General features: G+C 37.7%; 1 protein-coding gene across 2 annotated transcripts; it reads left to right on the top strand.

Moving 5' to 3' along the window:
- The first annotated feature begins 75,544 nt into the window (after positions 1-75,544).
- On the top strand, positions 75,545-141,202 carry MARK1 (microtubule affinity regulating kinase 1). 2 transcript variants are annotated; one of them, XM_059998148.1, is made up of 17 exons: positions 75,545-75,742; positions 77,018-77,071; positions 91,765-91,813; positions 92,894-92,959; positions 96,826-96,896; positions 102,240-102,296; positions 107,406-107,642; positions 107,730-107,849; positions 117,907-118,006; positions 119,036-119,148; positions 121,732-121,885; positions 122,190-122,383; positions 126,233-126,333; positions 127,612-127,776; positions 128,770-129,021; positions 135,194-135,238; positions 139,080-141,202. In XM_059998148.1, the coding sequence occupies exons 3-17, from the start codon at positions 91,786-91,788 to the stop codon at positions 139,432-139,434; spliced, it is 2,058 nt and encodes a 685-aa protein (XP_059854131.1). In that variant the 5' UTR covers positions 75,545-75,742; positions 77,018-77,071; positions 91,765-91,785; the 3' UTR covers positions 139,435-141,202. The 2 variants fall into 2 exon arrangements, with proteins under 2 accessions (XP_059854131.1, XP_059854123.1); XM_059998140.1 differs by having other exon boundaries at positions 128,767-129,021.
- Positions 141,203-144,179: the final 2,977 nt, after the last annotated feature.

Raw genomic sequence — 144,179 nt, 5'->3', positions numbered from 1 at the left:
CAGAAAATCTTTAAAAAAACGTGTCATTCAGTATGAATGAAAAGTAAGACAGATGATGACCTTTGTTTTTATTAGCAAAACACTCTGTGTGTTTTTAACCTAGGAAAGGTGGAAAAATACATTGTTTTTATTTTCTTTTGGATTTTGAATAGTATAGCTCTTTCCACAGTTGTATGAATAAGGTGCTTTATACAGACATGAGATAGCATTATAGAAATCTGAATCAGGGAATAGTACAAAATGCAGCATCACTTGTAAGACCAAAAAAAAAAGGTGGGGGGGCTCAGTTAAGCAATAACAGTGTGCTAAATTTTGCTGTACCTTCTGAAAATGATTATGCTAAGTAAACTGATTTGCTCTGTTTCTGAGCATGTTATTTCAAAGTCACTTTTATGATCTCGTCCCTTGGTGTCGGTTGCATTGTGCATAGCTATAGCTCCGTTTAGCTTCCTTTACCCACATCCTGATTTTCTCCTAGTTGCCATGCGAAGTACCTGTTATACTGTGGCTGTTAATTTATCAATACATATGCACTCAGTTTTGGTTTTTGAGCTGGAAGGATAGAGAAGCAGTATTTAAGACAAGGCCTCTCCCCTCAAAGAACTTAAGAAGAAAGGTAAATATAGTCCCAAAGAAATAGTGTACAGTAGAAAGCTGTGTGCAAATAGGGCTAAATTGGTTTATAGGTGCTATAGGTGTTTATCAAAGGGATCACCAGTGATGGTTATTAAATCACCATTCGTGTCTCTCTCTGTTCTCTGGTTGGTAGTAAATGTCATTACCCATTCTTGCTTACCTCTCATCAGTGAAATAAAGGAACATATCTGCTTGTTAGCTAATATATTAAGGCCAGTGAACATGTGTTTGAAGTTGTTTTCAGTTAAATTGACACATTTTAAAAAATGGTTGTGAAAATCTACATTCGTGTGACTATTAAATGCTTGTAAGCCTTTTGGAATATTAAGGACATAACTAAAAACATTTTATTACTCCCCAAAATATTTTAATTTAAACAAATAAGGTAATTAAAGAATCTTTGAATTGTATTGTCATTTGCAGTTATTATAAGCATCTTAGTCATATGTGAATGGATTTGGTATCCTTGGGAATATGTGATATCTACCCTTCCCCATGTCACCAATATATATTGAGGATATGTAAGTAAATGTTAATATTATATACATATTAAACAGTTCAGAGGAAGAATGTTGCAGCACTGTAACATTAGTAGTAAATATTCTCCTCTTTACTACCACTGTATCTAGTAGAGCGAGAAAGAATTGCTTTTCTCTGAGAACATTCTGTGTGTATTTTTTCAGGAGTATTTTCTTAGATGAAGGATTTGTGTGTGCATTACTAATAGGCCTCAAATGGCTAAATACAACAGAACCACCGATGATTAAAGGCAATGAATACTTCGCAGTGAAGTAGAAAACATATGTTGTAGATCATAGAATTAATTTATGCAAAATGTGTTTGATGTTAGGTTGTAAAGAGTAAGTCCAGAAAGAGAATGGGTGTTTGAAATATTCCGGGTTTTTTTTGTGCTTCTGTTAGATTATACTTGGATAATTCCAGTGTGGATAGAGAGAATATATTACCATTACTCTTATGTACTTTTAATGGAGCAAGAATTGTTTTCATGTTTTAGAAAAACTCTAATTTTGCTAATTTTTATGGATCCAAAGTGTCCCTACTAGCTTTCTGTGGTGAAATTTTGATCAGTGTGAAGGAAATTGATTTGATTCCTTCTCGGGATGTTTTAAAATTGACTTTGGTTAAATTTGTTTTGAAACTTTTAATAACAAAACTCTTGATGATGATTCTTTTCATAGATCTGAAGTTCACTGTGATGACTGGAACAACTACCAAGGTGGACATTAGTAGTTTGAAAAGGCAAGAGTGAAGCATGCTTTTGCCACTACTGCTGGGTTTTCTCAGTACCCTGTGCATACCTCACGTCACAGGATCTATCACACTGCCTTCTAATTGCTGATTTACTTTGTCTCCTTTGTTCTGTATCGCCAGTGCCAGTACAATGACTAGTAGTAATATATGAGATCAGTCCTATAATATTCCCCTTTTGAATTTTTTCATTTGTCATCAAAATATACTAGTGACACCAGGAACGGTAGATATTACATACTACAAAGCCTTCAGAGAGTGAAGTGACCTGCCCAAGGTCATAACGAATCTCTGATGTCTTTCACTGTTGCTCTACTCACGTTATTGCTTCTTGAGGTTTTTGGTTTGTTTTGCTTTTGTCTTAGAGATTTCAAAAGAGCATGTGCGATGATATGAGATACTTTATTGGTTGAAGAACAGGGTGTGCCATGCTCATCTCATTCCTGAACTTTTGCTATTTTCTCTGTCTCGAGTACCCTGTTCTTTTCCCCTTATCCCAAACTTACAAGTCCCTTATGGCATGGCTTATGTTTTTAAGAAGACCTCTGAAATGATTGCAGCCAGCATTGCTGTCTGATGTAGCTGAACATCTGTGTGTGTATAGTCCATACCACTGGTCTCCAAAGCGGGTATGCAGGACGGTCCATCGTGAGAAAAAAATGTCTTTGCCTTCTATCATTTTCCTTCTGAACTCAGTGCTATTACTAACTCTCCTTCTTCTCCTTCTCCTTCTTATTCTTTTAAAGCTCAGGTTGTTTAGAATCAGCCACATATTTTAAATTATTATTATTTTTTTACCATTCCCTTTTCCATCTCAGACTTTCCTTTGGAGGTCATTTTCCCTTTTCCTGATAGCATCTTCACAGTTCTTTTGGTAAAGGATTGTTAGTCATAAACTTTCTTTTTTAAATATGAAAATATTTTTTGTCCATTTTCTTGAAAGAGAGCCTTGCTCAGTCTCCAATTCTAAGTTGATCTTCCATTGTCTACTTATTTCCATTGTTCCTGTTCAGAAGTCATCTGCCAGTAGGTATAGGTGTCTTTTCTGTCTGTCTCTTTTTAAGATTCTTTTTCTTAGGTGTTATACTTTCACTACAGTGTATTTAAGTATGGATTTCTTTTCTTTTTGTTTGCTTCTCATGTCTTTGAATTCATATTCTTTTTATTAGTTCTGGATACTTACCATATATTATCTTTTTGAACATTGCCTTGCTTCTGGTCTCCTTAGAATTTTATTTTGGTACTCTGATTAGATTATGTTGTACCTTAACTCTTCCATATGCCTTAACTTCTTTTCTTTTCTTTTTTTTAAATTGAAGTATAGTTGATTTACAATGTTGTGTTAGTTTCAGGTGTACACCAGAGTGATTCAGTTATACAGATTCTTTTTTTCATTCTTTTTTCAGATTCTTTTACGTTATAGGTTATTGCAAGATATTGAATATAGTTCCCTGTGCTGTACAGTAGGTCCTTGTTGTTTATCTATTTTATGTATAGTAGTATGTATCTGTTAATCCCAAATTCCCAATTTATCCTCCCTCCCGCTGCCCTTTTTCCCCTTTGATAACAGTAAGTTTGTTTTCTATTTCTGTGAATCTATTTCTGTTTTGTAAATAAGTTCACTTGTATCATTTTTTAAGATTCCACATGTAAGTGATATCATATGATATTTGTTTTTCTCTCTCTGACTTACTTTACTTGGTATGATAATCTCTGGGTCCATCCATGTTGCTGCAAATGGAATTATTTCATTCTTTTTTAAGGCTGAGTAATATTCCATTGTGTATATGTGCCACATCTTCTTTATGTATTCATTTGTTGATGGACATTTAGGTTGCTTCCACGTCTTGGCTATTGTAAATAATGCTGCTATGAACATTGGGGTGCATGTATTTTCTCTGGCTGTATGCCCAGGAGTGGGATTGCTGGATCATATGGTAACTCTATTTTTAGTTTTTTAAGGACCCTCCATACTGTTCTCCATAGTTATGCTTTAACTTCTTGATTCATTTTTTCTGTGAGTTGTTGTGTCTTTGTACTACAAGCTGTATAATTTGTTTAGATCTAAACTCTGTGGATTATATCTTTCATAAATTTTGGAAATGGAGCAGCCATTATCTCTCTGAATATAGCCTTACTACTGTTCTCTCTACTGTTTCTGGTCCTCTGATTAGATATGCTAAAATTCTTTCTATCCTGCATATGTCTTAGATGGTTATTCATTTTTTCCCCCTATTTCATTGTTTCCCTGTACTGTAATCTATAGTACAATCTGCTGTACAATTTCTGCATGTAACATGTTTAAGGTCTGTCTTTCAGTTAACTAAAACTCTTTAGCTGTATTTAAATCACTGTTAACCCTTTTGTTGAAATTATTTTTTATAGTGGGAAAAAACACATAACATGAGATCTGCCTTTTTAACAAATTTCTAAATGTACAATAAAATATTGTTAACTGAGGCAGAGCCTTCTCATCTTGCATGCCTGAAACTTTATATTCATTGAACAGCTCCGATTTTTCTCTCTCTCTAGCCCCTGGCCACCACAATTCTACTTTCTGCTTCTGTAAGTTTGACTGCTTTAGATAACTCATTTAAGTGGACTCATGCAGTTTTTTTTCTTTTTTGAAGTATAGTCGATGTACAATATCATGTAAGTTACAGGTGTACAATTTACAATTTTTAAAGGTTATACTCTATTTGTAGTTATTATAAAATATTGGCTATATTCCTTTTGTTGTAAATATATCCTTGAAGCTTATTTTATATGTAATAGTTTGTATCTCTTAATCCCCTACTCTATATTGCTTCTCCCCTCTTCCCTTTCTCCACTGGTAACCCTAGCTTGTTCTCTGTATCTGTGAGTCTACTTCTTTTTTGCTGTATTCACTAGTTTGTTGTATATTTTAGATTCCATATGTAAATGATAGCATACAGTATTTGCCTTTCTCTGTCTGACTTATTTCCCTTTGCATAATACCCTCCAAGTCCATCCATGCTGCTGCAAATGACAAAATTTCTTTCTTTTTTATGGCTAAGTAGTATTCCATTGCATACATACACACCACATTTTCTTTGTACATTTGTCTGTTGATGGACACTTAGATTGCTTCCATATTATAAATAATGGTGCTATGAACATTGGCATGCATATATCTTTTCCAAATAGTGTTTCTGGGTTTTTTTCGGGTATATACCCAGGAGCGGAATTGCTGGATCACGTGGTAGTTGTATTTTTAGTTTTTTAAGAAACTTCCATATTGTTTTCCACAGTGGCTGAAACACTCTACATTCCCACCAAAAGTGTAGGAGGGTTCCCTTTTATCCACATCCTCACCAACATTTGTTATCTGTGCTCTTTTTGATGGTAGCCATCCCAAAAGTTGTGAGGTGATATCTCATTGTGGTTTTCATTTGCATTTCCCTGATGATTAGCAGTGTTTAGCATCTTTTCATGTGCCTCTTGGCCATCTGCATGTCCTCTTTGGAGAAATGTCTATTCATTTCTTCCGCTCATTTTTAAATCGGATTTTTTTTTGATATTTAGGTGTATGAGCTGTTTATCTTTTAATTTTTTATTTTACATTGGGAGTATAGCTGGTTTACAATGTTGTGTTAGTTTCCAGTGTATAACTAAGTGATTCAGTTATACATATACATATATCCATTCTTTTTCAGATTCTTTTTCCATACAGGTTATTATAGAATATTATAGAATATTGAGTAGAGTTCCCTCTGGTATACAGTAGGTCCTTGTTGATTATCTATTTTATTTATAGTAGTGTGTATATATTCATTCCAAACTCCTAATTTATCCCTCCCCCCCCACCCCCACGTTTCCCCTTTGGTAACCGTAAGTTCGTTTTTGAAGTCTGTGAGTCTGTTTCTGAAGTAAGTTCCCTTGTATCATTTGTTTTAGATTCCACGTATAAGTGATATCACATATTTGTCTTTCTCTGTCTGACTTACTTCACTTAGTATGATAATCTCTAGGTCCATCCATGTTGCCGCAAATGGCATTATTTCATTCTTTTTTTATTGCTGAGTAATAGTCCATTGTATATATATGCCACATCTTCTTTATCTGTTCATCTGTTGATGGACATTTTAGGTTACTTCCATGTCTTGGCTATTGTAAATAGTGCTGCAGTTAACATTGGGGTGCCTGTATCTTTTCAAATTATGGTTTTCTCCAGATAATATGCCCAGGAGTGGGATATCTGGCCCGTATGGTAGTTCTAGTTTTGCGTTTTTAAGGAACCACCATACTGTTCTCCACACTGGTTGTACCAATTTACATTCCCACCAACAGTGTAGTACGTTTCCCTTTTCTCCACCCCCTCTCCAGCATTTATTGTTTGTAGAATTTTTGACAATGGCCATTCTGTCCAGTGTGAAGTGATACCTCATTGTAGTTTTGATCTGCATTTCTCTAATATTTAGCAATGTTGAGCATCTTTTCACGTGTGTTTTGGCCACCTGTATGTTTCCTTTGGAGAAATGTCTATTTAGATCTTCTGTGCATTTTTTGATTAAGTTGTTTTTTTTTGATATAGAGCTGCATGAGCTGTTTGTATATTTTGGAGATTCATCACTTGTTGGTCGCTTCGTTTGCAAATATTTTCTCCCATTCTGTGGGCTGTCTTTTCGTTTTGTTTATGGTTTCCTTGGCTGTGCAAAAGCTTTTCAGTTTAATTAGACCCTATTTATTTATTTTTGTTTTTATTTTCATTACTCTAGGAGGTGGATCCACAAAGATACTGCTGTGATTTATGTCAGAGAACCTAACAAAGACCTAGTCATACAGCATATCAACTTGGTATTCTTTGTCTTAAAAAGAGCAAGGCTAATTGTTTAAAACAAACCTAAGGAAGTTAAACCATTCTTGGACTTCTTGAACATGACTGTATCTACTTCCCAGCCTCACAGTTTGTGGGGCTATGTTTGCTTCTAAGTGTTTTATAGTATCCAGCATTACATTTAGGTCTTTAATCCATTTCGAGTTTATTTTTCTGTATGGTGTTAGAGAATGTTCTAATTTCATTCTTTTACATGTAGCTGTCCAGTTTTCCCAGCACCACTTATTAAAGAGACTATCTTTTCTCCGTTGTGTATTCTTGCCTCCTTTGCTAGCACTTTGTTGAGGATTTTTGTGTCTATGTTCATCACTGATATTGGGTGTAACATTTTTTGGGGGGGTGTCTTTGTCTGGTTTTGGTATCAGGGTCATGGTGGCCTCATAGAATGAGTTTGGGAGTGTTCCTTCTGCAATTTTTGGAAAGAGTTTCGAAAGGATAGGCATTAATTCTTCTCTAAATGTTTGATAAAATTCACCCGTGAAGCCATCTGGTTCTGGACTTTTGTTTGTTGGAAATTTTTCATCACAGTTTCAATGTCAGTACTTGTGATGGGTCTGTTCACATTTTCTGTTTTTTCCTGGCTCAGTCTTGGAAGGTTGTACCTTTCGAAGAATTTGTCCATTTCTTCTAGGTTGTCCATTTTGTTGGCATATAGTTGCCTGTAGCAGTCTTTTATGATCCTTTGTATTTCTGTGGTGTCAGTTGTAACTTCTTCCTCATTTCTAATTTTATTGATTTGTGCCCTCTCCCTTTTTTTCTTGATGAGTCTGGCTAGTGGTTTATCAATTTTATCTTTTCAGAGAAGCATCTTTTAGTTTCATTGATCTTTTCTATTGTTTTCTTTGCCTCTATTTCATTTATTCTGCTCTGATGTTTATAATTTCTTTCTTTCTACTAACTTTGGACCTTGTTTGTTCTTTCTCTAGTTGCTTTGGGTGTAAGGTTAGGTTGCTTATTTGAGATTTTTATTGTTTCCCCAGATGCTTGGAACGCTATTAACTTCGCCCTTTGAACTGCTTTTGCTGCGTCTCATAGGATTTAGACCGTTGTGTTTTCATTTTCTTTTGTCTCTAGGTATTTTTTCATTTCTTCTTGATTTCTTCAGTGATCCATTGGTTGTTTAGTAGCATATTGTTTAGCCTCCACATGTTTGTGTGTTTTGCAGTTTTTTTCTCATAGTTGATTTCTAGTCTTATAGTGTCATGGTTGGAAAAGACTCTAGATAGGATTTCAGTTTTCTTAAATTTCCCAAGGCTTGTTTTGTAGCCTAGCATGTGATCTCTCCTGGAGAGTGTTCCATGTGCACTTGGAAGGAACGTGTAAAATCTACATATTATTTATTCTTAAAGTGTACTTTTGGTAAAAATAATCACAAATATTGAAAAAAGTTCTGCATTTCCGTTTTTGGGTAATGATGCAATTCTATTCATCATGGTGCTAAATTCATTTTTGTTTTCTTTTTTTTTTTTTTTTTTTTTTTTTTGCTGTGCACAGGCTCCGGATGTGCAGGCTCAGTGGCCATGGCTCACGGGCCCAGCCACTCCGCGGCATGTGGGATCTTCCTGGACCGGGGCATGAACCCGTGTCCCCCACATCAGCAGGTGGACTCTCAACCACTGCACCACAAGGGAAGCCCTTTGTTTTCGTTTTTTAATTAAATTTTTTTTTGTTGTAGTTGATTTAAAATGTTGTGTTAGTTTCTTCTGTACAGCAAAGTGAATCAGGTTTGTACGTGCATATATCCACTCTTTCTAGAACGTGTATTCTGATGCTTTTGGATGGAATGCTTTCTATATATCAATTAAGTCCATCTGCTCTATTGTGTTATTTAAGGCCAGTGTTTCCTTACTGATTTTCTATCTGGATGATCTGTCCATTGATATAAGTGGGGTTTTAAAGTCCCCTACTATTACTGTGTTACTGTCGATTCTTCCCTTTATGTCTGTTAATACTTGCCTTATGTATTTAGGATTTTCTATCTTGGATGTATATATATTTACAATTATTATGTCTTCTTCTTAGACTGATCCCTTAATCATTATGTAGTGTCCTTCTTTTTCTTTTGTAACAGTCTTTATTTTAAAGCCTATTTTGTCTGATATAAGCGTTGCTACCCCGGCTTTCTTTAGATTTCCATTTGCATGGAATACCTTTTTCCATCCCCTCATTTTCAGTCTGTGTCTTTATATGTGAGGTGAGTCTTTTGTAGACAGCATATATATGGGTCTTTTTTTTGTTTGTTTCCATTCAGCTGGGCTGTGTCTTTTGATTGGAACATTTAGTCCATTTAAATTTAAGGTAATTATTGCTGTGTATGTTCTTACTGCCCTTTTGTTCCTTGTTTTGGGTTGTTTTTATAGGTCTTTCTTTTTTCCTTCTTTTGTTTTCTTCTCTTGTGATTTGATGACTATCTTTAGTTTTATGTTTGGTATCCTTTTTCTTTTTTTGTGTGTATATCTATTATAGATTTTTGGTTTATGGTTACCATGAGGTTTTTATCTAGCAACCTGTAATATGTGATTGTTTTAATTTGCTGGTCTCTTAATTTCAAATGGATTTTGAAAACCCTGCATTGGTACTCTCCTCCCCTCACAACTACTGTTTTTGATATCATATTTTACATTTAATTGTTATGTGTATCCCTTAACTGCTTATTGTGGATATAGATGACTTTACTACTTTTGTCTTTTTAACTTCCTATTAGCTTTGTGCCTGGATGATTTCCTCCCTTTTTGTTATATTTGCCTCTACTGATGAGCTTTTTCGTTTTGTAATTTTCATGTTTCTAGTTGTGGCCTTTTCTTTTTTCACTTAGAGGAGTTCCTTTAATATTTGTTTAAAGGTGGTTCGGTAGTGCTGAACTCTTTTAGGTTTTGCTTATCTGTAAAGCTTTTAATCTCTCCATCAACTTTGAACAAGAGCGTTGCTGGATAGAGTATTTTTGGTTGTAGGTCTTTCCCGTTCATTACTTTAAATATATCGTGCCACTCCCTTCTGGCCTGCAGGGTTTCTGCTGTAAAGTCAGCTGATAGCCTTATGGGAGTTCCCTTGTATATTGTTTGTTGCTTTTCCCTTGTTGCTTTTAATGTTGTCTTAACTGTTTGCCATTTTAACTACAGTGTGTCTTTGTGTATTCCTCTTTAGGTTAATCCTGTATGGGACTCTCTGTGCCTACTGGACTTGGATATCTGTTTCTTTCCCAAGGTTAGAAAAGTTTTCAGCTATGATGTTTTCAGATATGTTCTCTTCCCCTTTCTCTCTTCTCCTTCTGGGATCCCTATAATGTGAATATTAGTGTGCTTGATGTTGTCCCAGAGGTCTCTTAAACTGTCTTCATTCTTTTTCATTCTTTTTTTCTGCTTTTCTCTTTGGCATCAGTGATTTCCCCTCCTTTGTCTTATAGTTTGCTGATCTGTTCCTATTTATCATTTAGTTTACTGTTGATTCTTTCTAGTGTATTTTTCATTTTAGTTAGTGTAATCTTCACCTCTGTTTGGTTGTTCTTTATATTTTCTAACTCTTTGTTAAAAACTTCTAAGTTGTCACTCTGTGTATTCATTCTTCTCCTGAATTCTTTGATCATCTTTATGATCACTACCCTGAACACCTTCTTGTGTAGATTATTTCTCTCCAATTCACTTAGTTCTCTTTCTGGGATTTTATCTTGTTTCTTTGAGGTTTTATCTTATTTCTCTGTCACCACATTTTACCTAAGTTACTGTTTTTATTTTTTTGTGTCTGGTAGGTTGATTATGTTTCCCAAGAATGCAGTTCCTCTCATCACCCAAGCGATATGCTCTAGGAGTTCCCCCTATGAGGGCTGCATGGGTCCTTCTGTTGTTGTGGGCTCTGTGGGCAGTCTGATAGGCTTGATTGGCTCCCAGTCTGCTAGTTTACCAGGCCCTGCTTTGTGCAGAGGCTGCTGGCCGCTGGTTAGTGGTACTGGGTCACGAAGTGGCTGTTTACAGAACCCCTAGGCTCCCTGGGGCTTATGCTTGCTCACTGATGGGCAGAGTCAGGATCCAGAAAACTCTGGGGCTGTTGCCCACTCACTGGTGGTTGAAGCCAGGTCCTGGGGTTAGTGCTGGACTGCTTGCAGACAGCACCAGGTCCTGAAGTTTGGTTGCCTAGGGATCCCAGAGCTGGTGTCAGGTCATTGGTTGGGGGGGCTGGTTCCTGACAGAGTTGGATATGGGGTGTGAGGTGTCCTGAAGCTTGTGTTGGCCCGATAGTGGGCAGGGTGGGGTCCAGCTGGTCTCAGGGCAGGGTCTGGCCTGCTGTGGGCAGGCCGGGCCTGCAGGCTGTTGGATTGTCATTTTCTTGCATCTAGCCTGTCCCCTGATTGGTGAGGCTGCTCCAGAGGCTAGACTGGAAGGCAGCTGGGTGGGGCAGTAGATTCTGGAGCTGGTGCCTGTCTGGTGGGTGGATTTGAGTCCTGGGCCCTCTGGTGGTCAGGGCCATATCTTGAGCCGTGTCTAGAGGTGCTGTGGGCTCAGGAGGTCTTTAGGGAGTCTGTTTGCTGATGGGTGAGACTGTGTCCCCACCCAGTTGCTTGGCCAGTTTGGCCAGAGATGTCCCACCACTGGTCCTACAGGCTGTTTTGGGGGGCACAAGTCTCAGTGCTGATGAGTGGGGGAGGGGAATCCCACAATGGCACCCACCAGCACAAGCATTCATGAGGTAGAAGGGGTCCGTGGTGTGAGCTGCAGCTGACCCCCACCTCTTTGGGAGACTCTGCAAGATCAGCAGATAGGTCTGGTCCAGGCTTCTATCAGATTACTGCTTTTACCTTGGGTCCTAGAACATGTGAGATTTTGTGTGCACCCTTTAATGGTGAAGTCTCTATTTCCCCCAGTCCTGTGTGGCTCCCGAAATTATGCCCTGCTGGCCTTCAAAGCCAAATCCTCTGGGGGCTTGTCTTCCTGGTATAAGATTCTGGGGCTGGGGAGCCCGACGTGGGCACAGAGCTCTAACTCCTACGGGAGAACCTCTGGAATGTAATTATCCTCCAGTTTGTGGGTTACCCATCTGGGAGTATGGGACTTGACTATATTGCAAGTCTGCCCCTCCTACCTGTCTTGCTGTGTTTCCTTCTTTATGTCTTTAGTTATAGAAGATCTTTTCTGGTGGGTTCTGGTCCTTCTCATTGATGGTTGTTCTGCAGATCATTGTGATCTTGATGTGTTCTTAAGAGGAGGTGAGCTCAGGGTCTTTCTACTCTGCCATCTTGGCCCTACTAGTCTCATGTAGTATTAATCATTCTATGACTGGCTAATTTAATTTAGAATAGTATTCTCAAGTTCCATCCATGTTGTATCATATGACAAATTTCCTTCCTTTTATGGTGGAAAAATACTCCGTTGAATGTATATCACACATTTTCTTTATCCACTTAGCTATTGATGGACATTTGGATTGCTTTCCTATCTTGGCTATTGTGAATAATGGTGTAGTGACTGTGGGAGTGCAAATATCTCTTTGATATTTTGATATTTCTGATTCCAGTTCTTTTGAATAAATACCTAGAAGTGGGATTGCTGGGTCATAGGGTAGTTCTATTTTTAACTTTTTGGGGAACCTCTGTACCGTTTTCCATAATGGCTGCACCATTTTACATTACCACTAACTGCACAAGGGTTCTGATTTCTCCATATCCTCGTCAACATTTGTTATTTCCTGGTTTTGTGTTTTGATAATATATTCTAACAGGTGTGAAGTGATCACTCATTGTAGTTTTGATTTGCATTTCCCTGATGATTAGTGATGTTGAGCATCTTTTCATATACCTGTTGGCCATTTATACATCTTTGGAGAAATATCTATTCAAATCCTTTGCCCATTTAAAAAAGTCTGATTGCTTTTTTGATGTTGAATTGTAGGAGTTCCTTACGTATTTTGGATGTTAACCCCTTTTCAGATATATGGTTTGCAAATCTTTCCTTTAATTCCATAGGTTGATTTTTCACTCTGTTGATAGTTTCCTTTGCTGTGCAGAAGCTTTTTAGTGTGATGTAATCCCACCTACTTATTTTTGCTTTGGTTGCCTGTGTTTTCGGTGTCATATCCATGAAATCATTGCCAAGACCAACGTGGTGAACCTTGCCCTCTATGTTTTCTTTTAGGAGTTTTATAGTTTCAGGCCTTAAGTTTAAGTCTTTAATCCATTTTGAGTTGAATTTTGTGTATTATACAAGAGAAAGTTCTATTTTCTTTCTTTTACATCTGGATATCCAGTTTTCCCAGCACCATTTGTTGAAACAGACTGTGTTTTTCCCCTTGTGTATTCTTGGCACTCTTGTCAAAGATCATTTGACCATATATAGATAGATTTATTTTTGGTCTCTAGCTTTTGTTCCATTGGTTTATATGTTTGTCTATATGCCAGTACCATACTGTTTTATTACTTGTAGCTTTGTAAAATGTTTTGAAGTCAGAAAGTGTGAGACCTTCAGCTTTGTTCTTTCTCAAGCTTGTTTTGGCTATTTAGGGTCCTTATGGTTCCCAGTGGATTTTAGGACTTTTTTCTGTTTCTGTAAAAAATGCCATTGGGGTTTTGATAGGGAGTGTGTTGAATCTGTAGTTTCTTTGGGTAGTATGGACATTTTATCAACATTAAATCTTACAATCCATGACATAGGAGATCCTTCCATTTACTTGTGTCTTTAATTTCTTGTAGCAATGTTTTGTAGTTTTCAGTGTAAAAGTATTTTGCCTCCTTGGTTAAGTTTATTCCTGAGCATTTTATTGTTTTTGATGCTATTATAAATGGAATTGTTTTCTTAATTTTCTTTTTGCGTCGTTTGTTGGTTCTGTATAGAAGCATATCTGATATTTGTTGATTTTGTACTGAAACTTTTATGAATTTGTTTATAGTTCAGTTTGTGTGTGTGTAATTTGTTTCGTCCTCAAACAAAGATACTTTTACTTTTTCCTTTCCAATTGGATGCCCTTTATTTATTTTTCTTGCCTAATTGCTTTGGCTAGGACTTCCAGTACAGTTGGCCCCTATATATCTGCAGAGTCAGCATCTATGGGTCCAACCAATTGCAACTAAAACAAGTTCGAAAAGTAAAATTACAGAAAGTTCCATGAAGCAAAAGTTGAATTTGTTGTGGACTAAGAACTATTTACATAGCTTTTATTCATATTATATTATTATATTAATTAATAGTAATCTAGAGATGATTTAAGTATGTGGAAGGATGTGTGTAGGTTATATACAAGTACTCTTTCATTTTATGTAAGGGACTTGAGCATCTGTAGATTTTGGTATCCATGGAGGGAGAGGGGCCTGGAACCTATCCCCTGAGGATACTGAGGGATGAATGTACTGTGTTGAATACAAGAGGCAATAGTGAGTATACTTTCCTTATTCCTGATCTTAGAGGAAAGACTTTCATTATGATGTTAGCTGTGGGCTTTTCATATGAAGCTTTTATTATGCTGAAGTAATTTTTCTATTCCTAGAGAGTTGAGAATTTTTATCATGAAAGGGCATTGAATTTTGTCAAATGTCTTTTATGCATCAGTAGAGATGATCATATGATTTTTTTATCCTTTGTTCTATTAGTGTGGTGTGTTACATTGATTATCATATGTTGACCATCTTTGTGTCTTTGCAATAAATTCAACTTGGTCATAGTGTATGATCCTTTAATATGTTTTAAATTTGGTTTGCTAATGTGTTTAGGATTTTTGCATTTATATTCATCAGGGTTATTGGCCTTTAGTTTTCTTTTATTGTAGTGTCTTTTTCTGGCCTTGGTATTAGCATAATGCTGGCCTCATATGATGAGTTAGGAAGTGTTCCCCTCTCTTCAATTTTTGGAAAAGTTTAAGAAGGACTGGTATTAATTCTTCTTTAAATGTTTGATGGAATTCACCAGTAAAGCCATCTGGTACTGGGTTTTTCTTTGTTGGAAGGTGTTCGATTACTAATTCTATCTCCTTACTAGTTATATATATCCCCAGATTTTCTGTTTCTTTATGGTTCAGTCTCGGTAGGTTGTGTTTGTAGGGATTTCTCCATTTCCTCTAGGTTATTCTTGGCATGTAATTAATTGTTCATAGCAGTCCCTTAGGGTCCTTTATATTTCTGTGGCATCAGTTGAATGGTCTCCTTTTCATTTATGATTTTATTTATTTGAGTCTTCTCTCTCTCTTTTTTAGTCTAGCTAAAAAAAATATCGTTTGTTAATTTGCATAAAACCAACTCTTTGTTGACTTTTTCTATTGTTTTTCTATTCTCTATTTCATTTATTTCTGCTATACTTTTAATTGTAATATCTTTCCTTCTATTAGTTTTGGGCTTAGGTTTTTCTTCTTTATCTAGTTCCTTGAGGTGTAGAGTTAGGCTATTTGAGAGAGATATATATATATATATATGTATATATATATTATATATAATATATATGTATTTTTTTTTGATGTAGACATTTATTGCTCTAAATGCCCCTCAGTACTACTTTTGCTTCATCTCCATACATTTTTGTGTATTGTCCTTTCATTTGTCTCAAGATATGTTTCTAATTTCCTCTTTGATCCATTGGTTGTTCAAGAATGTGTTAATTTCCACATACATGTGAATTTTCCATTTTTTCTTCCTGTTATTGATTTCAAATTTTATACCAGTTTGGATAAGATATTTGGTATGATTTTAGTGTTCTTAAATTTGTTAAGACTTGTTTTGTCACCTGGAGACTGTTGCACGTGCTTTCTGCTGCTGTTGAGTGAAATGTTCGTAATATTTCTGTTAGGTTCATCTAGGCTGTAGTGTTGTTCAAGTCCTCTGTTTTCTCATTGATCTTCTGTTGGGGTTCTAGCCATTATTAACAGTGAGTGGTAAAATCTAATGTTACTGTGTTGCTGTCTATTTCTCTCCTAATTTCAGTCAGTGTTTGCTTTGTGTATTTAAGTGCTTTGGTGTTGGGTCTAGAAATATTTATAATTGTTATATCTTCCTGGTGAATTGACCATTTTATCATTATATAATGTCCTTCTTTGTCTCTTGTGACATATTTTGACTTAAAGTCTAATTTGTCTGATATAAATATGGCCACGCCTGCTCTCTTTAGGTTACCATTTGCATGGATATCTTCTTCCATGCTTTCACTTTCAGCATATATGCGTCCTTAAATCTAAAGCAAGTCTCTTTTAAATGGCATCTAGTTGGGATTTTCTTTTCTTTTTTTTAATCTTTTCAGTCACTGTGTCTTTTGAGCATGGAGTTTAAATTATTTATATCTAAAGTAGTTATTGATAGGGAAGGATTTACTTTTGTTATTTTGTTAATTGTTTTATCTTATAATTTTTTTTGTCTCAACATCTTTTACTGTCTTTTTATGTGTTTTGATTTTTGTTTTGTAGTAACATGCTTTGATTTATTTCTCGTGTGTGTGTGTGTGTGTGTGTGTGTGTGTGTGTGTGTGTATGTGTATGTGTTTTCTGTAGGTATTTTCTTTGTGGTTACCATGGGGCTCATCTAAAATGTTTTATAGTTACAGCAATCTATTTTAAGCTGATAACAGTTTAACTTCAATTTCATACAAAAATTTTGCACTTTTATTTTTCCCTCCTCAATACTTTATAGTATTGATTGCACAAATTATATCTTTTTATATTGTGTTCTTTAACATACATTTATAGCTATAATTTAAAAAATATTTTTGTTTTTTAACTAATGTACCAGAATAAAAATGATTTATGTACCATCATTACAGTATTATAGTATTTTGTATTTGTCTGTGTATTTGTTTTTACCAGCAGACTTTATACTTTCATATGCTTTCCTGTTGCTGTTTAGTGTCTTTTTGTTTCTTGTAAGGCAGGTCTAGTAGTGATAAATTCCCTCAGCTTTTGTTTATCTTTGAAAATTTTTCTTTCCTTCATTTTGAAGGACAGTTTTCCTGGATACAGCATTCTTGGTTGGCAGGGTTTTTTTTTTTCCTTTCACCAGTTTGAATGTATGAATTGCATTTTTCCTGGTCTGCAAATTTTCTGCTGAGAAATCTGCTGCTAGGTTTGTGGGAGTTCCTTTGTATGTTGACAAGTACTATTTTTCTTGCTGCATTCAAAACTCTCCGTCTTTGACTTTTAAGAATTTGATTATAATGTGTCTTGGTGTGGACATATTTGGGTTTATCCTGTTTGGGGTTCATCCTATTTAAATTCTCTTGGGTTTCTTAAATCTGGATATCCATTTCCTTCTCCATATTTGGGAATTTTTCAGCCATTTTTTTCCTTAAATAAACGTTCTGTCCTTTCTCTCTCATCTTCTAAGACCCCAAAATGTGGGTATTAGTCCCTATAAATACCATAGGTATTCCATAAGCACTTTAGGCTTTCTTCACTCTTTTTTCATTATTTTTTCTTTTTGTTTTTCTGACTAGATAATTACAAACAACCTGTCTTCAAGTCTGTTGATTCTTTATTCTGCTTGATCAAGAATTGGTTGAACCCCTTTAATGAATTTTTCAGTTTAGTTATTGCATTCTTCACCTGCAAAATTTCTGTTTGGGTCTTTTCTTTATCTCTTTATTGATAGATTCTGATTTTGTTTATGCATCATTTTCATAAGCTCATTGAGCATCTTTAGGTCAGTTATTTTGAACTCCTTGTCAGGTAATATGTATAACTCTGGTCTCTTTAGGCTTGATTTCTGGAGACTTATTTTCTTTCCTTGAGTGGATCATGGTCATGTGTTTTTTTTGCTTTTATGTTCCTGTAGCTTTGTGTTGGTAACCACACCTGTAAAAAAAAAAATGGCTACCTCTCCTAATCTTTCTGTACTGGCTTCATACATGGAAAGATTTTCACCGTTCAGTTCAGCTGGGGATGCTCAGGACTCTCAAACCTTTTCTGTAGTTGCGTCTTTTTCACTTGTCTGGGTAGATTCCTGATTAGAGGAATTTTAGGTTTCCTTTTTGTAGGAGGGCAGCTTGTAATCTCTTGCTCCCTCTGGTGTCTGTCTGCTGTACTGTGGTTGCTCTGAAGCTGCAGCACACTAAACAGCTCTTTTTGTTTTCAGAAGCCACTAGGCATCTAGCATATGCCAGTTCCCATCAGCACCCTGAGTAGAGCTGGGCAGAAACCAGTCCCTTGGGCAATTCCCTGAAAAGCCAGAGTGTGCGATGCATGCTCCATTCTTCTGTGTCCCCATCTGTTGGATTTTTAGTTTTGTTAATACTGTTTTTCATCTCTAAAAGTTCTAAGATTTTATCTTAGACCAAACTGGCTTTTTTAAAATATTCTGTTGGTCTTTGTTTACTGTTGTGATTTAATCTTCACTTCTTTAAACATTTAATATATAGTTATTTACATTCTATACCTAGAAATTCCATTACCTGAAGTCCCTGGGGATTTAGCTCTGTTGTTTGTCTACTTGTTCACTGTGACTTGTTTTTTTTCCCTTTATTTGCTGATTTTTGCTGATGAACTCGTATTTGCCTGGTTTTTTTTTTTTTTTTTTTTTTTTTATTAACATCTTTATTGGGGTATAATTACTTTACAATGGTGTGTTAGTTTCTGCTTTATAACAAAGTGAATCAGTTATACATATACATATGTTCCCATATCTCTTCCCTCTTGCGTCTCCCTCCCTCCCACCCTCCCTATCCCACCCCTCCAGGCTGTCACAGAGCACCGAGCCAATATCCCCGTGCCATGCGGCTGCTTCCCTCTAGCTATCTACCTTACTACGTTTGTTAGTGTGTATATGTCCATGACTCTCTCTCGCCCCGTCACAGCTCACCCTTCCCCCTCCCCATAACCTCAAGTCCGTTCTCTAGGAGGTCTGCGTCTTTATTCCTGCCTTACCCCTAGGTTCTTCATGACATTTTTTTTTTTTCTTAAATTCCATATATATGTGTTAGCATACTGTATTTGTCTTTTTCGTTCTGACTTACTTCACTGTGTATGACAGACTCTAGGTCTATCCACCTCATTACAAATAGCTCAATTTCGTTTCTTTTTATGGCTGAGTAATATTCCATTGTATATATGTGCCACATCTTCTTTATCCATTCATCCGATGATGGGCACTTAGGTTGTTTCCATCTCCGGGCTATTGTAAATAGAGCTGCGATGAACATTTTGGTACATGACTCTTTTTGAATTTCGGTTTTCTCAGGGTATATGCCCAGTAGTGGGATTGCTGGGTCATATGGTAGTTCTATTTGTAGTTTTTTAAGGAACCTCCATACTGTTCTCCATAGTGGCTGAACCAATTCACATTCCCACCAGCAGTGCAAGAGGGTTCCCTTTTCTCCACACCCTCTCCAGCATTTATTGTTTGTAGATTTATTGATGATGGCCATTCTGACTGGTGTGAGATGATATCTCATTGTAGTTTTGATTTGCATTTCTCTAATGATTAATGATGTTGAGCATTCTTTCATGTGTTTGTTGGCAGTTTGTATATCTTCTTTGGAGAAATGTCTATTTAGGTCTTCTGCCCATTTTTGGATTGGGTTGTTTGTTTTTTTGTTGTTGTTGAGCTGCATGAGCTGCTTGTAAATTTTGGAGATTAATCCTTTGTCCGTTGCTTCATTTGCAAATATTTTCTCCCATTCTGAGGGTTGTCTTTTGGTCTTGTTTATGGTTTCCTTTGCTGTGCAAAAGCTTTGAAGTTTCATTAGGTCCCATTTGTTTATTTTTGTTTTTATTTCCATTACTCTAGGGGGTGGGTCAGAAAGAATCTTGCTGTGATTTATGTCATAGAGTGTTCTGCCATTTGCCTGGTTTTATCTGTGTGAAACTTGGAAGACCAAACTGAGGATGATTTCCTGTACAGAGGGTTTGTGATTGCCCCTAATGGGAACCCCTACTGACCTGGGACACTTTTGTCTACTCTACGGATCCTGGCTCAATGAGGATGTTGTAGATTCAGCTCTCCCACTTTATAGTGGGTCCAAGGCTTAGTATTTGATCCTAGGGCAATGGTGGCTTTTGTGGTAGCTTTCAGCTGGAGTTTCTCTTTTATTTTTGTTTATTTGTTTTGTTTTTTTTCTTTGGATGTTTCTCTTATGCCTTTCAAGCTCAGCAGTGCATTAAAAAAAGTGTGTTTTATCTTGGAGGACTCTTCACAATATCTTGCCTGCTATACTACAGAAAGGCTGGAGTAAGCTTTTTGAAAATGGGTATTCAGAAATTTTCATACTTATATAGTTTTATTACCCTAAATTGTGTCATTTCTGAAATTCTCATATCTGTACACTCTAAAATATGGACAGTTTTCAAACCTGTTTATAAATCTTACAGATCAAAATCTTAGATTTTGGAAGCCATTTGTTACAATTATTTTATTTTATTATTTTTTTTGCGGTACGCGGGCCTCTCACTGTTGCGGAGCACAGGCTCTGGATGTGCAGGCTCAGCGGCCATGGCTCACGGGCCCAGCCGCTCCGCAGCATGTGGGATCTTCCCACACCGGGGCACGAATCCGTGTCCCCTGCATCAGCAGGCGGACTCTCAACCACTGCGCCACCAGGGAAGCCCTGTTACAATTATTAAAATAGTTACTTTTCAAGAACAGCTAATTGTCTTCAGGAAGCTGTCTCCTAACATGACTTTTATAAAAATTTTTCTCATAATTGGTGGGTAGATTGAAATATGGACAAATGTAACCAGAGATGCACTGCTTTTATTTGTATGAGGTACTTTTTTTATCCGTGACAGTCATTGAGATCAAGTACTGACATAAATTTAACTTGTAACCAGTCCTTCAAATCTCTGTATTACCAGTTGTTAACCCAGGATTAAAAAAGTCAAGAAACATATTTGTATTGCATAATATTAGTAATGTTTTATTAATTACTATAAAGTTTGCTCTACTATAGATTTAGTATATGTCCAAGAACTTTCACCTTTTTTATGTTATGTTTTTTAATGTACATAATCTGTTTGTAAAGTAATACATATATAATTTATAAATCAGTATTTCTAAAGTGGTCCATACTTAAAGGTTTTAAAGATTGGGCACTTGATCTAATGTCTGAAGATTCTATATGATAGAGATTAACATTGTTCTAAAATTCCTCTGTGTGTAAATTTTATCTTCCTAACTCAATTGGAAGAGCTCTGAGGTCAGCAATTACTTCCAAATTACTTATGTATATCTTATGTTACCTACCATAGTATTTGGCACATTTTTTGACACTCAGCATTTTAGTAAATCAAGGTTATTTTTTCTCAAATATAGTGAGTCTGCAGACCAGCTGGGGAGATCATTTCAAATTCACATTCCCTAAGCCCTTCTCCCTCTCACTCCATGTACTTACTCAGTTTCTCTAGGGTAGGGCCCAGGTAGTTCTGATGCTGCTATCCATTGACTAGGCTGTGTAAAACACTGCTATGATGATGATGATGATTACATTGTAATAAGTCTCATCTTTTGATTAAAATGAGAAAAGAACCATGTTTGATGGTTATTAAAGAAAGTGGGATAGGAGAAATGGCGAATCAGTCCTTTCGGTGGGTGATGACAGCAGTAGAAAATAATGGAATTGTCTTGCTTGGAGATTATAAGGTACGTGTGTAGCGTTTGTGTGAGATGGAAGAAGGGGATAATGAGGAATTTCGTGTTCCTTCCTTCCACCTCCCAGCTTTACGTGGTGAACTCTATTTGAGGGGGAGGTGCCAACAAAATAAAGGGTGCCTTTGATTGTAGGCTGAATCTCTCTTCTGAGAAAGTATTATTTAATATTTTTTTGACCACTGTATCAGTTTAGTTCAGGTTGTAAACAAGTCAGAAGCTGAGAAACAGTCCAAAGTCTTAATGAACTACCTGTGAGGGATATAGTAACAGGTTTGCTTTGAATCTTTAAAGCATGACTACCTTTCCTTTGGGGATCAACAGTGCTGCTTTCACAATTTCAAAAGACGGTTTGCTTTTATTTCCTTTTCTATTTGTTTCATCTCAACTGGAGAGGATAGGGATACAAAGACCAATGAAACCTGTTCCCTGTTCTGGAAGGACTCAGAGCCTGCAGAGGGAGATAGACATAGAGACAAACAAGTGCAGTAGAAGGTTACAGCTCCTTGTCATCTGAGTGATCAGAACACGGAATAAAGAAGGAAGGGGGAAGCAGGAGGGAGTGCTCAAGCAAAGTTTATAGCCTTTGAACTAAGGCTTGAAGGATAAGTGGTCCTTTGCCAAGCGGCTCTGTGAAAAATGGAGTTGGTGGGAGGAAGATGCTAGCGTTATGCAGAGGCCCTGTGTGTAAGGCGGCTCAGAGGCAGACGGCAGCCTGGAGGGGCAGCGTTGCATGAGAGGACCAGGCAGGAGAGGAGGCAGGGCCCTGCATGGGCGCCTCAGCAAGAAGTGGCCCTGGGGGCAGTGGTGGCCCTTGGGTGATTTAGGCAAAGGGTCAGCATGATTAGCTTGTGTTCTGGGTGTGCTGGCATGTTCTAGAGACATTCCGGGTTTTAAATCCCATGGCCTGCTTTCTCATGGCCCCCGAAAGAGCTTTTAATATGGTGCTTATAAAAATTTTATTTGGCATATTGGGAGAAGGGTTTGGTAAAAGGGAGATGCTAGTTCTGGTGACAGAGGCTGTGTCCTTGATCACACTTCACTCGGGCTACTCTGAGCCTTCTTTTCAACTAGGCTTTGACCTCGGCCTTCCTGTCTGTCCTGTCCTTGCAGCCTGCGCAGTCCCATCTCAGCAAAGAATTCTGCTGGTCGGTTTAGCGAGAATCCTTGCTGTCTGACCACCCTGCATATCTAATCAAGCTCCTCAGCCCCAACCTTTGATGTGTAAGCTCTTGACCTGCTTCCAGCAAGAATCCTGTTTGGCCAGTTTAGCGAGAATCCCCCTACCTTGATGTTTCCTCAGTAATTTTCCTTCCACTGACTCCCTCCCTGTGCTCCTTGGCTGTAAAATCCCCAGATGTCTTCGCTGTATTCAGGGTTGATCTCTGTCCCGTATTGTAATATCCCTGCGCAAGAATCTTGAATAAACTCTTTCTGCTGTTTTAACAAGTATTAGAATAATGATTTCTTTGACACCAGTTAAGAAAAGATTCACGTTTCATGACGAAATTCCATACACATTTCACTGTGGTAGTACGTATTGAGAATAAGGTTAGAGAAGCCCATAGTAACCTTAAAAAAATTAGGAGGCCAGAAAGTAGAGCCTCTCCAGACTTAGGGCAGAAGAGTAGGGTGATACATGGGACTTAGGACAAGGATTTAGCAGATGCTGAGACTGGTAACTCATTATCCTTTCATTGCATCCCGTCATTGTGAATTTTATCAGTGGTGAATACAGTTGACCTAAGGGGGAAGATTATTTAGCTGCTAATGAGTCACTAGCTAGTTATCTTGGGTAAGTCATTTACCTCTTCTTCTGGCACTTATTGGTACACCTCATTTTGGTACTTTCCTTTTCACTGTAGAAATTATTTGTTGACTGAATAGCGCTACTAAATTATGCCACTGGTCCTTCTGGCCACTCTAGATTCTTTCCGCTTACTGCTTGGATACTAAAAACTAGAGGGGAATAAATTCGGTATCAGTGGCCGCTTGTTTAAACCTGAGGATTGATTTTCTAGTAAGTTCTTAACTACTGGTGGCCAAAAACCATGCTAAGGAGGAACGCCTTGAATAGAAAAGGTTGGTACCAGCTTGGTTGAATACTTCTATTCAACCTTTTTCTTCTACCTTCCCTTCCTCTCCAGGAAAGGGGAAAACCAGGGGAGGGAAGAGTATGTCAAATAGGGGACTCTGCTCTCTGTTCGGCAAGTATTGAGTATCACGCAGTTGATTCTGCTCTGTGTGCTCTTTGTGACAGTCCTTTCACACTGTACTGTCATTTTTTTAAGCCTGTCTCACACACAATGCTGCAAACTCCTTGAGACTGAGAACCCTGTTACTGATTCCCCTATCAGTCAAGTAGTGGTGCTGGTATAGTTGGCTTTCAGAATTGCTTGCTGTGTCCTATTAAACAGCAAGAATATGTCAGTAAAATACATCCCTCTCTAAAAGTCCTTTGGTACAGTCCTGTACACACACAGTAGCTACTTGATGGGTGTTCAGTAAATATGTGCAATTGAGTCACTCATTCTCTGGAAAATGTTGAAGTACTTTAAGAATCTGAAGTGGTGCTATGTAGATATGGTATTTGCCTTTTAAATTCTGGTCATTTTTAAAATGAACTTCTGAGATGTTTTGCAGAGAGGTTTCCCCCTACCCCTCGTATTCATGTTCATGAGTTAGAGTCATCAGTTAAACTTTTACTTTACTTTACAAAATTTATTCAGGAAGTGTGTTAACATTTAAGTTGATACGATTATTAGCTTATATTCAGGAATAATTACTGGATTTTGTTAGATTTACTAAATATATCTAAACTGGATGTAGTCTTTAGTCAAAGATTAAAGCTTTGGGACTTCCTTAGTGGCGCAGTGGTTTAGAATCCACCTGCCAATGCAGGGGTCACGGGTTCAAGCCCTGGTCCGGGAAGATCCCACATGCCGCAGAGCAACTAAGCCCGTGCGCCACAACTACTGAGCCTGCGCTCTAGAGACTGTGAGCCACAACTACTGAGCCCACGTGCCACAACTACTGAAACCTGGGCACCTAGAGCCCGGGCTCCGCAATAAGAGAAGCCACCACAACGGGAAGCCCGCGCACCGCAACAAAGAGCAGCCCCCGCTCGCCTCAGCTAGAGAAAGCTCGCACACAGTGATAGGGACCCAACACAGCCAAAAAAAAAAAAAAAAAAAAAAAAAAAAAAGACTAAAGCTTTGACTACTAGAGTGTTAAGTTAATGATTTAAAGAACAAATATCCATTGTAATTTCTGGCATGAGTTTGCTGTAAGGTTTTTGCACTTGTGGGAGTGAAAGAACTAGGAAGTTTCTAAAACAATATAATACCGTATTTTTAGATATAATTTAGGCAGATGTTTTCTTGTATCCCCTGGGGACTCAGTTGTGTTAGCCTGTAATGTCTTATGGCAAGCTGTAGTGAAAGACCTCCCAGAGGAATGTTTTGGGGTAGAGGGGAGTATCTTAGGGAGGAGTGCATCTAGAAATAAAACACAGGTTCAGCCACTCCCTGTTCACCTCCTGAAGAGGGGTAGTCACCCTTTGTATACCCCAGTTCAGATATAGAAGCGACATCACTCCTTGGTTAAGGGTACATGCTCTAAAGTCAGACCGTGTGAGTTCAAATCCAAGCTCTGCCATTTACTAGCTCTGTGACCTTGGGAAGCCACTTAATTTCTTTATGTTTCAGGTTCTTTATCTATAAAATGGAATAACAATAGTGCCTATCTTATAGGGTTGTTGTGAGGTTTAAATGACTGAACACATATAATGCCCTTAGAACAGTGCCTGGCACCTAGTGGAAGCTATGTAACTGTTAGCTGCCATTATCATTATTATTATTATTATTACACTTAGATAAAGGAAGTGAATATGCCAAAGTTTTAAGTGCTTACCTTAGGGCTACTGGATTACACATGATTTTAATTGTTAAGAATTTCTGTATTTTAAGTCATGGATTTATTCCTTTTTATACCCAAAAATGATTGTGTTAAATTTTAATACAAAAGTTATATTAAATTTACAGTGTGAAGTATAACTTTCTGGCGTACTGAAATGCTTCTTTTAAGTGTAAGAAAGCCAAGTGGGAATCCGAATTGTCCGCAGGTGGCTAGGTAAACAAGGAATCAGAGCAGGGCACAGAGGAGGATAGGTGTGTGGTGACATCAGTGTTCTCAATTGGCAGTGGACATACCTATGGTATGTGTAATGCTTAAGAGCATAAATTTTGTAGACAAGACATCCCTGAGGTTGGTTTATTCCCAGTTTAGTCATTTATAAAGTATATAATTCCTTATCTGTAAAATGAGTAAAATACATACCTGGTTGGATGGATTGTCAGTTTTAAGTTATTAGATACACATTACATGCTTGGCAATAGTTAGTTGTTCAGTAATGGTACCAAAGAAACAAAACCAAGGTGAAAAGAAGATTCACAGTTGCTCATCAGGATATATTTTTTCTTCTACTCCACAGTGTTGAAGATACACAACTAAACTCATGTTCCTTGGGCTTCTTTTTTTCCTATGCTTACCATTTTCTTCACGTCAATACATTCATTCTTCAGACTGAGTACAAATATACTTGCATTGATTACTGCTTTAAACATGCTAATGGAATCTCTCTCTTGAGACTGCATTGATTTTACTGAAACCAAATTCAAAGGCAGGTTTTAAGTCAGGCGTTTACAAGTTGAGGGTAATTTTGATAGTGCCATCGTGTACGCTGGAATAGAATGTCCTTCTCTTGACTTTTTGGAATCATGAGGCTTATATTTTTGCCCCTTAGAAATGATAGATAATGGTTTGATGAGCAAGGTTTTGGGGAGTTCCGAAAAGTTCTTCTAATTCTGTATTTGTCTTCCTTCTCTTTTAAGGAAATACATTTCTCTTCATCTTTCTAAAAATAATGCTTGATAGGTATTTTTCTCTTCAGAGGAATTAATTTCACCTTAGTGAAGTTTACGTAATAGTGACTTAAATTAGAAATACAGTTCCATGTTCAACTGCCTTTTAAAAGTAAGAACATTGCAAGTTTACATATATTATTACATCTGAGTTCAGCCAGGGAAGCAGAATCCTATCAGTGATATAGATTAAGGCTTTTGCTATGGGATTAAAGTTACACAGTTGTGGGAACTGGTCAAGCATTCTCTATATGGTCGCTGCGCTGGAGTCTGGTATTAAGAGGCTGAAATCTGCAGGGCCATCCAGTTAGGAAGGAAAGATGAATGTGAAGTGGGAGAGAGCAAGACACATTGGAATCTCTGAGGACAAACTGGAACTCAACGTCTATCTCTTACTGCTTTCCAGCCTCTAAGGTGGGTGACGTGCAGGGTAAGCTGATGCCCTTCATCGTAGAGGTACGCAGTCACCTGGACCAGGATTCAGAGCAGCTGAAGTAGGTGATCCCGTGGGAGCTGAAGGAGCTGTGAAAGCCTGGCTGCTGCTCCGTGCCCACAAGACATGCCAACAGATCATCTGTGTCAGGCGTGAGCTGCAGCTGTGTCTGGCCCTGCCCTGCCCTTCAAAGCAAATAAATGTGCCCATACTAACCCCAGACTATAGAGGGAAGGGAATTCTGGGAAATATAGTTCCAGCTTAGCTAAGTTAACATACCAGAAGCCGCCACAGCCTGTCCCATGTCACCTTGGCCGTCTCTTTTAAGTATGGGATGTGGCCACACTAATCTTAACCATACTTCCAATGAAAGATAACAGCAAATTATGCTTTTGCCTAATATGATGCACCTGTCCTAGGCAGACCAAAAACATGCTAATCCCCTCCTTAAAAGAAGATAGATATGAAGTCCTTTTATCCCTCTCTGGGTGATGTTCACTTCTGAGTCACACTCTCCTTTTATACCCTGTAACTTCAGTATTAACATAAGAAACTAGCTAATGTTAACACTTTAATATTGGGAGATAGGGAAATGGGGAAGGGGAATAAAAAGGAAGAAATAATTGGTGGATACATATGCAGATATATTTATAGCAATATAAGGAAGAAATATAAGTATTACAGTCCTTGTTTCTGCAACTAGTCGTGTGGTGATAGACGGTATTTATAATTACCTTCTTCTACTACTCATTCCATATTCCCTTTGCCCTCAATAAACACTTCAGTTGATTATAATTCCTTGCATGGTGAGGTAACTCAGGCTTTCATTCCTGAAGAGTCTGGGTCATCAGAAGTCTTGACTGTATTGGGTTATTGTAGTTTTCCATGGAGTTATCTCAGGACATGGGAGTAATAAGAAGTGCCCCAGAGGATCTTCTGCATTTAGATATACTCCTCTTTAAGCCGTTAGGTAATAGCAACGCAGTTTCCCCTTGATAGTCAGGGTCAGTCACCCTAGCTAGTATAATAACCCCCTTCTCCGCCTATTGATTCACTGCCATGAAGCAGTATCAACTTGCAACTTAATGGATCATTGCTACGACTTCTGGTGGAAGCATTCCTCCCTTAGGAGGACTTCCATGGTAGCAGAACCCAAAGTTGCAGAGACTGGAAAGAAAAAAATTCACAGGTGGATCACTAAGGATAACAGTGAAAGGAGCTCCTCCCATTTCTATCTCTTGATTCCTGGACCTCTGATTCCTGGCTATGGAGGAAATAACACCATATATTAGTCACTGATCCAGAGTACATATTGCATCCTGGAAGATGCACTAGCTCTGCAAAGTGTTGTCACCCATCTGGCATTATAACAGAATCTTTAAAAAGGCCATTCCACTGGTTTATCAAGCCAGCTCCTTCAGGGTATTGGGGAACATAATAAGACCAGTGAATTTTTCAAGCATGAGCCCATTGCCATGCTTCATTTGCTATAAAATCAGTTCCTTGCTTGGAAGCAATGCTGTATGGAATAACATGATGGCGAAAAATATATTCTGTAAGCCTACCCATGGAGGTTTTGGCAAAAGCATTATGGACAGGGAAGGCAAATTCCTATCTACAGCAAATATTTATTCCAGTGAGAGCAAAGCACTGCCTCTTCTATGATGAAACTAGTCTCATATAATCAACCTGCTACCAGGCTAACCTCACCCCCTCCTGGGAACTGCAGTGTCACTTTGGGACCTCAGTATTATTCTATTCAATAGGCCGATTAGCCTTGGTGAATGGTAGTCCCTGTTGCTAGGAAGATGGGTGGCTAGAGAAAGAGGCTGACTGATATCTATTGCATGAGTCATCCTTGGTGAACTTTCACATGGGACAACTATCTCCACATGCTGTGCTCGTTCAGGGAGATCTATTAGCATACTTCTTCCTTGTCATTAATTTTCAAATCATGTTCCTTCCAAGTCCTTGATCATTCAGCCAAGCCAGTAGCACAAGTCTGTGAATCTCTGTTGATCCATAATTCATACTCTCTCTTTCTAGGCAAAATAAACAGCCAGGTGCACTGCTTAAAGTTCCACCCATGGGAAATTTTCTTTTTGCTATTCTTCCTTCAGTACCACCACAGAGTGGGGCTGTAGTGCTACAACTGTCCACTTATGGGTGGTACCAGCATATTGTGCAGAAACGAGTGTAAACTAGTTTTGAATTTTTTTCTTCCTCTAAGTGCCCCATGAGGCCAAAGGTGTGGATTTAGAATAAATATATAGAATAAGCAGTGTACCTGGAGTATTATGGGCCAGGGGCACCTCAGTCCCTTGGATGTGCAACTTGTGCCTTCAAGACCTGCTCAAGCCTTTTTCTAATATACAGCACTTCCATCTGGTAGTGGAATGTTGCTGTGCATGCCCCAGTTTTTGGCTTGATGAGTCAGACGACACCCAGGTCATAAAGGGAAGCTCATGTTGAATGATCAACTAAGTTCAGTCTCTCCTGGGGCCCAATATCAAGCCAAAAGCTGTTTCCTCAAAAGAGAATAGTTATCTGCAGAGGGTGGCATAGTTTTTGCTTCAAAATCTTGAAAGTCTGCACTGCGATTCACATATAGGGGCCTGTCCAAAGCTTGATACTTGATTTCTCTCTGCCACAGATGCTTCAAGCACCAGTGAGTCTTCTGAATCCCAGTGGCAGAGCAGCTTGATGACAGCCTTAGAGCTCTTGCAGAGTCCTGTTTTTCTGGTCCCAGTACAAAACTGGCAAGCTTTTGGATTACCTGTAATGAAAATGAAGTATATATGTTGCCTTCAAATTCCGTATCCATGGTGTCCCTTTCTTAAACGTTGGGGGGACCAGATGCAGCAATTTGTTCTTTACCCAGGAAGATATCTCAACACGTCCCAGACCATTAAACTCTTACAAGTTTCACTGAGGAGCCAGGCCCCTGGATTTTTGTGGGATTTATTTTCTCTGACACACATATACCTTACCAAAGTATCAGAGTAGTTAATTCCTGCTTACCAGATCCAATCAGCCTAATATCATCAATATAACAGACTAGTGACATGTCCTATGGAAAGAAAGATGATAAGGTCCCTGTGGAGTAGATCAGTGGTTCTCAATTGTAGGCAGTTGGCAGAGGACATTTGGCAATGTCTGGAGACATTTTTGATGATCACAAGTGTGTGTGTGTGTGTGTGTGTGTGTGTGTGTGTGTGTGCGCGCGCTATTGTCATCTAGTGAGTAGAGGCCCAGGGATGCTTTTAAACAGTCCCCTACAACAAAGAATGATCTGCTCCCAAACGTCTGTAGTGCCCAGATTGTGTAACTGTGGACTAGATTATGAGATAAGGCTGGAGGTTTGAAATATCCCCGAAGTAGCATAGTGAGTGGAGCAGTAAATTGCTTCAGATGTTCTTTCTAAGAAGTATAGAGAAAAAAGCATTCACCAGCTGAGTAGCTGCACACCTGGTACCAGAGGGTATGTTGATTTGATCCAGCATGGAAACCACATGTAGAATAGCCGTTGTAATTGGAATTACCAACTGGTTAAGTTTTGATAACTTACTGTCATTTTCCAAGATTTATCTGTTTTTTGCATGGACAAAATAACTGAGTTGAAATGGAGATGGAGTGGGAATGGATGTATGGGGGAGGAATTACCATCCCTGTATCTCTGTGCTGTCATTAATCTCTGCAGTCCCTCCAGGAGGCAGTATTGCTTTTGGTTTACTATTTTGGTAAGACCACATAATTCTAATGGTTTCCTGCCCTTCCCCAGTCTGATGCCCTTATATTAATTCACAGGCCTGGGAGCCAGCGTGTAGGTTCTGGTAGGTGCTGAATTTGTATATTCCAAGTGTATATCCCAGAACTGGGATGGTAACCACAGGATAGATTTGGGGTTATCTGGTTCCACAGTGAAATGAGTCCAGTTCTAAAGTTCATTGATCATCTGATTTCCTTAAGCTCCTGCTGTGACTGGTGGAACACAGTGGAGTTTTGGGTTTTGAGGAGTTATTGTTAGTTTGGAGACAGTTTGGATTTTTTTGCCTCACATCACCAGTGCATAGTCATCCTAGTAAATTAACATTACAGCTCCCCTTGGGGGAAAGCTAGGAGGAAGATTTACACTATACATTTTGGGGTAAGTAGTGTTGTTTTTCTTCTGGACGTATCCTTCCCTTCATTCAGGGGGCTCTGGGTCTTGAAAGTACTCAAGTCTGGGAATTGTTTGAAAGCTGTAACTATATTTTGATTCAAGTCAAAGTGTGAGCTGCAAAAGCACCTGACCTAGACCCAGAACATAACATTTCTGCCTTCCAAATCTTGCACATGTTCCTTATGGCCCATAGTAACTCAGAACTATAGAGTGAAGGGAATTTGGGGGAGACATGGCAGCTTAGTTAAATTGATGGTACAGTTGGTGGCACTGTTATGTTGGGTACAGGGAAGTTGTTACTACTCGTATTGACCATGGGTAATTTAACTTTTCAGGCTGATCTGTGTTGCTTATATATAGTCATATCAATTGCTGCCTCAGTTTAATTACCCATTTGGAATAGCTGAGATCAGGGCCACTGTGTGTGGCTGCGTGTAAGTCCAGGGGTACTTTTGAAATGGACTAAAATGTGAAAGTTGTGCCCTGGAGTTGTGCAACACAGCAGCCTGGCTGCTGTGTGACTCTGTGTGTGACCAACATATAATAAGGATATTCCTGGCTTCTGATGGTTTAAGCTCTTTTTGATCAGAATGTTAGCTGGTGATGGCTTTTGATAGGTTGTGGCTTTTGATAACTACCTTTGCAAGGAAGTGAGAGTGTACAATTTGTTTAGCAGACACATGAGATGTTTTTCTCTATAAATTTTGGACAGTATTCAGAATGATAGCTTTGGCAAATGAAATGCTTCTGAAAAAGTTTCCCCCGCTCCTAAAAAATGGCTGAAAATCTAGATATTTTAGTACATGTATACTTAGAACAATTGGGTATGTATATTCCCAATATATATTCCAAAAGTATTCCACTTTGTGGTGTGTTTTAGCTCTCCTTAGTAAGTAAGCATCTAATGATCATGTGAAAACCAAGCATTTAAGTTACAGTTAAGTAAAAGGATGATGGTTAGTTGTTTAAATTAAGGTAACATTTACATATAGAGAAATGCACAGATATTTTGGCTACAGCTTAGTGAGTTTTGATAAAAATGTATACCAACCCAATCAAGATAAAGAACATTTCCATTATCCCAGAAATTTCACTTCAGTCTTTTTCTAATGAGCACACTCCCCTCTTTATTTCTATTAGTATAGATTAGGTTTGCCTGTTCCAGAACTTCATATAAGTGGATCAAGCAGTGCATTTTCCCTGTTTCTTTTCACTTGTCTGTGAGGTTCATCCATGTTGTGTATATATCAACAAGTAATTCATTTTTATTGCAGAATAGTGTTCTTGTGTATTAATATACCAAAATTTGTTCATCCTTTCACCCGTTGATGAACATTTGGGTTGTTTCCAGTTTAGGGCTCTTAAGAACAAAGCTGTTAAAATCATTCTTGTACACGTCTTTTTTTAACTTATATTTTTATTTTTTGGGGGGAGATACATAGGAGTGGAATTGCTGGGTTGTAGCAAAGGCATATTTTTAACTTTTTAGGAAACTGACAAGATATTTTCCAAAGTGGTTGTACCATTTTACACTCCTCCCAGCAATGTGTGAGAGTTCTCACTGTTTTTCACCAACATTTGGTGTTGTCAGTCTTTTTTATTTTAGGCATTCTGGTGGGTATTTAGTGGAATCTCCTTGTAATTTTCAATTTATATTTCATTACTGACTAATGATATGTGCTTTTTTAGTGTCCTTGTTGGCCATTTGTGTATATTCTTTTGTGATATGTATGTACAAGTCTTTTGCCTATTCTAAAAATCGGGTCAGTTGTCTTTTTGTTCTTGATTTGTAGGAGTTTTTAAAAATACATTTTCTGGATAGAAGTTCTTTGTCAGAAAATATGTCTAAAATTAAAGGAAGGGTCACTGTTGGAGATAAAAGGCTTGGGAGTCATGTGGTGTAGCTAATATTGAAAGTCACATGATAGCAAATTCACCTAGGGAAAATGTGTAGTTAGAAAAATAGAGGGGAGTACCAATACCATGGTGGAAGGAATTGAGATGGTTCCTTCCTTCTTGCTACAAAAACATAGATTGGCTTAACTATAAGTTTTAAGGTATATTTGCTACACAACTGAGCTCTAAAGCAGGCAGGAATGAAGAGAAATCAAAGCCAGAAAGGTAGGCACAAGCTGACAGCATGACAGTGCTCAGGTCTTTTGGATACAGTGTAAGCATTGTGAAATGTGATTCCTGGGACTTCCCTGGTGATCCAGTGGTTAAGACTTCGCTTTCCAATGCAGGGGGTGCAGGTTCGATCCCTGGTCGGGGAGCTAAGATCCCACATGGCTCATGGCCAAAGAAACCAAAACAGAAAACAGAAGCAGTATTTTAACAAAATCAATAAAGATGTTAAAAATGGTCCACATCAAAAAAATCTTTTAAAAAAAAATGTGATTCCAGCACCCTCATATGGATAGGAGCAAGATACAGAAGCATACTACTAAAGAAAATCATCAAACCACAAGGGAAGAAACAAAAATAATAAATGAATAGATAAAAGACTATAAAACAACTGGAAAACAAGTTAAAAAGTTGCAGTAAGCACATACTTATTATTAATTACTTTAAATGTTATTGGACTAAGTGCTACAAACAAAAGACATAGGGTGGTTGATTGGATGAAAAAACAATAACCTTCAGTATGCTGCCTACAAGAGACCCACTTCAGGCCAAAGACACACACAGGCTGACAGTGAGGGGATGGAAAAAGTTACTTCATGAAAACAGAAATGACAAGAGAGCAGGGGTAGCAGTGCTCATATCAGACAAAATAGACTTTAAAACAAAGGCTATAACAAAAGACAAAGAAGGACATTATACAATGATAAAGGAATCAATACGGGAAGAGGATATTATACCTACTAACATATATGCATCCAGTACAGAAGCACCTAAATATATAAAGCAAATACTAACAGACATAAAGGGAGAAACTGATAATAATACAATAATAGGGATTTTAACACTCCACTTAGATCAAGGGACAGCTCATCCAGGCAGAAAATCAGTAAGGAAACAGTGATCTTAAATGACACAGTGAGCCAGTTGGACTTAATAAATATCTACAGCATATAACGTCCCCAAACAGCAGAATACAGATTCTTTTCAGGTGCACATGGATGTTCTCTGGCGTAGATCACATGCTAGACCACAAAACAAATCTCAATAAATGTAAGAGGATAGAAATTAGATCAGGCATTTTTTTCTGACTGCAATGGTATGAAACTAGGAATCAGTTACAGAAAGAAAAATGGGAAAAGCACAAACATGTGGAGACTGAACAACATGCTACTAAAAAATCAGTTGGTCAGTGAAGAAATCAAGGAGGAAATCAGAAAATACCTTGAGACAAATGAAAATGGCAACACAGTCCTCCAAAATCTGTGGAATGCAGCAAAAGCAGTTCTAAGAGGGAAGTTTATAGTGATACAGATCTTCCCCAAGAAACAAGAAAGAAACCCAAAGAACCTAACCTACTACCTAAAGGAATTAGAAAAAGAAGAATAAACAAAGCCCAAAATCAGCAGAAGGGAGGCAATAATAAAGATCAGAGAGGAAATAAATAAGGTGGAAATCAAAAAACAGTAGGAAAGATCAATGAAACTAAGAGTTGGTTTTTTGAAAAGATAAACAAAATTGATAAAACCTTTAGCTGGGCTTATCAAGCATAAAAGAGAGAGGACCCAGGTAAACATAATAAGAAATGAAAGAGGAGAAATAGCAACTGATATCACAGAGATACAAAAAGAAAATACTATGAGCAGTTATATGCCAACAGATTGGACAACCTAGAAGAAATGGACACATTTCTAGGAACATACAGCCTGCCAAGATTGAATCAAGAAGAAACAGACAATTTGAAGAGACTGATCACAAGTAGTGAAATTGAATTTGTAATCTAAAAAATTCCCAGCACAGGGATTTCCCTGGTGGCGCAGTGGTTAAGAATCCACCTGCCAATGCAGGGGACATGGGTTTGATCCCTGGTCCGGGAAGATCCCACATGCCTCTGAGCAACAAGCCCCTGCCCCACAACTACTGAGCCTGCGCTCTAGAGCCCACGAGCCACAACTACTGAGGTTGTGTGCCACAACTACTGAAGCCCTCACTCCTAGAGCCCGTGCTCCACAGCAAGAGAAGCCACCACAATGAGAAGCCCATGCACTGCAACGAAGAGTAGCCCCCGCTCGCTGCAACTAGGGAAAGCCTGTGCATAGCAACGAAGACCTAATGCAGCCAAAAAAACCCCCCAAAAAAACAAAAACAAAACCTCCCAGCACACAAAAAAGTCCATGACTGGTTGGCTTCACTGGGAAATTCTACCAAACATGTAAGGAAGAATTAATACCAATCCTTCTCAAACTATTCCCAAAAAAATTAAGAGGAGGGAAGAGTAACAAATTCATTTTATGGGGCCACCATTACATGTCACCGAAACCAAAGACACTACAAAAAAAGAAAATAACAGGCCAATATCTTTGATGAATATGGATATAAAAATCTTCAACATAGTATTAATAAACCAAATTCAACAATATATAAAAAAGGATCATACACCGTGGTCAAGCTCAATTTATTCCAGGGTTGTAAGGGTGGTTCAGCATTTGCAAATCATCAGTGTGATATACCATTAACAAAAGGAAAGATAAAAACCATGTGATCCTCTCAGTAGATGCAGAAAAAGCATTTGACAAAATTTAACATCTATTCATGATAAAAACTCTCATCAAAGTGGGTCTAGAGGGGGACTTCCATGGCAGTCCAGTGGTTAAGACCCTGCCTTCCAATGCAGGGGGTGTGGGTTCGATCCCTGGTTAGGGAGCTAAGATCTCACATGCCTCACAGCCAAAAAACCAAAACATAAAACAGAAGCAATATTGTAACAAATTCAATAAAGGCTTTAAAAATGGTCCACATCAAAAAAACTTAAATAAAAATTAAAAAAAAACAGTGGGTCTAGAGGGAACATATCTCAACATAATAGAGGCCATTTAGGACAAACCCACAGCCAACATCATACTGAACAGTGAAAAGCTGAAAGCCTTTCCTCTAAATTTTGAACAAGACAAGGGTGCTCACTCTTGCCATTCTATTTAAATAGTATTGGAAAGTCCTAGCTATAGCAGTCAGACAAGAAAAACAAATAAAAGCCATCCAAGTTGTAAGGGAAGAAGTAAAACTCAATATTTGCAGGTGACATGATACTATAAATAGAAAACCTTAAAGTATCCACCCCAAAACTATTAGAACTAATAAATGAATTCAGTAAGGTTGCAGGATACAATAGCTGCTTTTCTATACACTAATAATGAACTATCAGAAAGAGAAAGTAAAAAACCTGTCTAAAATCACATCAAAAAGAATAAAATACCTAGCAATAAACTTAACCAAGGAGGTGAAAGACCTATACTCTGGAAAGTATAAAACATTAATGAAGGTAATTGAAGATGATACAAAGAAATGAAAAGATATCCCATGTTTTTGGTTTAGAAGAATTAATATTGTTAAAATGGACATACTACCCAAAGCAGTCTACAGATTTAATGCAGTCCCTGTCAAAATAACCATGATATTTTTCACAGAACTATAACAGATAATCCTAAATTTCATGTGGAACCACAAAAGACCTTGAATTGCTAAAGCAATCTGGAGAAAAAAGAACAGTTGGAGATACCACCCTCCTAGACTTCAAACTACACTATAAAGCTACAGTAATCAAAACAGCATGGTACTTGCACAAAACCAGACACAGAGATCAATGGAACAGAATAGAGCCCCCAGAAATAAACCCACACATGTATGGGTTTATTAATTATGACAGTTAATCTGTGACAAAGGAGGCAAGAATGTATAATGGAGAAAATGGAGTCTGTTCAATAAGTGGTGCTGGGAAAACCAGACAGCTACATGTGAAAGAATGAGATCAGAATGTTGCCTCCCACCCTGTATAAAAATAAACTCAAAATGGATTAAAGACCTAAGTGTAAGACTGGAAACCATAAATCTCCTAGAAGACAACATAGGCACAACACTCTTTGACATAAATTGTAGCAATATTTTTTTTGGATCTGTCTCCTAAGGCAAAAGAAGGAAACAAAAATAAATGGGGCCTAATTAAACTTAAAAGCTTTTGCACAGCAAACGAAACCATAGACAAAAATGACATCCTATTGAATGGGAGAAAATATTTGCACTTGATATGATTGACAGGGGCTTAATATCCAAAATGTATAAACAGTTCATACAACTGAATATCAAAAAAACAAACAACGCAATTAAAAAATGGGCAGAAGGCCTGAACAGACATTTTTCCAAAGAAGAATACAGATGGCTAACAGGCACATGAAAAGATGCTCAACATTGCTAATTATTAGACAAACGCAAATAAAAACAATGAGTTATCACCTTACCTCACACCTGTCAGAGTGGCTATCATTAAAAAGCCAACAAATAATAAATGTTGGAGAGGATGTGGAGGAAAGGGAACACTTGTACACTGTTGGTGGGAATGTAAATTGGTGCAGCCACTATGGAGAACAGTATTTTAGTATGGAGAGCTACAATATGACCCAGTAATTCCATTCCTGTATATATATCTGGAAAAAGTGAAAACACTAATTCAAAAACATACATGCACCCCAGTGTTCATAGCAGCACTATTTACAGTAGCCAAGATATGGAAGTAACCTGAGTGTCCATCAAGAGATAAATGGATAAAGAAGATGTGGCACATATAATAATGGAATATTACTCAGTCTTAAAAAAGGAAATTCTGCTATTTGCAGCAACATGGATGGACTAGAGAATATTATGGTTAGTGAAGTAAGTCAGACAGAGAAAGACAAATACTGTGTGTTGTCACATATATGAAATCTAAAAAATGATACAAACACACGTATATAGGAAAACAGAAACAGACTCACAGATAAAGAAAACAAACTAGTGGTTACTGAAGGGGAGAGGGAAGGAAGAAGGGGCCAATTAGGGGTATGGGATTATGAGACACAAGCTACCATGTATAAAATAGATAAGCAACAAGGATATATTGTATAGTGCAGGGATTTTATAGCTATTAGCTAGTAATAACTTTTAATGGAGTATAATCTGTAAAAAATACTGAATCAGTATGCTGTACGCCTGAAACTATTAAAATATTGTAAATCAGCTGTACTTCTATTTAAAAAAGCAGCAGATTATACCAAGCTGAAGATAGACTTGATGGACTAGAATATAGATCTGAGGAAATGATTTAGAATGAATCATAAAGAAATAGACATTGAGAATATTAAAGAGTGATTAGGAAATATGGAGCATAGAATGAAAAAGTACACTGTACCTTTAGTAGACATTCCAGAAGGAGATAATAGCAGAAATCTTTGAGAGGCTATATTTGAAAAGATGATGGTTGAGAGTTATCCAGAATTGAGGAGATACATGTCTTTAGATTGGTACACACTGAATACGTAGCAGAATAGAGAAATCCGTACCTAGTGGAATTGCTAAGTCAAAATAGAAAAAAAAAATCTGAATAGCAGTCCAAGAGAAAACATTTCCCAGGTAACAATAATTGGATGAACAGTAAAGGTCTCATTAGTGATAACTAATATACTAAAATTGGGATAATACTTTTATATAATGTGAGAGAGAATAACTATAAACCTCAAATTCTCTTCTTAATTAAACAATCCTTTAAGAGTAAGGACAAAAAGGTATCTTCAGACAAAGACTGAGATTTTTCCACCTACACATCCTGACTTCTTGAACTACCAAAAATGTTGTTCAGGAAGAAGAAAATAGAATCTAGAAAAAAGGAATTGGATGCAAGAAATTATAATAAGCAAAGAGTTTCAGGTTGATAAATATAAACATGGATTGTAACACTAACAAAAAGAGTAATTGCTTATTTTTAGGATGTTGGGGAAAAATGAACAAAAATGCTAGATAAGAATAACACGAACAATGCAGGGGAAAAATTGCAGTGAAAACTTCTGAGGCCTTGGTTTACTGGGGAGAGGATGTAAAATGGATTATTTGAAAGTTTAAGGCATATTGTACATTTTAAATTTTAACTAAAAGAAATAGAATGTATACCAGCTTGTAGTGAGAAGGAAAATTAAACTAAATCCAGTAGAAGGAAAAAAAGGAAAAAAAAATTTGGTATAATAATCACAGAATAAATACAAGGGGATTAAACTCCCCAGTTTAAAGAAAGGGTTTCTTAGCTTGTATAAAACCCTAACTCCAACAATTTAAAAGTGACTAAAGCTTAATGTGAATGAAATGTTGCAAGAGCTAATTAAAAACTTGGCATATTAACATTAATATCAGACGAACAAGATAAAGGGCATTATTAGAGGTAAAGTAGATCTTTACCCTAAGTAATCAAAGGTGCTATTCACATGGATATATTACAACATTACTCTAATACACCTTAATATTATATATATTAATATTATATTAATAATTATATCCTATAATTTTACCGTATCACTGAGTCTAAGTATACACAACATAGCCCCCAAATACATAAAACAAAAATCTGTCCTTTTTAAAGAAATTGACAAATAGTTTTTTGTTTTTAAATCTAAAGATGAAACAAACAGAAATAAAATGAGTAAGAATAAGCAAAATTTGAACAAGCAAAATGTTTTATTCAGTGGATGTGTGTAGAATGTATACTCAAAACAGAATATACTCTTTTTGAACAGATATAGAATAGTTCAGCTAAAGTATAATTAAGATGAAAATTTGTTACTCTGAATACACATATTGGAAAACAAGGGACTAAGGGTTAATTAGAAAAAAACGAAGTAAGTTCAGGTCAGTTTTGCAACTTAAACTTAGCAGGTTGAACATAAGGAAAGTAGAAGGAAGGAAATAATGAAAATTAGAGCAGACAGTAAGGAAATAGAAAAACAAAAACGAGAGACATCAGTAACACCAAAAAATCTTTGAAAAGATGAATAAAATATATTTAGGATAGGGCTGTGGTACATGAGAAGAGGAGCAAAGGGCACTGAAGTAGCTGTTAGTAGGTTAGGCGGAAAATCTGGAGAGTGTTGTGTTGCAGAAACCAAGGGAATAAAGAAAGAGTGGGCAACCATGTCAAATGTAGTTGGGTTTTTCGACTGGTGACCTTGAGAAGACTAGTCCCAGTGGAATGGTGGAGACAAATCTGGTTGGAGTGTGTTGAAGCAAAGATTGAGAAGTGACAACAGTAATTTACAACCACAAAAGTTTCTTTTGATACTTTTTAGGTGTAGGGGAGCAGAGTTGGAAGGGGAAATATGGTCACGGGACAATTTTCTCTTTTAAAATTAGATACAAGGGGGCTTCCCTGGTGGCGCAGTGGTTGGGAGTCCGCCTGCCGATGCAGGGGACACAGGTTCGTGCCCCGGTCTGGGAGGATCCCACATGCCGCGGGGTGGCTGGGCCCGTGGGCCATGGCTGCTGGGCCTGCGCATCCGGAGCCTGTGCTCCGCAATGGGAGAGGCCACAGCAGTGAGAGACCCGCGTACGGCAAAAAAAAAAAAAAAAAAAAAAAAAAAAAAAATTAGATACAAGGGTATGTTTATATGGTATCGGATGAAGTTCATTTGAGAGGGAGTAATTGATGACTCAGGTGAGGAAGAGTAAGTACAGGAACAAAACCTTTGAAAAGGTGAGACTGAATGGGATCCACAGCACGGGAGGTGATTTGGGTTTTTGATAACATCAAGGACATTTCATAAAGGTTGTTGATAGGCTGAAGTTTTGACGTGGGTAAAACATTAGAGTGGCTCTGTAATTGTTTCCGTATTATTAATGAACTATAAAGCAAAACATCATTTGGCAAGTGGGGATATAAGAGGAGGGAGGAGAAAGCATGAAATGGAAGTTTTAAAGGGTAAAGTGAGCGTTTGCAAAGTATAATATAAAGGATTGTCGGATGGTGTTGAGCCCTATTTGGGATTTGTAGCCAAAAATGTAAGTGAATCAGGTAGCCCACTTGTAAATGTGTCTCTAACGATGTTGAGTTGCTGCGGAGTTGAAGCATAATTGAGTTTCACAGTAATGAGGGTTTGCCAAGCAAATGTGAAAGAGGAACTGGAAAGCAGAGGAGTTAAGGAATTTTGTAAAGGAGCAGTTATAGAAAAGGGTCATGGCATATCGCCTGGATAAGGAGATACATGAAGACCTGACAGGGATGAATGGTGTGAATGGGGAAGGGTCAGTGGATTAGAGGTTTTGAGGTTGAAGAAAGCTTTGAATATTCCAGTGCAAGATTATTTGAATATTCTGTGGACAAGAGCTAATTACATCAAATCAGTGCTTCAAGTGCTCTCAACATCTCTATGACAAGACTTACTTAGGATACATGAAAAGTAAAAAAGTTACAAAGTCAAGAGTATAGTTTGATTATAGTGTTTATATCAGTGCATGTTAAGATTTAAGCATTTTCTGGGAAGGTCCATACCATTCCATTCTCAAACACATACACGATGAGGAAAATTGTGTAAATATTGTCTGAGTTATAACTTAGATCTGCTCAAATAGTATAGACAACGGTTATAGACAGATGGTTAAAGAAAATTGCGCTTGGGTGAATGAAGAGACAGTGTGTTAATGAATAAAAGATCCAGGGCTTCCCTGGTGGCACAGTGGTTGAGAGTCCGCCTGCCGGTGCAGGGGACACAGGTTCGTGCCCCGGTCCGGGAAGATCCCACGTGCCGTGGAGCGGCTGGGCCCGTGAGCCATGGCTGCTGAGCCTGCGCATCCGGAGCCTGTGCTCCACAATGGGAGAGGCCACAACAGCGAGAGGCCCATGTACCGCAAAAAAAAATAAAAAGTAAATAAAAGATCCGTATTCTGCATTTGGAGTTTGGCCAGGCTGCTGTTGTGTTCTGTTTACTTCTAGATGTTCTAGATTTCAGAATTTCACTGATAAAAATTTTTTTAAAACAAACAAACAAAAATAAGAACGTTTTTGTTTGTCAAGTAAGTGGGGGGAAAAACTCACCATGAGTTATCAACATAATTACTTTACAAAAAAGGATAGCTTAATATCAAATGAGTAGAAGGACATCGCCTCAGAATAAAGAATGGTCCTTTTAAGAGAGAGCATTTGGCAATCTTATACTACCAATGTATATACATTAACATACACACACCAATATATTGTCCTTAGTGTGCCGAGGACCTGTGTAAACGTCCATCTACTGGGGAATATTTCAGAAACACCTACCTTGCTCATTTGAGAACCTACCTAGGCAGTAGCCTAGTTTGTCTCATTATTGTTATCCAAAAAACGGTAGCTAAGGTAGAATTTTAGCCATAATGAGTTAAGGAATTTGAAGTTCCACATTGAACCTTGTGAGGATTTCCATGAAATGGTCAGGACCTTTACAAACTCCCACCTCCCCCAATCCAATTACATTCTGCACAGATCCTTATTCCTGCTCATACTGCATTTAAGTAGGTAACTTGGCCAGAGCCAGGCACAAAACTAAGACACAAATGTCTTGGCTGACTGGGACTGTCTTTCATTGCTGTATCTACAGAATGTGGATCATAGTATGTTGCTCAATAAATGTCTGCAGTGAACTTCAGTGAAGTAGTCTATCCCAATGGCAGCTCCTAATAGTGGAAGGAAAAAATCCTTTCAAGCCGTAAATTAATGTAATTCTTGATTTTGGTGAGTAGTAAATAAAACCTGTAAGGACAATGAGAAAAATTTTTTAAAGATATAACACAAAAGCCTGAATTATTTACCTGAATTATTTACCTGGATAGTAGCGGCTAACATTTATTGAATGCTTACGAAGTACCTCTCCCTGTATTGTGTGTTCTTCATCCATTTACTCAACAAATATTTATCCAGTTCCTACTTGTGCGTAATGAGCACTGCTCCTAGGCACCAGGGATATAGAAGTAAATAAGACAGACAAGATTTTTACTCTTAAGAGAGAGGTCATATGAAAGCAAGTAACTTGTAAAGTAACAGTTTTAGTTAGTAGTAAGTGATATGAAGATAATAAAGAAGAGTTAAAGAATGGAGAGAAACTGGCGGGAGGTGGTTAGGGAAGGCCCGCAGTGTAGGTGGGAGACAGTTGAACATAGCTCTTTGAAGTAGGTCCTATTATCACTGTGTTTCCCAGGTTAGGTAACTTGCCCAAGGTCACACAGCTGTTAAGTCTCAGTGCCAGGATTCAAGTCAGGCAGCCCGACTCCAGACCCATTTCTTTTAATCGCTGCGCTAGGGTCTGTGGGAGTGAATAATCAAATCATGTTTTCAGTGGAAGTGTTTTTATTTGAACCCAGCCATTTTTTGCTTTAAAAACGGATAATCCTGTTTATCCAGACTGAATGCTCTCCTCCTTCATGTGCTGTTTTCCTTTTGGTCATTTCACTCTTAATCAGCACTTCTGTTTGAGGATAGCAGTAGAAAAGAGAAGGGTTGCCAAGTTAAAATGGATTACATGCTTATTCATTAAAAACATTAGTTTGTTGAGGGACAAAGTAGAAACTATTGCATTAAATGGCTTTTAAATAGTCTGTGGATTTAATTTCTCTCTGTTCTCTGTGATTTTCACTTAATACAAATACTTGGGAGTTTTTAATTTTTAGGATTTTTTGGTTTGTAATTTCTTTTTGTGGCTTAGAGTTGAAACTATATTTAACTGAAGGCTGTGTATAACCTAATGAGGATTAGAGACTGCATCGAGGAAGTCCATCATTGTATGGGTCTTATATTTTTGGATGTTCGCTCATTCATTTCACACGAGAGCCTGTTGTAGGCCAGGTATCTTGTACAAGGTGTTTTGCTCAGTGAGAGACAAACAAATCAGCACCTTTTCTGCCCCCTGGAGATGTACAGTTATTTAATTATAGTGACAATTGCTAGAAAGGTGAAAGACCAGATGTATATGCAAATTATTTCCTATATATATTATCCAGATAGGTTCCAGGTGGTACAAGATGGGCAAAAGATTTACTGAGTTACAACTCAGGTGGCCGGAAAATAACTGTTTAGTGTTGGAAAACAGCTCTAGCGGACAGAAAAATAACATGCTATGTATACCTATTAATAATTACCATATCATATCAAAACTATATTAGTTTTTCCCACTAACTTTTAATACTTAGGGCCATTTCTTGTTATGTTCGTTCAGCAATTGTAGGTTCTCAATTAATGTTTGTTAAACTAAACAATGTGATGTTGAGGTATACGGGTTTCATCTTATTCCTGAAGTAATTGAAGTAATACTATTTTTTCATATTTAAGACAGTTTATTCAGATACCAAAGGGGGAATCCTCCAAAATAATTTCCTCTTTATTCTCATTCTGTTTTTTACTAGATTACCTTCCTCCTTTTTTCTCTTTGTTTTTTTTTTTTTTTTTTTTTTTTGAGGGAGAGACATTCTGCTTATATTATAGTTTAGGCCAGTACAAAGCTACCCATTTTATGCAAAAGGATATAAAATTCCAAGTGTGGAACATTCTGCTTTTATATCTCGATAAGGCATTGTTTGCAACAGTTTTTGCATTAAGAATGGAACAGTAGATGTGAAAAATGACTAGATTTTAAGGGGGAAATTAGATTACTATATTTTAATCACATTCGTGAGATATTTTTCCATTCCTTTCTATCTGAGCATTTAAGCTGTGAAACAGATGATTGGTTTTCTTAGCAGTGACCATCACTGAGAGCCTGTGGTTAGCTAACAGCCAGTTTCAGATGGTGCCACAGTAGTGAGGTTGTTCTGATGGCACTGTCGGGAGAGCACTGCTTTGACACTTGCTTTGGTAAACTGATCCACACTCTCAGTTTGCTGACATTGTCCTCAGGGTTTCAGAGGTATAGAAGGAGATGCTGAAAGATCAAAGTGTGCTTTTACTTGCATTATTCTGTGAGGGTTGGCTACATGGTGAGCCCTTGGTCTTGGGTCTACTGCAGAGTGGGGCATTTGGAGCAACAAAGTTTACTGGGAGTGGGTGGAGGCAAAGACCTCCCCAGACCAAAAGCTCTCGCCCTGGACTCTGCTGGAGGAAACTGCCCAAGTCATGGTGGCCAGTGAGCGATACAAATGGGATTTCTCCTTGTCCATGTCCTTCAGAACTCTCATCAGATCTTTGATCTCTTCCTCTGTCCATCTTGATTTTAGCTGTTGGCAAGTCTGGGCAACCATAGGCCTCTGCCAGCAGCTGAGCCTGCCCTGCAAATGAATGCGAGTTGATAAGGACGCATGTTCTCTGTAAGCGCTCACCTCGGAAAAGGGTTCCAGAAGGACTGCTTTTGCTATTTTCAGACCCTGTTAATTTGGGGATAGGAGGAGGGTTTGGGGAAGAGCATAGACTTCAGAGTGAGCCAGACCTGGCCTCGACTCCTAGAATTGCCATTTCCTAGGTACGTGGCCACTGCCAATTTGTTTTACTTGCCAAGTTTCTGGTTTCTCATCTATAAAGCGGGTAATGTTTTCAGCTTCTCACGTATACCCTGAGGATTAAATAAAATCATGTCTAAATAAAGCAGTCACCACAGAGGACATCGTCAGTACGTATTGAATAAATGATGGCTGCTGTTATCGTTGGTAGACTGGTAGTAACGTTATTCCTGTTTTCAGGGATTACAAGTAGGTGCCAGTGTATTCTGGTCCTAGTAGAGTTAGGATAAAATGAGGGAGGAGCAGCCAGATGAGAGAAGCACCATTTGAGAGGTAAATATAACCTGTTTATTCTTGATTGATCTGTTAGTGGGTCATACTGAGCACACCATTTCACCATAGCTCTAATCACTAGAATTTTCTAGTTTGGATCTCCATCTGTAGACCAGACTAGTCGCACTTGAAACTATTATCGCTAAGGCACATTGCTGAGAGCAAACCATTGCTAGGGATTTTTTATTTTGTTTTGAAAACTAAGGTAATGTGAGTGGTGTAGATACACTGTGCTTGCCATACTCAGTAAATGTGGCTTTTAGTTTGATGTAGACCCACTTGTTGATTCTTGCCTTTGTTGCCTTTGCTTTTGATGTCAGATCATAAAATTGAAGATAAAAAAATGAAAACATCATCATGTAGGAGGTATGCAGTTAACATCTGGTGAATAAATTCAGGCAGACTTTACCTTGCTTGTCACTGATAGAAACTAACTACTCAATAGTCTTTTTACTTTATTTAAATATTTTTGATGACAGGTGATGTATTCAAATAGGTGAAAATTTTTAAAGTTTGAAAGAGTATACCTTTTGCTAATCTAGTCTCTAGTTATCATAAGTTTTTCCCAGAGATATTTTATGCATTTATAAGCAAATATAGATCTCCTCCCACCAAGGTTTACACAAGTGGCAGCCCTGTGATACTCACTCTTTCCCTTGATTTTTTTTAAGAGTATATCTTGGAGATTATTCCATATCACTAAATAAAGATTTTCTTTAAAAAAAATTGCTTAGTACTCTACTATATGGATATATTTAACCAAGTTTCCCACTGATGGCTATTTAAGTTGTTTCTGACCTTTTGTTATTATAAATGTTATGTTGCAGCGAGTACATTTGTCTTATAAATGTCACTTCGCATTTCTGACTTATGGGAGTTTATTTGTAGGCTAAGTTCTTAGAGCAGAGTAGGGATACTGGCTCAGAGAGTAAGTACTTAAGAAGCCTCTGACAGGGCATAATAAATATTTGTGTTTTACCTGAGAAGGAAGAGAGGATAGTTAGGATAGGCTCTGGTTGTATGCTAGGCCTTTTAATATTAACGGCTTCTGTATGCCTCTTCAGGAAACTGAATAGATATCTGAAAGCTAGAATTGCTAATCTGGTGTTTCCTCCTACTGTAAAACAACTCTTATAAGGACTATATTTTTGATATCAGAAATATTGAAAGATATTTGTTCCATTTTGGTATATGACAAGGACAGTGATTACAGTATGTTCCAGTATTGATTATATGCCAGACACTGTGTTAAATGCTTTGTTTCATGTAATTCTCATTAAAAACCCTTCGAGGTATAGGTAATATCGCTATTTTATAGATGAGTAAACTGAGGCTCAGAGAAACTTCCTAAATAAAAGTCACAGAGCTATAAAGTGGTGTAGACAGTTTGATCCTAGATCTTTAGTTTCAAAACTTATCTTCTTATATACCACATGACCCCTGCTTTCTATCCATCCTGGTGTTTGGGTACATTCTGTTACTTTTAACTTTTTTTTACTCCATTTGTTTTATTCTTTGTTTTTATTTTTTTAACATCGTTATTGGAGTGTAATTGCTTTATGATGGTGTGTTAGTTTCTGCTTTATAACAAAGTGAATCAGCTATACATACACATATATCCCCATATCTCCTCCCTTTTGCGTCTCCCTCCCACCCTCCTTATCTCACCCCTCTAGGTGGTCACAGAGCACCGAGCTGATCTCCCTGTGCTATGTGGCTGCTTCCCACTAGCTATCTGTTTTCCATTTGGTAGTGTATATATGTCCATGCCACTCTCTCACTTCGTCCCAGCTTACCCTTCCCTCTCCCCATGTCCTCAAGTCCATTCTCTACGTCTGTGTCTTTATTCCTGTCCTGGCCCTAGGTTCTTCAGAAGCTCTTTTTTTTTTTTTTTTTTTTTTAGATTCAATGTGTATGTGTTAGCATATGGTATTTGTTTTTCTTTCTGACTTACTTCACTCTGTATGACAGACCATGAGTCCATCCACCTCACTACAGATAACTCAATCTCGTTTTTTTTTATGGCTGACTAATATTCCATTGTATATATATGCCACATCTTCTTTATCCATTTATCTGTCATTGGACACTTAGGTTGCTTCCATGTCCTGACTGTTGTAAATAGGGCTGCAGTGAACATTGTGGGACAATGTGGGACATTGAAAAGAGTCATGTGGGACACATGACTCTTTTTGAATTATGGTTTTCTCAAGGTAAGTGCCCCGTAGTGGGATTGCTGGATTGTGTGGTAGTTCTATTTTTAGTTTTTTAAGGAACCTCCATACTGTTCTCCATAATGACTGTATCAATTTACATTCCCACCAACAGTGCAAGAGGATTCCCTTTTCTCCACCCCCTCTCCAGCATTTATTGTTTGTAGATTTTTTGATGATGGCCATTCTGACTGGTGTGAGGTGATACCTCATTATAGTTTTGATTTGCATTTCTCTAATCATTAGTGATGTTGAGCATCCTTTCATGTGTTTGTTGGCAATCTGTATATCTTCTTTGGAGAAATGTCTATTTAGGTCTTCTGCCCATTTTTGGAATGAGTTATTTGTTTTTCTGATATTGAGCTGCATGAGCTGCTTGTGTATTTTGGAGATTAATCCTTTGTCAGCTGCTTCATTTGCAAATATTTTCTCCCATTCTGAGAATTTTCTTTTGGTCTTGTTTATGGTTTCCTTTGCTGTGCAAAAGCTTTTAAGTTTCATTAGGTCCCATTTGTTTATTTTTGTTTTTATTTCCATTCCTCTAGGAGGTGGGTCAAAAAGGATCTTGCTGTGATTTATGTCATAGAGTGTTCTGCCTATGTTTTCCTCTAAGACTTTTATAGTATCTGGCCTTACATTTAGGTTTTTAATCCATTTTGAGTTTATTTTTGTGTATGGTGTTAGGGAGTGTTCTAGTTTCATTCTTTTGCATGTATCTGTCCAGTTTTCCCAGCACCACTTACTGAAGAGGCTGTCTTTTCTCCACTGTATATTCTTGTCTCCTTTATCAAAAATAAGGGGACCATATGTGTGTGGGTTTATCTCTGGGCTTTCTAACCTGTTGATCTGTATTTCTGTTTTTGTGCCAGTATCACACTGTCTTGATTACTGTAGCTTTGTAGTATAGTCTGAAGTGGGGGGGCCTGATTTCTCCAGCTCTGTTTTTCTTTCTCAAGATTGCTTTGGCTATTCGGGGTCTTTTGTGTTTCCATACAAATTGTGAAAAATTTTTTTCTATTTCTGTGAAAAATGCTGTTGGTGGTTTGATAGGGATTGCATTGAATCTGTAGATTGCTTTGGGTAGTATAGTCATTTTCACAATGTTGATTCTTCCAATCCAAGGACATGGTATATCTCTTCATCTGTTTGTATCATCCTGAATTTCTTTCATGAGTGTCATAGCATACAGGTCTTTTGTCTCCTTAGGTAGGTTTATTCCTAGGTATTTTATTTTTTTTGTTGCAATGGTAAATGGGAGTGTTTCCTTAATTTCTTTTTCAGATTTTTCATCATTTGTGTATAGGAATGCAAGAGATTTCTGTGCATTAATTTTGTATCCTGCTACTTTACCAAATTCATTGATTAGCTCTAGTAGCTCTCTGGTAGCATCTTTAGGATTCTCTATGTATAATAACATGTCATCTGCAAACAGTAACGGTTTTACTTCTTCTTTTCTGATTTGGATTCTTTTATTTCTTTTTCATCTCTGATTGCTGTGGCTAAAACTTCCAAAACTATGTTGAATAAGAGTGGTGAGAATGGACAATGTTGTCTTGTTCCTGATCTTAGAGGAAATGATTTCAGTTTTTTACCATTGAGAACAATGTTGGCTGTGGGTTTGTCATATATGCCCTGTATTATGTTGAGGTAAGTTCCCTCTATGCCTACTTTCTGGGTTTCATGTGTCCCTAGGTCTGAAGTGGGTCTCTTGTAGACAACATATATATGGGTCTTGTTTCTGTATCCATTCAGCTAGTCTGTGTCTTTTGGTTGGAGCATTTAATCCACTTACATTTAAGGTAGTTACGGATATGTATGTTCCTCTTCCCATTGTCTTAATTGTTTTGTTATTGTAGGTCTTTTCCTTCTCGTGTTTCCTGCCTAGAAAAGTTTCTTTAGCATTTATTGTAAAGCTGGTTTGGTGGTGCTGAATTCTCTTAGCTTTTGCTTGTCTGTAAAGGTTTTAATTTCTCTGTTGAATCTGAATGAGATCCTTGCTGGGTGGAGTAATCTTGGTTGTAGGTTTTTCCCTTTCATCACTTTAAATATGTCCTGCCACTTCTTTCTGGTTTGCAAAGTTTCTGCTGGAAGATCAGCTGTTAACCTTATGGGGATTCCGTTGTATGTCAGTTTTTGTTTTTCCCTTGCTGCTTTTAATATTTTTTCTTTGTATCTAATTTTTGATTGTTTGATTGATATGTGTCATGGCGTGTTTCTCATTGGATTTATCCTGTAAGTGACTCTCTGCGCTTCTCGGACTTGATTGACTATTTCCTTTCCCATATTAGGGAAGTTTTCATTTATAATCTGTTCAAATATTTTCTCAGTCCATTTCTTTTTCTCTTCTTCTTCTGGGACCCCTGTAATTCAAATGTTTTTGCATTTAATGTTGTCCCAGATGTCTCTGAGACCGTTCTGATTTCTTTTCATTCTTTTTTCTTTATTCTGCTTTGCGATAGTTATTTGCACTATTTTATCTTCCTGGTCACTTATCCCTTCTTCTGCCTCAGTTATTCTGGTATTGATTCCTGCTAGAGAATTTTAAATTTCATTTATTGTGTTGTTCATCATTTTTTGCTTGCTCTTTAGTTCTTCTCGGTCCTTGTTAAACATTTCTTGTATTTTCTCCATTCTAGTTCCAAGATTTTGGATCATGTTTACTATTATTACTCTGAATTCTTTTTCAGGTAGACTGCCCATTTCCTCTTCATTTGTTTAGTCTGGTGGGTTTTTACTTTGCTGCTTCATCTGCTGTGTTTGTCTGTTTTCTCATTTTGCTTATCTTACTGTGTTTGGGGTTTACTTTTCACAGGCTGCAGTTTTGTAGTTTCTGTTGTTTTTGGTGTCTGCCCTCAGTGGCTAAGGTTGGTTCAGTGGGTTGTGTAGGCTTCCTGGTGGAGGGGACTGGTGCCTATGTTCTGGTGGATGAGGCTGGGTCTTTTCTTTCTGGTGGGCAGGAACGTGTCCGGTGGTGTGTTTTGGGGTGTCTCTGACCTTATTATGATTTTTAAGCAGCCTTTCTTCTATGGGTGGGGTTGTGTTCCTGTCTTGTTAGTTGTTTGGCATAGGGTGTCTAGCACTATAACTTGCTGATCGTTGAGTGGAGCTGGGTCTTAGCGTTGAGGTGGAGATCTCTGGGAGAGCTTTCGCCATTTGATATTACATGGAGCTGGGGGGGGTCTCTGGTGGACCAGTATCCTGCACTTGGCTCTCCCACCTCAGAGGCACAGGCTTGACACCTGGCCGGAGCACCAAGAGTCTGTCAGCCACATGGCTCAGAAGAAAAGGGAGAAAAAAAGAAAGAAGAAAATAAAGTAAAATCAAGTTACTAAAATAAGTTAAAAAAATTTTTTTAAATAAAAAAAGTTTAAAGTAATTAAGAAAAAGAAAAGAAAGAAGAAGGGAGCAACTAAACCAAAAAACAAATCCAGCAATGATAACAAGCACTAAAAACTATACTAAAAAAAAACCCCAGAAAACGGACAGACAGAACCCTAAGATACATGGTAAAAGCAAAGCTGTACAACCAAAATCACACAAAGAAGCATACACATACACACTCACAAAAAGAGAAGAAGGAAAAATTGTGTATATACTTATATATCAAGATAAAGAGAGAACAACCGACTCAGTAAACGAATCTACCAGTGATAATAAACTCTAAATACTAAACTAAGATAGACATAACAACCAGAAACAAATTAGATGCGGAAAGCAAACCCCACGTCTATAGTTGTTCTCAAAGTCCACTGCCTCGATTTTGGGGTAATTCATTGTCTATTCAGGTATTCCAGGGATGCAGGGTGAATCAAGTTGATTGTGGAGATTTAATCTGTTGCTCCTGGGACTGCACGGAGAAATTTCCTTTTCTCTTGTTTGTTCGCACAGCTCCTGGGGTTCAGCTTTTGATCTGACCCCGCCTCTGCATGTAGGTCACCCTCTGGCATCTGTTCTTCACCCAGACAGAGAAGGGCTTTAAAGGAGCGGCTGATTAGGGGGCTCTGGCTCACTCAGGCTGGGGCGGAAGGAGGGGTACGGAATGCTTGGTGAGCTTGCCGCGGCAGAGGCCAGCATAACGTTGCAACAGCCTGAGACATGCCATGTGTTCTCCTGGGGAAGTTGTCCCTGGATCACGGGACCCTGGCAGAGGCGGGCTGCATAGCCTCCCAAGAAGGGAGGTGTGGATAGTGACCTGTTCTTGCACACAGGCTTCTTGGTGGCAGCAGCAGCAGCCTCAGCATTTCATGCCCGTCTCTGGTGTCCGTGCTGATAGCCGCGGCTTGCGCCCGTCTCTGTCTCTAGAGCTCGTTTAGGTGGTGCTCTGAATCCCCTCTCCTCGCGCACCAGGAAACAATGGTCTCTTGCCTCTTAGACAGGTCCACACTTTGTCCCAGAGTCCCTCCTGGTTAGCCGTGGCACACTAGCCCTCTTCAGGCTGCGTTCATGCAGCCAACCACAGTCCTCTCCCTGGGATCCGACCTCCAAAGCCCGATCCTCAGCTCCCAGCCCCGCCCGCCCTGGCGGGTGAGCAGACAAGCCTCTCAGTCTGGTGAGTGCTGGCCGGCACTGAACTTCTGTGTGGGAATATCTCCACTTTGCCCTCCGCACCCCTGTTGCTGTGCTCTCCTCCGTGGCTCCGAAGCTTCTGCCCTGCCACCCCCAATCTCCACCAGTGAAGCGTCTTCCTAGCGTGTGGAAACCTTTTCTCCTTCACAGCTCCCTCACAGAGGTGCAGGTCCCCTCCCTATTCTTTTGTCTCTGTTTTTTCTTTTATCTTTTGCCCTACCCAGGTACATGGGGAGTTTCTTGCCTTTTGGGAAGTCTGAGGTCTTCTGCCAGCATTCAGTAAGTTTCTGTAGGAGTTGTTCCACATGTAGATATATTTTTGATGTGTTTGTGGGAAGGAAGGTGACCTCCCTGTCTTACGCCTCTGCCATCTTGAAGGTCTCTCCCACTCCATTTGTTTTAGAGTGTCTCATAGGCAGCATATAGGTGAATTTAGGTATACTTCTCCCCCAGTGTAAAAGTCTTTCTTTCGAATAGTTACTTTTAAATAATGCACTTATGCTTCAAAAATATGATACATTTATTTAGTTTTGTTAAATTATTTTATTTGAACCTTTTTAGTGCTTCTTGATGTTTGTACATTCTCAGGCGTTTTAGGTACAACAGTAAACAAAATAGACAAATACCTCTGTTCTTATCAGAGTGGGGGAGGGAAGAGAAAGCTAATATATTAATAAATAAGTAGAGCAAGGGGGTAATGTGGTATCAAATAGGTCAGAGTAAACCTCACTGAGAGGGTGAAATTTGGGGAAAGATTTGGCTTGCTGAGGGAGTTGGCCAAATGGGTATCTGAGAGAAGAATGTTCCAGGCAAAGGGAATAGCTAGACCAAAGGTCCTTTTGTACAAGTGTGCCAGCCGTGCTTGAAGAACATCTATGAGCCCACATTGGCTGGAGCAAGGTGAGTGAAAAAAGCAGAGTGATAGCAAATGAAGTCAGAGAGGTAATAGGGGGTCAGAATTTGTTGGGCCATTATAAGGACTTGGATTTTTACCCTGAGTAGAATGGGGAAAGTTAGAAACAGAGTGACATGTTAGGAGGCTCTTAGGAGGCTAATGCAATAATCCAGGTAGCTCAGACTTGAGTGGTAGCAATAGGGATGGTGAGAGTCGCTGGATTCTGGATATATTTTAAGGTAGAACCAGCAGGATTTCCTGACAGATTGAATTTAGGATGAGAGAAAGAGAGAGGGAGGGAGGGAGGGTTGGAAGGGTCCGAGTTAAGGATGACCCTAGAGTTTTGGGTCTGAGCACCTGGAAGGATGGATTTGTCTGCAGTGAGATGGAGGGGCTGTGTTGGGGCAGGTTGTGTAGGAATTGGGGATGGAGACCAATTTGGGACAAGCTGAGGTTGGGATATCAACAGAAATCTAAATGGTCATGTCAAGGTGGCAGTCTGGAGTTTGGGAGAGTTGAATGGAGATAGAAATTTTGGAGTTGTCTGCACATACATGTTACTTAAAGCTATGAGGCTGGGTGGAATCACTAAGGGAGTTAGTACAGTGTGGACAGAGACGACAAAGAGTACCAAGGTCTGAATTCCTGGAGCCCTTCAATATTAGGAAGTTGGGGAGAAGGGAAGGAAACAACAAGGTCTGAAAAGGTGCCCTTAGGCAGGAGGAATATGTGAAAGCAAAGCAAAGAAAGAATTTAAGGGAGGAAAGAAGGATCAACTCGTTTAAGAGATGCTTGTGAGTCAAGTACGATATTTTTCCTCTGTTCTGGTCTCTGGTTTTCATCTCTTTCCGCCCCCTCCCCTCTTAATATTTCTTGTTTGAGAGGTGGTCTAGAATAGTGGTTGAGAACATGACTCTTGAAGCCACACTCCCTGGGTTTCAATCCCAGCTCTGCTATTTAGTAGACAGCTGAGCGACGCTGGGAGCCCTGTCAGGCTGGCTTCTGACACAACTTCATTAATAATTGCCACCTTTCTTGCTTCTGGCACAAGATGTGTCCCAGGTTTATCTTGTAAATCTCCTGCCCCCCAGACCTGGAATCAGCCATTTTTCTAATGAGGGTGCCATTGTAACTCGGGTGTCTGCGTCTCTAGGCCTTTTTTGTGGCCAGGATCAGGAAGTAGGCATTTTGTTAAAGTAAAAGAAGCATGAATTCATACTGATAGTAGTACTTCAAATTTAATACTACATGATTTTACTTTGATTTTATACTGAAGTTTTAAAATAACATGAATACATATTGTGATTATTTGCTTTATCATATTATATGTATATATACATATATAAAATAGAGTCTCCAAATAATATCACTATTAATCAGACTACTGAATGATATTTAACAGTTCTTTGTCTAAAAGTGTTGTTGCTCTAAGGATATGCAGTCCAAACACAGTTCTAAAGTCACTTAAAGGAATTTTTTTCTTTTTGGTTGTTTTACCAATTTGACATAGAGTTAAGTTCATGTGTTTCATTTTGTTTTAAACATTTCAGGATTACTTTTTACTTTTAGTTTTGATTTCGTTGGTTGAATATTTAAAACATTTACATGGTTTCTAAATTGAAGCTGTGTAACAAGGTGTATTCAGTGAAGTCTTACTCCCTCCCTGTCTCTCATTTTCGTTCCCTCCCTACCCCATAGGTAACCATTTTCCTCAGTTTTCAGTTTATCCTAGTGTTCTTTTGCAAATACAAGCAACTGTGTGTATATGTTGTAGAGAAGGTTTAGCTAAAGTGTTGGGTTTTTTTTTTTTCTTTCCCGTTTCCTGGAGTAATTCTTCCTGATTTCTTTATAGTCCCCCTGCCTCCCCCACCATCCAGCGTCTAAGCATAGGTACAGTGCGGGAATCTTTTACTTACAGTTCATCCTTTGGATGGGGAATTTTATCTAGACGTGCTTTTTGCTCAAGAATAATGTGTGTGAATTCTCCTTGACTTGTTTCCCCATTTAGTGGAAATAGAACTTGAGCTGACAGCTGGGTTTCATTATATATGGGTTCATAGCCTCTTTTCAGTTCTTAGTAGCTTGAAGGAAGTGGTGAGTGGTAAGGGGATTGAGATTATGGTGGAGGTTGGCGCAGACGGGATCAGGTAACCTCATGTAAGGTGTAATTTCTTAGAATAGTTTCACTGAATTTTAAAGGTTTCAGAGTCACATCTAGCCCACTGGGGAATACTTCTTGGATTTTGGTCTTTCTTTCCAGAATGAGAAGATCTACAATCCTTTTTACTAGTTAGGAAATTGAGTTGGAGAAAGTTAAGATGATCTCACCACATGGTTCTTTTCAGGTAGCAACTAGCCCATCTGCCATTTTTCGGGTGGTCTGCCTATACATCTGGTCATCAGCCCTCCTAGTTAGGGGTTATTAGTAAGGCCCCTCTGAAACTGTTCAGTTAGCATTTCTTATTAATTTGAAGTTTGAGAAATGGGGTGTGGCTACATTATTATGATTATTACTTGTTTCTTTCATACTTCATTAATTTTGGTTGGTTATAAAGAAGGAATTATACAAATGTGCTGTCACCTACCATTTGCCCCCAAAAGTTCTACTTCAATTTTTAATTTTTAAAAACATGTCTGCAACTATATAGTTTATTACACCTGAGTTTGAATCCCAATAATGCAACTTATTGGATTGAATTTGAGTACGTTATTCAACCAGTTAACATATGGTACAGAGTGAACGTTCAATAAGTGCTGGTTCCCTCTTCCCTTGCCCATTCTCTTAGATAAACTTGAAAAAAATCATTTGTTTCATTATATTGAAGAGTTAATGTATGTGCATATAGAACAACATTCCAAATATTTTAAAAGGTACATTAGAAAAAGAAAGTGTTCCCTCTATTCCTGATTCCCAGTACCCTAATTCCTCTCCCAAATGAGAACTACTTACACTTATGTCTCTTGTGTAATCTCCTGAAGATATTCTCTTCTTATCGAAGCATGGGGATGCTTGTACATGGGCACACACACATACAAAGAGCATACCTACCACACATACATGGTCAGTTCCCTATTGTTGAATATTGACACTTGTTTTATGTTTTGCTATTACAGAAAGTGCTGCAGTAGATTTCTTTGTATGAGTTCATTGTTTTGAATCATTTGTGATTATATCTGTAACATAAATTACTAGAAGTAATTCTAGTCTAATGATTATAGGAATTTCTTTGATAGATATTGCCAAACTCCTTTATGTAGAATTTGTATTAGTTTTCACTCTGTGCTATTTGAGTGTGCATATTTCTACTATAGCTTTAGCAGCTAATGCTGTCAGACTCTAATCTTTGCTAATCTGATAAATGAAAAATAGTATGTCATTGTAGGTTAACAAATTTGTATTTGACTTGTTATGATTGACTGTCATATGAAAAATATGTTAGAAAGTGATGTATTTGTCCTTTTCTGTGAACTATTTATACCTATCCTTTGCTTATTCTCATTTTCTCTTTGAGTTTTTTTTTTTTTTTTAATGATTTGCCAAAGGTTTTAGTGTTTAAAAAATGAACGATTTGCTGGCCACATGTTACAAATATTTTTTCTTGGTTTATTATTTCTCTTTTAGTTTGATTTCAGGAGAGGGTTTTTTTTTTTTTTTTTTTTTTTTTGGTGGTACGCTGGCCTCTCACTGTTGTGACCTCTCCCGTTGCGGAGCACAGGCTCCGGACGCGCAGGCTCAGTGGCCATGGCTTATGGGCCCCGCCGCTCAGTGGCTGTGGGATCTTCCTGGACTGGGGCACGAACCCGTGTCCCCTGCATCGGCATCAACCACTGCGCCACCAGGGAAGCCCGAGGGTTTTTTAAAAAAAATTTTACATTAATTTTTTATTGAGGTTTTGTTAATTTTTTATTGAAGGTGGTTTTGGTTTATAACATTATATAAGTTTCATGTGTAGAGTGTTAAATTTCTACTTCTGTATACTGTACATGTGCTCGCCACCAAAAATTTAGTTTCTGTCTGTCACCATACAGTTGATCCCCTTTACCCCTTTTGCCCCCCTCCTCCTCATGCTTCCCTTCTGGTAACTACTACTCTGTTCTCTGTGTCTATGTGTTTGTTTTTGTTTGGCTCTGTTTGTTCATTTATTTTATTTTTTATATTTCACATATGAGTGAAGTCATACTGTATTTGTCTTTCTCTCTGATTTATTTCACTTAGCATGGTACACTCAAGGTCCATCTATGTTGTCGCAAATGGCAAGATTTCATTCTTTTTTATCGCGGCATACTATCCCAGGGTATATATGTATATCACAGTTGCTTTATCCATTCATCTACTGATGGACACTTAGGGTGTTTCCATGCCTTGGCTATTATAAATAATCCTGCTATAAACATGGGAGTGCAGATATCTTTTTGAGTTAATGTTTTTGTTTCCTTTGGATATATTCCCAGAAGTGGAATTGCTGGATCATATAGTAGTTCTGTTTTTAATTTTTTGAGGAACCTCCATATGTTTTCCATAGTGGCTGCACCAATTTACATTCCCACCAACAGTGCACCAGGATTCCCTTTCCTACACATCTTCACCAACACTTGTTATTTCTTGCCTTTTTGATAATAGCCATTCTAACAGGCAAGAGGTGATAGCCCATTGTGTTGATTTGCATTTTCCTAATAATTAGTGATGTTGAACATCTTTGCAGGTGCTTGTTGGCAATCTGTATGTCTTCACTGGAAAATTGTTCAGCTCCTCTGCACATTTTATAATTGGGTTGTTTGTTTTTTGTTGTTGTTGAGTTATATGAGTTCTTTGTATATTTTGGATATTAACCCCTTATCAGATATATTGTTTGCAAATTTCTTCTCCTGTTGAATAGGTTGTCTTTTTGTTTTGTTGGTGGTTTCCTTTGCTGTGCAGAAGGTTTTACTTTGATGTAGTTCTTATTTATTTTTGCTTCTGTTTTTCTTGCCTGAGGAGACATATCTAGAAAGATATTGCTAAGACCTGTGTCAAAGAACATACTGCCTATGGTTTCTTCTAGGAGTATTATGGTTTCAGGTTTTACATTCAAGTCTTTAATCCATTTTGAGTTGATTTTTGTGTATGGTGTACAGTAGGGGCCTAGTTTTGGGGTTTGTTTGGTTTTTTTGGGATTTTTTGGATGTGGCTCTCCAGTTTTCCCAGCACCATTTATTGAAGAGACTGTCCTTTACCTGTTATATGTTCTTTGCTCCTTTGTCGTAAATTAATTATTCATATATGTGTGAGTTTATTTCTGGGCTTTCTTCTGTTACATTGAACTATGTATCTGTTTTTCAGCCAGTACCAAGCTGTTTTGATTACTATGGCTTTGTAATATAGTTTGAAATCAGAGAGTGTGATACCTCCAGCTTTGTTCTTTTTTCTTAGGTTTGCTTTGGCTACTTGGGGTCTTCTGTGGTTCCATATACATTTTAGAATATTTTGTACTAGTTCTGTGAAAAATGTTCTTGAGATTTTGATAGGGGTTGCATTGAATCTGTAGATTGCTTTAGGTAGTACAGGCATGTTAACAGTGTTAATTTTCCCAATCCATGAGCGCAGAATATCTTTTAAGAAGACTTTTTAAAAACTTTCCTGTGCTTTTAAAAGTTTTATGATGTCAAATTTAACAAATTTTTAACGGCTTCTATTGTGTGTCATAGTTAGGAAGGCATTTGCCATGCTGAGACTATAAAAACAGTTGCTAGCTTGTCATTTATTTTTTCTAGTGCTCATTTTTACAGCTTCTTTGTCTTTTTGTTTGTTTTGTTTTGGGTTGTTTTTTTTTTTTCTTTTTTTACATTTATATCCTTAATACATTGGGAGTTTATTTTGGTGTAAGAAGTAATGCATCACTCCTAGACTTCCAACTTATTTTTTTCCTAGTTGATACGGTACCATTTGTTGAATAGTCTATTATTTTCCCTCTGATATAAAATGCTAACATTGACATCTCACTAATTCTCCTTTGTATTTGAATCTATTCCTTAGACAAACTTTGTCAAAATATTTTCACTTTTATTTTGTCACTCATGGGTCACCATTTAATTGTAATGACTTTCTGTTTATCAGTAAGTCATGATTCTAAAAAATTCAACCTTCTGAACAAATACAGGAGTAAGTGGGAAAAAGTTTCTTTGTACCCTATTCTGTTTCCAATTGAATTATTGTTTGTAGAAGTTAAAATAAAGAAAAATTAGCTGCAATGATTTAGAAAGTGTATCACCTATCTGAAAAAAATTCACAAACTAGAAAAAGCGAACCTAAGGAAAAGAAATGGAGGGATGTAAGAAACTACCATGAATAATGTAATCAGTGAAAATTATAGATAATTAAAAATAATTTCTAATAATATGGCTATGAAGTTTAATGCAATTCTTTAAAACATTTAAAAATAGAATAGGCACATGGTAAAAAAATCTGAAAAGTATGCAGAATAATTCTTGGTGATTTTAACAAAACATTCTATACTAGTAGCATCTGGTAATTGTCCTTCCAGTTATCACCAGTCTAATCACCTGGATTTGTGACTACAGGTACTTGGCCATCTGGGGGCTTTCTTAGCTAGTCTTGCTGTAATTATTCTCTGATCTCACTGAGCCTTCCAGTATATTGGCCTCTACTCCCCATCCATCAATTTTTTGTGTGTTCCATTATCTAGCTTAGATTTATGACCCGTCATCTCAGTAACTTGCCAATAACCTAACTTGTCTTGCCTTGCCGCTTTCTCTTTGGTGGTACTTATTTGACAAACTCCAGGCCAGGATGAACTCATTTATGTGCTTCCTTGGTAATCTGTGTGCATTTGAGTGTTGCTGGAAAAAAAAATGACACAACAGGACAGATTAGAGCCATAATAAATTCATGGTCACTGATCTCAACTAGGCTGTCAGTACTGCCCAGCAGCCCTACCCAACAGCAGGTTTCTTTGGTTAACTTGTTTTTTCTTTTTCTAAAGAGATTTCAAATCTTTTTTTAACTCTCTGCAAACCTCTGTGGCCTCTCTTCACTCTTAACAGGTGACCTTACCTTCAACCACCCAGAGAAAGTAAGAGCCATCAGGTCGGAACTCCCTCAGCTTTCTACCATTAAATGTATGCACTTTTCTACATCTCTAAATTCTCTTCCTTTCTACTTGTTACAGGAGAAGAGATGTCTTTCTTCCTGCATAAGGGCAATCTCTCCATCTGCGTGCTCTGAATCTTCTCACTGTCCACCTTCCCAGGAACTTCACTTATCTTTTCCCTCTCTCGTCTCGTCAGCAGCTCCCTCTCCACAGGATCCTTCCCTTGGGATTTAAACATGCTCAGGTCTCCTCCATCTTAAAACAACATGCAAATCAACAGTAACCTTCTTCAATTCCACACCCCTCTTTCTTCCCCAACTGTCATACTCCGCGTCTAATTCACAGGGAGACTTCTCAGGGTCATAATCTGCCCTAGCAGCCTCCATTTCCTCACTTTCCACTTTTCCCTGGCCCACTGCACCTTGACTTTTACCCCTAAATTTTAAAAAATGATCAACAGTAGAATAGACACAGGAGGTAGAGCTTCCAAATCACTGGAGAAGAAAAAAAGAAACAAAGAAAATCCAATGAATATAGAGAAAAATAAAGACAAGACACTTAAAGTAAAAACAGAACAAAATACAGAAATAAGTCCAAATATGTCAGTAATTGCAATGAACATAACAGGTTAAACTCTGCATAGTGTTATCTATGCAAGAGTATAGTATCAGAAAGCAGATCAATGAGAGGAGGGCATTGACAGCAAAGGGGCACAGGGAAATTTTTGACATGATGAAATGTTTTACATATTAATCGATGTTCTGTTTCATGACTTTATATGTCTGTCACAGCTCATATACTTAAATTTGGTGAATTTCATTATGTGTTATTTACTCCACAAGGAAGCTGCCAAAAAAGAAAGTTTAATAGAAGCATCATAATATACTACTTGGTTTCCAGTGAGTAAGTATTTACAAATCATAATCATGTAAACAATACTTTTTTAACTGAAAATTTAATCATATTACATTAGGAAGATGAGAGGCTAAAAGATCTTAATCCTAATTGACAGTAGTAGGAAATTGAGAGAATGTCTGATTGATGAACTAAGAATTAGCAATGAAAGCATTTTGTTTAGAAACATTTAAGTCAATTTTAGAAGGAAGAAAAACAAAGAAAAAGGCACTGGGGAGCAGGCTTGACGTTTTAAAGGCTGGTACAGGGGACTGATATTTTTGGTTAGTAACCTACTAGAGGTGACATTTTTTACCATATGCATATATCATTTTAGTAAAAATTAATTTTAAAATTTGGGACAATACATTGCTAGAAATAACTATAAAAAGACCAAAAATGGGTATGGAACCCAGCTTAGTTGAGGGTGGAATAGAAGCTATACAACACATGGCTTTTCCTGGGAGGTAATGTCTAAGCTGAATATGAAAGGATGAGTTAAGAGTTCACCAAATGATTCTTTCAGAATGTAATTGATTGTTAAGGATGTTTCCTCTCTTGTAGCTTTGTTGAGCGCAAGTTGTACTTCCAAAAGATACTTTATTAATTTACATGCATTTTCTAGGTTTATATTCAGGTCAGCAGTGGAAAGATGATACAAATAAATCTTTCCACTGCATTTTTCTTCTTAAAAAGCATTGCTGGTCCATCTAGCACTACTATAATATTGAGTGTTTCAAGGGATGCTCTTGTTTGTGTTTATATGGCTTATCACTCACAGCTACTCTTATGTTTTTCAAATTGAAGTGCTAAGTTGTAATATTTTTCTTGTATAGTTAACTTTGCCTTCTTAGGTCATATACCTAAATGACCGTAATGATAATTCTTTAATGTTACTGAGTGATAGTGGTGAAGATTTTCTTTAGGTTTCTTGGATCTCTGTATAGTAGAGGCAGACCTCAGAGATGTTCGGTTCCAGACCACCGCAGTAAAATGAGCACATGAAGATTTTGGTTTCCCACTATATATAAAGTTATGTTTACACTACACTGTAGTCTGTTAAGTGTGCAATGGCATTATGTCTTTAAAAAAAAAAAAAACAACGAACATAGCTTATTTATTTATTTTGATTTTTTTTTTAACATCGTTGTTGGAGTATAATTGCTTTACAATGGGCTGTTAGTTTCTGCTGTACAACAAAGTGAATCAGCTATACATATATATATATATCCCCATATCTCCTCACTCTTGCGTCTCCCTCCCACCCTCCCTATCCCACCCCTCTAGATAGACACAAAGCACTCAGCTGATCTCCCTGTACTATGTGGCTGCTTCTCACTAGCTATCTGTTTTACATTTGGTAGTGTATATATGTCCATGCCACTCTCTCACTTCGTCCCAGCTTACCCTTTCCCCTCCCCGTGTCCTCAAGTCCATTCTCTACGTCTGTGTCTTTATTCCTGTCCTGCCCCTAGGTTCTTCTGAACCTCTTCTTTTTTTTTTTTTTTAGATTCAATGTATATGTGTTAGCATATGGTATTTGTTTTGCTCTTTCTGACGTACTTCACTCTGTATGACAGTCTCTAGGTCCATCCACCTCACTAAAAATAACTCAATCTCATTTTTTTTATGGCTGAGAAATATTCCATTGTATATATGTGTCACATCTTCTTTATCCGTTCATCTGTCGATGGACACTTAGGTTGCTTCCATGTCCTGGCTATTATAAATAGAGCTGCAATGAACACTGTGGTACATGACTCTTTTTGAATTATGGTTTTCTCAGGGTATATGCCCAGTAGTGGGATTGCTGGGTCATATGGTAGGGAACATCCATACTGTTCTCCATAGTGGCTGTATCAATTTACATTCTCACCAACAGTGCAAGAGGGTTCCCTTGTCTCCACACCCTCTCCAGCATTTATTGTTTGTAGACTTTCTGATGATTGCCATTCTGACTGGTGTGAGGTGTTACCTCATTGTAGTTTTGATTTGCATTTCTCTAATGATTAGTGATGTTCAGCATCCTTTCATGTGTTTGTTGGCAATCTGTGTATCTTCTTTGGAGAAATGTCTATTTAGGTCTTCTGCCCATTTTTGGATTGGGTTGTTTGTTTTTTTGATATTGAGCGGCACGAGCTGCTTGTATATTTTGGAGATTAATCCTTTGCCAATTGCTTCATTTGCAAATATTTTCTCGAATTCTGAGAGTTGTCTTTTCATCTTGTTTATGGTTTCCTTTGCTGTGCAAAACGTTTTAAGTTTCATTAGGTCCCATTTGTTTATTTTTGTTTTTATTTCCATTTCTTTAGGAGGTGGGTCAAAAAGGATCTTGCTGTGATTTATGTCATAGAGTGTTCTGCCTATGTTTTCCTCTACGAGTTTTATAGTGTCTGGCCTTACATTTAGGTCTTTAATCCATTTTGAGTTTATTTTTGTGTATGGTGTTGCTGAGTGTTCTAATTTCATTCTTTTACACGTAGCTGTCCAGTTTTCCCAGCACCACTTATTGAAGAGGCTGTCTTTTCTTTACTGTATACTCTTGTCTCCTTTATCAAAGATAAGGTGACCTTATGTGTGTGGGTTTATTTCTGGGCTTTCTGTCCTGTTCCATTGAGCTGTATTTCTGTTTTTGTGCCAGTACCATACTGTCTTGATTACTGTAGCTTTGTAGTATAGTCTGAAATCCATGAGCCTGATGACTCCAGCTCCATTTTTCTTTCTCAAGATTGTTTTGGCTATTTGGGGTCTTTTGTATTTGCATTACAAATTGTGCAAATTTTTGTTCTAGTTCTGTGAAAAATGCTGTTGGTAGTTTGATAGGGATTGCATTGAATCTGTAGATTGCTTTGGGTATTACAGTCATTTACATGACGTTGATTCTTCCAATCCAAGAACATAGTATATCTCTCCATCTGTATGTATCCTCTTTAATATCTTTCATCAGTGTCTTATAGTTTTCTGCATACAGGTCTTTTGTCTCCTTAAGTAGATTTATTCCTAGGTATTTTGTTCTTTTTGTTGCAATGGTAAATGAGAGTATTTCCGTAATTTCTCTTTCAGATTTTTCATCATTAGTGTACAGGAATGCAAGAGATTTCTGTGTGTTAATTTTGTATCCTGCTACTGAAACAAATTCATTGATTAGCTCTAGTAGTTTTCTGGTAGCATCTTTAGGATTCTCTATGTATACTATCAGGTCATCTACAGACAGTGACAGTTTTACTACTTCTTTTCTGATTTGGATTCCTTTTATTTGTTTTTCTTCTCTGATTGCTGTGGCTAAAACTTCCAAAACTATTATGAATAATAGTGTTGAGAGTGGACAGCCTTGTCTTGTTCCTGATCTTAGTGGAAATGGTTTCAGTTTTTCACCATTGAGAATGATGTTGGCTGTGGGTTTGTCATATATGGCCTTTATTACGTTGAGGTAAGTTCCCTCTATGCCTACTTTCTGCAGGGTTTTTATCATAAATGGGTACTGAATTTTGTCAGAAGCTTTTTCTGCATCTATTGAGATGATCGTATGGTTTTTCTCCTTCAATTTGTTAATATGGTTTATCACATTGATTGATTTGTGTATATTGAAGAATCCATGCATTCCTGGGATAAACCTCACTTGATCATGGTGTATGATCCTTTTAAAGTGCTGTTGGATTCTGTTTGCTAGTATTTTGTTGAGGATTTTTGCATCTATGTTCAACAGTGATATTGGCCTGTAGTTTTCTTTCTTGGTGACATCTTTGTCTGGTTTGGGATCAGGGTGATGGTGGCCTTGTAGAATGAATTTGGGAGTGTTCTTCCCTCTGCTATATTTTGGAAGAGTTTGAGAATGATAGGTGTTAGCTCTTCTCTAAATGTTTGATAGTATTCACCTGTGAAGCCATCTGGTCCTGGGCTTTTGTTTGTTGGAAGATTTTTAATCACAGTCTCAATTTCAGTGCTTGTGATTGGTCTGTTTATCTTTTCTATTTCTTCCTGGTTCATTCTTGGAAGGTTGTACTTTTCTAAGAATTTTTCCATTTCTTCCAGGCTGTCCATTTTATTGGCATATAGTTGCTTGTAGTAATCTCTCATGATCCTTTGTATTTCTGCAGTGTCATTTGTTACTTCTCCTTTTTCTTTTCTAATTCTGTTGATTTGAGTCTTCTGCCTTTTTTTCTGATGAGTCTGGCTAATGAGGTATGCCCATCAAGTGCTGTAGGCACACAGGGAAGAGAATCTACAGGGCTTCCGTTTTCAGTAAGTATTCTTTTTTCTGCTGTGTAAGTTTTTGACACTCATAAAACTACTCTTTTCACTGAAGTGCAACTCACCACTGCACTATTTAAAAAGAAATTTCACCTTGAACACTGAAATTGGGGAATGAAGGAGGCATTATCGTATGATAACATAATAAAGGAAGCATACCATTTGAGAGATTTTTTCTGACAATTAAACTCATTTATTGCCTGGTTCCTTATGAAGTAGGCATTAATCATTATTAATGATATTTTCATTTCAGTCATGCGTTTGTACAACATGTAGATATTCTTTAAGTTGTTCTTTGACAAGCCAAAGTTGTCAATATCTGTGTGCAGTTTTCCAGTAAGGTAATTAAATTTGATATGTAGAGCTTTAAAGATCTGGAAAAGGGTTCTTGACATGGAGTCTGTGAACTGTGTGCTTCAAGAAACCTGTAACCTACCTTAAATTAATAGTGTGTTCAGATCTTCCTTACCCTTATTGTGTTTTGAGTGAAATTCTTTAAACTATTGAGAGTGTTGTTAAAATCTCCAATTGTAGTTGTGGATTTGTGTATTTTTTCCCTTTTCTGTTTTTGTTTACTGAAACTCAGTTATTAGGCACATACATATTTAGGATTGTTATAGCTTCCTAATGAATTGACCCTTGTATCGTTATGAAATGTGTCTTTATTTTGTTAGTACTCCTTGTATTGAAGTTTATTTTGTCTGATATTATTATAGCTTTTCTAGCTCTCTTTTGCTTACTGTTTGCATTAGTATGTCTTTTTCCATAATTTTACTTTCAATCTATCTGTATATTCATACTTAAAGTATGTCTTTTAATTTAAAAATTCATTTAATCCTTTCTTTGAATTGAAATTTTTATTTACATTAAATATAATTTTTGATGTTTGCTGTCTTTAATTTTGCTCTTTTGTTTTTTTGTTATATCTGTTCTTGTTTCGTTGGTGGTGTTCCTCTCTTTTTTTCTTTCTTGTCTACTTTTGAGTTAATCAGATATTTTCTAGTATTCTATTTTAATTCCTCTGTTGACTTACCAGTGCCTCTGTATCTTTTCCAGTGCATTTTCCCCCAGTGGTTGCTCTAGAGATTACAGAACGCACCCATATATTTTTGCAGTCTACGTAGGGTAGTATTGTACCAGTTCAGATAAAATGTTAGAATCTTATAAGAATCTTTTAATTCCCCTGACCTTTGTGCTTTTGTTTTGACATATATCTGCTTATGTTATAAAATTCACAGTATGGTGTTATACTTTTTTGCTTTAAATAGTCATATGTCTTTTAAAGAAATTAAGAGATGAAAAAATACATGCTGTTTTATATTTACCCACATATTTATCATTTCCAGAGCTCTTTTTTCCTTTCTGTAGATTCAGCTTACCATCTATGGTCACTTCCCTTTGGCTGGAAAAATTATCCTTAGCATTTTGTATAGCGTATGTCTTCTGGCAGCAAATTCTTTCAGTTCTTGTTCATCTAAAAATATCTTTATTTTGTCTTTATTACATTTTTTATTGAAGTATAGTTGATTTACAATAGTTGCCTTCTTTTTTTTAAAGAATATTTTCACTGGGTAAAGGATATGGAGTTGCATTTGTTTTTTCTGCAGCACATCTAAAAACTTCCACTGTCACCTGAGCACCAGTTTTTCTAATAAGAAGTGAACTATCATTTGTATTGTCATTCCTTTGTATGTATTGTGTTGTTTTTCCCTGACTCCTTTTAGGGATTTTTTCCCCCTCTATACATGGTTTTTAGCAGTTTGACCGTAATGTACCTACTTTTGGTTTTCTTTGAATTTATCCGGCTTGGAGTTCACAGTTTGGGTGAATTATATGACCATTATTACATCAAGTAAGTTTTTCTCCCTCATTTCCTTCGTATTCTTTCTCTAGTACCCATTTACAAATGTGTTAGTCTGTGTGATATTGACCCAGAGATCATAGGGGCACTTGCTTCATTTTTGTTTAATCTTCTCAGTTCTTTAGATTGGCTAATTATTCTTCTCAGTTCTTCAGACTGGCTAATTTTTATTCATTTGTCTTCAAGTTCACTGACCCTTTCTCCTTTGCAGTCTACTGTAAGCCTTTCCAGTGAATTGTTCTTTTTAGGTATTGTACTTTCAGCTCTAGAATTTCTATTTGCTTCTTTACTATAGTTTCCATTTCTCTGCTGATATTTTCCATCTGTTTGAATTTTCCAATCATATTTTCCTTTACTTTTAGAAATGTATGTATCATAACTGCTTTAAAGTTCTTGCCTGTTGTCCAACTTCTAGAACATCTTGGTGTGTATTTCTATTGACTGCTGTTTCTCTTGACAGTCTCATTCTTCTGTTCCATCGCGTATCTAGTAAGTTTTGGTTATACACTGGACGTTGTTGATAATACTATACAGAGACTCCGGATTTAGTTATCGTCCTCTAAAAAGTGTTGATTTGGCAGGAAGTTAATTTGGCTTAACTCAGACTTCAAATTTAGCCTTCCCTTCCCTACGGTGGGCAACAGCCAAATCTTTGTTATTTCCTTAACTTTCTAGCTGTCTCCTTCTGACATGTTCCTTGGAGTTTCTCTTGCTCACATTTGGTTTAGGGCTCAATAAAGAACCTGTAGTTTATATAAAGATTTCAGAGTTTTATTCTTTGTGACTTTATTTTTGCCAGTTTCCTTTATCACTCTCCAGTCAATTTTTTTTAGCCCCCAGCTCCATCCTCTGACTCCTTTAGCCAGTAAGACTGTTGCTTTGTGCTTAAATTTCAGTCACTAGGAATAGGTGGACCGGAGTTTGCCCCCAGGTAGAAACTGTAAAACTAAAAATTTCACCCTATTTGGTTCCCTTTTTACAAAGATCAGTCTCCCGTCAGTTTTTGCCTGCTTTTTGTGGCTCTTCCAGGCCACGAAACAATTGTTTTTAATATTTTGTCTAGAGATTGTATTTTTTCTGCTGATCGGTTAGTCAGATACAAACTATTTATCCAATATTGGAAGCATAATTTCCCTACTTTTTAAAAAATGACTTTGAGAAATAGAAATTTGGTTATTGGTTCTAAATTGTCATGGCCTGTAATGGTGCTATCAGCTGACCAAAGAGTAGTTGTGGTGTGCAAAAGCAGCATGTTCTAGAGTCCTGGGAAGTGAGCTGTGGCATCCCTAACTTCAGGTCTAATACATGATAAGACTTCTCAGGAACATTTGAATATTCAGTCACCCAGTAGATTCAGTGGCTGTTATAAAAGATCATGATTTACTTTGACGTTAGAGTAAGCTTTAATAAATTGATATGGTTTTATAAAAATAAAACCATGATGCTAACCATAGCTGAGAATAATGAACCATATTTATTCACTGTTCAACAATTTGGAGAGAGTTTGTTTTCTTTCTCTTTTTAGTATCCCCCTCAGTCAGTATCGCCTTTTCAAGTGTGGCCAGAGGACATTCACAAAGGAGAAAATCTAAATCCATTTTGAAAATTAACAGGTTTTCTTATCCTCTGGTACATGTTTGCTCCTTCTTCATGGTTGGAAAATACCTATCCTCAACTTGAAAAAAATGTTCAAGGGATCAAGATGAATAGATTTTGGGGGAGTGTGTTTATGTGTACACACACACATGGGAAGAGACAACGTATAAATGTAATTTTATTTTTCAACTTAGATGTTTCAAAGAGAAAGATGAATGTGAAGTACTTATTTTTGCAAGGAATTACTTACAAATTAATATCTCCAGCCCAGACCTCTGTTGATTTCTAGACTCGTTCATTTCATTCAGGCCTCTTCTTAAATGTCATCTCATCAGAGACCACCCATGACCACCCTTACTTTCCAGTTCCTTACCCTCCCTGGTTTCTCTTTTTATACCATGAACCACTGGTTGGCATTTTATCTCTTTATTGGTTTGCATACGTATTACCCTTCTCTCTTCCTTTTACCTCTCCCTCTGCTAAAATGTAAACTTTATGAGGACCGGGACTTTTTATATTTAGATTTCTCTCGATTCTCTGGCACTGTAGGATATGCATATAGTAGGTCAAAGTAAATTTCTGTTGATTGAATGAGTGAGTAAACGAATCACTGAGTAGTGAGATGGGAGACATAGTTCAAAAAATAAGATGAAGCCAGAGGCTTTGGAGTTACTTTGATGACTTTCTGTTGACCCTGCATTCCCAAACTCCATTGTGAGTGCCCTGTGGGAGAGTGCTTCCTACTCACTTGTCGCTAATTCTGTGTCTGGGGAGAGGTAGTACTTGTCCTTTTTAATATCTGATTTGACAATCATTGATGGATAGTGAAAATAATAAAAAGAAATAAACCTTATCCAAGCGGGTGATGCAACATGTGGAAAAATATCTTCCTTGCCTAGGAAAATACCTAAGTGTAATACATCCTTGTGGGAGGATCTGAGTTTAGCAATTAAAATTGGGACCTAATTTCAAGGTATATTTACCTATGGCCTGAATACAGTGAGCAAAATTGTGGAAGTTTAGATGCTGATTGACTTCTAAGGTGCCTGTTTTGCTTTGATTTTGTAAGCCACATTCAGTTTGCCCTGAACTTTGTAATCTCCAGGCTACTTTCCGGTTTTAACAACAAAGTCAGAAAAGTTTAGTCAATTAAAAAGCTGCACCCAAAATAAAAAGTTTTCCTTTGGGCTTCCCTGGTGGCGCAGTGGTTGAGAGTCTGCCTGCCGATGCAGGGGACACGGGTTCGTGCCCCGGTCCGGGAAGATCCCACATGCCGCGGAGCAGCTGGGCCCATGAGCCGTGGCCGCTGAGCCTGCACATCCGGAGCCTGTGCTCCGCAACGGGAGACACCACAACAGTAAGAGGCCCGCGTACTGCAAAAAAAAAAAAAAAAAAGTTTTCCTTTTACTTGCACTTAGAGCATAACCATCTCATTTTTCAAAAATAGGACAACCTTCTCTATTTCCTCAGAATTCCAGCTATTTGGCTAACTCTACTCACTATGTAGTTTAAATGAAATGAATGCCAGTTTTCTTTTTGATGTGTTACTAGTGTGGTCAATATTATTCCTGGGAGTTGGTAACTTTCTAGATGACCATTACGCTAGCAATGTTAGGAATAGCATACAATATGTCCAGTAGTTTTTTGTTTGCTTTTGCTTTTGAGATTTTTTATCCAGAGAAAAGGACATGGAGGTAGAAGCTCCATAAGGATCACAACCCACCCCAACATACACATATATGCACTTTAATTGATACTTATGTAGAACCTGGCATTAACTAGAAGGGTCAGGGTCTAATGGTACATAACCTCTCTGAGCTACTATTTTCCCTATCTCTAAAACAGGTCATCAGGGACTTCCCTGGTGGCACAGTGGTTAGAAATCTGCCTGCCAGTGCAGGGGACAAGGGTTCGATCCCTGGTCCAGGAAGATCCCACATGCCATGGAGCAACTGAGCCCGCGTGCCACAACTACTGAAGCCCGCACGCCTAGGGCCCGTGCTCCGCAACAAGAGAAGCCACCGCAATGAGAAGCCCACGCACCACAATAAAGAGTAGCCCCCGCTCGCCACAACAAGAGAAAAGCCTGCGTGCAGCAACAAAGACCCAACGCAGCCAAAAATAAATAAATTAATTAATTAAATAAAACAGGTCATCATGGTATGCTTCTTGACAGAGCCGTTGTGAAGATTAGAAGAGGTAATGCATGTAAAACATCTAATACAGCTCTTAGCACACAGTAACCCTTCAGTAATTGATAGCTTTTTTTTTTTTTTTACCATTTTCCCTCTGGATAACTAGGGTATTGCCATTCTCATTTAGCAAAAAATTATGAAAATGGAAATCCTAGTCCCAGCTAGATTTTCTTTTGATCTAAACAGTTGTTTGATTCAGGCAAAAGAGAAGAACTACCTAGAAAGAAATTGGGTTGTGAGATAGAGATGTGGCTTATCTTTAATGGTTTCTCTTTTTATCGTTTATTTGTTATTTGATTCATTCATGCATTCACTTATTCATTCATTACCTATTAGTAAGCAGGCTGCACCTGCTCTTGCCTTTTAAATCTGACTCTGTGTGGTCAAATGTACAGGGCTTTATATCTGTAACTTAAACAGTTTGAATTCCAATAGTATTCAGTTGGACATCTGAATTTTCAAGATGTAGCCCTTTGAAAAGATGTCCCATATAATGTACCATTTTATTAGGTACGTTTCTTCTTTGAATTTACAAAGTATGATCTCACCTTGGGATTTTTCTATTTATTCATTTCACTGTCTGGATTGCTCTTCCCCTGTTTATCTAGCTCCTTTCATCTTTCAGGTCCAGCTCAAACATCATTTATTCCATGTACTCTATCTTAGGTATCACTCACCCCAACTCCCTCCATAGTCATTCCTGTCACATCATCTCATTTTATTTCCTTTTTGCCCCCTATTACCAAGTATAGTTATTTTATTTTGGCTATTTGCATAGTCTTGTTTTCTTTCACTAGAATATAAGTTTCATGCTTCAGGATTTTTTCCATCTACGAGTAGACTTCCAAAACTTTCTTTTCTATTTGACTTAGCCTGAGTTGTTTTCTGTTGCTTGCAGACAAGAAACCTGACTGATATTCGTACCAGGAGTGGTTGCAGGCAACAAACACTCAGAGAAATAGCAGAAATTTGGGATTAGTGTTCTGGTCTAGGAAACGGGGTATTTTTGTTTATTTGTTTAGTGTAGTTTTAATTAACAAACACTTACATGGTTCTTATTACATACTATTTACACCTTTACAGAAATTATTTTATCTGATCCTCAGAATGACTATGAGGTAAGCTTTATTATTAGCTGCCTCTTACAGATTAGGAAACAGGCACATAAAGGTTAAACAACTTGCCCAAGGATGCACGGCTAGTGAGTAGCTCTTTCATTTCAGTTGGTATTGAAGGCAGGGAAAATTCTAGTATTATTCAGGAACTGAAGTCTGGTAATCCATGGGATGCAGCTTTGAAGAACTAATGGAACCATTACCTATAATTACTTTGAATATGCTGTGTACTCAGGGCCAGCTTTAGGGTCATGTTGCCACTGCTGCAGAAAAATGAAGGAGTTCAGTGTCTACTGGATTGAGTGGACAACTTGAAGAAAGAAAATACAAGATCTGAATTTGTATTTTCAGCTAAAGATGCAGACTAAAACTTACAGATATTATATAATTGAGCTCACATAATTTCTTACATCTGTCAGCCTTAGGGCTGAGATAGTTCTTATTAACACTATAAATTCAGCCCATGAACATTAAACATTTAAAAATTAAACATTTTTTCCAGGTTTCCTATTTGAGAAAGAATCTATTGATCAGGAAGGGGTGAGATCAGTTATCCCAAGTTACCCTTCACAAAGTTTCTTCAAGGAAAGATTCTGCTCCTGAGTGGTACTGTGGCAGTCCAAAGGAAAGATGACGGTTTGAGGGGAGGAATATTTGTTTGGGTGGGTGTTTTATAATTAGAATCATATAATATAAAACATGTGCTATATATTCTACTTTAATTTCTAATTTAAGACTCATATAAATGCATTCTGTGTAAGTTGATTGGCTCTTAAAATGGTCATGCTTAATGTTGAAAGTTAGGAAATCATATATATATATATATATATATATATATTTTTTTTTATTTGTGGTACGCGGGCCTCTCACTGTTGTGGCGTCTCCCGTGGCGGAGCACAGGCTCCGGACACGCAGGCTCAGCGGCCATGGCTCACGGGCCCAGCCGCTCCGCGGCACGTGGGATCTTCCCAGACCGGGGCACGAACCTGTGTCCCCTGCATCGGCAGGCAGACCCTCAACCACTGCGCCACCAGGGAAGCCCCACTCTGAACTCATTCTGTTGGCCAAAGCAAATCACATGACTGGATGCCCAAAGAGTGAGAACCATACCCTGTCCTCAGTGGGAGAACATTGGAAAGTTACCTGGCAAAGGTTGCGAAAATTTGGAGCTAATAATTCAGTCTGTCATAGTTTGGTTTATTTGAGGATATGCTCTGCATCCAGCATTGGGAGCTGGGTTACAACTCAGATATTTTAACTCATCCTGCTGTTACACGCATCAAAGACCTGGACAGCAGGAAATCATCATTCCTCAGAAGTCATTCTGAGTATAGGTGTCAGGAGCACAAGGACCCTAAATTTCTTCAACTTAGTATGTATTTAGTGTCTTTTTTGTGCCTAACACCATATTAACTTCTGGGGCTTAAGGAGCTTTAGGTCTAACAGTGAAAACAGACCATGGACAGGACTTGAAAGGTGGTGTGATAGTTCAGTAACAGAAGTTTTTACTAGATATAAAGATAGCAACAGAAGAGAGGGATAATCAACTCTGCTTTATGAAAAGGCATAGAAAGCTTTGTTGAGAAGGAAATTAGATTTTGAGTGTTAGACAAATCCACAGTCCTTACAGAACAAGTTCAGGTAGAGAAGTATTTTTTGTAGGAAATATTATAGCAATCTGTTAACTGTTAGAAATTGATTATAGTTAAAATCTCTTGTTTATGCTCGGATAATAGAAAAGTCTCTGAGAGCCAATGAATAACTTTGTATTTACCACCTTCTTGCATTATTTACTGCAGTAGTTTTCAAACTTTGGCCTGCATCAGAATCACCTGGAGGACTTGTTAAAACACTGATTGCTGGATTCCACTGCCAGAGTTTCTTATTCAGTAGGTGTGGAATAGGGTCAGGGAATTTGCATTTCTAACATGTTCCCAGATGATGCTGATGGTAGTGGTCCAGGGACAACACTTAGAGAACTATTGATTTATTGAATCTTTCCTATGTATCTGGCACTCTGCAATGTGGTGAGTATATAAAGGTAAAAAGAAAACGTCCCTGCCCTCAGATTGCTCGTGGTAGGGTGGCTGGGACAAAGAAGTGAATGTGTAATGACAGTGCAGTGGAATGGACGCTGAGATCCATGGAAGTACAGTTTGCTGTGGAAATACACCAGAAGGACACTAACTCAGACTGAGGCTGCAGGCTGCAAGTGTGTGTAAAACACAAAAAATCCTTTAACCCTGAGCTGAGTTTTTAAAAAAATCAGAAAGTAATAACAAGTAGAGAAACGACCGTGAGTCATGCTTTGCGTGAGGTTCGTAAATGGAGTCGTCTTCGAAGTTGCCTTTAAGAAATTTCTGATCAGAATTTTTTAGACAAGCTTTTGGTGGTGTAGATGGGACCATGTATGTCTGAATTAGTTACTTTGCAAATAAAAATTATCCCCTTTTGCTAATTTGTTCTACTCATCTTCAGCTATTGTTAAGATGCCAGTTAGATAAAGATGTTACATTCTATGTTTTCACAAAAAGAGAGAGAAATTTTATTTATGTCAGAATGCAGACAAAACTAGACAAGAGCAGGAACAATCAGAGCTGGGGAAAGAGGGTTCCTTAGGCAGCTTTACCTGGGACTTGAGGTGCTGAGCCTGCAGGGGAACAGAGTCAGCTACTCAATGCGATTGTGGGCTAGCGTGAGACTAGGAGACAAAGTGACATCTCTGCCTTGAGAAGGGCACTGAAGAGGAATGCAGTGGATGTTAGGTACTGGATTCAGGCCGGGCTGTAGATAGCTCCTGCTTGGGCATGGTGAGGTGGTGAGGGGACTGGGCAGGAATTGATTAGAGGTGTACCTACAGTGGGAAGCTGCTAGGTCAGCTGGCCAAGTTATATGCCCAGCAAATGAAAGAGTGAACCTGACAAGTACTTGGGCTGGTTTAGAGAAACAGAGCCATACTCAGGAGGTTGTTTGCCTTGGCATTGAAGACGTTCTGCCATTTTAGTGAAGCAATCTTGGATTGTGTTGTCCTCTCAACCCACAGGGGTAACACCCTTTCAGGAGTAATGGTCTTTGGGGCTCCTGGCTATCTAACCAGTTGTATTTGTTTTAAATCAAAAGCATATACCTAAAGCTATGCAGAACATTTCATTTTAAATGGTTATATTCCCACTGGCAAAGGGAGCTAAAGTCAAGTAGAAATTATGAACAGAATGCTCAAAATGTTTTAAAATCATGTAGTACAATCTGTTTTCATTGGAGATGAATTACTGATGAAAATTGTTTGTAGTTTTTTAAACGATCCTTTTATCATGTAGTTTAATTAACAGTGAAACCTTGTAACCTTTTCCTCAGCATACATCTGTGGATGGATATACTGAACCCCATATCCAGCCGACCAAATCAAGTAGCAGACAGAACATCCCTCGGTGTAGAAACTCCATTACGTCAGCAACAGACGAACAGCCTCACATTGGAAATTACCGTTTACAAAAAACAATAGGGAAGGGAAATTTTGCCAAAGTGAAATTGGCAAGACATGTTCTAACTAGTAGAGAGGTAAGTTTTCATGATTCCTTTTACTATTTACTTAGACCTCTCCAGAATCTAGTTACAAAAGCTTTCCTACAGCTGATTCTGGGAATAAGTACCAGCTGCAGTATGGTAAACACTGGGATATGTGTGAATGGAATGTATGTAGATAGAGTTATCTATACATGGCACAGAAGAATTGTCCTTATGTATTAGCATCTCATAAATCAGATGTGCTGCAGATGAGGTTTGCTCAGACTTCTGTCTTTCATTATATGGCTTCTGTAAAAATTTCTGATTTTTACCTGACCCCATGAACAGGGCTAGGATAACTTCTTCTTAATTACTGCTTAAGCTGCAGTGAATACAGGAGCAGAAAATGAGGTTGTACATGTGAAACTTATATAGTGTTATAAACCACTGTTACCTCAATAAAATTTTTTTTTAAATTACTGCTTGAGGTAAATTAGGTATAAATGTGTAGAAAGTCACCCACTAATTTTTATCTATTTAGAAACCACATTGAGCAAGTGTTATACAGATGTTTTTCTCAGATAATAAGAGAATCGGGTTTCTAAAATCCCATGTGTTTCAAATCAGATGTATTTATATAGCAAAATTTGTTTTTAAAATAATAATTAATATATTTAATAACATATAATAAAGACTAAAAATAGTTAAACATCTAACACTCTATATTATATAATGTTTACTGGATCCAGTTAGGACATTATGAAAAATCTGTCATAAAATGTTTTTGTTAAGTTTCCATTTTGTTCTATACATAATATTATTGTCACATACGGTTAAATTTAGTCCTCTCTGACCATTTTGACCCCAGGAGCTGTTGGGACACAGGCTGTATTAGACAGAGACTTAGAGGACATTTAAATCCATTCTGTTAGTTTGCTGTAAGGAAGTTAGGGTGTCCAATCTCTCTACCCACATAATACTTAACTCACTAAAAGTTTATAAGCCTCTCCCCTCTGAGAATTGTAACTTACCAAGATCATGAGTAAAAGACGAAGATACAGATGACTTTTACTTTAAAAGGGGAAACCTGGAATGACTTTAACAAAGGTGTAATTTCACTGACTCAGAATCAAATAGGTTAAAGACTTGGGTCAATAGAATATATTCTAAGGCTGCCTAATTATCAAAACTTTACCATCCAATTATGTGAACACCAAATACAGCTAAATTATATCTAGTTAGGGATGAAACAAAAGATGTTTTCCTTATAAATTTTATTCATTAAGATATGTATTCTCAAATATATTTTAATGATTCTCTTTTTTTTAGGTTGCTGTGAAAATAATAGACAAAACTCAGCTAAATCCTACCAGTCTACAAAAGGTATTTAATTATTTTAATAGTAAGTAATTAGAATACGAGTTTATTAATTAATATATGATACTCTGTAAAGTCAGTTATTCTAAACTTCCTGTTAGGTACAATACTACATTTCATCCATATATGAAGAAAAGATTTGATATAAAACATAATATTTACATTTAATAATATTTTAAAAATGTTTATCAAGTGTTTTTGAAAAATATCTGCTACTCAAATGCATGTACCATATCAGAGGAACTTATGTCTTTTAATTCAGTAAAATAAAATTTTTCATATCAAATATTTTGAAGTAGTAAGTATTCTGCTTCATTAAAAATCAACTCATGAGATACTGTTGTCCATAGGTGGGTTTCCTTTTATCGCTTCACTTGCTTTTCTTCCTTCTTTCACAAGAACTAGGCTTTCAACTAACTTACAATAAAAGATACGACCATTTCTTCAAAGGGTGAAAATATAAAGCAGAAGAGGGACCAAAAAAAGCAGTTAGGATGGGAATTGACCTGGTAAAGCTGTTTCATGTTGCTTCATTAGTTATTTATGTGGGAAAATTTTCTCAGATACACATACTAGTACTTTAAAAATGAAGCAGATATTTTAACATTTATGTCATATATGTTTGTATATAGCTCACTATATAATATTTATGTATAATATATATATAAAGTACATTATGATTTTAATTAGAATATAATGGGATCGTGGTCACATATGTAAGTGTGATGTAAATAACTCTGGATTTCTAAAACAGAATTTTATAAGAAAATTTTAGTGTAGTATGTTTAACTACACCTGCTGTGATTCTACCATTAAATTAAAAATTTGGGTCTGTGATATCAAAACTTTCCACTTGTCTCAGTGCCAGATAACTCAGTTTACTATTTTATATATTTCTACTTAGACATCTGTCTTTGTACTTAATGAGATTCCTTTTAAATTTGACAACCAATATAATTTTTCATAGCATTAGAATTTCTCATCTGTGAGAACATGAAAGGTTTGCTGGATTTTTTTTCTCTGAGTATGAGATAATATACTTTATTGGATGATTTTTGGGAGAAACTTCCAGCACCCATCTTTCAGCTAATCATGATTTAGTGGTATGCGTTATAAAAAGGCATCCTCCCTGGGCAGACGAGTTATCCAAAGATGCTGTGTTTTCCTGGACTAGAGCCACAGTGGGGCAGAGTTTTGCCTGCCCTTCTCCTGGGAATCCTTTTACAATGCAGACTGCATACCAGCCCAGTGGCCCAGTCCATGGCCCACCTAGCCTTGTCACTTTTCCTAGGTTAATCTGTGGGTTACTCTGGTAAATTAACTGATTTTAAGTGACATTTAGAACTAGTCCAGGCCTGTTGTGCTCGTTGGAGGCACAGTAATGTGACCCCCGCTCTGTCTTTCCCAGGGGGGACCAGAGAAGGTTGTAGAACCAAAGTCACGCTTATTGAAACATGTGGACATACAGACATGAAGGTGGACTGTTATTCAGATTAAAAATATACTTGTTGATGTAATTTCTATTATAAATTCTGCTAATCTTGCTGATAAATTGTTGCTTTTCCAAACAGGCATATAAAAAATGGTGGCAATTTTGTTTTCTTTAATCTGTAAAAATAAAAGCAAAGGAAAGATTGAAATTTGCTAAACGTAGCCAATACACTGTGTGCATTTTGTTGTTTTCAAAATAATTTTTATTTGTGTTCATAGATTGGCTTTTTGTTGAAAGGTTTGGGAAAAAACGGATCGAGGCTTGCTTAGTTTTCGTGCATTGTAGAACGTTCAACATTTGGCCTTACGCATTGAATGCTGGGAGCATCTCCCAGTCAGTCATATCTAAAACATGAAAATGTAAACAACGGAATTAAAAGTAATCATTTTTTTTTCCTTAGCATTGACAGTCAAGTCCTATAGGTAAAAAATAGCAAAATGGCTCTCCATGTCTTAGGTGTGCTTGTTAAAAGGCAGATGATGGCAGCACATACATTTACAGTAAGGATTCATTTTAATCTCATCTCAACCCAAAAGTGTTTGGTTAAATCTTGTTCTGGACTTGGTCTGAATTTAAGCTGGTTCCCCTCCTTTACTGTCTTTTGTGTATAACGTATTTATAGGAAATATTAATTTCCTTTGTCAACATCAATGGTAGATAAAAGTAATCTAAATTTGATACCCCAACTGTTCCAAACTTCTAAAATATAAAGTTCTTAAAGACAGTTCGGTCTTTGGAATTGTTAAGCATCTTTGGCTTCAACATTCTTCACGTAATATGCTCCTATTATTTGTATTACATATTTTAAATTAATGGAATACAGTTTAATAAGTTTTCGTAGTTTAAGAACTATTTGACGTACGTGCTATATTTCCTTCTTCCTCTTTGGAGCATGACTCCCACCTCATACATTAGTGGTTTTTTAGGCTAGGGTCTATGAACTATACTCGTGATTCCTGGGGATCTTTTAAGCAACCTGTTACTGTTGGAGGAAAAGCAGAATGATGAAGCAGTTTTATTCCTAGTTCACATACTTGAAATGTAAGAATAGTTATCGTTTCCTCTGAAATTCCACCAAGTTTGAAACTGGGACACATTAGTTTATACACAGATGACAGAGTTTGTGTTAGCTTGTCTCAGATCGCAGTCACCAGGGTGCAGTTTATCTGTCTTCTGTGTATTGCTTGCTAATTTGCATTTTCTATTTTACTGTGTTGCATTGTATTTCAAATTCACAAAAATAGTGCGGTGGTTCAGAAGTGATTTGCTGAATAGTAAAACCTGTAATGAAAACAGAAACAAGACTACTACAACTCATTAAATAATAAAGAGGAGTGCTGCATCCCAGTTAAAAAGAATGAAAATCCTTGTGACAGTGATTTTGCACAAGCAGGGCAAGTGTAAAAAATTTTCAATAACCGACATCTGGAAATTAGGCTTAAGTGAACGATCCATTTACTGCTAGTGTCTAGTGTGTTATCTGTTGTGTAAAATGCTGTCAAATGGTGACCTAAGCCATTTATACTTTAGTGAGTTTTCAGATAAAGCCCAGAGACCTCTCTGGTAAGCTAGTTAAGTTTTCCAAAACATCTGCAAAATAATCTTTATTATGTTGATGAATTTGGTCACTAAAGGTAGAGCAGAGGACAACCATTGAAGCAATTCAAAATTACATTTCTTTTAGCGAATTATCAAGAAACCAAACTTGTAAAAGAAATCGTATAATTATTGACAAATATTTTTGATCAAGGAGAAAGCAGAAGCTTCTCGGCAATATTCCTTAACAGATCTCTCTGTTGGACATAGGTTGAAATACCAGTTACTCTCACATATGTGTGCTTGATATTGATAGCATATTTCACTTTGTAGCTGCACAAAACCACTTACGTGCTGAGTACTTCTTCCATACAGTTCTTTTTATGTGTGTGGATCATTTGAAGGAAAGTCTTGACCAATTCTTTTGTGGATCAGTGAAAACCTAAGTGAAAAGAGAAGGGGTTAGCATTTAGTGAGCTGGGTTGTAGACTGCAGAAGTTGTCTTTGAATCATTCCTGAAAATTTTAATATATATACTGCAAGGAGTGATTCTGCTATGTGAATAAATAAGATCATACCTAATGCCCAGTCACTCATTGCTTCATTCTCCATGACATCTGTGGTCAGTAACATAACCTCTGATCTTGATTTGGTTTTAAAGGAATACTGAAAACAGGGACTATCATAAAATCTTGGCTATTGAAAGATGTTTCTTTAGCATACAGTGTGAAGAATTGGTGGGAAGTATATCTTTCACACTGAAATACAATGGATTTGAGGGAGAAGTTGTTCAAACAAGTTTCTTTTAAAAGGTGATATCAATAATGTTAATGTCTAGCTAAAATAGCAACAGTTTAAATGTTGAAGATAAGATAACCAGATTTTCTGGAAAGACCAAACTGTATTTCAAGCAGTTCACTGACCAAAAATCTGACTTTTCTAAACCCTGTTTTAGCCATCATTAGTTATTGGACAAAGTGTTCAATGACATATTATTGGGCAAGTTTAACGTACAAATGTTACATCCAAATATGAAGAATACCTTCCAACGCAAGCATATCCAAAGAGTATATTAAGAACCCATTGTTATTAGCTCTCAACTTGAAACTTCCAGTCTTCTAACCTTTTAGTGTGATTAGATCAGCAGCCTAGAATTTGTCTGAGAGCCGGGCATAGTCTTCTTGGAGAAATGCTTTTGTAAGGTTGGATCCAGTAATTAATCTGAAAGTCTCTGACACATCACCCAATGCTTTGTTCCTTCCCCCAATCAATGATTGTGACTTAGGATTTTTTTTAATTTAATAGAAATAAAAAGTAAAAAAAAAAAAAAAAAAAGTAAAACTAGAAATGGAAACTGTCTTGTGGTTCAAGCTACACGTCGTGGAGCCCAGTACATGTGTTCATTAATTAATTCTTAATCTAACAAGTATTTATTGAAAGAAGATTATATTTCTCCTTATGTTTTCCTCTGCATTTTTGGCCCCTCCTTTTCTGTTTCCTTTAAGTGGACTCATTGTCCTTTTTGTGGGCCACTCAGTGTTAAGAGTTTCACAAGACATGGTCCTAGGACTTCTCTTTCTGTATTCTCTCTTCCTAGGCTGTCTCAAGGGTAACTCTGGTTTAAATTACCACCGGTAGGCAAACTCACAAATTTATATCTTCAACTCAGACCTCCCCTACATTTGCTTGTAATCCCTCAAAGATAACCCAAACTTATTATGTCCAAAACTGAACTCATGATCTCCACCCCACCTGCTTGGTACATTGCCCACCTAGTGCCCTTCCAGTGTCCTCTCTCAGTGAATGACACTGTCCCCAAGTTGTGCAAGTCAGAAACCTCAGAGTTATCCTTGACCCCTCCCTCTCCTTCCTTCTCACCATCTAGTCTGACCTTGAGTTGTGCTGATTTTATTTCTTACATATCTTTTGAGAATGTTTGCTTTTGTCTTTTTCCGTCATGATCCTCTAGACAGCACTACTATTATCTCTCCCTTGGACTACCCCAGTAGCCTTCTAACCCGTCTTTCTGCACTTTGCATCCCTGCGTGCGTGCGCGCGTGTGCGCACACACACACACGGATGCGCACACACAGAGTTTAAAAAGTCATCAAGGATGCAAAATATGTCTGATTATGTCATCCTTCTATTTAAGCTTTTAGTTGGCTTTCCCTGTTTTTTGTAGCCTAGAAATCAAATTCATTAACATGGTGTACAGGCCCTACTTTCTTCCTCTACCCCATGGTCCACCAGCTCTCCCCAGCTTCTCCTTGCTCTTCTCATCCCCTACTCCTCCAACTTCACTGATTTTCTTTTATCTGCTCCTATTTCTACCCTTTATTCTAGCTACCAGGCCTTTGCAGCTTTTCACCCCACCCTATGCATAATCTTTTATCACTCCCTCTTCACTTAATTCTTACTCATTTCTCACATTTCAGCCTTAGAGTCATTCCTTCAGGGAAAGCTTCCTGTCTCAACAACAGTGTTAAATCCCCCTGCGCTTCATAAAATTAAGCACTCATAACCAAGAATTATTTATAAACAATCTTCATAAATAATCACTTTAGTTTTTATTTGTTTTGGTTTGAGTAGTACTGTTTGGATTTTGCTTTTTTTTTTTTTGACCCTATCACGTGGCATGCAGGATCTTAGTTCCCCTACCAGGGATCGAACCTGTGTCCCCTGAAGTGGAAGCACGGATTCTTAACCTCAGATTGCCAGGGAAGTCCCTGCGTTTTGCTTTGGATTCTTGTATTCTGGCTCTGATTCTGAAGACCTGTTTTAATTGCTTGGTCTTTTTTGGCTGTAAAGCGTACATCTATTTCTGTATTCTCAAGAAAGTATATAATATTTTCTGAAATAAATATGGAAGAATTTTCTCTTGGAAATGGAGGAAGCTAGAAATCTTTAAATCACCTATGAATTTTAGACTGAATATCTGGCTGTTTTAAAAATCATATTTGCATTTAGTTATTTTGAGTCATACTCCTGTTTTTTCTAAGTTCAGTTTGTTGATACAGTACACTAGTCTATTTTTAATTTTTGGATGGAGACTTCAAAACATCTTTCCCATTTTAAAAACTTGCTTTCTCATGATATTTATTTATTGGACTAAAAGTTTTCATTTCTAATCATTTTTTTTACAAGAGATGCAGTTGAAGTCCTGTGTGCCATTTCTTGGTTCTATTCCTGTATTTTTCTACCTAGAAATAACTACTATTCTGAATTTGGTCTTATTCCCATTTTTTTTTTTAATTTCACATGTGTATCTGTACATGAAATACTATGTATTATTTATTTTTAAACTTTCTATTCTTCTGCAACTTGCTTTTTTCATTTAGCATTGTCTTACAGTTTTAGTCATGTTAGTCTATATAGTCTAGTTCATTTATTTTCACTATTATTATATGCCGTTGTACAAATAAGCCACAGTTTACCCATTTTCTTATTAATAGACATCTACTACACTTAGTTCATTTCTGTTAGTTTATATTTAGATTGTTCCTGTTGTTTTAGTGGGTTTTTTTTTCCAGTTAGCTTTTTGGTTTTGCTGTTACAGACAGTGCTGCAATGATTCTTATTATGTATATCTTTTTGTGAAGATGTATAGAAGAGTATATCTCTCCAAGTAGAATAAGGTTGAAGGGCATGCATATCCTCAACTGTATTAAATAATGTCAAATTGCTCTTCAAAGTGGCTGCATCCATTCTACTTCTGCTAACACTGTATGCGATTTACTTTTGCTTCACATTCTTGTCAGCACTTTATATTATCAGATTTCTTAATTTTTGCCAACCTTATAGAAGCAAAATGGCATCTTGTTTTAATTTCCATGATTTCTTTATAGTGAGATTGGACATCTTTTCAAATTTAATCTATTTTATGTTTAGTATCTTCTCTCTGAAATTATTTGATTTGGTATCTCAAACAATTTTATTTACTTAGCACCAACTTGAGCCCAGAGTTGTACAAGGCCTTGGGAAAGACTCTAGTACTATAAACTTGGTACCAGTTCATAAGAAATAAGAATCTTATAATTCATGTACGAAGACAAATTTTGGCAAAGTGGCACAGCCTATTATTTTGCAATGAATAACTGACTATAAGTTGTCAAGTTTGGAAGTAATACTAAACAGTCATTTTTTTAGGTAGAAATCATCAATATATATGAATTTAATTATGTTCAGATTTCTTTTTCTGAACTACTGTTTCTTGGGAAGAACTTAAGAAATTAGCCTAAGCTGTTATACTGGTACTAGCAATAACTTTATAAAATATTTTGGTGTCCCAATATGATGTCTCAAGTAAAGGAGGAGTGAAATGGTGATCCTAGAAATTAAAAAGCTGAGAGTTTAATCTATAAGATTCTGTTAGTATACCTCCATGACTGACGTCTCTGAGACAAAGTCTAGACAAGGTCCTCACTATCTCTTGGAGCTGAACGTCACCTGCAGGGTACAGCACAGCACCCACACTCCACATTAATAGGCCAGTAAACTGCTGTTGGAGATACAGGTCAAATTTTTACAGAGTTTACGGTGAAGGTAAAGAAGGCCTTCTGCCCCTCCTCAAACCCAAATCAGAGCAAAGTACTTGAAAGGCCAAAAAAGGTGGTGTTAAAAGGCACAAACAAACGTCACCCTCTTTTTATGAGCTCAGTCTACTATCACTTTGATGACAGCCTGGAAGAGCTCTCCCGGGGGGAACAAGCTTGACCACAGCCTTTGTCAAGCTCCCCGTGGCCACAGAGTTGTTCCCCATCTGCCTCAAGATCAAGGAAGTAGTGAAGAAGTCCTGTGACACTGATGAGTCCAAGGGCAGCATGGTGAGCAGGGCTGGTAGAGAGAGGATGATAGGTGTTCGGCCCCTGGCTGTGCTGCTTTGAGAGTAAATAGAATGGGGATTGTCTAAGCCATGTCCACTTGACTGCTTCTAAATAGAACAGATTTTTCCACCATCAAAAAAAAGTAATAGTAGGCAGAAGGAATGGAAGAGGTAGGAAGGAGCAGAGTAGTTGAGAGAAGAAATAATTAAGGCAAATATGTATTGATTAACACTAATGGAGTTTGCCTAATCCTGACCCTAAGCTCTAACCAGGAAGGACTGAACTGGAAAGTAAATACCTGTCCAAAGAACTGAGGATTGTTCACTAACTTCAGTTATCTAGAACAAAGCCAGGAACCAAGGAGGAAACAATAGAGGCCTCTGAACAACTAGAACAGCTGTCACAAAGTCCAAACAGTGAAGTCCCTGCCATTTAGTCATAGAAGACCCATCTCAAGCCTTCTCTCCGCACTTAACTTCTTTAATTCAACACACAATCTTAACAAACTCTGGCCTTAATTTTCAGCTGACAGCAAAATTGAAACAGTAGTTTGAAAGGCATTAGTGAATTCAGAGCCCTCCTGCTAAATTTGGATATGCTAGGAACATCATGATGTCACAGTTTAAAAATGAGAAAGGAGGGCTTCCCTGGTGGTGCAGTGGTTGAGAATCTGCCTGCTAATGCAGGGGACACGGGTTTGAGCCCTGGTCTGGGAAGATCCCACATGCTGTGGAGCAACTGGGCCCGTGAGCCACAACTACTGAGCCTGCGCGTCTGGAGCCTGTGCTCCGCAACAAGAGAGGCCCCGATAGTGAGAGGCCCGCACACTGTGATGAAGAGTGGCCCCCGCTTGCCACAACTGGAGAAAGCCCTTGCACAGAAACGAAGACCCAACACAGCCCAAAAATAAATAAATAAATAAATAAATGAATGAATAAATAAATAAATTTAAGAAGGAGAAAGGAAAAATAGGACTAAAAATTAGAATCAGGAACTAAGATAGTAGTGTGGGCCTATTTAATATGTTCACAAACTTCTGTTTTCCTTACTTGTGTCTGGACATATAATACATAAAATAATTGACTTTTTTTTTTTTTTTTACAACAACTCTCCATCTCAGGGTAAACTTCTTATCTTGATCTAAATGTTCAGCTCTCCTTTCCCCCTCACCTCTTTCCCCCTCTCCTAAAGAAGAGCAAGCACGGATAAGGTTGGCATCCTTGCTGGTAAAGGTCTCTTCTGGGTGAAAAGACCAAATATAATATAAAGAGCTCACTGTCTCTCCCTCTTCTGCTCCCTTTGACTCAGTGGGCTAGTGCAGAAGACTTTGACATTAGTCCAGTCTCTTTCCTCTGTACAACCAACTAGAACATTAGAGTTTAGGAAGAAGTTATGGGGAGTCATGAAGAGGAAGAAACATCATAGCCCTTTACTGAATCCACGTCCTAGTACTATTCAGTTGGCCCCGATTTTCTAGATTTAGAACGTTAATGACAAACCTGGCTGACAGTTCAAGTGTTTCCTTGGGAGTAAGGGTGATTGACGGGGCAGAATTCTGGCATTTCATTGTCCTGAGTCAATATACCACTTAAAACCCCCTCACCACTTCTTCCATCGGCAACCACTCTTCCTCTTTCCACAGCTGCTTGTCACTTTTAGCCAGCACACACTCAACTTATACACACATTCATGCCGTTGCTTGTTTTTCTAATTTTTTCTCACTCCTTGTCAAAATCTACTGAGGGATAAAATAGATAACCAACCAGGACCTACTGTAGAGCACAGGGAACTATACTCAATATCTTGTAATAACCTATAATGGAAAAGAATCTAAAAAAGAATATATGTGTATATATATATGTATGTGTGTACGTATAACTGAATCACTTTGCTGTACGCCTGAAACTAACACAACATTGTAAATCAACTATATCTCAATAAAAAAAAATTTTTTAAATGCTGAAGGAGAGGAAGCTATGGATAGAACAATGTATTCAAGACATTGAGATGTAGGAACCCGATGACTGTATATTATTATTTTAACTGGAATAAGAAAGTCCTTTCTGATGAGAAAGGGGTGGTATTTCTCTGGCTTCATCTCCAGGTAGAAGTGGAGCGGCCTTCTGTTCAGGTACGGTTTTTGTTAAGTGCCCCACTTTTCACAGGACAATTTTAACACTGTTCCCCAGCTCATCTCGGTCCTCCGTAGAACAGAAGAGCTACGTTCTAGACTCCTCCAGTCAAAGACTAAATTCACGAATTCGTACCACTCAATCAAGTAAACAAACAGAAGACAGTGTTTATAGGGGAATGCCTGAAGGATGTGTAGCTGTCCATTCCTTTAGATTACTTATTCTCAAACATGGAGCTGCCAGTATGTTTTAATTAGTGATCAGATATGTCTCAACCAGTTTGCTCCTAAGAATAAACTACTGAACTGGCCGATAACGTCATAAAAATTAACAAGGGTAAATTCAAGATTACCCATGTGACAATTTCGTTCTCACTCTGTTGCAATTTGATGTTCTTTCTTGAGACAGAAGAGAAAGAAGGTAGAATGAAGGAGCCAGTGTGGCACACTCATGCTACAACTTAATGGGCCACACTTCCTGGAGGTACCTATGCCAGTTACAAAGTAAGGCAGAAGCCCTCTTCCACGGGGCAGGAAGGACTGGTAATCGAAAAAGTAGGTTAAAGTGAGGAATTATTAAAAATTATATAAGCATTTAACATTTAAAATGAGTACATAAATATACGTTCATCAACCAATCCTTTCATTTAGGTGCAAAGCTTTATTCATTTATTTATTTTCTCTTTTAAGCTTGGGTCTACTGATTGGCTTTGTTTATGTTGCACAAGTCACACTCGTAAACCCGTGTTTGCTGCTATTTCTAATTGGTTTCTTATTTTAATTAATGGAGAATTTAAAGACTCCCGGGAAGTGATCTGAGAGCAGAATCCTAGATTTTCTTTTAATCTTTTACAGTCTTCTTGCCCACACCTAACAGGACAGCAGTCTCTTGAACAGCTCTTATCTAGTATTTAGAAAGTATTCAATTTGGTTTGTTTTGTTAAACAGCATACTTGTCCTTCATTGGTTTATGTAAATTGAATCTTGTTGGACAGACCTTAAGGCAACCCCAGTGATCCCTGCCTTCTGGTGTTCACACCTTTGTATGATCACTTCCCTTTGAGTGTGAGCAGGATCTGTGCCTGGTTTCTAACCAGTAGAATTAGGAAAAGGTGATGAGAGTTGACTCTCACGATCACATTATGTTATATAAGACTGTCCTGCTAGCCAGCTTTCTCTAGAGATTATCCTTGCTGGCTCGATAAAGTAAACTGCTGTGTTGGAGAAGCTTACTTGGCAAGACCTGTGAGCAGTCTCTAAGAGGTCAGGGCAGCCTCCAGGAGAGCCAGCAAGAAACCAGGGTCCTCAGCCCTAGGGCTGTAAGGAAATGAATTCTGCCCACAGCCTGGGTCAGCTTGGAAGTAGGTTCTTCCCCGGTCGAGCCTCTAGGTGAGAGTGCAGCCTGGACAGCACCTTGATGGCAGCCTTATGAGACCCCCCAGCAGAGGACCCAGTTAAGCCGTGACCACAGTGCACAGTGAATACTGACACACAGAAACAGTGAGATAATAAATGTGTGTTGTTAGAAGTTGCTGGGGTGTGGTAATTTGTTACTTAGCAATAGAAAACTAATACATTAGTTGAATGATCTATTTGCAGTAACAACTGCAACTGACAGACATGTCTGAAATCTAAATAACCTTTGGTAAGCATGCTGCTTAACCGCGGGAGTGTAGAGGCACAGGAAGCACCTCGAACAGTGAGCATCGAGGGTGCACAGGTGTGCTCAGCAGGTTTTGCAGAGGCAATGCCGAGTGACAGTTGGTTTCATGGAGGCCAGTTACAAAGGCTTCTGTACTGTAGTGCTTGTGAATTGTGACTGTATAGTCACATCTAACAACTTAATAGATAAATAAAATTTTAATAAGAAAGTAACACTCAATGAAGAAAACAGAGGTAGTTCATTTACATGTAAGTATAGGAGAACAAGATTGTTATTGGGGACTTTTCTATTAGAAATACATAATACTACTACTTAGCCATAAAAAGGAATGAAATAACGCCATTTGCAGCAACGTGGATGGACCTAGAGATTATCATACTTAAGTGAAGTAAGTCAGAAAGAGAAAGACAAATGCCATATGATATCACCTATACGTGGAATGTAAAAATATGGCACAAGGGAACTTATCTACGAAACAGAAACCGACTCACAGACATAGAGAACAGAATGTGGATGCCAAGGGGGATGGCAGGTGTGGGGAGGGATGGAGTGGGAGTTTAGGATCAGCAGATGCAAATTATTATTTACAGAATGGATAAACAAAAAGGTCCTACTGTACAGCACAGGGAACTATATTCAACATCCTGTGATAAACCATAATGGAAAAGAATATGAAAAAGAATGTGTAGTATATGTATAACTATCACTTTGCTGTACAGCAGAAATTAACACAGCATTGTAAATCAGCTATACTTTAATAAATTTTTTAAAAAGAAATACATAATAGTGATAATACTAATGAATGCAGATGAAACTTACAATAATGCTACTCGTATTAATAATAGGTCCAATAACTTTAAAATCTATATAGGACAGCAAAACCAAAATAGGGACTATCTGTATTTATTTTTTATAATACATTCCTGGGGTGCAGGGTGGAGATTCAGGAAAAAAAGGTCAATATTTTTTTTTTTTTTTGAAAAAGTCAATATTTTTTAAACAATAAAGTTTAACATTTAAAAAAATTACTTTAGTTACAAATAGGTATATTTCTTATAAAATGATATTTTAAATGTTTAAATGGACTTTTATTACTCAGTGCTTATAAAATGGGTTTATGAAAGCCATGGAAAAATAGGAGGCAGGCATAATATTTGACTTGTTTTTCTGGAGAAAAAAATTCTGCTTATAGTAGAACCTAGGATCATCAGATTTGTTAGTTATGATTTTATAGTTATATATAAGTTTTATGTGTTCATATTATGTGTGAATTTTATCTGCTAATGTGCCATAATAAGAAAAAAAAAAGTTGAAACCAGAAGTACAGATTCTCTGAAAGTCTAAACTACAGAGTCTACCTCTGCTGTCAGCCCAAGGAATCCGTGGGCAGAGGTCAGCTGATGAGGTGCCCCCTTACTTCCTCTTTGGTTTTCTCAGGGAAGTGAGGGCCTTATTTTTAGGGGGGATGTCAGGTAAGCAGAGTGAGGAGACCCAGGTGGTGTCAGAAACCAAGATAAAAACCCTGAGTGCATTCTGAGGGGACTACCCACCAGGAATACAGGAGACCCCACAGAGCTCTGCCCCTGCTGCCAATCGTGAGAAACGTCGGGTATTGGTGGCATCCCCTCTGTCTTGGTATAGGAGGTCCCCTCAATCCTCCCTCTGAATATTCACAGGAGTAAGATTCCACACTCCCCTCTGCTGACCTGAGGCCACCCAGCTCACACCAAGGCCCTTACCCCTCTGAGACCCCTGAGGAGGAAGTGAGGGTATGTGACTTCCAGCTCCCTCTGCCCAGGGCCTCCAGGGCTGCTCATGGGAAGGACATATTCTCTGACGTCGCTAACTAGAATCTACATGGTATTTGATGAGTATTCCATGCTTACTGCTGTCCACTGGCATCTGGTATTGTTGAGGTTTGGAAAGAGTTTGAAAAACAAATAACTGATTTAGAAATAGTCAAATGATCTGAACAGAGGTCTCATCAGAGAAAGTATATAGACGGCAGATAAGCATATAAAAAGGTGATCAACACCATACATTATTAGGAGTTGCAAATTACAACAACAGATAGGGGCTTCCCTGGTGGCGCAGTGGTTGAGAGTCTGCCTGCTAATGCAGGGGACACGGGTTCGAGCCCTGGTCTGGGAAGATCCCACATGCTGTGGAGCAACTGGGCCCGTGAGCCACAACTACTGAGCCTGCGCGTCTGGAGCCTGTGCTCCGCAACAAGAGAGGCCGCGATAGTGAGAGGCCCGCGCACCGTGATGAAGAACAGCCCCCGCTTGCCACAACTAGAGAAAGCCCTCTCACAGAAACGAAGACCCAACACAGCCAAAAATAAATAAATTAAAAAAACAAAACAAAAACAAATACCACTACACACCTGTTAGAATGGTGAAAATCCAAAACACTGACAACACCAAGTGCTGACAAGGATGTGGAACAACAGGAACTCTCATTGCTGGTGGGAATACAAAATGGTACAGCCACTTTGGAAGGTAGTTTGGTGGTTTCTTATAAAACTAAACATACTCTACTATACCATCCAGCAATCATGCTCCTTGGTATTTACCCAAGTGAATTGAAAACTTATGTCCACACAGAAACTTACACATGGTCTGTACAGCTTTATTCATAATTGCTTATAGTCTGATCAACCAGTAGAGGTGATTAAAGAGTCAGGCCCCCCAAACCCCAAGGAAGGTTTTTTTTGGATAAAAATCATGTGAATGATCATTTAGTTTCATTCCCACAGTGTTTTTCTTTTATTCCTAGTAATGAGTATTCAAATAAATGTTTGTTTTACTGTATATGGTATATTCACATACACACACAAACACACACACACACAGAACCATTTGAGTTCATTAGTTAAAATTGTCCTGGGAACCAAGTCTCAGCAAAATTAGAGTTGGGACTGTGAAGTAAATCTCTTATTTGACCAGAATCCTGTAGTGTCTTATAAGCAGATAAATGTTTTCAAATAGATGTTTTGATTGGTTCTCTGCTTGAGTGTTCTTTTTTAACAAAATTGTTTGGTTGTTTTAACAGTTGTTTCGGGAAGTACGAATAATGAAGATATTGAATCACCCTAACATAGGTATGAAATTTATGTATACAATTAACGATAAAGTATTTTCCTTAATTTGAGGCTATTTGAAAGGATGCAATTTTAAGGATGTTTTATATAAAATGAGGAAAAGTGATAACCTCAGAAAGTGATACTTTGGGTAAAAATAGATTATAAAGAAGTTAACTGAAGGCTACAAATTGTAGTTTTCTACTACCTTGCTGTCTTCTGCTTGTCACTAAAATAATATATATGACTTGGAGTTAAAGCATATAAATGATTTTTGTATCTCCTTACTAAATCTCTCTAAATAGAGATTGCATGCCATTTAGGTATTTATAAAAAATAATTCCAGATATTTTGATAATAGGCACTTGGGCTTGATCATAGTTTATAAGCAAAATAACTAGTTTGAATTTTAGAGAAAATAGAGTTGATTTCAGTTTTAGTGAATTTACTTCCATAAGTTGTTTTTCCCCCATATTTACAAATAAGTTTATTGATTACATGTATTATACAGAATCATTGGATTGTAAGAAGTAAAAAGTAATTCTTCTTTTAATCTGTTTATTTTTGAATCGTGTTTCTTGCACATTAAAAAATCTTATGTTTATTAGAGACACTCATACAGTTACTTGTGGTGTATAATTTCAACTATTTGTCAATACATAAGTCTCATAATTTAGTATTTTTTTAACCAGAAACTTAAAATATCACATAATTATAAAATTTTTTGTTTCTGTACCAAAGATTATTTAACATTTTTTGATAGGCTCATTATAATAATAGTGTCTTTTTAAGCTTTAATTAAAATTTTATTACTTTGATTTTAAGATTTTCTTTTTTTATTACCTTATTCTAATTAGAAAAGGAATGATTTTTTTTAATCCCAGAAATTTAACTCTCTTTTGACCCAGCAGTTGGTTCCAAATCACTTCACAGTAAATAGTTTTCTTCCATAGTCGTAATAACCCTTGAGAAAATTTTAAAGTGTAATTAATAATTTTTAGTAAATACTCAAATTTTCCTTTAGTGTTACCTTAAAGTTTCTTAAAGCATATTCAATATGTGCTCACAACCACAGAGTTATATCTCTAATTTCTTTTTCAGTAAAATTGTTTGAAGTTATTGAAACAGAGAAGACCCTCTATTTAGTCATGGAATACGCGAGTGGAGGTAAGGATGGAAGGGAATGAAAAGTTATCTTTGATGAGACATATAGAATTATTAATACCAGTCATTAACATTCATGTCTTTTTTGATGTTAATGAATCTGTAGTTTCATAAAATGCCTTTAAATGGTATCTTAAGGAAAATTCAGTGTTTAGTTTCAAGACCTATTGATCCTACATTTAAAAGTAGGATTTTGGCTTATTTAAAAATTACTTAGGGACATTTTTCAAAACTCTAAATTTGCATTGTTATCTATGAATGTTTCAATTCTTATCTAAATAATATATATAATAATATTAGTAGTAGTAGAAGCTCTTGGCTATTAACAGGAAATCTCAAATTCAGAATGTATTTAGTAAAGTTTAGAGTAAAAGCATGTTGTAGGTCACATGTTTATTTCACTGATTGTTCATATATGACAGATTCTCCATATACATACATTTTCAAGAAATCCATAAAATGTTTCAATTTAAACAAGTATTTATATATTTTATAAGTTAGGAGACTGAGTTGATGGGGACATAGTAAGATACATTTCTAGTAGAATATAATATTGGGCTGGCCAAAATTTCGTTCAGGTTCTTCGGGAAGATGTTATGAAAATCCCGAATGAACATTTTGGCCAACCCAATATATATTCTGACTATATAGTGTTCAAAATAGGAATGATTTTTAAACACTGATATATAATAGAAAATCATTTTCATATACTTTCCCTCAAATGAGAGATATATTGGCTCAGATTCACTTTTCTTTTAGGCATAAAACTTAACTTTCTCAGAAACAGGTTTAAAATTTGTGGAATTAAATCATTTAATAAGTAAAATGAGGATACTTGAAGGTTTTAAGGGCTCAGAGAATTTAAGCAATTGAAGAAGAGAGAGGACAGCAGAAATTATTTAAACCACTTTGGCTAATCACCTTTTTTCGCTAATCGATTGAAAAACTTAGTGTTGAATTTAGTTTTGAGTTCTTTTAGCTAATAAAGTATATAGATTTTTGTGATGATTCAGATTTTCTGTAACGAGAATAAAGATGATTTATTTTAGTCTATAGCATCTAGGCTATGTATTTTTATACCCTCTCTTAGATTTCTAAAAAATTTTACTACAAATATTAAACGGATTTTAATTGCTTTTTCAGTTTTTTATGTAGATTGAAAGTTTTAAAAGGTTTAGTTTTTTGCATAGCTTTTTTTCATCATGAAGATATTTCATTGTAGGTTTTTTACTTAACCTGGAAACCTACATCATTAATGTTTTTTATTATTATAGGATTTTAAGAAATATTAATACAGCCATGCAAATTTGCATAAAATGTTAATCTATAATAAAATTAATGAACCTACAAATACCACATAATGAAACGTTCTCTAATTTCTATCCTGTAGTTAGATCTATGTATCAATTCATCATTGTTGAAACCCTGAGTGTTTATCCAGTTAGACTTTTTTTTTTTTTAGCGATCTAAAGTCTAGAGAGTGGGGCTAAACATGTTTTGATATGAGAAATTACAGACAGCTAAAAATCTGTGGGCATTGTTCTATTTTTATGAAGGTCTGCCACAAGGCTGTGTTAATGTGCACACTGCTTTCACGATTAATGGTAAGTGCAGTCAACTCTTTATTGGTGCTGATGAAGGGGAGCAATGGCTGGAGTAATAGACAGCGCGTAGGGTCCTCACTGCTCTCCTTCAGTAGCACTGGGAGGGGCAGAAGGGTGTAGTGTAGTGTAGAGAGGTGTGTACTGGAGCTCAGCCAGTGGCCCCTTATTCAGTTCTGATTCCTAGGGATAGGTGTTCTGTGAGTCTTGCCAGTCAGTGATCCTGTAACAAACCATCTTGGTTCTGTAGCAGTAAATCTAGAATCATCCTCTTGCCTTTTTAATCTATAAATGGCAAGGTGACTCTAGAGAATAAAACACTTAATATTTTTCCTCTGAAATTTCTAGATATTTTAGGATTGAATCTGACATGCACACGAGAATCCTAGCATGAACAAGGGTTGAGTCAGACAACTGCCTCTTTGCCAGAAGTACATCTATTGACTCTGGTTCACTAATGGGGCAAAAGATCTTCAGTGATTAGAAGGGCAGGGAACTCCTTTATGATTTTGAACCATGTTTCGTTCAAAGGAGCCTATTAAAAGTAGGCGTCAGGACTACTTTGGAATAGTGTGTTTATACCTTCTTTTGCTCATGCAGACATTTATTAAGTGTTTACTGTGTACTAAGTGGTATTCTAGGTGCTAGGAACACATGGGTGAGCAAAGACAAGGTCCCTGCCCTCAAAAAGATTACGTTCTAGTTGGGGAAGCAAATCATAAACAAATAATATATAATCAGTAAAGGACTGAATCACGTAAACATCCGGGGGGTGTGAGTGTTCCAGGCAGAACTTAAAAGTAGTCCAAATTTTTGAACTCCTGCCGTATATCTTTCCCCGCCTAAACTCACATATCTAGAATTAACTGCTATGATGGCTCAACTAGAGCATCTGTTCATTTCTCTGTTTTCATCATCCCATTTAATTATTTAAGTATGCTTGATATAATATGCTAACGTTGTAGATTTATTAGTTTCATCTGACACACATCATTACATATTTGATTTTTAATATTTTACTTATGTGCTAGGATTGATATTGCATATATGTATATGTAATATATCTGTATACCTAGATACAAATATATAATTTATTGAGTGCTTACTATATGCCAGTCTCACTGTGCTAATAAGCACGTGCATTATTTCATTTAATCCTCACAACACCCATGTGAAATAGGTAATAGGGAGAAACAGGCTCTAAACGAAGTTAAGAAATCTTCCTAATGTCTCCCAATAGCTACTTAGGGCTAAATAAGGATTCATACTAAAATTGGTCTGATTCTAAAACCTGAGTTTTTAAGCACTTTGCTGTACCTTACAAGAGCTCTTTAAGCCACTTTATGAGTTTTTAATATACATGTATATATCTATGTGGTACAAATTATAAGGATATAAAAATTTTATCCCTTACGCTGAGATATTTTATTTTTGATAATGTAACTAAACGTTAGTTGGTTTATTATTATTATTGATTGGAGAAAAATGAAAAAAACATACAGACATGTAAAGTAAAAGATCTATTAGAACATTTTTACGGTTTCTAGTATCTTTAAATTATTTCAACAAATATGTATTGTCTATCCACTTTGTGTTCTGTCATGCGGATGGGGATACAGGTAAAGTATGGGTATGATGACAGCATTCAAGGAGTTTGCAGCTCATCTGGGGTAATAGGAGATGCACACAAGGATGATTTCATTCTGTATAATAAGTAGTTAAATACCAATGCAGATGAAATGAGAACGGTGAGAATGAGTGTAATCAGTGTAGGAAGGAAAAGAAAGAAATCAGTGTGGATGGAGGTAGAGAGATGGAATTTGACCAAGTCTCTATGACTAGTGGACTTCAAGAGAGTGAGCCAACATAATATGACTTCTGTTATTTTATTTGAAATGTAGGCCCCAAATACAAAGCCAAATGTAATTTTTGATTGCCCATGCTGTGGCTTCCCTTTATTAGAATGGATAATAAAGAGTTGACTGTATTTTTACATAATACTTGAAAGCAGAAAGTAAGTTTTCTTATGTTTTTTATGACTTTTTATTAAAAGAGTTTTGTTGAATCATAAGCCGCTACCCATATTCAATTTTACATGTATTTTTTTCCTTTTTTCCTATTCATGTAATAGTTGTGATTTATGTAGAACTATCAGAAAAGTGTGGGCCAAAAGCTTCTTTAACAACAAGGCAAAAACTTGACATTGCATATATTGTTAACTGAAAAATCTATGTATATTTTACTGCCTGCTTTACCTTTCTGATTCAGGTGAAGTATTTGATTACTTAGTTGCCCATGGAAGAATGAAAGAAAAAGAGGCCCGTGCAAAATTTAGGCAGGTATGGAAAGTAGTTTTCAACTTTGTTTTGCTGATATTTTTAGTGATGTACAATGGACAGTATCACAGACTGGAATTCAGAGTACATGGTACTTTCAAAAGAAAAATTCCTGCTTTCTTACACTTTTTAAGAATGGAAAACTGAAAAAGAAATTTGTTCTTCCTGAATTTAAATTTAAAATAGTTGCCATTGGTTATTTCTAGTTCATCATAAATAGTAAAATGTTTATAGGTGAGATTCTTATTAATAACTCTTTGAGAGTCTTGGAAATACAGACTAGAGTGAGATAGAAAGTAAATACTTAAACCTTTATCCAGTAATTATTATCAAGTATTATTAGTTTTATTTGTACAGTATAAATGTGTACTGTTTAAAGAGGTTTTTGTATTTTTTAAATAATTAAAGATGTCTTAGTTTTGGAACTCATATTTTGTAGACTTAAAGACTATGATCAATTTTATTTAGTCAAGTAGGGAAGGAACCTTGCCAGTGTGAAGAATATGGTAAGATATTGATATTTCCAGGTCAACTTGAATATGATTTGTTACAGAAATGATAAAATAAGAAAAAGCAATTTAAGTTCATCTAAGATTTTGTTTTTAATGTTTAGGAATGAAGTATTTAAGATTATCATACTTTATAAATTACTGTAGAAATGATAATAAATTGTAAATTGTCCACAAAATTTACTGAAGTAAAGTTTCAACAGACAACTTACTATATCCCAAACTTTACCTAAGTGAATTTAAAATATTTGTTCAAAAATAGTTCAGGGCTTCCCTGGTGGTGCAGTGGTTGAGAGTCCGCCTGCCGATGCAGGGGACGCAGGTTCGTGCCCCGGTCCGGGAAGATCCCACATGCCGCGGAGTGGCTGGGCCAGTGAGCCATGGCCACTGAGCGTGAGCATCCGGAGCCTGTGCTCCGCAACGGGAGAGGCCACAACAGTGAGAGGCCCGTGTACCGCAAAAAAAAAAAAAAAAAGTTCAGTATCTCTTCTGTAAACATTATTCTACAGTTAAAGGGATCCTGTAATCAATAAGGTTAGGAAACACAGACTACTGATGTGAAATCTTCCTCTGTGAGATTTGACATATATGTTAACATATAAACAATTGGAGAAGTCCTGAAGAAGATGGGAGGAAAAAAACCTGTTCAACTTTTTTTTTTTTGACATAGCATTCTGCATATCGATCGTGGAGTGAGTTTATTTTGTGAAACCTCTATTATTAATATGTCACAGAATCACTATTTGGAACAATATACATGAATACTTTAGACCAAAGATAAACATAGCCCTTATATTTAGGATAGATTCCTAGGAGCATTTGACTTAAAATAGCTGAATCTAAAGACAACTGGTAATGAGGAAGCAGCATTGAGAAACTGAATGGTATTCAGCTACATATTGTTAAATTCTTTTCTACTGTGGAATGGAAGTCCATGCTTACTTAAGTGAAGAGCTACAGTCATCACTTTAAATATCATCGTTCTTTCCATCTCAGTCACGCTAGTTTTAGTAGCCTATTAGGAAGAAAATTCCAATTGACATGAAATATTTCCATTGGGATTTTAATATATATTTCAAGGACTGTCACTACTCACTCTTATTGTTTTTAGTCAGTTGGTTTTATTTATTTATTAAAAACATACTGTGGTCAGAAATTGTACTGGGTACTATATGGAATTAGAGAAGGTGCTGTTTTAAAGAGCTTACTCATCTCTACTGATGGGTGGGAGCAGGATAGCAGGCTGGGACACAGATATTTTTCATAAAGATCCAAATAATTACTGATTGGCTCTTTTTTAAAATAAAGTCTGGATTACTTTGAAATCAAATCAGAGATTGAGTGTTAAATGAATGCTATTTAAAATGTAAAACAGTGGCAATTTTAAAAATAATTATCTATTTATTATAAATATTAAACATATTAACTATCTGTATGTGTTCCCCCCAAATTAAATAGGTAACCAACTCACAGTTTTAAAAACTAGGGACACACACACAATTTTATAGTTATTTGGCAAAAAGTTATATTTGTTTTTCAGTTTATTTTTGCTAAGTTCATTTTTCTTTATAGGTGTAATTAAAACTCGAATAAATGTGTATTTACTTTTATTTTTATTTGCTCTGTATTTCATAAAATTACTTTGAAAACATTACCAGTGAAAGGGAATGTACTGTATTAGTAAGGATATGTCCTTGACCCTACCATTAAATATAGCAGAGACACTAGGACAGTTCAAGACCAATTTAGCAGTCATTGCCCATTCAATGCCGCTGCCTTCCTTAAGATTTGAGGGCCTGCAAGAGAAATCATAATATTGACTCAACCCTTCCAGTATCAAGGCTACTACTTAAAGCTTGGGAATTCCTGACCCACGTATAAATAATTGCAAAGCATCCTCCCCCCACAGTTGCACCTCATGGCAAAACATTGACATGTCTGGTCTTAGGGTCAGTGCAGGACTGATGGTCAATCATGTTTTCAAGATCCATAACAAAAGGATTGTAGGGAAGTTTCTGCATCCTATTTGTGGAGGTGCAGAATTTTTTGAGATGGGAGGGTCTGGCCATAGAATAATGCAGTAAAACTTGGGCTTGTGCATGGGGGTTCTTGCAGCGAGCGAGTCAGAAGCCAGAGCTGCTTTTATGGCAGAAATTGTACCCTGCTAGATAAGTGTGATGATATTATAAATTATCTTTCCCTTCTTAAGTCTTTAAGGCTCAGGAGATTTTTATTCCAGAAGTGCCTATAGAACTGCTTTCACAGAAACTATCTTGTCTAATGTGAAATGCATGTTTGGTAACCAAATCATTATCTGTAGCATGCCTTCTTCACAGTATCAAGAGAAGGGGACTTGAAAAAGATAATATCATTATCAGCAAAGTTCTGTCATCTATGATGCAAAAATAGCGTTATAGTATGAACATCCTATAGCCTATATAGTATGTTCAATAAGATGTATTAATATTTACATATAAATGTATGTCTCTCTTAATTGGTAAAAATTGGATATTAGAATTTTGAAGCATATTGCTTAAGAAAACTAATACTACATGTATTCATTGTAGGATTCTGCTGTATTTGGAGGACTCACACCTCAAATTGATTATAATCATTCACAATTGTTTTGCTCAAACACAGTCATGGTTCTGCAGTACCTGCTTAGTTTGGAATTCAGAGACTTTTACCAACTTGTCTATCAGGATTTAACTCCCAGTATTACCATTTTCCCACCTACTTTTCAAATACATTGTGTTGCCTCAACATCAGTGCAGGGCTTCCCTGGTGGCTCAGTGGTTGAGAATCCGCCTGCCAATGCAGGGAACACAGGTTCGAGCCCTGGTCCGGGAAGATCCCACATGCCGTGGAGCAATTAAACCTGTGTTCCACAACTACTGAGCCCATATGCCACAACTACTGAAGCCTGCACGCCTAGAGCCCGTGCTCCGCAACAAGAGAAGCCACCGCAATGAGAAGCCTGCGCACCGCAACGAAGAGTAGCCCCCATGCTCGCCACAACCAGAGAAAGCCCACACGCAGCAATGAAGACCCAATGCAGCCAAAAATTAAAAATAACAATCAGTGCATTTTACCACCTTACCTCCTACGTCCCCATCCCCAAACATCCACATTTTAAAATTTTACTATCCTTCATGGAGGGCTTAGATCAATTATCACCTAGTAACTGAGATTATTCTTTATCTTTTATGATTCCCTCACTTCTTTGTACCTCTGCTTCTATGATTCTACTTTGTAGTATGTATAGTTACTCATAAACATGTTTTTTCCTCCTAATCAGACTGTAAGCTCCTGAAAGGCAGCGTGCATGTAGGGTGCATGAACACATTTTTGTATTCCCCTAGCAACCAGCACATTTTCTTGCACATAGCAGGCACTCAATAAACTGTTGAATCAAAATGAATTTAATTGAATTACATCTTACTCACTGTGTGTTGATTTTGTTTTGAATTCATGTCTTCTCTTTCTTTGAACCATTATAATATACATTAAAATAATTTTATAATACTGAAATATCAGTTTCACTTGTACTACTTTGAAGTTTTTTTTTTTCCTAACCAGTATCCTATAAGCATGGTCATACTTCATATCACCTTTACCATTCAAAAATTTCATTTCTGGGGCTTCCCTGGTGGCGCAGCAGTTGAGAGTCCACCTGCCGATGCAGGGGACACAGGTTCGTGCCCTGGTCCGGGAAGATCCCACATGCCGTGGAGCGGCTAGGCCCGTGAGCCATGGCCGCTGAGCCTGCGCGTCCGGAGCCTGTGCTCTGCAGCGGGAGAGGCCACAGCGGTGAGAGGCCCGTGTACCGCAAAAAAAAAAAAAATTTCATTTCTGTCCCCATTGGTTAATGCCTAACCAATATTCAGCATTCAAACTGTGTTTACGTTTAACTGAATCCACAGAATTGAATGTTCTGCTGTGCATTAAAATGGCCCTCCTATACATCAGATATACTTATATGTACAAAGTAACTCTTAGTTGATTGCTATCAGATTGTTTCCTTTTCTGTATTTTATGTAATAAAGCGTATAACTATCATAGAATTGCTTATAACCTATTTCTCATTGGTATCTTTGGCCCTTAAACCATTGGGTGCTTTCCTGTTTAGCACTTATCCCCAAAGAGCCCTATGTAATGGTTAAAAATTAAGATGGTGTACAAAATCTAGTTACAAGGGTAGAATGCTTTGCCCAGCTGAATTAGTGGCAAGTTTAAGATTAGATTTCATTTCTACCTCTTTTCTTTTGATAATTAGGTTTCCTTTAAAGGCTCAAAAATTTTTCCTTTGCTTTATACTATATGAAGAGACAAAAATAAGGTATTGCTAAATCCTGTTGATAAATTCTTAGTCAGTTGACCTCCCTGAAGAAACATGCCTTGAACACATTTAATATAATTCCTAAAATACAGTTTTGCATTTTGAACTTGAGCCAGCTGTCTTGGAATGCTGATTCATGTGTGCCAGAATTCTTATTTCAACAGTGGGATAAACAATTTGACCAAAACTACAAAGTGTATACATTGTATCATGTGAACAGAAATATAACAACCCATAAAGAAATCTTCATGGACTCTGACAAATATTTTAGTGTATTTTAGCAAGAGAATACTACTTTTGCACGTTGTCCACATTTAAAAGTGAAAATTTCATAACTTTAATACGTATGGTTTTCTGAAATAAAGGAACAGTGAAATTGCTAAACGTAACTTTAAAATCCAAGTTAGTAATTTTTCTAAATTGGAATGATAATTGGGGAAAAATTGAGATGTTTTTACCACAATAATTTTGAATCTTTTATCCAAATATTTATTTCAGATTGTATCTGCTGTACAGTATTGTCATCAAAAGTGCATTGTTCACCGTGATCTTAAGGTAAGTGATTGGTTTTATTACAAAAATTTCTTAATTATTAACAGATATGTGATACTACTAGAGATGTCTTTTTGATTGCCTAATTGTGCCAGGCACTGTATAAGGAAATTAGTTTTTATTTAGTTCTCACAGCAACTTTTATAAAAGGTAGTATTTTCTTTCTTTTTTTTAAAATTGAAGTATAGTTGGTTTACAGTATTATGTTAGTTGCAGGTATACAGTGAAGTGTTTCAGTTATATATATATATTTCAGATTATTTTCCATTATAGGTTATTACAAGGTATTGAATATAGTTCCCTGTGCCATACAGTAAATCCTTATTGCTTATCTATTTTATGTAAAGTAGTATGTATCTGTTAATCCCATACTCCTAATTTATTCCTCCCCTGCTTCCTTTCCCCTTTGGTAACCATAAGTTTGTTTTCTATGTCTGTGAGTCTGTTTCTGTTTTGTATATAGATTCATTTGTATTATTTTTTAGATTCCATGTATAAATGATATTATGTAATATTTCTCTTTTTCTTTCTGACTTCACTTAGTATGATATTCTCTAGTCCATCCATGTTGCTGTAAATGGCATTATTTCATTCTTTTTTATGGCTGAGTAATATTCCATTGTGTGTATATACATACACACACACCACATCTTCTTAAGCCAATCGTCTGTTGATAGGCACATGGTTTGTTTCCATGTCATAGCTATTGTAAATAGTGCTGTTATGAACATTGGGGTGCACGTATCTTTCTGAATTGAGTTTTTGTCTTTTCCAGATATATGCCCAGGAGTGGGATTGTTGGATCATATGGTAGCTCTATTTTTAGTTTTTTAAGGAATCTCCATATTCTTCTCCACAGTGGGTGCACCAACTTACATTCCCACCAATGGTGCGCAAGGGTTGCCTTTTCTCCACACCCTTTCCAGCATTTAATATTTGTATACTTTTTGATGATAGCCATTCTGACCCATGTGAGGTGATACCTCATTGTGGTTTTGACTTGCATTTCTCTAATAATTAGTGATGTTGAGCAACTTTTCATGTGCCTGTTGGCCATCTGTATGTCTTCTTTGGAGAGATGACTATTTAGGTCTTCTGCCCATTTTTTTGTTTGATTTTTTTTGATATTGAATTGTATGAGCTGTTTGTGTATTTTGAATATTAACCTCTTGTTGGTCATATCATTTGCAAGTATTTTCTCCTATTCCTTTGGTTGTCTTTTCATTTTGTTGATGGTTTCCTTTGCTGCGCAAAAACTTTATAAAGTTTGATTAGGTGCCATTTGTTTATTTTTTTCTTTTATTTCTTTTGCCTTGAGGAATGAACTTAACCAGGAGGTGAAAGACCTATACGCTGAAAACTATAAAACATTGATAAAGGAAATTGAAGATGATTCAAAGAAATGGAAAGATATCCCATGCTTTTGGATTGGAAGAATTAATATTGTTAAAATGGCCACACTACCCAAAGCAATCTACAAATTTCATGTAATCCCTATGAAAATACCCATGACATTTTTCACAGAACTAGAACAAATAATCCTAAAATTTATATGGAACCACAAAAGTCCTAGAATTGCCAAAGCAATCCTGAGGATAAAGAACAAAGCTGGAGTCATAACCCTCCCAGACTTCAGACAGTACTACAAAGCTACAGTAATCAAAACAGTATTGGTGTAAAAACAGACAGATCAGTGGAACAGAATAGAGAGCCCAGGGAATTCCCTGGTGGTCCAGTGGTTAGGACTCGGCGCCTTCACTGCCAAGGGCCCGGGTTCGATCCCTGGCTGGGGAACTAAGATCCCACAAGCTGCGTGCGCGGCCAAAAAAAAGAATAGAGAGCCCAGAAATAAACCCACATGTCTTCGATCAGTTAATCTATGACAAAGACAAAGGAGGCAAGAATATACAGTGGAGAAAAGACAGTCTCTTTAGCAAGTGGTGTTGGGAAAGCTTGACAGCTGCATGTAAATCAATGAAATTAGACCACTCCCTCACACCCTCACAAAAATAAACTCAAAATGGTTTAAAGACCTAAATATAAGGCATAAAACTCCTAGAAGAGAACATACGCAAAACATGCTCTGACATAAATCATAGGAATGTCGTCTTCTTTTTTAATAAATTTATTTATTTATTTATTTTTGGCTACATTGGGTCTTCCTTGCTGCACACAGGCTTTCTTTAGTTGCGTCGGGTGGGGCTACTCTTCGTTTTGGTGCATGGGCTTCTCATTGCGGTGGCTTCTCTTGTTGTGGAGCGCAGGCTCTAGGCGCGTGGCCTCCAGTAATTGTGGCATGCGGGCTCAGTAGTTGTGGCACACGGGCTTAGTTGCTCCACGGCATGTGGGATCATCCCAGACCAGGGCTCAAACCCATGTGCCGTGCATTGGCAAGTGGATTCTTAACCACTGCGCCACCAGGGAAGCCCAGGAATGTTTTCTTAAAAGGCAGTATTTTTACTGAGGAAATGAAGAAAATGTGGATGAGAAGTTATCTAGCATTAAAGACTAGAGGATTTGATTGCATTAATTAGCTTCTTTTAATAACATAAATGAGGAACTTTGTCCCTAATTAAAAATGCCTGAGGCCGCATTCCATCAGAAGCAGGGTCAGGGCACAAATCCAGATTTGTCTGATGTAAGAGCCAGTGCTCATCCTCACATTAAAGTTCAAAGAAATCAGGAAAGTTTTAAATGTTTTTATGAATCTTGAATGCATATGATTAGTATAAACTAGCATACTTTGGAATAAGAAATGTGTGATAGTCAGGAAATGTTTGTGGCAGTGAACATGGGAGCCATGTTTCATTTCATGGGGAAATGAAATCGGATGTCTGTTTAGGTGTTTTGCCTATTTTTTAATCTGGTTGTTCGTTGTTTTGTTATTGAGTTACATGAGTTCCTTACATATTTTGAATATTAACCCCTTATCAGATATGTGGTTTGCTAGTATTTTCTCCCATTCTATAGGTTGTCTTTTCATTTTGTTGATGGTTTCCTTTGCTGTACAGAAGCTTTTTAGTTTGATGTAGTCTTACTTGTTTAATTTTGCTTTGGTTGCCTGAGCTTTTGATGTCTAATCCAAAAAGTTAATAATACTGTATTGAATACTGGAAGTTTGTTAAGAGGGATTTCAGGTGTTCCCATCACACTTATCAAAAAAAAGGTAACTGTGAGGAAGTATGTAGCTTGACTTAAGTAATCATTTCACTGTTTGTGTGTATATCAAATTATCATGTGTTATACCTTAAATATACATAATTTTTATTTAAAAAAATAAAATAATTTAAAAAAAGAAAGAATGGTTGGGGCCAAATGGATTTTTTTCTTTTTGAACGAAGGTAGAAGATTCCTTGTCTAAGAAAGTTTTCTTTTTTTTTTCCTTTTTCTCTGTTTTTCCAAAGTTAACTTGCATGTTCCATACCTAGGAGGTCTTTTTTTTTTCCAACTTCTTTTCCCATTGCCTCTGTCAATTACTAGCACTAGTTTGTGTTATATTTGAATACATTGTCCTAAACAGTTGTTGAAAGTCTCATCCTGTATTTTGACTCCATTGTTCTGAGCTTACAGATTTTCTCCTGCTCCAAATATTTCTATTTCTGTTTCCTCCCTCAGCTATTTTAAGGGAAATCACTGCTTCAAAGAAAGAGAAAGAAGAGGGCTATTTATTTCCCTGCCCGTGTGTTTGACTCCTAGTTTGTCATCTCATTTCTTATACGGAAAATATCTGCAAAAATTCATGTTCATTACCCAGGAGTTTCCTGTATGCTCTTGGGAGGAAACCTCAAAACCCTCTCCTTCTCTCCTCTTCTGAGGCAGCCTTGGGTACTTTGCTATCCATCCAGACATCTTTAGAGAGACTGGGAAAAGTCTAGTTTGCTCCAAGACAGCCTCAGAAATTTACAGTGACCAGGCCCTTACATCAGAACATCAGAGTGACCTGGTTTTGTCGCACAGTCCATAATGTTAAGATCTAATATAAATCTCCCAAATCTGTGTGCTGTCATAATATTTATGTAATAAGTGATACCACATTTTTTGCATATTTTTGGGTGTTAGATGTGTATTTTCTGAAACAAGATGAAAACAAATATCCCAAGGTAGTATTCCTTAAAAAAGGAAAGGGAGGAAGTAGGCGAGGGAAGAGCCATATGATGGGCAAAGTGCTTGGGTCTGCTGACTGTTGGACCCTCCAGTGGTATAAACTGTAGAGAACTCTGATTTTCATTTTAGTCAAATTTTACTCCTTTTTGTAACCTGATAAAACACATCTACAAACTAAGCTATAACTTCATTAGTCTGTCAGTTGTAACAGAGTTTGAAACAAAACATGTGCAAAAGCAAATCCTTTATTGAATTGCTTGCATTTATAAAAGGTACATTTAAATTTTTTCATTGAATGATTCTGATTTAGGAAGATTTTAGAAAACCGGCATTTTAAAACATGGGAGAAATCACTTCTTTCTACCATAATAAACCCCTAGAAGAGAATCTAGTTTTAGAAAAGCAAAAGGAGGCTTAAAACAGATAAGATCCAATGGAGGCTGTGTTGTGTTGTTTTCTTTTACTGAGAAAAGAACTTTGTTGAGGATGCATTTTGCAAGAAAGGACAAGGAATCAATTCAGTAGTCATAGAACCCCTGACTGGGAGTTAGTTTAAATATATGCTTGAGGCTTGCATTAACCAGTGATACTCTATTAAACAGCATATTTGGGTAAACTTGTGGGAAGCCCAAGATGGATTAGTGTTATGTTGACTTACATTCTTTAGAATAGGTCATATTAAGGTGCAATTCCAGGATGTTTCTTACCATGAGGAAAAAAATTAGGTTTAAAATGACCTATGGAAGAAAATGGTTTTTAAGTAACCTTTCTTAAACAGTTACATATATGCATATAAATGGAGCCTTCCTATATAGTGTTAAAATTCAGTTTTATATAAATGTAATTCTGAGAAGTTACACATTGAAGTACTCTACTGGGCTCCTCAATTTGATGTTACACTTAAAAATGAGAGACAAGGAATAGAAGTTTGAGATCTGAAACAATTATAATGAACGTTTTATTTTATGTAGGCTCTTTACATTGTCCTTTTTATTATTTTCCTCTTAGGCTGAAAACCTTCTCCTTGATGCTGATATGAATATTAAAATTGCTGACTTTGGTTTTAGTAATGAATTTACAGTCGGGAGCAAGTTGGACACATTTTGTGGAAGCCCGCCTTACGCTGCCCCTGAGCTTTTCCAAGGGAAGAAGTACGACGGGCCTGAAGTGGACGTGTGGAGTCTCGGCGTCATTCTCTACACATTAGTCAGTGGCTCCTTGCCTTTTGACGGCCAGAATTTAAAGGTATCAGCTAAATTTGATATTAATGTTCTATCCCCAGGCACAGTGATTTCATAAGCCAGTGATACGTGCTTTCTTTTGCTTTGTAAGGAACTGCGGGAGCGAGTCTTACGAGGGAAGTACCGTATTCCCTTCTATATGTCCACTGACTGTGAAAACCTCCTGAAGAAATTATTAGTGCTGAATCCAATCAAGAGAGGCAGCTTGGAAGTAAGTAATTTTTTCGACTCCATATTTAAAGTCTAACAATTAAAATATTCAAGGAACTACAGAGCATTATTTCAATAATTTTTCCCCACGTTTTTTAAGGAAAATTGCCAAACCATCTCATTTGCCTTTTATTTAGATCTAGAGAAAGTCACGTGATGCTTTCACTACTCAAAGGTTGTGCAGTAGGTTTGGCTAAAGACTCTTATTTCTTCTTTGTCCTGCAGTGAAGTCTTAAATGAAAACAACATCAAAATAGGGATAAAATTGACTTAGTTGAAGAAGAAGGAAAACCTAGTCTCTGTCACAAATTGCTTGGTCCAGTATAGAAACCTTGTATTTAGTAAGTACAGATATTTCAAGGATAAAAGAAGATAGTGAAATTTGAATCCAGTGAATACTTCATGGCTGTATCTGATAGTAAAAAATTTAATAGAACCTCTCAACATCAGTACAGAAAGTTTGCAAATATTTAAGTAGAACATATTGGAAACAGGTATTTCATTTCTTACCACACTGTTGTGTTGCCTACATACATTCAACATATGTGAGGTTATTTATAATAACAGACGCTGTTAAAAAAGTACTAAGTATGTTACAGCCAGTAACATCAGAGGTTCACATAACCAAAATGTCTAATCTTTTTTCCTTGTGACACTACAGTCAGAACAACTTATTAAGCATTTTTCCCGTCTGTTTTTAAAAATATTTTAGCCTGTACTAAGATAATTTCAGAGATTCAGCATGTATTGTTCACTAGTATTCTTTGTCTTCATTTATTTGCCTTAATAGATAGGGTAGAAAATTCAGAGAATTAACCTCATTCAAACTGTACTTTTTTAGTGTAGCAATGGGGGCCTTCTGGCACGGACTCCATGCTGGTTAGGAGGCAGCCTTATAGTGAGCCATCCCTGTGTACAGAGCTCTCAGGTTAGTTTGGGCTTTGTAATTGTATTACCACAGTACTTTTCACTAAAAGATACAATATGATGTTTCGATGGAAGTTAAGGGATGGTGACTTCCATTGGGAAATTATTTTAAATGTTTTATATCAGTAGATCAATTATCAGATATTTTTTACTGAATTGTTTGTTTAAATGTGATTAGTTACTTCCTATGATTTTTGTGGGTTTTTTTCTTTGGGGGTCAAAGGATATGTTGTAATGTTTTAAAAGAGAAATCTGTGCAGTAAAAAAGCCCACTTTCATATTACCGCTCTTCTAAACTTACTTTCAACCATTATAATGGAAAATTGTGTGAAATAGTTATAATTGTTGACACTCATACAAGTTCTAAAATTTTATAGGAACATAAGCCTCCCTTGATCCTGCTTTATGACCCATTTTTATCATTGGAGCCAAGTTTACTTGAATGTCACTTAACAAAATGTCCAGAGTTGAGGCATCAGCTCAGCTAATGAGAGGAACAAAAAGACCATAAAGAACAAAAATTATTTGGAGGGAGTAGATTTTACAAATCTCTATGGACGATTGATAAAATGTGCTTCGAGTCTTAACTATGATTAATTTACAGTGGCCAAATATTTAAGTCTTTCATCCTTTGCATTAAAATATGAAGGATTAAAGTATGAATTCTCTGACTTGAATGTAAAAGCAAGTTATTATTACGAAAATATTTGCTCATCAGAAGCTCAACTTGATGTATTTGAATATAGTCTGGAACTTCCTGTTCCACCTTGTCAAAATTAAGTCTTCCAGCCATGGAACCATGAGTCTACGTTGGAAATATTATCGTAGTATTGCAGATATCACCATACAAAGGCTGGTCTGCTTCACAATTCCCAGAAATGGTTTTCCAGAGAAACCTGACATCATTGGAAAAAAAAAATAAAGATTTCTTTATACCAAATCTTAAGAAACTCCCCTTGAAATAACAATGATGTCGAAAATTATATTAGTCTTCACTTTTATTTTCATACCTACTTTATTATCAACTTTACAACCAAAAAATCCATAAAGTATAAAAAGCAGCTATTTTCAAAACACCAGTCTTCAGTGTGTAAACATAAATTTTTATTCAGTAATAATGTTTTCATGTCATGTTGCATTCTTTTTTTTAAACTTAAATGTTTTTAGTATGTCCTCTTTGCTTTATCATGAGAGTGACCGCCTTCTCTGTCAGTAGCTATGTTGTTCTCCTTGGATTATGTATCAAAGTTTATTTAACTATTCTCTGCTTGTTCCACATGTGAGTTGTTCTCATCGTTTTTGCTAAAAATAATGTGATGTACTTTTTCCCTTTGGGATGTATGCTTGGATAAATTCTCCAGACAGTAATTACTCGGTCAAAGGGTATAAACAGTCTGCTAGGTCCTGTGTATCATTGCCAAAAGATTGTGTGTTAACTAAGGCATTTGAAGGTACATATTCTGCACAGCTTGTTTCAGTATTGGATAAAAATAGTTTCTAGTATTTGATGCCTTTATGGTAGTAATACAGTTTGTCATAATCGCTTTAATTTGTATTTCTTTCATTAGAGATAATGCTCAATATTTTTAATGAATAGGTTAAGTGTCCTTCTTCATATGTAAGCTTTCTGTGTCCCTAAACTACTTGTCTAAAGGAGTCTGGTTAATCAGCTTCATAGACTTGTATCAGCTTTGTACCTTTTGAGATGAAATATTTCCCTGTTAATTCTCATATTTTAAGAAATGGAACTTGATGTTTTTTTTCGGTGTTACTTGAGTATCATGAGTTATTGATGAAACTCTAGTCTTCACTATGTAATTTGCTAATATTGAAGTTTGATTTAAAGAATCTTTATTTTAAATAATTTCACATTCTACTTGCTTGACCCATAGTTGCTTCTAGATCTAAACAGTTAATATATTTTTTTCAGGTTGTATATCTGAGTGCGGTCACCTCTTCCTAATTGTACTCATAATGGGGGGGACAGTATCACACATGGTTTTCAAAGGATTTGTGTTTTATGTTGTATGCTGGGTTTTTTCCTATTTATTTGAATATTGGTGTGTCTGGATTTTTTTTAGAAAGATACTGAAATTTTTTCCTGCTACCCCCTCTTTGTATATTCTTTCATTTTTCCAGTCCTTAAGTAAGATGGACTGTGTTACCTTTCAAAATAATACAAAATTTGAGCCTAAAGCAAAGTTCCTCATTATTGCCCTTTCTCCCTCATCTTTGGTCCTCCTCAAAAAGTATTTATTTTTACTTTTAACACCTTTTTCAGCCTGCTAAGATAATCTTTAAAATCTTGCTTGTGTCTGCCCAGTTCAAGTGACAGCAAAGCAAAAAACAATTAATAATAATAATAACCATTTTTCTAATGAAAATTTCTAAGTACAAATTCAGAAGCATATGGTATACTTTACAAAGGTTGAAACCATTTAAGAAAAATTATTTTCATCTGGCCAGCCTAAAGTCCATAATTTTTTAGTGTTGGACCTATGTGTAGGGTGTATATTTCCATTGGTCATTTGTTTAACTCTTTATAATTCATCTGAATCAATTATTTTGTTAGAACTTTTCAGCAAATAGTCATTTCTGTTCAGTGACAGTGATGGCTACGGTAAACTTGCTTCAAGTTTGGAATCTTGTTGGACCTCTTGTTCCTCATGTTGAGATATCTCAAATGAAACTTGAAATGGACTAGTTTGTTCAACTGGTCTAGTGCAGTATGTTGGCCAGTGGTTTACACTGTGCCTGAAACCATCAGGAATAGGGTTGCGTGAACTCCGCGGTCACCAGCACCACCATTTTCTGGGGACACTTACTTCTCCCTTGGCTTTGAATGTTAACCTTGCGATTTCCATGGAGGAATTTTGAGTGGGCGTGAGGTTCACACACTGAAGACAGGGACTTCCGCATGCTTTTTCCTTTCCTCTATCCCTATTTTGTTGCTCTCTTTGCCTTACTCCTCTAAAAGAGCTTCAGATTTAGAACTAGTGGAGTTAATTCTGCTACTTTTTTCCCCTAAGCAGATCTTCTTTCTTCCTTCTGTTACCTCCCATTCCTTTTACTGAAGGAAATTTTTCCTCAGATTATTTTTATTTTGCTTTGAAACACAACAGTTTTTAAGGAGACAAACTTTGCTATGTGGACTCGGCAACCCCCAGAGATCAGAACAGTTAAGACAGGAAAGCGAAACTGTTCTTTCTCTCATCACCGCCCAGCGGCCTTTTCTTTTCACTGTGATTTTCCACCTTCCCTGGGATCAGCCTGGCCTCAAATCTGATTTTGTGTGAAGACTAGCAGAGTCAGTGCTCCTTCTGTGTTCCTCAGATCGTTCCTTTCCCGGTGCTGTTTCTAAAATGTTGCTTATCTTCATTAATAAAAGGTAGCATTTCTCCATTGCCTATCAGATCAAGTTTAAATTCATCATCTGAGGATACTCACTTTATCTCCTGTTCTTTCATTGCATGTTACCTCTGTTCCAAGTCAAAGGAGAGGATGCCTCACCGTTCCCCCCTCACATCTGCCTTCACTTGTTCACCAGTCCAGATATTACCTATATTTGGAGAGTGAGTTCACCTCCTAACTTCTTGGGATTCCTTCCCTGAAAACTCCAGCCCACATTGCAAGTTACTCTTTTTCGTCTTTATTAATACTCACTGCTAATAGCACAATCCTGAACAGTTAATTCCATTGTGTATTCAAATATTTTCAGGTTTGGTGAGTAAATCTTATTTCCCCAGATAAAAGACAAATTACCTCAGGGTTTAGTCCACATATATATATATATATATATATTTTTCCTTGATGTGAACAGATAATAATGGTTGTGAAATGAGCACCAAATACACACCATTTAATTGAGAAGCATCAGAAAATTTGGATTATCTTAATTTTGCTTTTAATATTTGTCTTCCACTATCAAATCTGTTATTGCTCTTGTATTTTTTACTTAGGGATACTCTGTTCCTCCCGGCACCTGAGTTAAAATCCTCAGACACCTCTTGGATTTCATCCTTTCCCTCATTCTCAAAACAAATTTTGTTAGGGAGGGTGGGAGGGAGGGAGATGCAAGAGGGAAGAGATATGGGAACATATGTGTATATATAACTGATTCATTTTGTTGTAAAGCAGAAACTAACACACCATTGTAAAGCAATTATACTCCAATAAAGCTGTTAAGAAAAAAAAAACAACGAATTTTGTCATCAGGTGCTATAGATTGTGCCTCTTCAGGTTTTCTCTCTTCTGTTTCATCCTGTCCAGTTCAGTTCTCTGTTCTCTATCTCCTGGGCATTTTAGTGACTTCCTAAGCTGTCTTCTTGTTGTTAATCTCTTCTCTACATTTAATTTTACTCAAGGCTTCTGTCCAGGCTTATTTTAAAACACTGCCCTGTTCAAAAGCAACAAACAAGCATTTGTGCTGAGAAAGATAGTACAAGGCACAGTCTTTATCCTCAAGGACTTTAAATATAGTGAAGGAGCTGTGATAAAAGGTAGAATGTGATAACAGTCACAATAGGAAATATACAGAGTTCCATGGGAACACAGAGGAAAGACAGATGAGTAACACAGACAAGAGGTTTTATTCCTTCAGTCTACAAATATGTATTGAGCATTTAAGTGCTGGGTATGTTTAGGTGCTTGATATACAATACTGAGTAAATCAGATGCAGGTCATTCTTTGTTTGGGTTTATGGTCTAATTAACAGGTAAACACAAAATATTTACATAATGACAGGTTGCATAATTGTACACAAAAATCAGAGTACCATGAAAGACAGTGATAGAATGAGCCCAGATTTTGTGTGGACATTATAAGGCAGATAAAAAGGAACTTAGGTGGAAAAAATAGGGGGAAACATTCCAGGCAAAGGTCCTTATCTTCTACTCCACTGAGAAAACAGAAACCAGTAGTCATGAACTCTTCATTTCCTGCCACCATACTCTTAACGGTACTGTCTGAACCCCACCCACCTCCTTAGTTCCCTGTTGCAGTGGAGAGGTGTCTTCTCTTGTGCAAGACTTACCCATTCATTCCGGTGCTGGATTTAGCATGTGTGATGTGCCTTCTCAGTACCTTACTCCTTCAGTAAAGCTTTCTCTTCTGTACCATCCTAACCTCCTCTGCTAACTCCTTTCCCTCAGCCTTTATCCATACCTAAAGAGCTTCTAGTTTTTTTTAAAAGGCATCCTTCAACCTCACAGTCCCCATCCAGTATTCTTTCTTGCTCCTCCCTTTCTGGCCAGACTTTTTAAAAAGTATCTCCACCGGCAGTCACCAGTTTCTCATCTGTCCATTTGCCTCTGTGCGTTACCCTCTGATTCCCATCTCCACCACTCGGAAGCCACCCTCAGTAAACTCACCTGTCTTTGTCGTAAACACAACAGATTACGTTTTTAGTTATCACCTTATTTGACAGGACACAGCTGCCTCCTCTTCGAAAAACTCTCGCCTTGCCTAGCATGTCACTGTGCAGATTCTTCCTCCCCCCATTTACTGTTGGGATTACTTTTCTTTGCAGCCGTTACATGCTGGTAATGCTGGCATTCTTTAAGCCTCTACTATTCGTTCTCCCTCGATTCACTCTTCTGGAGAATCCCACCACTCTGTCCTCATCTGTTGGCTGCTTTCTAAATCTCCATGCCTAGCCCAGATTTCTCCTGGGCTTCAGAATAAACTAAGTGTTGGCAGGACATGTCTGTTTGGATATGCCGAAGCACCTCACACTCAGTTCGTCTAAACCTGAGCTCCATCTTTCCCGGTCCATTCGACCTCTCTTCCCGAGTTCGGTGTCTCAGTAAATGGTATCACTCTACTCGGTTGTCTAAACCAGAAGCCTCATCATCACCTTCATTTTCCCTGAGCTCTTTCATCTCTCCCCTCACTTCCAATCACAGAGTTTTGTTGATTTTTACCAGCCAGATACTGAAAATGTCTTTCTTCCCACTGCCACTGCCCGCCCTTAGAGCGGGCTGGTATCTTCTCCCTCCTAGATTCCAGCGAAAGCCTCTTAGTGGATTTCTGAGTCTCCAGTGTTGAGTGACTCTCCACACACTGGCCGGAGAGACTTTGCAAAATCACACTCTTCAAAGATAGCCTTTATCCAATTGAAAGGAAGCTTCGTGATTTGGTCCTTATTAATTTTCCACCCTGCTCTTGCTCCGACACCCGCCTCGTGTAGTCATACTGACGTGCCGTCCCCCACATGCCCTGCTCGTTTGCCTGGACCACTCACAGGCTTTTGCCTCTCTTCCAATTCCTCCTGGCAGGATAACCTCTTACTTAACTCTTCTAGCATCTAACCTCCACTTACTTGGGATTCTACTATTTATAAATCTCATTCCATTGGTTATTATTTTCAGACTCTTAATATTGTGCTCTTACAGGGAGATCCGTTGAGTGCTTTGTGACCACCTAGAGGGGTGGGATGGGGGGGTGGGATGGAGATGCAAGAGGGAGGGTATATGGGGATATTTGTGTACTATGTATAGCTGATTCACTTTGTTATACAGCAGAAACTAACACACCATTGTAAAGCAATTATACTCCAATAAAGATGTTAAAAAATATATATTGTGCTCTTAAATTTGAGAACATCACTAAGGACTTAACTTCAGCTCATTTGAAAAAGCAGAAGTATTTATGTCTAGCTTATGTTTGTTAGTTTTCTTGTTTGCCCATTCTCATTCATCGTAATAATAACAAACATTCAGAGAGCTGCCCCAAAAATGTAATGTGTTGATAAAAGGACAGTTAGATCCCGTTGTTTGTACTGATGTGTTTGTGTGGAGAGGTGGGGTTTGTTATAGATTTGGGTTTTTTTTTTAAATTTATTTTATTGAAGTATAGTTAAGTTATAATGTGTTATGTTATAGATTTGTTTTAAACATTTTTCAAGACTTCCATTTTTAAGCACTCTCTGAGCTGCCACCTCCATATATTTGTGCAGTCCAGCTGCAGAAGTGAGTTGTCAAGGACTAGATGGGCTGGATTACAGGGACTGGTTCCAGGAACGTCTGTGGATGTTCAAGTCCCGTCTATAAAATGGTGTGTAGTATTTGCATATAACCTGTGCACATTCTCCCACATACTTTAAATCATCTGTAGATTATTATGACACCTAATACAGTGTAAGTGCTATGTAAATTGTTGCTGGTATGTCACAGATTCAAGTTTTGCTTTTGGGGCCTTTCCGGAATTTTTTTTTCTGAATAGTTTCTATCTATCGTTGGTTGAATCTGAGGATGCTAAACCCACAGATACGGAGGGCTGACTGTACTGTGTAGCTGTCCTAAGTGGTTCATCATATTCTTTGAGGATTTTTATGCATTCACCATGCAACCTAGGAAATTCTGCCAGCAACAGAATTTTCCTTCTGCAGATGCTGCTGCCTGATTACTGTCTAGGCTTCTGCCAGACATACTATTTGGGAGGAGGCAGATGAGGAACAGGAAGGACTTTGATATTTTGGAAAATCATGTGGCAGGAATTTACAGCTCTGCTTTGCAAAATTTATTTTCTCCTGATGTGCACCCTCCCTGACACTTTTACTTTATTTATTTATTTTTATTATTATTATTTTTTTTGCGGTACACGGGCCTCTCACTGTTGTGGCCTCTCCCGTGGCGGAGCACAGGCTCCGGACGCGCAGGCTCAGCGGCCATGGCTCACGGGCCCAGCTGCTCCGCGGCATGTGGGATCCTCCCAGACCGGGGCACGAACCCGCGTCCCCTGCATCGGCAGGCGGACTCTCAACCACTGCGCCACCAGGGAAGCCTCACTTTTACTTTATTGATGAATGATCACTAAAGACTTGGTGATAGCATTGTTATATTTTAAATTTGTAGTGAGTCTACTTTTATTTAAATTAGTTGGATAATGTACCTAAATTACTATTGCTCAAAGTGGTTATAAGAAGTAAGTATGGGGCTGTCCATCAGACGTTTAGATTGTTTCTGCATCTTGGCTATTTTGAATAACACTGCATTGAACATGGGTATGAAATATCTCCTCAGGATCCTGTTTCCCGTTCTTTTGGATAGGTACCCAGAAGTGGGGTTGCTGAATCATATAATAGTTCCATTTTTAGCTTATTGAGGAACCTCCTTACTGTTTACCACAGCAGCAACGCCATTTTACAGTCACATCAACAGCGCACAAGGGTTCCAGTTTCTTCGCATTCTCACCAACACTTGTTATTTTCGTTTTTTCCAACACTGGCCATCCTGACAGATACAAAGTGATATCTCATTGTGGTTTTGATTTTCCTGATGATTAGTGATGTTGAGCATCTTATATGCTTGTTGGCTATTTGTATATATCCTTTGGAGAAATATCTATTCAAGTTCTTTGCCCATTTTTTTAATTGGGCAGTTTTTTGTTGTTACTGAGTTGTAGGAGTTCTTTATAGATTCTGGATATTAACCCCTTATCTGATACATGGTTTGCCAGTAATTTCCTCATTCCATAGGCTGCGCCCTCTGGGTTGCCTTTTAACAGCCCCAGATTGACTGTTGTTTCACAGTCTCAGCTTAAATTGGACTCTGGTAATGCACACCAACGTCTGTTTTCACCCTGATTCTTACTAATTCCTAATTCCAGGCTTAAATCTTGATTGTTCTCTCTTCCCATATTCTCTGAGCTATATTGTCATTACTGACTCTGATTTCCATTTCCCATGATCTCTTCTTTCCTAATGTTTTAGTAAGTGATGATTTTTAAATTACAGGTATATATTTGGTAGAAGACCAGGAAAAAAAATCTCTTCATTAATCTCAAATGTAAAAATGAAGCAGAGGTTAAAATCAGTGGGCTTTTATATTAAAATTTTCAAATGTGAAAATATTCCTTTTAGAGGAGCATAGACAGCAGGCAGTATATTTTGAATCAGTTCATTTGGTGGTGTGTGGGGTGATGCTTAGAGTTGTCATAAGATATATAAGTATGTCCCAAAATCTTACACCTCCTGTTGACCTGCTAATCAAGCTAGAAACAGTAACTTTAGTTTGAAAACATCACGATTCTTGTTGACTGAACCAATAAGTTTCACATTTACTAAAAATGAGCTAATATAAGTGGTCGAATGTTCTGATTGGCCAAACATAATGTAGAGTTTATTTCCTAGCAAATAATGAAAGATCGATGGATGAATGTTGGTCATGAAGAAGAAGAACTAAAGCCATATGCTGAGCCTGAACCAGATTTCAATGACGCAAAAAGAATAGGTAAGTATTTAAGTACTGTGAGAGGGGTGGTCCCTAGGCTAAAAGTGAGAGTCCTTTAGTCTCCCAAAATCGTGTTTAAAATGTAAATGGGAAGCAATTTTTATTTGAAAAATACTTGCTTTATCATCTTTTCTTTCTCCAGATATACACTAAACGTTGCAAAATTCAAGTTCCTTATTTTGTTCTCATATATTATAATCTAAACCAGTTGTTGGCAACAGTGATATAAAAATTAAGATAACGTAGATAAACCTCATTCTTTTCTTTCAGCAATTCCTAACGGGAGGAATGACTGATTTAAGAATCAGCACTGATCCGACTGATAAATATCAGCGAAACATAGCATGTATTTTAACCAAAAGCGTAGAGGCCCTGAGTTAGAGGGAGGAACGCTTTGGCTCCCCCTTTGTTTCCCACTGTCTCAGCAGGGTCCGTCCTCCCACACCCAGTCAGTGCTCTACTCCCAACCGGTTCCCTCTCTTCATTCCCAGAGCCATCAGCAACTCACAGTTGAGTCATCTCCTGTCTGGCTTGAAGGCAGAATGGCTGAGGAGGGGCGTTGTAGGGTGTTAGGAATCTGATCAGAAAGAACTGTGGGATTCAAGCCTTCCAAAGAGTAAAGCAGAAATTGTTAAGAGATGAGAGAAACCACTCCCTGAGTGGCTGAGGGTGTGTCGAGAGAGAGAGAAGGTGTTCTGTGTGTGTCACAGAGAGACAGGTGCTACGTGGAGCTGGATAAAGGAGCTCAGCTCAAGGATGTGCTGGGCAATGAGAAATGGAGTAGCCTGTGAATATATTAACCCACAGTGTAGATCATTTCTGCATGAAAAATTGGGGATGTACAGTATCTGTAACTACACGGTGTCTGTATATTAGTAATCCAGAAGTTTTACAATTAAAGTTACACTTTAAATGTTCAGAATTTAGTTTTCATATCCGATGTGGGCAAACTTGCCCATTTTTGTTGGTTTCTTTACTAAAATAAACCCATTTTCAGAAAATTTGAATTTTGTTGTTTTTTATTTCTAGACATCATGGTCACCATGGGTTTTGCCCGAGATGAGATAAATGATGCCTTAATAAATCAGAAATATGATGAAGTCATGGCTACTTATATTCTTCTAGGTAGAAAACCACCTGAAGTAAGTTTTTCACCTTTTCAGATTAATGTGAATTATTCCTTGAGCTAAGTCACAGCTAAGTATAGATATAATGTTGGCAAATATATTTTAGGTTGTATCAAAAATAATACAAAGACCCTAACATTCTTATTTATCAGAAGTCAAAATCCAAGTTGCTGAGTTGTGAACTCACCTTATTTCCGAATACTGAGAGATTCTGTTTTGAAAGAGCAGGCATAGTGCCTTGCTTAGCTCTGAGAGGCCCTGTTCACAGTCACGTCTTTGAGAATGTCTCTGGCAGCCCAAGTGCAACAGCCCTGCCAGAGGTAACACGGTTATTTTGGGTGGGCAGAAAAAGACAGCAACTGAAACAAAAGGAGGTGACAGCATTGAAAACAAAATGTATAGGTGGGAACCCAGGAAAAGGTTTTTTGGTGATATATTTTGCCTTGTAGAGTGTCAAGTGTTTTGATACATTCAGTTGGAAATTCTCAAGGCCAGTTGAGGTCTATAATAGGGAGAGAGAGCAAGGAAGTCACTCTCTGCCAATTGTGATTGAACCTTTGATGATCCTTTGGGACAGCAAAATATAAAGGTATAAATTGAGAGTCAAAAACAGCCCAGAGCTTTGACAGTTGGTTGAAAATTAGACATCTGTGGGAGGCATTTTGTAGAGTAGGATGAAATTATTTATAATTAGATAGTAACTATTAGTGAATCAGTACATTCAGCTGACATTTATTGAACCTACTCTGTACCGGAAACTATGCTAAGTACTGGAATAGAAAGGTTGGAAGGTCTCTGCTCTCAAGGAGCCGTCAGTCTAGAGGGGAGAGAATCGGTCCACAGTATGGTACAGTGTGGAACGTGCTCTGATTAGGGGGATGTACAGGATACTCAGGGACATAAGGGGACAGGCACCCACAACAGGCCAAGACATGTAAGAGGTTGAATTAACAGTATTTGATAACCTGTTGGAAATGAAGGATAAGAGACTCTCAGATTTCTAGCATAGGTGACTGGTTTTGTAAGATGTATTTGCCAAGATAGGAAAAGAGTGAACCTTAGTGGGAAGATGGGAGGTTTGTTCAGTTCCGGGTGGTTGAATTTGAGATTCCTGTTGGTTGGAGCTGTTCAGTAGACATTTGGATATAAAGATCTGGATCTGAAGGGAATGAGTTGAAGAGCATGAACAGATTTGGGATTCATCATCAGAGGGCCACACAGTAATGTGCCAGGAACTGTTTTAAGGACTTTACATGTATTAATTCATCTAATCCTCTCAGTGACCCTACTAGGTAGGTACTCCTATAGCGGAGGAGAGGGATCTTCAGTAGAGATGCTAATAGCTAGGGAGGTGGCATCAAAGAAGCCAAGGCAAGAGAATTTTAAGAAGTGGGAAATAGTCCAAATGGTTATCTCTAAAGTCTTTGAACTGCCTCTACCTAGATTTTAGATTTCACTCCTGAGATCTTTAATTTTCCTATTAATTTAAGTATAAAGGAAACACTAATTTTATAAGCATACAACCCAGCCCATGCATGAATTAAAATGAAGTTTGAATTGCATTGAATATAAATGAATGAAGCTACTATAAGTAGTAAGAGCCTGAACTTTGGAACCAGGGTCACTGGGTTTGAATTCCCACCCCTCCCCCACCCCAGCACAGCCACTAACTAGCTGTGTGACTTAGGCAATTAATTTCTCTGTGCCTCAGTTTCCTGATCTATAAAATGAGGATGACAATAGTACCTATCTCTTAGGGTCACTGAGAGGGTTTAAAGGAATTAATACTTCTCAAGTCCTCAGAACAGCTCCTGGCACACTACTATGTGCTCTGTGTTAGCTGTTATCTATTAAAATTTTCATCATCAGTATTTCTCTGCTCTTTATCATTAGCAACTTTACATATGATTTCGATTTCCCATTAGAATGCCAGTGATTCAGTCAGAAGTTTGCTGGCAACAAAATACTTCTTTGTTACAGAGAGAGGGAAAGTGTATCAATCCCCAGTACACCATGCTTAGCTCTAAGCAGATGCAATTTCTTGATCAGAGTCAATAAACCAAATTTTGTTCTGTAAATGTGGTGGAGAAAGCAAAACAAAACAAAAAATGTGTGTGTGTTTGTGTGTGTATGAAGTTGAAATTTTAGATTTCATCCTAAGTTTGAATCTCAACTATACCTGAATTCAAATCCCAAAGATGTCTCTTGAATCTCTTAACCTCAGTTTTTCCATCTAAAAAGTACAGGTTAATAGATCATAGGTTTGTTGTAATGATTAAACAAAGTAACATATATAAAAAGTTCAGCATGGCGGCTAGTATATAATAACCATTCAATAATTGGTAGCTATTATTTGGACCAGAAGGACCCAAAGCCGTTTGTACAAGATAACAGAAGATGACATGTATTTGTGAAACGATGTTGTATCCAGTTCCCTCCCTTCCTGTTTGCCAACTTGCAGTTCTGTATCCAAACTTTTAAATTTTCTTAGTTCTGATTACTCCATGTACGACTTGGAATAACTTAGAAAAATCAAGCGTGCATATTGTTTCTATGAACTTTTTAATTTTAAAATGCTGGTGGTCTTTCTTCTTATAGTTTGAAGGTGGTGAATCGTTATCCAGTGGAAACTTGTGTCAGAGGTCACGGCCCAACAGTGACTTAAACAACAGCACTCTGCAGTCCCCTGCTCACCTGAAGGTCCAGCGGAGCATCTCAGCAAATCAGAAGCAACGACGCTTTAGTGATCATGGTGGGGGAAAGTCAGATATGTGGAAAGACAGACTGAGTCTGCCCAGACTTGCATTTTTTGTTAAGCATTATACAGTTCACATGTTTATGTTCTTGTATCATTCCCAGTTATCACAGCTTTATATTATTGAATGATAAATATAATCCTGTTTTCAGGGGCTGACCTAATTTTTGTAATCAAACAGTTTAATCTTCGTTCAGAGTGTAAAGTATGCAAATAAAGATATTTTTAATAGAGTTTTTGTTCGTTAGAAGAAAATATGTCAGTTGCTCTTCAGCTAATTATGCTTTTTAAAAAATTACAGCTGGTCCATCCATTCCCCCTGCCGTATCATATACCAAAAGGCCTCAGGCTAACAGCGTGGAAAGTGAACAGAAAGAGGAGTGGGACAAAGACGTGGCTCGTAAACTTGGCAGCACAACAGTTGGTTCAAAAAGTGAGATGACTACAAGCCCTCTTGTAGGGCCAGAAAGGAAAAAGTCTTCAACTATTCCAAGTGTGAGTAAATAGTCTGGCAAATTGCAATATGCTGTAGTTATTTGTTGTCAGAATTTTTTTGTTTAAAGATTTTAAAAAATTTTATCTTTTCTTTTCAAGTTTAAAAATATTAAAGTGAATTATACACTTAAAGAACGTGCAAAGGGGGCCAAGCTTCTAATAAATGCAATTTAAGAATAAAAACTGTGAATTCTTAAAATAACATTTAACCTTACCACAAAACAGTACATTAAACTTTCCTGCCTCAGTTTTCATGTTTGTAATATTTACTTGATAGTATATTGGTGCATTTAATTTTATGTTTACAAATAAACTGTTGAATGAAGGCAGACTACAACAATAATTACTTTATAGAGTTAGCTCCCATTATCCACTTAAAACAGCAAACTATAGAAATTATATAATGGGAGCTGGGAGATAGATTGAGACGTCCCCCTATAAGACAGCAGCAGAGAATAAAGAGAAAATATAAAAGAAAACTAAGATATACAAAGGATAGAAGTAGAATTAGTGACATTTAGGAAATAGGAGTATAGAAAGGAAAAGGGGCAAAATGAAAGGGAGAAAATATTTGAAGAAGAAATAATAATTTAAAAAGATGGAAAACTTCATATTAAAAGGTCTCAAAAGGGAAAACAGAAGCAAGAAGGAAAACCTACTCCTGGGCTCATTAAAGTGGGATATATGGATACCAAAAGCAAAGAGGAAAAACTTCAAAGGTCCCAGAATGAGACAGCAGGTGACCTTAAAAGGAGCAAGATGCAGACTGACATCTGATTTCTCAACAGTAAGATGGATGCAGGAAGATAAATGGATAAAAAAAATATATATTTTTAAAGTATCAAAAGAAAAGCACATTGAACACAGAATTTTATACCCAACCAAACTGTCATTTAAACATAAAGGTACAATAAGCATATTCTTATGAGTAAAGTGCCTCAACTCTTGTGATACAGTGACCCATTTGAAAACACTGTACTGTTTGAGGAAGTACTCTTACAGTAAGAGAAAGGTATGTCAAGTTTTGCCATAAAATATATGGGAATTGAAAGCAATCAACTAACTTATTAAAGTATGTATGTGGTAACATACACAAAAAAGAAAAAAAATAATGAAAATTCAGAACCAAAATTCTGAATAATATCCAGGAAGTGAGGATAGGGATAGAAATTAAAGGAAAAAGCATATGCCTTGGAAAGGAAGGTAGGGGTAAGGGTAAGAAATCGGTACAGTTGGCTCTCACTGTCCATCCGTGTTTGGTTGAACCTGAAGACACGGGACCTGTGGATACAGAGGGCCAACTATACTCAGCCACTTTATATAAGGGACTTGAGCCTCCATAGATCTTGGAATCCGCAGGGGGTCCTGGAGCCAATCCCCAGCGGATACTGAGGGACAACTGTAGTGATAAGCAAAAATAAATTCAGGAACTTAAGGGCAAGAAATATAAGGACAAAACTAAAATGGATAACTTTTAAACCAACAGAAGAAAAGGAATTGATTTAGCTTATGGAAAGTAGGAAAGGAGAGAAAAAACATAAAGACACTTTAAATAGAAACATGAAATAAGGTACCAGGAAGCCCAGCATAACCTTAATTGTAAATGGGTTAAACTCCCCAATACCCATTGTCTTACACAGTTAATGGAAACCATATTTTTTTAAAAAAATATGTGATTTGATCATCACCTTCTGGTCTATGAAACAGATGTACATAACCACTTTAAGGATGAATGGATACAGCCACTTACATTCCAGCTGGTCTGTTTGGAAATGATTTAACTATAATAGATTTAATACATTTTTTATAAGTAGTTTTTTAGACAAGTCATCATTTCCTCTTATCTAAACATCAACTAGAGGACAGTTTCCAGAGTGTCATCACCCCATATAACAGAAAGAAAGAATTCCATCCCCTATTTCCTGCTACTCTGCTAGATTACCTGTCATTCAACTCAACTTGGTCATATTTTCCCATGAATATTCTCAGCTGTTTCCACCCCTGTCTTTATGCAGTGCTCTTGCTTAAAGTTCCCCCTGCACATTATGAAAATCCCATTTCTATAGATCATTTCCAGTCCTGCCTCCTGGATGGAGCCTCCTAGGACTGATGCTCCAAAGTGATCTTGTTGGCCTTTCTGATTGCTGGACCACGTTATTTAGCTCGTAGCTATGTGCTGCCTTGCATTGTTCACTGTTGTTTCCCCATATTTATGTTCTCCTGTTACACGCTGACACGGTAGCTTCCTCAGAATCATTAGTGATCACGCGCATAGTGGGTATTCAAAGCATATGTAAATTTTAAAAAGGCATAAAAACTAAGGCATTGGTTTAAATTTAAACTAACTATGCCACACTTACTTATCTTTTTTTTTTTTTTAACATAAGCTAAAAGATTCTGGTAGAGAAATTCTTCTCTTAGCCACTTAGTATTAGCATCACTGCCATCAAAGGGACAAGGCCAGGGAGGCAGCTTGTGAGGATCAGAAACCTGGAAGGCACAGTTTTGAAGGAGAAACTGTTCACCCGTCACACTTTGAGAAGGAAAGTAATGTTACTGAAGGCAGCCAGAAACGTTTTAGAGGTCTCCACAGGATGTATGGTAGCATGACCTGACAAGGAATTTGTTCAAAATTAGGTTACTCATGTGACAGTTCACCCAAAACAGTGAAATTATCAGAAGTGAATATTCTTATATTGCTACATTTGGTGCCCATGGGATAATTTTACAGACTTCTAGTAATATCTTGGTGGTTTTATACTTTTCCAGGATTTTTCCCTATTTTCTGTTATTTATTTACAGGATTTTTCCTCTAAATTTTTTTAAAATAAATGCATTCGTGCATTCATTTTTGGCTGCACTGGGTCTTTGTTGCTGCGCGCGGGCTTTCTCTAGTTGCAGCGAGCGGGGGCTACGCTTCGTTGTGGTGTGTGGGCTCCTCATTGCGGTGGCTTCTCTAGTTGTGGAGCACAGGCTGTAGGCGCATGGGCTTCAGTAGTTGTGGCACACAGGCTCAGTAGTTGTGGTTCGTGGGCTCTAGAGCGCAGGCTCAGTAGTTGTGGCGCATGGGCTTAGTTGCTCTGTGGCATGTGGGATCTTCCCGAACCAGGGCTCGAACCCGTGTCCCCTGCATTGAAAGGTGGATTCTTAACCACTGCACCACCAGGGAAGTCCTCTCCTCTAAATTTTTAATCTCCAGTTAAACCTCCTCAGTAGTCTATAGGAGCAAAGTAGGAAATAATTAAATGTTCAAAAATTAGGGATTTATTAGTTAAAAAAACACACTGTATATCTGTGTAGCTGAAAAGAGGAAGTATTCCCAGGGTGGCACTGCACACAGTGTTGGTGTCCTCAGCTGGGCCTGCCTATGACCCTGGAGCTTTGGTCTCTTAACATCACCAGTGGCTGTGGGGTTTTCCCCAGCAGGTGCAGAAGTTTCACCCACAGGCTTCCAGGTGGCCTTCCATCTTCAGGGCCCCAGGTTTCCTGTTTGTAATGATAGGGTGGGGTGTCTCTCGTGCATAGTCCCCTCAAGCTGCCTGTGCCACTGTCCTGGCCTTCTCCCTATCACCAGCTTACAAAGGCATGAATAAAACCCAGCTTTTTCCAAACAGTTGTTCACCACTGCTGTAGGACAGTGAACTAAGAAAACTGTGCGATGCTTGCTGTGCTTTGCCTTTTATTCCTACAAGGGAGAGGGGTGGGAGATAGAATTTGTTGATATAAGATTCTGATAAATTAAAATTCTACCACAGATGTTTTTCAGTTATTTGCAGCTTAAATTCACTTCTCTTGATTTTCCACAAATACAGTTAGAATATTTTAATGTGTTTTTTTTCCTTCTTAAAGAACAATGTGTATCCTGGAGGTAGCATGGCAAGAAGGAATACATACGTCTGTGAAAGAACCACAGATCGATACACAGCACTGCAGAATGGAAAAGACAGCAGGTAACTGTCACAGTGACAGGCAGGGCTACCTTTGTCATTGCTTTGCATTAGTGCTCTGGGTAAAACTCCTGTCGCTGAATGGGTCAAGACGAAAGGAAACACGAAACAGCTAGTTAGACTGCAACCAACCATTCTTACTAAGGCACCTCCTCACGTGTACCAGAATGGAGCAATGGAAAAATGTTTAGGGAAAACAGGAGATAAATGTCTTAACCTGTGACTTTTCTGAATAAAATACGCTAGTAAATAATTCCCTATAGCAAAACCTGTCATAGCATCCTAATCTGATCTTCGTTATTTGAGCCTTACTCTTTTATACCCTTGCTGCTTCCTTCTTATCTTCTTCCTTCCCACCCACCCCCTATCAAGTCATCATTATATCCAAAGAATGAAGGCTTTGTTTTCCTTCCTCTAAAGAAATGTGGCCATCTCAACTGATCATTGAGAAGCATACGGTTCTCGAAGGGTTTTATTTTAAATAGTGATAAATCATATTTTATTATTTAAAAAATCTAAGTTCTTTTCATCGTGTGAGTTAAGGACTGCTCATCAGTATATGACAAAAGGACAGGGGGAGTCTTTTCTAATAAAATTCCATCTAGTTCCATCCCTAGTCATTTCAGCAAACTTGACAGACCACTCTTACACTTGTTTCCTCTCAGTTAAGAGGCATTTAAAGTAAATGTTATTATAAGGCATAGAAAGGTAAATGAATCCTCCTTGGACCTAAGATCCTTTAGGCTAGAAAGGTTGTTGGGAATTGATTTCTAACTTACTCTTTTTCCTGTACTAAATCCTAACCTGCAGCTCCTTTAGTCTATAACAGTTTAACCTATTGATTAAAGAGATGAACTAAAAGTGTTTTGATGATGTTTCCAGAGATAGGATTTTTGCTACAATTATGAATTCTTATTGAATAGCGGACAGTGAACCACAGCAACACGTCACATGCAACTGTGATTGCTGGAAAGTGAAAACTGTCTGTAATCATAATCATTTTATCCATAAAAATAATGTCATGCTTTTCAGATTCACATGTATAGAACAAGAGTGTGTGAGATCTTTTCCGTGGAAGGTGGTGGTAAATTCCCCCTGTACACTTTTGACAAGAATATTGTTGTTAGTAATAATAACGCTAATGTTGATTTCTGAGTGTTTCAGTCATGAAAGGTATTAGTCAATTTAGACTTTTAAAAATCTAGTTCTTAAATTTTAGTAAACTGTAGTTTTTCTTCTTTTTTACATTCCACGGTCTTCTCGACTGTCTTATGTTGAAAGCCTCACGGAGATGTCCGCGAGCAGCATATCCTCTGCAGGCTCTGCCGTGGCTTCCGCTGTCCCCTCAGCACGACCCCGCCACCAGAAGTCCATGTCCGCTTCTGGTCATCCTATTAAAGTTACACTGCCGACCATTAAAGACAGCTCTGAAGCTTACAGACCCGGGTAACATGCTGGTTGCATCTCATTTTGTTTGTCGTTAAAAAGAGTTTTAAAAAATGTTGCACCATACAAAAATACAAGATAGCCATCCCATTACGAGCTTTTCGAAGATTCACTGTTTGTGGCAGAGGTAAAGTTGAATTGTACCATAAACTTACTACATCCCCTAGCAGTTATCAGAAATGTTGCTTACAATTTAAATCATTTTCTGGAGGAATTTTCTTCAAGGATTTTGTTTTAAATCTCTCCATAAAGTAAAGGGTTGTTGCCAAGTTTATCATTCAGTTAAATTGAGTTTTTATGGTTTAAAAACAAACCGACAAAACCCCACGAGACTAGGGGTTGAGACCTCGTTAATCTTCTCGGCTCTGGCCAGTCACTTGTTCTTAAGAAGAACTTTTCGTTTTCCTGTCAGTGATGAAACAGATGATCATGAAGAGCCCTTTCACTTATCAAGTTAAATGACTATTTTTCTGGTATTTCTGTATGTTGAGATTTCTCAAATTCAGGAAAATGTTTGATAGTGAGATTTGTTAATCACGGTGGTGGTGTCCTGTAGCATTTGCTATCACTGAGGCCGAAATTATAAATAGGAAATGAGCCTTCAATTCAAAGGCTTTTTGATAAACAGTAAAATCTGTGTTCTACATTGCCGAATGGTTTAAGAGAATAGTTAAAAAAAAAAAAATTTGCACGCAGTGCCCCTTGTCTGGCATTCCTGCTACTGAAGAGTGTATATCTTTGTATCCCTGTTTCAGTAATTTCTTAATCGTTAGTAACTAAATTTTTATAAAAGGCATTTAGTTTGAATCTGAAATGTCATCCGTCTCTGGCGATAACAGTAATTACAGTCAACCCATGCATCACATCTGTGACGGGAAAGAATAGAATAGGGCCGAATAAAAGTAGCCATGGCAGTTTTCTTCTGGTTTTTAGCGTGAGTGAAACCTTTCTCTGCCAGTATTCTGAGAGATACGTCTCAATGTGTCCCAGCAGTACAGCCCAGCGCGCGCCCGCTGCTTCCCCGTCTGCTCACAGTATCAGCACCACCACCCCTGACCGAACCCGCTTCCCCCGGGGCAGCTCCAGCCGCAGCACCTTCCATGGGGAGCAGCTCCGCGAGCGCCGCGGCGCTGCCTACAACGGGCCGCCCGCTTCCCCCTCGCATGAAACGGGGGCATTTGCACACGCCAGGAGGGGCACGTCAACTGGTATAATAAGCAAAATAACGTCCAAATTCGTCCGCAGGTCAGTACCAACATATTGTGGTGTTTTCTGTCCTCTAGGAATTAACAAAGAAGATTCGTTGTTTTCTTCAGTCTCTACAGTGATTTTCCAGAATGGTTTTATGACATTTCATTAGACGTGCTCTTTTACAGAAGTTGGAAGAAAAAGATCAAGGAAGACATAAAGTCTATTCCCTTAAGGAAAAGACAGAAAAACGAAAGAACAAAATGAGAATTTAAGAATACTATAGAATAGAGCAGAAAGAGCAAAACTTGACATCGAAAATGTGTGTTCGAACAAAGAGTATCCTCTACTTAAAAGCCTTGATTTAGAAAAAGGAATTAAATATGGCTTTACCTTTATCCTTCAAGTAGTATTTCTTAAGAATACTCTTCAATTGCTCACTAATAATATATATTGTTTGCCTTTTATTCTTCCTTATAAAAAGCCTACGTATTGGAATCACAGAGATTACTTATGTAATTTAACATCATAAAATCCTAACATCAGAACACGGTAAACACAAAACAAATGCAAGTGTAGTAACCTAATCCAGTAGAATAATGAAATTGTACCCTTTTCTAAAAATTAAACGTAAGTGGGTAATACACATAGATTATACAAGTTGCTGAACACAGTGCAGGTTGACGTAAGTTTGGTGTGCTGTCAGGTCCTACTAAAAGCCCATGAAAGTCCCGTATGAACCAAGCCCTGTGCCAGGTGCTGAACAGGATTCAAAGATAAAGAGACAGCATCTGTGCCCTCAAGGTTCGGACAGCCCCAAAAGGATCAGACTGGACACCACCAGCCATGATATACAATGAACGTGAACGGAAAGGAAAGAGCAGGCAAGGCACTGTGGGGTTCCTGACTCGGGAGGGAAGCTCAGGCTCCGTAGCAGGCAGTTGTTTGAGGAAATAAAAAGTTATGGGTAAGAAGGTTTTGTACTTGCAGCAAAAACAGTACTTCAGTACTTAATTTTCCATGTTTTTAGTGTTCCTAGGATTTCAGATAGCGTGTGTGGAAAAGAGAAGCAGTGTCCTTAGCCTCTCACCTTTCCTTGGAGCTGTTTATAGACTCTGTTAATGGATCAGTTTGCCCAAGATCACACAGCTGAATTTACTGCTTTAAACATAGCCCCATGCAACATCCATTTCTAACCGTATCAGTCTGAGATTTTGTACCGCTTGGGCAGTTACCATGACACATCGACAGAGAAAGACCTGAAAGCTCCCCCCCAGAGTCAGCATGACAGTGGGACAGGAGTGCTGGCCGGCCGTCAGCAGGGCAGTAGTTAGGTTGTCAGTAGTTGGAATTTAGCTGACAATTTAAATCCATTTTTAAAACCCGGTACTTTCTCCTGGTTAATCCACGATTAATTTTAAGGTGAAGAAAAACAGGTTTTGAGTTTAATGCTTGATTACTAACTGTACATTAAGCATTGTGCAAAATATTGCTCTTTACGTTGCGATAAAAATTTAGATTCTAGAGGGAATGTAGTAAGGAACACCAGACAAGAAGATTGCCATGTAGGCATTCAACGAATGTGAAGACCTACTACGTGCCGGGCCCTCTAGCCAGCAGCCCCTCCATTCCTGCGAGTCGCTGATGGTCTCACGACACTCCACAAAGCTGAAACCTTTTCCTTACTTGGCTTCCGCCCTCTCGGGCTCCCTATCCCTTCTCAGGCTCCTTTGCTGGTTCTTTCGGGTCTCTTTGCCCTTCCCCCTGACCTCTAAATGCCAGCCTACCCCAGGGCATGGTCTTTGGACACATTCTCTTCTCTGGTTATCCTCACTGTCTTGGTGATCTCACTCAGGCCCATGACATGAAACTCCATCATGTGCTAACAATCCCAGTTTAGATCTTTAGCCCAGGCCGCTCCTCGGAAGGGCAGACTCCCGTATCCAGTATTCTGCTCTGCCTCTCCACCTCATTGTGTAACAGACTCTCAAACAGAACCTGTCCAGATTTCAGCTCCCGCTTCTCTTCCTCAAGCTGTCCTCTCTCCTCCTTCATCATTTTAGGTAACGGCGACACCATCCTTCTGGTTGCTCAGACCCTGAGCCTGGATTATCCTTCACTCCTCCTTTCTTCCTACCACATGTCAGTTCCACGAGCGGTTGTGTTGTCTCTGCCTTCACGACAGTTCCAGGATTTAGCTGCTTCCAGCACTCCTACCACTGCCTTCACAGTCTAAACCACTGTTGATATTCCACGTCCTCACAGGTCCCCTAGCTTCTGCCCTTGTCCTCCTGTTCTGTTCACAACAATGTAAGTCCTCAATTTAAACTCCTCAGCTTGGGGCTTCCCTGGTGGCGCAGTGGTTGGGAGTCCGCCTGCCGATGCAGGGGACACGGGTTCGTGCCCCGGTCTGGGAGGATCCCACATGCCGCAGAACGGCTGGGCCCGTGAGCCATGGCCGCTGAGCCTGCGCGTCCGGAGCCTGTGCTCCGCAACCGGAGAGGCCACAACAGTGAGAGGCCTGCATACCGCAAAAAATAAAAAAATCCTTAGCTTGCTTTTCATCTCACTCAGAGTGCAGTTCAGAGCCTGCCAGTGTTCTCCATAGTCTGGCCACCCGTTCCTGCTCTGACCTCATCTTCTCCCACTCTTTTCCTTGCTGGTTCCCCACCAGCCCCAGAGGGCACCTGACTGTCCTTGGGCACACCAGGCACACTTGTTCAGGATTTCATACTCCGCCGATACCCGCGTGGCTGGCTTCTACACCTCCTTCAGGTCTTTGCGGGACTGTCACTTCCTCAGCGAGGCCTTCCTCAACCCCATGTTGAAAATCATCCCCTCCCCCTCCCGACACTCCCTTTTCCGGCTTTATTTTTCTCTGTAGCACTTAACACGACCTGAGATAGTATGTTTGCTTTACGTAGTTGTTCCCCGTCCACCTCTGCCGAGGAGACGTGCTCCGTGAGAACAGGGGTCTGCAGTTGGCTCGTTGGCTGGCTTTGTTTTGTGCTGAATCTCCTGCCCAGCGGTGGGTGCTTCCTCTGCCGCGTACTCTGGCACTCAGTAGACATTCATCTACTGAGCGGACGAGTAGTGTGGAAGACAGTTTAAAAAGTAAACAGATAAGCTTGTAATACATTCTGATAAGCGCTCTGAAGGGGGCAGGTCCTGAAAGAGAGAACAAGGTTGAGGGAATAGGAGTGTTCAGACCCAGCCTGTGAGGGGAGCTAGCGTGGAAGTTTCTAAGGTTCCAGCATGCCCTTATCGCACTTTGAACAGTGTCATCTAGTAGACCGTTTTGGCAGGGGGCGGGGGGGGGGCTTGGTGGGGAAAGAAGGGAGGGCGGAGGTTGTTTGCTGTTCCTCGTCAGAAATTAGAGAGGGTTTTTTAATGTCTTGATTTTTAACATATTTTAATTGATTCTGGATTTGGTGAGAGAAGAGAAAAAACGCTCAGTTCTTCTCCGAGGCCGCTTGTCACCCTGCGAACAGGTTTGGCTTTACAAGTATGTCTGCGTTCGCAGCAGTGCATGAGGGTAGCATTTTGTGGTTCAGGATGACACCATCTAATACCCCCCTGACGACTTAATGCGGGAAGACAAGCAAGCATGGGTTTCCGTCCCGGGATGAACCTGCTGAGCTCTTTAGCAGCTGGCAGACGGGACGGGCAGCTGATCTTTCTGCGTTTGCGGCGTGTTGAGCTTTCGGGGGCTGGAGGCTTAGAGATAAGCTAGAGAACCTCTCAGGGCCTCATTATTTAACACTCTCAACTCAGCCGTCAGGTTATCGTCCTTCCCACTGGTCTCGTCTTCTTAATTCCATCCTGGGTTCAAGGCTGGCCTTTCTCTCTGTTCCCTTTGCCTTCCTCACTTCACTCTGCCTAAAGCCTGAAGAAATGGGGCCGCACGCTGACGCCCCCGTGGGACCCTCACCGGCACCCGGGGTGCTGGGGGGCAGGGCTGGCTCTGAGCACAGTGCAGGGGCCAAGACGCCTCCAGACTCGGGGACCAGCTAAGTCCCCAACGTGCCACTGAAGGCGTTAAAAGATGAAGAAAATAGGATTTTATAGGGGAAAAAAGTAAAGGAATTTGGGTTATTAAGCTTTAAGAAAAGAAGGATAAAGAATAGTCCAGAGTTAATCGTTCATGTATTTGAAAACCATTATCACAAAGAAGAAACCAGCTAGTAGTTCTCCTTGGCCAGTAAGAAGCTGGACACCAGAATGGCCACATGAGAGAGTTGTTTTCTGGTTTTAAGAAAGAACTTTCTAATTAGGAAAGTGATTTATACTAGACTAATCTGTCAAGGGAGGATGTAGACGTACTATTTCCAAAGTCTTTTAAATAGCATTTAGAATGATATGCTTTGGATCAGTGCTATATACCTACTGTACAAACAGGAGATTGGATCAAACCTTAGGATTTTTTAACCATAGTTCTTACATAGGGAGTAACCTGATTGGTTCAGCTGATTATATATAAGATATTTGGCTTTCCTTTAAGTTTTAAATATCGGAGAACCATGCTTCACTGCATTTGCTGTTACAGCCAGCGGCACGTTCTGTATCCCTAGATGCTTCCCACCATGGCTGCTGGGAGCTGACTTAACTGGACTATTTGAAACCATTGCCAAATAGCAGAAATTCTTCCAGTCAGTGTTCCTAGTGGCATCCAGGAAGGCAGGAACAGGGTATGGGAAACGATGTGACGAGTCAGTTGCTCTTTCCACAATTAACAGCAAGGGAAGTAGGGTCTAAGGGGTGTTTCATTCCTAATGCTTACACTTGGGCAGCAGTCTGCTAGCAGTGATTCATAAGGCAAAGTATAAATAGGACAGAAGAGTCCAGTGAGACGTATGTCCCTTCCTGCTAAAGGAATTTTATCTTAGCAGCAGGAATCAACAGCATTATTATCTTTCTTGCCCAGCTGGTGGACTGCCCTTCAGTACATCTACATGTAACTCAAAATATACATTTCACTTTGAGCCTGCTCAAAAAATGTTTGGTTTATTTCAGTGTGCTATAATAAAAATAGGTTTGTGTAGATGGCTTTGAACTTTTATTATACCTCCCAATGAAAATGCTAGTTATTAAAAATAGAAATTTAAGAAACCCCATTTGAATGTGAGAATGCATCTTATGATCCTTTTTAATTCAGATAGGAAAGTGGTTTTTACATAATATTTTTGTCAAGAAAGCCCCAGAGTTAAAGACCCTGAGAAGCATATAAGGCATTCATATTTTTAACCATGAGTTGAAGTTTTAGAGCTTATTGTACTGCTGGATTTTCTTAATTTGGGGAATGAGGAAGGTGGCACTGATTTTATTCCTGTTGCATTTATTTTACGTAAATAATATAAATGTTACTGAAATGGTTAAAACATTAAGAAAATGTGGACTTGAGGGTTTCAGTTGGTGACTTTTCCAGCTATTTAATAGTATTTTGCTATCACCAGCCTTCTCTTAATCTATTTAAACTGGTTTATAACTTGATACTCCTATGTTGGATACTTAATTACCTTTGAAAATGACAGTTAAAATTTTGGCAGACTTCAAAAATACTAATTACATTCAACAAAAGAACAATTAGTGGAGTTTTCCTGGTTTTACTTCACAGGTGGATGTCCAGGTAAGATCAATGTTTCTGTTTAAGTTTGAATTCATGTCTTTAGACTCACCTGCTTGGATAGGCTGTTTGGTTTGCTATAATATTTTATCATGTGCATGAATCATTAGCATAACTTCTGAAATAAGTTACTTGCATATTTAAAAACTAGTATTTATTTTTAGAAGTACTTATGTGTTGAGCTTTATTTCTAACTGCAAGATTAATTTATATTTTTCTAAATTGAGCGACTACTCAAACCATGTTTAATAACCATTATGAAGTTAAACCTTGCTGTTGATAATTATTAAATAGTTTTGACTTTAGATTGACCTAAGCTAAACCAAGAGGTAAATTATGACTTTAAAATCGTGGCTGGGAATTGGAAGATCACGTAAAAATCCTAAACCATCACCTAGCATCTCCTCTATGACAATATACCCAGTAGACGCTCAATAAATGGTAGTCAAGTGTGGTTGTGATGAAAAACATAAGAAATGGTATTAGACTGACTAGTCATAGAAATCTGTCATGCTAGAAGTTTATTTTAAAATCATTTTAGATGTAGGTTTTCTTGGTATTTTTTTCACTTTTATCATTAAATCTCAACCTTCACTTTGTTTTGAGGGATCCAAGTGAAGGCGAAGCCAGTGGCAGAGCCGACACTTCAAGGTGAGGAGCCACTATTAATACTTCGCTGCTATAGGTCCCTGTGTGTGAAGACGTACTTTTGAAATACTTACAGCGCTTAATAAACATGGATAGAACTAATAACTAGATAGTATGTGTATTTAAAATTTTATATTGGTATGGGTTTTCCTAATGTTGCCTAGCATTTATTAAGTTTATTAACTTTAAGTTTGTGTTTTCTAAACATTATTTTGAATTGTATGCTTTATAGCCTTTCTGTCCTTTAAAAAACATGTCTTAGCAGAAGAATTAATAGATTAAAATGTACTGATCCTTTTCTCACTAAAATGATGTAAATAAAATCAGTCTTGGGACTTCCCTGGCAGTCCAGTGGTTAAGACTCTGCACTTCCACTGTAGGGGACACGGGTTCGATCCCTGGTCGGGGAGCTAAGACCCCGCATGCCTCGTGGCGCAGCAAAAAAAAAAAAAAAAAAAAATTAGTCTCAGTCAAATAATGCAGAACATGGAGGTTACCAAATACATAGGAAGATGTGATATTAGTAATATATTTTAGGGGACTCTTCATTCGTGGACCACATTTCAAAACTCTCACCCTGCCGTACTTTATGGGTTACTTGACATTTAATACTGGTTGTGTATTCGTTCTGGCAGTGGGTCTCAAACTTGAGCACATTCAGAATCAGGCGGAGGGCTTGAGGAAGCAGGTGGCTGAGCCCCACCCCTGGGGTTTGTGACTGTCAGGGAGGGGCACTGATGCCGCTGGTCTGGGGCCCACGTTAGTGACATGTTAGTACTTGTGTTCATATTTATAAATGGGAAATTTAAGAAACGAAGGCATTCAATTATTTCGAGTGTACACCAGCATTAAGGGGTCCAGTATAAGTCTCAGAACCTTAACAAGCAGTTCCTCAGTAGGACAGAGGCCCAGCTTCACTCAGGAATTATATTTGACCAGCTAAACACAAGCCTCAGTTTAATTTCTCCTTTTTACAATTATTTGAAACATAAAACACAATGAACTATGGAAGGACTTTAAAAGGCATTCCTATGTAGTCTTTTTATTTTACGAACTGTGCTGTATATATGTTTAGTCATAGTCGTTGAAATATTTCTTTTTTGAGGTAGGTACCTGAATCACCATAGTAGGGAGCCAAGGAGAGGCAGGACAAATATTTTTAATGTCCTTCTGCCTATTGAGTAAACATGCAGGACTCTCGTTTTCAACTCCTCCCTCCCTTAGTCTTGAGCCCCCTTCTTGCATCTCATCCTGTCTTTCTACTCGATTTTCCTCTGAGACATTTAATCGTGTGTAGGGTCACAAGTCGCTACTGATGTTGCAGTTAATCTGCATGCATTTATCTTTTTAATGTGACTACGTGTCTCTTTTGTTTGGTCATGGTTGAATTTTGCTTTTTGGTTTTTTGTCTGTTTTGCTTTTGAGCAAACTTATTTGATACCTACTATCTATAAGGTACTGGCTGGTCATTTAATCCTCATAACAACCAAGTGAAAAGTATCCATTTTACAGATGAATAAGCAGTAAGGAGCATCGCGAGGACCAAGCCAGTTACAGTGAGGTTCTGTCCTTTCAGAGGGATGATTGGGCACGGTGGTGAATAGCAGACCGTGTGGGCGTTGGCTGTGTGGTACCACTTACCTCGCTGTATAACTTTTAAGAAAGTTACTTTAACTCTTTGTGCCCACGCGTCCTCATTCTGACTGCCTCCTGGGGTTGTTGTGAGGGATAAATGAGTAAATAATACATGTTAGGCACTTAGAACAGTTCCTGGTACCTAGTAAGTACTCAGTAAATGTTAGCGGTTACTATTGGTGTCAGTATTTCCAGGCACTTTCTACAGTTAATGTTAGCAGTGCTGATGCCTTTGAGATACAGGTAGAAAAATATCTTGTATGTGCCTGTTGTCTTAAGGTCAGCAGGTTTCCTTGAGGGAATGGAAGGAAAACTGTACTTGGAATGAAACATCTGATTTCTAGTCTTTGCTTTCCAACTCATTAGCTCTATGACCTCAGGAAAGTAATTTACATTTCCTAGCCATCGGTTCTGTTTTGAAAATGAGTGTTCAATCAAGTGATGTCGTGGGTGCGTCCCCACCCTAGCAGGCTGATTCCATGGCCCGCATTGTACACGTGGTCCCAGTGAATGATAACTGGTCGGATCTGCACACCCAGAGGCCTGTGATGCCATGGCTTAGATTCAGTGAGCAAAAAAGAGAATAATAGAGAAGCCACTGAGATAAATGCTCTACATACTTTGGAAATTTATTTTCTGTACTTACTCCTTTCCTGCTTTTCTCAAGCTTGCATAGTTGGCAGAGCTCTGTCAGCCCAGATATCTAGGAATAAGGAGGAAAGCATATGTAAATGTATACATAAAAATCGATACATATAAATGTATACGTGAATATACTTTATATGGTAGTGATATAAAATCTATAAACAGATACAAAATATTTATATAGTAGAACATAAACTTTCAAAGTACATCATATTTTTCTTTAAATCACATGTAAGTGAGATAGATTAACAAGTTAAAATTGTAACATCTGTGGATAATTGCTCAACAAATTTAATTACAGCATCTTCTGAATCATAAGTAATCTATGAATTTTACCTTTCTTGGATTATTTGAAGTAGGTTTTCTGATATTGTATTATTTATGGGAGACCTACAATAAGGAAAATCCAATAAGGTTCATTCATTTAACAAATACGTGTTAATCATCTACTGTTTGCCTAGCACAGTTCTAAATGTCTGTGATGTATCAGTGAACAAAACAGACAAAACTCCTTACCCTCCTGGCCTTTGCAATCTAGCGGTGGAGACAGACAATAAATAATAAACATAATAAATGAATTAAATACTATGTAAGAATGTGATAAGTACTATAGAGGAAAAAATAGCAGGGTGAGGAGGTTGGCCATGCCAGTGTAGGAGCTGGGGGTGCAGTAGGGTAGACCACATGGAGAAAGTGAGCAGAAACTTGAAAGAAGTGAGGGAGTTAGTCATGCATCTATGTGAGGGAAAAGCATTCGTGGCAGAGGGAACAGCCTGTGTTAGAGCCATAAGGCAAGAGCATAGCCCGTATGTTCGGAGAATAGTATGGAGGCCAGTGGGTCTTGATGGGCATGAGCAAGGAGGAAAATAATAGATGAAGGGTTGGGGTTGGGAGTTGGAGTATAGGTCATGTGGAGCCTTGTAGACTGTTTTAAGGATATCTTTAGCAAAACGTTGAAATCATTAGAACTGATGTCTACACTGCTGCGTGTGGTGTGGCCTGACGTCTTCACCCCATTGCAGTACCACGTTCTTTCACAGCATCATCAGGTACAAGTAATCCCTCTGTAGCCATTACTGCTCTCCTTGTCCCCAGTCCTTCTCCTACCCAAAAAAGGTAAAAAAGAAAGGAAATTTTTCATTGTATTTCAAAAATGTGTATTTATAAGCAGCGTGCTAGTGGTATCCATTTTGTATAAATGTACAGAAAATGGAGGATCTGCATTTTCCAACTTAAACGGAGAAATATGGAGGAAAAGTACTAAATTTTTTACTTTGGGATGCAAACTTATTTCCAAATATTTTTAAGAAACAAATATTTTTAAGAAAATGTGCTATTTTAAATGGAAGATATTAATAAAAGTCAAAACAGATGGCGTCCTGGAGTCTGGTTTTTGTAACAGCAAGATGATACAAATCTTTTTATCTGCTTGAAGGTAGTCTGCAAACTGGGTAGTTTTATTAAGCACTGGGTTATGACCACTTAGATTTTATGTGTGTTTTGATTTCTTCGCTGAATGGAATTTTTGTTTTCATTTTTTCCCCCCTCTGTCCTCTTATTCCAGAAGTACAACAGGGGAACCAAAAGAAAGAGACAAGGAGGAGGGTAAAGATTCCAAGCCACGTTCTTTGCGGTTCACGTGGAGTATGAAGACCACTAGTTCAATGGACCCCAGTGACATGATGAGAGAAATCCGGAAAGTGTTAGACGCAAATAACTGTGATTATGAACAAAAAGAGAGGTTTTTGCTTTTCTGTGTCCATGGAGATGCCAGGCAGGATAGCCTTGTGCAGTGGGAGATGGAGGTCTGCAAGTTGCCACGGCTGTCCCTCAATGGGGTCCGCTTCAAGCGAATATCCGGGACTTCTATTGCCTTTAAGAACATTGCATCTAAAATAGCAAATGAGCTTAAGCTGTAAAGAAACTCAAATTTATACAGGATCAGGGAAGATACATCCATATATGAGGTACAGTTTTTGAATGTACTGGCAATGCTTAATGTGATCGGCCTGTGAATCTCCCCATGTAGATTTTGCCCTTACTGCAATAAGGTTATACATAGTTATGAACTGTAAAATTAAAGTCAGTATGAACTATAATAAATATCTGTAGCTAAGAAAGTAGGTTCACATGTACAGGTAAGTATATTGTGTATTTCTGTTCATTTTCTGTTTATAGAGTTGTATAATAAAACAGATGATTGCTGAAAAACCTGTATAGTTGTCTAGATTTCTGCACGTAAATGTATGTTTGATGCTTTGAGTTGAAAATGTTCTTTCTGTTATTTACATTCTGGTGGGTTTTTTAAATTCTTACCTCCATCATGCAATTTTAAAAATTGAGAGTTGTGTCCAGAATTAAAAGTGCACAGAAATAGTCTTTACAATTATAGCATGGACTTTTTAAAATTATTTTTAAATCATATTTAAATTTAAACCAGAAGCTGATAAATAGATCAGCTTTATTATACACAGAACTACTCCTGCTTATCTTTGCTCTTATCCTTGTTATCAGACAAGGTTTAGTTGAGAAGATACAAAATGTTTACAGTGTTGGCACTTAGCGTTTTTAAAATAAAGTACGTGAAAATAATAATAGCTTTGCCTTGAGCTGACTAAGAAGTACTGGGGAAGAAGTTAAACCTACATCAAATTTCTTTTGAACTTTAAAGTATTTTCTGGCCCACTGCTAATTGTAGCAGCAAAATTTAAAAGAATCAGTACTTCATCTGGCTATTATAATGTAAAATGTCACTTAGGTTTGCTCCCTTCCAAATCCCACAGCATTAATTGCGGAAGTACAATAATATTGGGACTGTTTCATAGCACAAACTCATCTTTACAGTGTTGATCAATGCATCAGTTAAGAAATAATGCCACCTCAGGAATTAACTGGCATTGGGAGCATTTGCCTCATGCGCCTCCCAGCCTCTTCACCCACCCCCGGCACATATCTGTCATTACTTAAGAGACTTCCGAGCAAAACATGCTATTTATAGCAGTATATTATTGATTTGCGCTTATGTGGTTGTTCAGTTGGTTCCCATGTGACCTGTTTGTTTTTAATATTTTGCCAGATTTCTTGTATTTATTCCACATCATTGTGCCTATAATGTGCAGCTTTGTAATTGGCATTTGCCTACTTTTCTTTCATAATTAGTGATAGATGCAATGTAAAACCACTAGTAAAGGTACATTTTAATACTTGTTATTTTCTACTGAATTAGCCTTGGAGGTTGACTGTGCAATGTTATTTAATGTTGTAATTACTGTAATATCAGCATATGGGCCCCATCTTCACACTCCTGAGAAATAGAAAGTGTATTCCAATTTTATCAGTTTAAAGGAAAATAAAGCTGTGATTGAATACTGTAATTCTAGCCTACATTAGAAAGCTCTAAGCGTAGGTGATGTGCCATTCCATGATGGCTTCCAGACTAGGGGGATCTGTACTGTACTGTGACGTAGCTTTCTTCTGTAAAGTTCTGTTCTAAAATGAAGTGTATTTTTGCCTTAGCAAAGGATGGTGTTTGGAAAAAAAAAAAAAAAACCCAACAACTGTGTAGCCCCTTTTTAACCTAGTGTTCATTCAAAACAATTGACGCAAATCTTTATTCACCTTCACTGGTGCACACTGAAATTTTACTTGAACAGTTCTCATAATAAAGCACTTGTCTTTTGCTCTTTATCAGAATGTGAATTACCTGTTTTCTAGGGCAAAAGTATTCTGTATGGGGAGTTTATTTTGTGTGTGCTAAATTTAGTTGATGGGGGGAAAGCTGTGTAGGTTTCCAAGATGTCATTATGACAAGAAAAATTTAGTCTTTTTTTATTGGAGTTCCTATCAATTAAAACACTTTTTAAAAAATAGACATGCCTTTTCCAAGGCAAAAAACTGATGTTTCACATTTTCTCACTCTGATTCTGTGTTTGTGGGCAAGGAATTTTACTTCAATATTTTTTATGAACTAGAAATGAAATCTTAATATTCACTTTAGATTTTCCCATTTTATATGGCGACATAACTTTTTTTTTGAAGATTTAGAGGAATTTTATAGTATGTTTGCATAAATAAATACCAGTTTATGTTCACTGGCTATGTGATATCAGGATTTCCTTCATTTCTGTTTAAGTATGATTTGCTATAACATCCCTAATATTAAATTATTTTGTAGAGACTTGGGCACAGTATTTAATTTGATAAATAAAAATTTGGTAAATAATAAGTTGAAATACACTCTAGAATCTTGACCCAATAAGATAGACCTTGATTTAAAACCCAAAAGACCTTATTGTGAGGTGATTTTCACCATTGGTACCATTTCACAATGTGGACAACAAAATGGCATGTGATGAGTGAGACATCAATTTACTATAAATAAGTGATTTACAGCATGTGTCAATGAATCAAGATCTCTGCCTTCATTTTTAAAATACCTATTGAGGTACCTACTGTGCCTTAAGGTATATAAAGGAATTGTAAAAGAGGGTTCCTACTTCTCCAAAATTTTGGTCCATTTGGGAAGACAAAATCTAAACATGCACAAGGCAAAAAAACACACACTCAAATAGGAGACAGCGAAAGTGCTCAATCACAAAGAATAGCTGCTATAAGAATTCAGAGGGGGCGAGTGCTGTATGAACATGAGAAAGGAAGGAATTCGAGGATGGATAAAATTCAAGGGGCAGAATGGAAGGAACATGTGAGAAAAGGTTTGAAGTTAATAATGGCTGTAAGACACATGTGAGAAATGAACCACTTGTTCTAGGGAGTTGACAGGGTTCACCTAAGTTGATGGATAGGCTATTATGTAAAGCATTGATTGGCAGCCTCAGCTTGGACTTGACCTGTGGTCAGAGGGGAGTAGTTAGGGCTTTCGAAGCCCAGGAAATACCTAATAAATTGGTTGTAAAAGAAGAGCAATTCATTAATTCAGCAATTTTGTCAAGTACCAACATACATCAGATTCTAGGTTCTGGGAAAACAGCAGTAAAAAAAAAAAAAAAAATCTGTTATAGAAATTTGTGGGATGATTGAAGGCTAGATAGAGCCAGGAAGATCTTTTCAGAGACTATTAGCAATAAAGCATGTATGAAATAGTCTAGATAGAGGTGGTTAACACAGGATCAAAAGGAGCGTATATTTGAGAGACCTTTCAAAAGGTGCATCAACAAGATAGCATGAGTAGGATATGGACTATAAAAGGGAGGAGTGGGTGGCACAGAGAGCTTCCTGGCATATGATTCAGGTTTGCAGCTTGCATATGAAGACTTCCACTTTCATCTAACATGGATAACAAGTACTAGAGTTATCCTTCCACCTAAAACAAGAAAAAGACAAAAATACATGAAACAACAGATTCATACAGTGTTTTCATTTTGATGAAATGTTTTCAGGACATTGTGTATCAGTCAATGGAGGACAGTGATCCCTAAGAGGAAACACATGAACTCGGGGACTGACCCAGCTGTCTGCCTCAGGAGAATTTCTGGGCAGTGGCATATGGAGGGGAAATGCAGTGGAAGCTCCTCATTAAGGAGTCAGAGCTGAGAGACCAGGGAGACCAAGACAGCTAAAGTCTGGAGGGGAGAGAGCTGTACCAAAACCCCAGAGATATGCAGAGATTGGTGCATGCATGTGAGAAAACTGCATGAAGCCAATGAAAGAACCACCTGAAAAATTGGAACAGTCATCAAACTGCATACAGAAGTAGTGCCTGCTCCAGTCAGCCACAGTAAAAAACCTCATAATTCATGGGTCAGTGGGTACTCAGTTTTGCCTAAGTAGTTGGAACCAGTTAGCCCTGGATTAAATACTGCATTGGTCCTGCTTAACAAAGTTTAACAAGCAATATCCAGGAGAACTATTTCTAAGTAACTTATGTTCCAGAACAGACCTCAAGAATATTAATAGGAATACAAAGTGTGCATCACCTGACATGGTAATAATATTCACAATATCTAGCCTCCATTCAAAAGTTTTCCAGCATGCAAATATTAATATTCTAACTGAATTATTGTAAAAAATTAGATCATATATTTATATAGAAACTGGTCTACATAGCATTTTTAATACAATTTTTTTAAAACCAGCATGGTTAAAAATTAAATATTTTTTTCATTCATCTCATTGGTCTGTAACATCATTGCATTTTCTCTGTATGTAACAGAACACTACATTTTCATGAGTATAAAGCAAGAGGTGTGGAAAGGAGAAGGGTATATGATAAGGAGGAATTATCTGAAAAGAAAATTGGGGGGCTTCCCTGGTGGCGCAGTGGTTGAGAGTCCGCCTGCCGATGCAGGGGACACGGGTTCGTGCCCTGGTCTGGGAAGATCCCACATGCCGCAGAGCGGCTGGGCCAGTGAGCCATGGCCGCTGAGCCTCCGCATCCGGAGCCTGTGCTCCGCAACGGGAGAGGCCACAAAAGAAAATTAGTAATATTGCAGCCAGTACATATTTCAACTTTTTTCAACACGCTTAGCACATACTGTATGTTATGGAAATAAGTCCCAAAAAACTGTTTGTTGATATGGAATATCATATGTAAAAGACATCATCTTTAAAAAAAAAAAAACTTAGATAACTAATGCTCAACTGTATTATTATTGCAAACAGACATGTTCTGTAAAATTTCCTAAATAATTGCTTCTCACTCAGCTTA

Source organism: Delphinus delphis, chromosome 1 (genome assembly GCF_949987515.2).
Source record: "Delphinus delphis chromosome 1, mDelDel1.2, whole genome shotgun sequence".
Lineage (NCBI taxonomy): Eukaryota > Metazoa > Chordata > Mammalia > Artiodactyla > Delphinidae > Delphinus > Delphinus delphis.
Note: the sequence above shows the minus strand (reverse complement) of the source record. Positions and strands in the feature narration are given on the sequence as shown.

Coding starts and splice junctions, on each gene's coding strand:
- MARK1 (XM_059998140.1), top strand. CDS start 91,786: ATGAAGATATTGAATCACCCTAACATAG. Junction 92,960..96,825: donor CATGGAATACGCGAGTGGAG/GTAAGGATGGAA, acceptor TTTCTGATTCAG/GTGAAGTATTTGATTACTTA. Junction 135,239..139,079: donor GGCAGAGCCGACACTTCAAG/GTGAGGAGCCAC, acceptor CTCTTATTCCAG/AAGTACAACAGGGGAACCAA.